General features: G+C 48.0%; 1 protein-coding gene across 2 annotated transcripts; it reads left to right on the forward strand.

Annotated features, from left to right (window-relative positions):
* The first annotated feature begins 55,975 nt into the window (after positions 1-55,975).
* Positions 55,976-121,661, forward strand: ZNF131 (zinc finger protein 131). Of its 2 annotated transcripts, XM_075342691.1 has the most exons (8): positions 55,976-56,046; positions 68,644-68,782; positions 71,467-71,568; positions 76,575-76,719; positions 94,545-94,899; positions 95,002-95,224; positions 104,961-105,091; positions 119,037-121,661. In XM_075342691.1, exons 2-8 carry the CDS (start codon positions 68,659-68,661, stop codon positions 119,691-119,693), a joined length of 1,737 nt encoding a protein of 578 aa, XP_075198806.1. In that variant the 5' UTR covers positions 55,976-56,046; positions 68,644-68,658; the 3' UTR covers positions 119,694-121,661. The 2 variants fall into 2 exon arrangements, with proteins under 2 accessions (XP_075198806.1, XP_075198799.1); XM_075342684.1 differs by having other exon boundaries at positions 94,545-95,224.
* The last annotated feature ends 18,045 nt before the right edge of the window (positions 121,662-139,706 follow it).

Genomic DNA, 139,706 nt, shown 5'->3' on the forward strand with positions numbered 1-139,706 from the left:
GAGGTCAAAATCATTAAGAAATGTCTGATTTCATTACTGAACCTGAAAACTTTTAAAAATGTGTAGAATAGGGTAAGTGTCAGAAATGAAGGTAAGGGCATGAGTATATGGTTGAGTGATTCCTCCCATTCTTTTACAGAGGGTTTATTTACAATACAATGTTAATCACCAATGATGTTTTCCAATAAAGGGGTTGTCCGGTCTAAAATGACAAGTTCGCAGTCCCTCTATGGCCGGAGCCAAACTGGGACTAACGCAATCCTCGCATGACACTCTGCTCACGCTGGCAGCACAGCGGGAGCGGAGTGTCGTTCGAGTGTCACTGCGACTGAGGTCCGATCATGCAATCGGACCTAAGCTGCGGGGGACGGGCCGGCACTGAGGAGGGGAGGACCAGTGCTGAGGAGGGACGGGCCGGCGCTGAGGAGGGGAGGGAGGGAGTTATCTCCCTCTCTCCTCCGTAGCCGGCTATTGCCGTTCTCGCACTACACTCGCGGTATACCGGTGTACCGCGAGTGCAGTGTGATCTGTCTCCATAGACTTGAATGAGTGCGAGAGAAAGAGTCTCGCCTTACAATCGCAGCATGCTGCGATTGTTTTCTCGGTCCGATTTTGTTTTCTCGGTCCGATTGGGGCCGATAAAATAATCGCTCATGTGTGCTGACACATAGGCTTATATTGGTCCGATAGGAATGCGATGTTTTATCGCATTCCACTCGGTCTGATTTTCATGCCGTGTGTCTTAGGCCTATATGTCACTCTATGTGACTGCAGACTTATGAATCCTCCAATGCATGCACTGTGCGCTGTGAGGATTCACCAGTTTCTGAGCTGGGAACAGCGGTTACATGGCCACAATTGTGCGATATGCATGTGTAACACCCTGGGATCGAGGATTTTTTTACCCAACTCGTCACCGGGTCGGGGGTGCAGATCCTCTGCGTCATCACGGGCTGGCCTGGCCTGGTTTTGTGACCCCAAGGCGTACAGAAGGGAGGGAAGGCGGTAGACGGGAGGAAGGATGGAGGATGGGGGTATGGACGGTGAGGAAAGTCTTTTTAGATCCTGACGCCACCTGTGGTCCATGGCCAGAGATGGGCTGCTGCTGCGGGTGCTGCTTTCCGGAGCTGATGGTGAAGGTCGCAGCTGGGAAGGTGTCGCTCCCCACAGGCGGAGCAGGGTTACCTTGGGGAGGATGACTGAGGATGGACGGGGGTGGAGGTAGTCCCCGTTGGCACCGGAGCGCTGGGCGACGGCAAATGAGAGGCAGGGGATGTGGTTCCAGGTCTTTAACTCACTGGTAGCTCAGGCGCTGCCCCAAAGTACCGTATTCTGCCACGATGGGCTCCAGCCTATCCCGGATAGTCGGCGGTCACCGCCGGTGCCCGTGGAAGTCTTTCTAGTGAAGTGTCCTCCGTTTGCTATCCGGAACCTGGGCCGAGCATCCAGCTCCAAGCCATGGGCCCCACAAAGAAAGAGAAACACTCATCTCCTGTTGTCTGTGCGAGATATTACCCAAGCTGTGCCCAAGAAAGTCTTCTCTAGTGAGATGGGTGCGCCTATTTCTTACCCCAAGTGGTGCCTGCCCCCAGTGGTTGTCCTAGCAACTGGGGAAGTCCCTGTCTGCCCTAGTCCACCCCCCTGTGGGAAAGCACCTTATTGTTTTATGTGTGTGGTTTTGTGAATGCACCAGCAGTTAACCCCCTCCTAACCCGGGATGGATATTACCCCTTATAGAAGGCGCAATACCCTGTGGCGCCTGAAGCTTCAGGGGCGCCACACATGTTCTCGGCCAGAGTCCGACTAGTGTGTGTGGCCTTGCTCAATACAAGTTGTATGGAGTGGGTGCGTCCAACTAGTGGATGTGGTCATCTAGTGGGTGTGGACTTTCTCAATACGAGGCCACGCCCACTAAACGGGTTCTGGCTGGGAACATGCATTTCGCACAATTGTGGCCATGTGACCGCTAGTCCCGGCTCAGAAAACAGCAAATCCCTGTAGTACACAGTGAGTGCACTGGGAGGATTCCTAAGTCTGCAGTGAAACATAGAGGGACTGCAAACATAACTATAGACCAAACAACCCCTTAAATGGAAAAAATCACTGATGACTGACATTGAATTGTAAATCAACACTTTGATTAAGAATGGGATGCCTCGCTCAACTGGATACTCATGCCCTTACCTCACCTTTGAAGCTCTTTTCCAAGGACTTTGGCCTCCCCAGCTGTGGTCATTACGACCTAGGTATGTGCTATGAGTTCATTCAGTGTCATGAACTGGAGGGCACTGAATGTGTAACATATAAAAAAAAGGGTTTGTCAATGATTCCAAACCTACTTATGGATAGCAATGCCAGCACAGAACCTTCACAGATTAGGGTTCCTTGGGAACCAACCTGTCAGCAGGCTTTTGCTTTGGAATCTGTAGGGGAAGAGAGCCTTTTTCCAGCGATATGTCACTTACTGGACTACTTGGTGAAGTTTTGATACTATCCCTGCTTTGTATGATGTAGATCTAGCAGAGCTAAGTCTTCTGCTCTGTGTATAACCTTGCCTGGAACCCTGACTGTACAGCAAGCTGCCAATCACTGGTGGGGACGAGGTTACACAGATTAGCCTGACTGTCTGGCATTCGAGTAGTCCTGTAGTGTTAATATAAACTGTACATTCACTTTGCCTGTACTGTAATACACTCTTGATCTCTCCATTTACTTCTATGGGCTTAAAAATGACCAAAATACGCTTACTCCACTAATTTTTGGGAACGTGGGTGCAAACGAAAGGAGAGAGCTGCCCATGTGCAACATAGAGCTCATTTCTAAAGATAAAAATTGATCAGACATTTATAGTATATGGACATGTCACCATAAGTGAGATAGAAATATCCCTAAAATCCAAAAGTAGACCTTACTTTTGACGCATTGCAGTTGATACACCATCAACATTAATCTGAGCTTGATAAGGCTGTCCAGGGAAAAAGAGCAACAAATGAAGCCCCAAACATCAAGGTTAACAGTCTCGATGTGTACATAACCTGGAGAAAACACCCTAAGTACATCAGAAATGGAAGGCCTCACAGCCTGGCAGCCTCCTTATTTTATTCCACCATTCCTCCCTTTGCCTCTGATTTTGTTATGGAGTTTTTGTGACATGTAACATTATAGAGGTGATCTTCTCTTAAAAACATGTCAATATGGACCATATGTTGCACTAGACCAAATCAATCAACATCATCCATTTATCGTTTTTTATGGTCACAATGCAAAACAACACTTTCCCCGCACCAGTGAAGGCATTACTGTATTCGTAAGTGATGGCATATCGCTATAACACATGATCATGATTGGCTGAGGGTCCAACCTCTTGGAAACCCCATCGAACCTAAGAACAAAACAGCCCCCTGTCCCTCACTGTCCGGCTGTCACATTGTGACACTGACCGACCGGTGGTCTTTACTTGCCACCTAATCTTTCAAACAGTCTTTATACCCTATTCATTTCTGCTTTATCCACACTATGGTGTTCATGTGGGGGCTCAGTAGAAGAGTCGATAACCCAAATATAAGTTTAAGATCCAAAGCACTAAAATGTGTTTTTATTCGGAAAAATAGACATGTACAAATTACATCACTCAAAATTGTGACCCGTTCTGAACCTTTACCATCTGTCGAATGGGGTCAGGGTAGCAGTCTGTGGTATAGATACAGTACAGACCAAAAGTTTGGACACACCTTCTCATTCAAAGAGTTTTCTTTATTTTCATAACTCTGAAAATTGTAGATTCACATTGAAGGCATCAAAACTATGAATTAACACATGTGGAATGAAAAGCAGGAATCAAAGCAAAAGGTGGCTACTTTGAAGAACCTAGAATATAAGACATATTTTCAGTTGTTTCACACTTTTTGTTAAGTATTTCATTCCACATGTGTTAATTCATAGTTTTGATGTCTTCAATGTGAATCTAAAGTCATGAAAATAAAGAAAACTCTTTGAATGAGGTGTGTCCAAACTTTTGGTCTGTACTGTATGTCATAGATCTAGGTCATAGAGACAGAAAATGCTGAAATTGCATGCTACACACACCACAGACTATGTCCACGTCTCCATTAGATGTCCCTGAGAAAGGTCTTTAATACATTGAACTGTTGAGCGCTGTTATCCGTCTGTGTTCTGTTTGGCAGGGGAAAAAAAATCACACTATTAATCATTTCTTTGTCTAAGGCTTTCCTGCCTGACCATTTACTGGGGTATTATTAGCATTTATGCATTAACTTTGTCCTCGTATAAAGTTAATAATTCATCGATGTACTTGCAATGTCTAATCCAAGCAGAGCCTGCTGCCTCTAGGAAAGGGGGAAATCAAATGAGCTGATATTGTAAAGCTCTGAAATTGATGATCAATTTTGTAGCATTCAATATCTACAGCAGCTGCAGCCACCTACTTTTCATACATTGTATGTGCAGTAATAGCACAAGTCCTGGTTGCCATAAAATGGTCCAAAAAAATAAAAAAACATGAATATTTACCTTTCTCCCTCCCTGGCTAACATGCTCGAAAGCTCCATTCATTTTTGCTGGTACATGGGTCGCCCACCTGCAGCGGTCGCACCAGGGACACCACTCCACCTTTGAATACGCCACCGGGTTTTCACCTTGGGTATATCTGGCTACAGGTATGTCATGTTTATTTACATTGGAGTCGTGACACCACTCACGGTTTGCGGTCAGGGATATGGGTGACCGCCACTGCAAGTTTAATGAGCGTCTGAGGCTGATGGAGTCTGCAGTCTGGTGGTGTGGCCTCCTGTGAGTGAGGCTGGCCCCAGGGGCTCGGGTGTGTGGACCAAAAGGTCCCAGAATAACTCAGTCGCAGTCCAGGAAGTCTTTCAACTTGTTTACTCACTTTCAGATGTTTTTGTGAGGTAACCCGGGCGATGCTGAGATGAACCAGGAGGAACCAGGTATCCTTTAGTCCGGTCTAAGGGTAAGCATTAACTCACCTTCCTAGCACTTCTTGTTTTGGATAACCCCTGACTTTAAGTACCGTGGAATTCATCCAGGGAAGTCGCTACTGCCTTTTCTCCCCTGTTCGGCCCATTTGCCGGCCGCGTGGACCAAGGGAGATGGCTCCAGGCTCGATCCCCCTCATGGGCCCTTCGTTGCTGCTGAGGCTCGGATTCTAGTTGGTTGGTGTGGGACTTGTGGTTCCCCCCACCAGCAGGTTTAGCAGATCAGTAAATGGATGTCTACTCTAGGGACCTGTTCCCCGTGCGTGCCTAGTCACCAGGAGTCTCCATACTCGATCAGCTGACTTCCTCAGCGTCTTTCTGACCGACTTGCTGGTAACCTTCTCCCCTGCTAACGGCTACTACACGTGCAGGGTCTGACTCGCGTGTCAGCACGCCACTCTCCTTCAGCCACCCTCCTTTTGTGCCTTCTGCTACCAGACTGACTAACTCCTCCTACTTTCCTTACAGCCACTGCCACCTTAGCTCCCAGCCCCTCCCCTACACCCCTAGATGAGATGTGGAGGAAAGCCCCCTCTTGGGTCTGCCCAAGGGTCCCCACTAATGTGTTGGAGACCTGGTTGCTATGTGTCTGTGCATACACACCCTATTCCGGCCTTTGGAATTACCTGACAGCACTGTCCCAGCATGGGTGCAGTACTCTGTGGTGCCTGACCAGGTCAGGGGCGCCACAGTACACACAGTCTTTGAAATACTTGACTTTACATTTTCCTTTTCATCTCCACTCTACCTTTCCTAACCATAATTAAACACTTGTATTTATGCAAAAAGAATGGAATGTTATGAGCCTTTCTTTTGAATTAATAAATTGGTGAACGAGGGTGTGTGGGGCAGTCTTTATTCAAATAAACTTTTTTCCCCCTGTGTTTGTGTTTTTACTTGCTGAGTTAGTATTGGAGGTATCTAATAGATGACCCCATTACTAACCCCTGGGCTTGATGCCATCTGTCTATTCACAGCTGACATCAACCCCAAAAGTAATACCACCTCACCAGGGCAAGCAGAAAGAGCTGGCCAAAGCGCCAGAATTGGTGCATTTAATGGATGCATCACTTATGGGGCAGTTGCAGGCTGCTATTTTTAGGCTGGAAGGAACCAAATAACTATGGGCCCTCCCAACGTGATAATACCAGCCACCAGCTGTCTGCTTTACCTTGGCTGGTTATCCACAATAAGGGGTTCCTCACACCATTGTTTTTAAATTATTTATGTAAATAATTAAAAAAAAACACGGCGTGGAATCGCCTCTATTTTTAATAACCAGCAAAACTGTCTGCTTTACCTGCCCTGGTTATCAAACTGAACGGGAGCACAAGTTATTTTTTTCTTTATTGTTCACAGCAGCATACAGGCAAATTCAGCATGCAATAAAGCTTGCTGACTGGCTGCGCTGCAGCCCTCCAACAAATGTTATTAGCATACAAACAGTATCCAAACACAGACTTTGTTCAAGCCTGTGTTCGAATCCAAGACCTGGACACCTTCAGTTAGTTACCAACCCCCGAACTTTACAGTTCGCGTTCCCTCATTCCTTTTTATAAGGTCGCAAGGAAATTGGCCGAATAAACTTTTGGACTTAGCGGAAGCATTGACTGGGACAAAGTATAATATGTAATACTGTCAGGGTACAATCCACAGTATTAGTTTTTAAAGTCCACTGTATTCTATGAAAGACTCATGCATCAGCACATCATATTGCCATGCTAGGTATGGAGAATTACCAAGCTATTGGCGAGTAGGGAGGGGAGGGAAGAGGGAAGCCCTGTGTCTAGGAGAGAGGGAGATGGTGACCCCTGATAAAACTTTCTGCTGGCCCCTGGCTCCCTTTATGTCCCTAGATAGGATCTGCACCTATACCCTGAGCAGGATACCAGGCCCTGGCTGACCCTGAACTGGGCCCTAGTTAAAGAATGAGCGGAATGAGCGCTAGTCAACCGCAGTGAGTCCTAAAGAACACACAGGGAAAACAAACAGTAGGAAGCAAACAAACAACTTATCTCGAAGATGACTTAAGGTACCGTCACACTAAAGGCCACGTCTCACTAAGCAATATCGCTAGCAACATCGCTGCTGAGGCACGACTCCAACGATCCCTGCCAGGTCAGGTTGCTGGTGGGATCGCTGGAGCGTTGCTTAGTGTGACGGTACCTTTAGCGACGCTCCAGCGATCCCACCAGCAACCTGACCTGGCAGGGATCGCTGGAGCGTCACTACACGGGTTGCTGGTGAGCTGTCAAACAGGCAGATCTCACCAGCAACCAGTGACCAGCCCCCAGCCAGCAGCGACGTGTGGAAGCGATGCTGCGCTTGGTAACTAAGGTAAATATCGGGTAACCAACCCGATATTTACCTTGGTTACCAGTGCACACCGCTTAGCGCTGGCTCCCTGCACTCCTAGCCAGAGTACACATCGGGTTAATTACCCGATGTGTAGTCTGGCTATGTGTGCAGGAAACAGGGAGCCGGCACTGACAGTGTGAGAGCGGCGGACGCTGGTAACGAAGGTAAATATCGGGTAACCAACGAAAAGGGCTTCTTGGTTACCCGATATTTACCTTGGTTACCAGCGTCCGCAGAAGCCGGCTCCCTGCTCACTGCACATTCAGTTGTTGCTCTCTCGCTGTCACACACAGCAATGTTTGCTTCCCAGCGGGAGAGCAACAGCTAAAAATGGTCCAGGACATTCAGCAACAACCAGCGACCTCACAGCAGGGGCCAGGTTGTTGCTGGATGTCACACACAGCAACATCGCTAGCAACATCGCTGTTGCGTCACAAAAGTCGTGCCTCAGCAGTGATGTTGCTAGCGATATTGCTTAGTGAGACGTGGCCTTTAGGAAGAGGAACAGCAACATACAACAACATTTTTCCAGATGATGACAAGCTGAGTGCTTGCAACCAGGACCATACAGAAACTTATCTCTATCACCAGCAATATACCAGGGGTAAATGCAGGTATATAAAAACAGAGGGTGAGGAATAATGATTAGCAGCTGAAAGGAAAAGATCTCGGCAGGGTCCTAAAGGGAAAAGAGTAAACCCTAACAAAGAAGGTGCACCAAACACATTGCAGAGGAAAAGATGGAATAACAAGGAGCAGTTTGTCCAGCAAGATGCAGTGACCTTCTGTAGCCAGACACCAGAGGGTTCTTTGTCAATCATCACCAACTCGTGACACATATACAGTGTCTGAAAAAGTATTCATACCCCGTAACTTTTTCAACGTTTTTTCATCTCACATCCACAAACTTAAATGTATTTTATCGAGATTTTATGTGACATACCAACAATAAGTAGCAAGTATTTGTGAAGGGTAAAGGAATAATACAGGGTCTCTAAATGTTTTAAAAATATAAATCTGAAAATTGTGATATATATTTGTATTCAGTCCCCCAAAGTCAATACTATTTAGGACCACCTTTCTCTGCAATTACTGTTGCAAGTCTTTTGAGGGATGTTGCTTCCAGCTTTACAAATCTAGAGGGTGACATTTTTGCCCATTCCCCTTTTCAGAATAGCTCTAACTCAGTGAGATTGGATGGAGATTGTCTGTGAACAGCAATTTTCAAGTCTTGTCACAGATTCGCAATATGATTTAGGTCTGGACTGTGACTGGGCCATTCACATACATGAATATGCTTTGATCTAAACCAGCCATTTTATCCCTGGCAGTTTGTTTAGGATCATTGTCCAGCTGAAAGTGAACCTACAAGTCTTTTGCAGCCTTATTTTATCCCTGGCAGTTTGTTTAGGATCATTGTCCTGCTGAAAGTGAACCTACAAGTCTTTTGCAGCCTTATCAGGTTTTCATTCAGGATTGCCCTGTATTTGCCCCATCCATCTTCTCATCAACTCTGATCAGCTTCCCTGTCCAAGCTGAAGAAAAGCCTCCCCACAGCATGATGCCACCATGTGTGACTGTGGGGATGGTGTTAGATTTCTGCCACACATAGCTTTCTGGATTTAGCCCAAAGAGTTCTGCTTTGGTCTCATTTGACCAGAGCACCTTCTTCCATGCTAGTTGTGTCCCCTATGTGGCATTTGGAATAACGTGCTCTTGTTAAATGAGACCAAAGTAACTTTTTGGGCTACAAATTTTTTGCAGAATTTGGCACAACTTCACTCCAGTCCCCTCTGATGTAGTTTTGGGGATATGTAAAAATTTTAGCCCAATTTTTGAGACACTTAGTACCAACGTGTAACTTTTGGAATCAGAAGATGCAAAAATAGTTCTGAACCAGAAGACTCTTTTTTTTTTTTTTTTTTACTTTCCTCCTAATTCATGAATTGTGTGCACCATTTTCATCAATTTGTCACCAAAAATGGCAACTGGTACAAGAACACATAAAAGGAAAGTGATTTAAAAAAAAAAAACAAAAACCCTGCAAATGATGAATTGAGGTTAATGTGTTTCAGGTGGTGGGGGTATTTTTATGGCATTTTATCAGCATTTGTGGTTACATTTTTTTATTTTGCTACACCTAAAATGTATTTAATTGGGGGTAGAGGTGAGTCCTTTACATGTGAGAGACCATACCCAGAGAGTGCCCCATTGAAAAAAATGCTAGAAGGATTAACAACAGAAACGTTTTCCATATTACAATATAGACCCTAGAAGCACTGCACAAAACCAAATCTGAATCTGACATAAAAATGAAGCGAAAGGAAGAAGCCATTCAGGGCAATAAACTAAAAAACATTTTTTAAACAGATGTTTCATGTCTTTTTTAGGAGCTAGATGGAGATATGCCTCTGAAAGGGGTTGTCCACTACTTTTACATTGATGGCCTTTCCTTAGGATAGGTTATCAATATCTGATCGGCCTGGGTCCGACACCTCGCACCCTACCAATCAGTTGTTTGCAGTGGCGGCAGCAGACAGCTGGAAATGCTCGATTCCGGAGCTGCTCTGTGACGCCCTGGCCTATCAGGTCATCACAGGGTATTGTGCAATCTGCCCTTCTGCACAGTATCCACCCTCCTTGGTTACGAGTCCTGGTCCTTTGGTGTTGCTAACAGCTTAGCCAATCAAAATCCTAGGAACACTTTACACTTTACCAACCAGACACACCATTGGGAGGCCTGAAGGGAATTGGGCCACCCACATGGGGGGTTGGTGAGGGGAAGGTGAGCAAAGTGACAGTTGAGCTGAAGTGAGGAGAGGAGGAGGAAGTGACTCTCGTGTGGAGAGGTCACAGGAGGAGCAGGGCTCCTGAGTACTAGGTGGCAGACGTTGGTCTGGGCCTGGTAGGAGCTGGAACCCCGGTCGCAGGGGATAGTGTCAGGGGGCATGGACAGCCGAGGAGGGCAGCCGGCGGCCTTGAGCTATCACCGGGCAGGGGCCAGGGCACGACGGGGTATGTGGACCCTAGGCCGGAAAGTAGTTTCACGCGTTCCGGTAATTTACCCGACGGGGTGAAGACTTCAAGATTCATCCCCAACCCGCTCCAAAATCGGGGTACTAGCGCACTGATGGGATAGGACTTTCCCAATACAGTCCAAGAAATCCTACGTGTGAACCCTGAGAGCAAGCTCACTCCGTTAGCCATACGGGTGAGCGGGACCCGAAGAGTTTTATACCCAAGGGTCCAACAGACACAAAGGTGCCAAGGACAGGGCAACAGGCTAACAGTGACACCAAGGGCACGGACCCAAGCATGCTCCCTACAAGATGCAGTGGTGCTCAGAATTGTGGTTTACAAGCTGTCGGTGTTGTTATTCCTGGACTGAGTGAGTACACTGAAAACCCCTGTTCCTATCTCCCATGGCGCCCAAACGCCAACCATCCAACGGGCCCCGGGACACAAACCTATCCACAGAGGGGTTAAACATCAGGCTGCCACACCACCCTCACCATGCTCCCCAATGGCAGCGGTGGTCCCTCACATTATAACACACCGTGGGTGGCATCACAAACTTTCTATCTCCCTTGTAAATACCCCCCTTCTTCTTTTAATTTGAGTGTCCGCGTGGACCGACCCCCTTGAGCCACCGCGGCTCCGGATCCGAGCGGCTCGGCCGCTAACGTGGGGGCAGTAGAGCTCCATCTTCTGATAGTGACCGCAGCCAGGTACTACACATCCAACGCCTCCTATTGATTAGAATAGAGAGCAGATGGGCAGTACCCGGCCGCAGCCGCCATCAGAAGACGGAGCAGAAATGGAGCATTTCTGGTTGCCTGCTGCCACTGCCGCCAGGACCGAGTACTGCTGATCAGCAGGGGTTCTGAGTGTTGGAATCCGGCTAATCAGATTTTGATGACCAAGGATAGGCCATCATTGTAAAAGTAGTGGACAACCCCTTTAAATTTGTTGTATCTTTGCCTGTCTGTGTAGTTTGGCATAGAGTTACAGTATAATTTATACTAATTCACATCCTACCGCTAAACTCGGATCATTTTTTTTTTGTTCAATTGGAGAGAGTGTTTTAAGAATATAAAAATTGAGATATTTTAGAGGCCACCAGTGTTTTGTAAGGTCTATAGTACATATCCCAATAGGGGATAATGCTACATAGCAGCATTTATCTGCTGATGTTCAAGTGTCATCATCGGCATTGTTTGGTTCGTTAGTGGGAGGAAAGCTTTTAATGTAATAAACGTCAAGTGCTCTTTTCTCTTTCTGCTCTTGTCGGATGAGCTGCCCCACGTAGCTGGAGAACAACAAAGTATCTCATTAAAATTTTCCCATTAAGACCTGATAGAAGCAAATGCTCCACCAACTGCAGGTGTCACTTAATAGTCCGTGTAGAAAGGCATAAGAAGTGCTATCAATGTGTGGTGGCGCATCCATGACTTTGACATGACTTCCCGTCAGGTCAACCTTTTATTTTAGCTCTTTTGGTTTGTTCCTCTTCTTCTTTCAAGAGCCACAATTTTATTTTTCAATTGACATTGTCATCAAAGGCCTTGTTTTTGCTAACGAGTGGTTTTGAAGAACACAATTCATTTTATCCAATAATGCACTGAAAGAAAAGGGAAAAAATTCCAACTGAGGTGAAGTGGTGAATAAAACAACAATTCCACCAGGGGTGTAACGACCGAGGTCGCCATCGCGACCGGGCCCGCAGGGTTAGGAGCCCGGCGCCCATCCTGCAGATCAGCAGCCGGCTCCTCTCTGTGAGACAGGAGCTGCGCTGTTCTGTGGCAGACTACACGGCTGCTATATTGCCCGTGAGTCAGGGAGGCCCAGTGTGAGCGGCGGCACCAGGCCCTCCTAGCAATGATGAAGCATCGAGCGGAGCACTCTGCTCCATACTTCATCATTCTCCCCCTGTGGCTGTGCTCGACTTCTCAGTGCAGGCGAGCACGGTGACGTCAACGCAGAGCGCACGACGGGACAATGCTCTAACTAGAGCAGCGGGGGAATGAAGAGACGTGAGGACTTGTTGGTTGTTTTTTTTAATCAGTGAGTACACAGTGGCCAGAGGCCTATGGGGCTGCATTATACATGGAGGTCTATGGGGCTGCATTATACATTATAAATTCCTTTAAGGGACATATTTTGGCAGTTTGAATGTAAATAATTTTTTTTTTTCTCGTGAACCACCTCAGACTGCATATTTCAACTCATTACTAAGTTTGCATACTCTATTTGCATTAGTGTGCTCGGGAATTACTCTTTTTATGCATTATACATGGAGGCCTGGGGGGCTACATAATACAACATGAAGGACACCTTATACATGAACTATATATATGAGTGCATTATACATGGAGGAGTATGGTTCTGCATAATGCAATATGAAGGACACCTTATACATGACCATAGGGGTGCATTATAAATGAAGGACTATGGGACTGCATAATGCAATATGAAGGACACCTTATACATGACTATAGGGGTCCATTATACATGGAGGAGTATAGGGCTGCATAATACAATACAGACTTCATTGTGTGATAGTTGAGGGCTAGACCACTACCACAGACAATGATGACCAAAATTAATGGGCTCCTGTGGATTTTCAGACACAGTTTCCATTCGCTACGTCTGACATTGAAAATAAGGGCTCTTGTTCACTTTACGAGTAAAAAATCCCTGTGATACTCGGCCAGAAAAGTGAGTCGAGTGTCCTGTGTATGATCTGCGTATGGTCTGCGTACGGTGTGCTTTTTTTTCTCACCTAGCATCCGTATGACATGCGAGCGTCATGCGAGTGCTATGCGAGTGCTATGCGAGTGCTATGCAAGCAGTGTCGGACTAGCTACCGGAGGAATCTCCAGTAATACCAGGCCTGGCCGTGGTTACCTGTACTGAACTCCGGAGGTGTCACCTGAGCTCCAGAGTTCAGCTCGGCCTGTCTGCAGCTGTCATGAACTGAACTGCAATCGCCAGGGAATCAATCACTCGGCGCTCACGAGGCAGTCTAGGCTGCACTCTGGAGCTCAGGGGAGAGCTCCGGAGTTCAGTACATGTAACCGCGGCCAGGCTTGGTATTACTGGAGATTCCTCCGGTAGCTAATCCTGCGCTGTATGCAAATGTGTAGATTGTTAACATCAAGAATTCGTGTGACATACATATGCCATCTGTACGACATGCATATGCCATCTGTATGACATGCTTATGCCACCCGTATTCTCATTTTTTTCTCGCTACCATAGGTTTGCATGGGGGTGCGAGAGCTGAGACTCGGTGCAAATCGCAGCATGCTGCGATTTCACCGAAAGCACAAGACGTGTTGTATAAAATTAAGCTAGTGGACAATGCCTCATAGCTTAACACTGGTGTAAGTGCGATCCGATTTTTTATCGGATCGCACTCGCACATGAAAATCGCAAGTGGACAAGAGCCCTAAACCACACTTGCGCTTTTATTTTTACTTATAAATGGATAGTAAAAAAGAGACATAAATGGCACGGGGTATTTCTCCTAATTTTAGGCTCCACTCCTGATTTGTCAAAAGAAAGACTGTCATAAAACTGTCATCATTTAAGCTAGAAAACTGACCAGATATTCTGAATTCCATTTCCATGTGCTTGCAGGACATCTTGTGGCGATATGTATGAACTACAGCAGGGAAGAGTTCTGAGAAATCACAAACAGGAGGTTTAGACGACATCTGTAGGGCGCTCCGATCATAGATGACATTCTCCAAATCTATAGATTTCTTATACAGAAAATATCCAGCACATCACTCATCTTCACTAACTTCAGAAGCTCTTTAAAAAGGAGTTATCCCGTCCTCAGAGGAGCACAGTGCGCCCCAGCCACCCAGCCTTTCTGGGCAACGGGCAGCCAATAATGGAGATTAGCGGCTCTGCTCAAATTCACGTCACGAGCAGCAGAGCTCACTGGCTGTACCGCTGTGACAATGTGACCTCGGCAATGCAGACAATCATAGACACCGAGACCAGCGGTGGAGGCTTAGTGAGTGACCTGGTGAAAGTGAGTAAAACACAGTTTGTTTGTGTTGGGTTTTTTTTAAACTGAAGCCAGGTTACAGGGTTTTTTCTAAAATAGCAGTACTTTCAAACTCAAAAGAAAAGAGATTGTAAACACTACACATCAACCACTGCTACTACAATAAAAAAAAAAGGAAAGCAGAAATAGGAAAAAGGAAACATGGATGTTTGAATTTCTTTGCATCTATTTATAGTGCCTTGCAAAAGTATTCGGCCCCCTTGAATTTTTCAACCTTTTCCCATATTTCAGGCTTCAAACATAAAGATAAAATTTTAAATATTATGGTGAAGAATCAACAAGTGGGACACAATTGTGAAGTTTAACGAAATTTATTGCTTATTTTAAACTTTTGTGAAAAAGAATAAACTGAAAATTGGGGCGTGCAATATTATTCATCCCCTTTACTTTCAGTGCAGCAAACTCACTCCAGAAGATCATTGAGGATCTCTGAATGATCCAATGTTGTCCTAAATGATTGATGATGACACATATAAGCCACCTGTGTGTAATCAAGTCTCCATATAATTGCACCTGCTCTGTGATAGTCTCAGTGTTCTGTTTAAAGAGCAGATAGCATCATGAGGACCAAGGAACACAACAGGCAGGTCCATGATACTGTTGTGGAGAAGTTTAAAGCTGGATTTGGTTACAAAAAGATTTCCGCAACTTTAAACATCACCAGAAGCACTGTGCAAGTGATCATATTGAAATGGAAGGAGTATCATATCACTGCAAATCTACCAAGACCCGGCCGTCCATCCAAACTTTCATCTCAAACAAGGAGAAGACTGATCAGAGATGCAGCCAAGAGGCCCATGATCACTGTGGATGAACCGCAGAGGTCTACAGCTGAGGTGGGAGAGTCTGTCCATAGGACAACAATCAGTCGTACCCTGCACAAATCTGGCCTTTATGGAAGAGTGGCAAGAAGAAAGCCATTTCTCAAAGATATCCATAAAAAGTGTTTTTAAAGTTTGCCACAAGCCACCTGGGAGACACACCAAACATGTGGAAGAAGGTGCTCTGGTTAGATAAAACCAAAATTTAACTTTTTGGGCACAATGCCAAACGATATGTTTGGCGTAAAAGCAACACAGCTCATCACCCTGAACACACCAGCCCCACTGTCAAACATGGTGGTGGCAACATCATGGTTTGGGTCTGCTTTTCTTCAGCAGGGACAGGAAAGATAGTTAAAATTGATGTGAAGATGGATGGAGCCAAATACAGGCCCATTCTTGAAGAAAACCTGTTGGAGTCTGCAAAAGACCTGAGACTGGGACGGAGATTTGTCTTTCAACAAGACAATGATCCCAAACATAAAGCAAAATCTAATAGAATGGTTCACAAATAATCGTAGCCAGGTGTTAGAGTGGTCAAGTCAAAGTCCAGACCTGAATCCAATCGAGAATCTGTGGAAAGAAAACTGAAAACTGCTGTTCACAAACGCTCTCCATCCAACCTCACTCAGCTCCAACTGTTTGCAAAGGAAAAACACAAAAAAACTGAGCTGAAACAATGTTCAGTAAACATGCAACATTAAGCATGTGAATTGCAGCCTTAAGACTAGAAAAAAACCAAAGAGAAAATTGCATGAAAAATACCCTGACTATAAATAAATAAATTGCAAGTGCTTATTAACAGGGTACTTTGTGTATACATTTTTGCAAAAAGGTAAAAAGATGTCTCACCTCGTCAAGGTGTTCCCATCTGAGACAGTCCCTAACCTACTGAAGTTAAAAACATTATCAATACCTGACTTGTGTCTTGTCAAACTCCAATATGAATGGTGGCAAGTGGTCAGCTGTGTCCCAGATTAAATACACAGTGAAGTGAGACGTAATTAGTTGTTCAGTCTCAGTATTAGGAGGGCTGCGCCCCCAACTTGCAAAAAAGCAAGATAACATACAAAAAACACAAAAAAACTGCTCAGTTTTTTTGTGTTTTTTGTATGTTATCTTGCTTTTTTGCAAGTTGGGGGCGCAGCCCTCCTAATACTGAGACTGAACAACTAATTGCGTCTCACTTCACTGTGTATTTAATCTGGGACACAGCTGACCACTTGCCACCATTCATATTGGAGTTTGACATGACACAAGTCAGGTATTGATAATGTTTTTAACTTCAGTAGGTTAGGGACTGTCTCAGATGGGTACACCTTGACGAGGTGAGACAGCTTTTTACCTTTTTGCAAAAATGTATACACAAAGTACCCTGTTAATAAGCACTTGCAATTTATTTATTTATAGTCAGGGTATTTTTCATGCAATTTTCTCTTTGGTTTTTTTCTAGTCTTAAGGCTGCAATTCACATGCTTAATGTTGCATGTTTACTGAACATTGTTTCAGCTCAGTTTTTTTGTGTTTTTTGTATGTTATCTTGCTTTTTTGCAAGTTGGGGGCGCAGCCCTCCTAATACTGAGACTGAACAACTAATTGCGTCTCACTTCACTGTGTATTTAATCTGGGACACAGCTGACCACTTGCCACCATTCATATTGGAGTTTGACATGACACAAGTCAGGTATTGATAATGTTTTTAACTTCAGTAGGTTAGGGACTGTCTCAGATGGGTACACCTTGACGAGGTGAGACAGCTTTTTACCTTTTTGCAAAAATGTATACACAAAGTACCCTGTTAATAAGCACTTGCAATTTATTTATTTATAGTCAGGGTATTTTTCATGCAATTTTCTCTTTGGTTTTTTTCTAGTCTTAAGGCTGCAATTCACATGCTTAATGTTGCATGTTTACTGAACATTGTTTCAGCTCAGTTTTTTTGTGTTTTTTGTATGTTATCTTGCTTTTTTGCAAGTTGGGGGCGCAGCCCTCCTAATACTGAGACTGAACAACTAATTGCGTCTCACTTCACTGTGTATTTAATCTGGGACACAGCTGACCACTTGCCACCATTCATATTGGAGTTTGACATGACACAAGTCAGGTATTGATAATGTTTTTAACTTCAGTAGGTTAGGGACTGTCTCAGATGGGTACACCTTGACGAGGTGAGACAGCTTTTTACCTTTTTGCAAAAATGTATACACAAAGTACCCTGTTAATAAGCACTTGCAATTTATTTATTTATAGTCAGGGTATTTTTCATGCAATTTTCTCTTTGGTTTTTTTCTTGTTTGCAAAGGAAGAATGGGCAGGAATTTCAGTCTCTCGATGTGCAAAACTGATAGAGACATACCCCAAGCGACTTGCAGCTGTAATCGCAGCAAAAGGTGGCGCTACAAAGTACTAACTTAAAGGGGACGAATAATATTGCACGCCCCAATTTTCAGTTTATTATTTTTTATAAAAGTTTAAAACAAGCACTACATTTTGTTCAACTTCACAATTGTGTGCCACTTGTTGATTCTTCACCATAAATTTTAAATTTGTATCTTTATGTTTGAAGCCTGAAATGTGGGAAAATTAAAAGGGGCCGAATACTTTCCCAAGGCACTGTATGTGTTAAAGGAAACTTGTCAGCAGATTTTGGGCTTATAAGCTGCGGTACCACCAGTGGGCTCTTATATACAGCATTCTAGCATGCTGTATATAAGAGCCAAGGCCACTGTGAAGAATGTGAAAAACACTTTAGAATACTTACGGAAACGGTCGGTGCGGAGCAGATGGGTCGGATGGGCGTTTCTGGGTCCGGCGCTTCCTCTTTCGGCCATCTATGTTCTCCGTCTTCTGAAGCCTGGGTGCATGACGCGCCCGATATCATCCACAATAGCCGTCATTGAGGTTCCGCACATGCGCACTACAATACTTTGATCTGCCCTGCTCAGGACCCCAGTGTCGGCTTGTGTGGATGACGTAGGATGCGTCACGCACCCAGGCTTCAGAAGACAGAGGACATAGATGGCCGAAAGAGGAGGCTCCGGTATGAGACGCCCATCCAACCCATCTGCTCCGCACCGACCGTTTTGGTATTATAAAGTGTTTTTTCATTCTACACAGCGGCCTGGGCTCTTATATACAGCATGCTAGAATGCTGTATATAAGAGCCCACTGGTGGGGGCTATAGCTTATAGGCCCCAAATCTGGTCACAGGTTCCCTTTAACACTATATGGGAGTTATTCCAGCTCAAAAACGGCTTTTATGGAAGTACAGTACAGATTAATATTTTTTGCTTTATTGGCATGCTTAAATTTAAAGTAACAAAATGAGTTGTACTAACCCCTGCCTCCTTGGTTGGAGGGATGAAGTCAAGACAACAGCATGTGACATCTACAGACAACTCCTGAGCTCCATGGCCATGCTAAGGCACAAAATTGTGAACCCCAGTGATTGGTTGCAGGTGTCATGTGCTGCAGTCTTGACGTTACAGCACCGGCTGTGTCAGCAAAGACCAAGGGCAGACGCAGAAAGGCAATGCTAAAGAACAAAGGGAAAAGTACAGCTCAATTGGTTTTTAATCCAAAGATGCCCAAGAAATAAAATACCTGTTAGTCCAGCCATTGCCACATTTGTTAATAAAATTCACTTCACAACCCTTTTAAAAGAATGCAACTATTAAAGGGAAGGTATCGTCCAAAAGAAAAAAAATTCAATAACTGAAAAAATTTAAAGTATTAATGTTTTGTTTAAATATTATTATTTGTTTTTAATTGAGCAAAATAAAAAAAAATTTAAAAAGTTTGATATTTTTCACTCTTAAACACTAGGGCAGTGATGGCGAACCTATGGCACGCGTGCCAGACTGGGCACGCAGAGCCCTTTTTGCTGGCACGCGCGCTGTCACCACACTGAGCCACTTTGATCTGCTGGTGTGATTGCGCTAGCAGATCAAAGTGGTGTTGAGCAGAGGAGACATTTCTCCTCGCTCTAACACTCCTCCTCTCCTGGGCTGCAGGCCTGTTGCCTAGGAGACGGAGGAGCGTCAGTAGGCGGCGCCGGCGTCTTGTGGCCGTGCGGGAACTGAAGTAGCGAGTTCTGGAAGGTGAGTTTTTTTTTTATTTTTAAAAGCTGTGTGCGGCTGTGCCAAGGTGTGGGGGAGAGTGCCAGCACGGGGAAAACATGGGGAGCACGGGGCATGGAGAGCACGGGGCATGGAGAGCACGGGGCAAGCATGGAGAGCACGGGGCAAACATACAGAGCACGGGGCATACATACAGAGCACGGGGCATACATACAGAGCATGGGGCATGGAGAGCATGGGGCAAACATGGAGAGCACGGGGCATACATACAGAGCACGGGGCATACATACAGAGCACAGAGCATACATACAGAGCACGGGGAAAACATACAGAGGACGGGGAAAACATGGAGAGCATGGGGCATGGAGAGCACGGGGCAAACATACAGAGCACGGGGCAAACATACAGAGCACGGGGCATGGAGAGCACGGGGCAAATATACAGAGCACGGGGCAAACATACAGAGCACGGGGCAAACATACAGAGCACGGGGCATACATACAGAGCACGGGGAAAACATACAGAGCACGGGGAAAACATGGAGGGCATGGAGAGCACGGGGCAAACATACAGGGCACGGGGCATACATACAGAGCACGGGGCATACATACAGGGCACGGGGCATACATACAGAGCATGGGGCATGGAGAGCATGGGGCAAACATGGAGAGCACGGGGCATACATACAGAGCACGGGGCATACATACAGAGCACAGAGCATACATACAGAGCACGGGGAAAACATACAGAGGACGGGGAAAACATGGAGAGCATGGGGCATGGAGAGCACGGGGCAAACATACAGAGCACGGGGCAAACATACAGAGCACGGGGCATGGAGAGCACGGGGCAAATATACAGAGCACGGGGCAAACATACAGAGCACGGGGCAAACATACAGAGCACGGGGCATACATACAGAGCACGGGGAAAACATACAGAGCACGGGGAAAACATGGAGGGCATGGAGAGCACGGGGCAAACATACAGGGCACGGGGCATACATACAGAGCACGGGGCATACATACAGGGCACGGGGCATACATACAGAGCACGGGGCATACATACAGAGCACGGGGCATGGAGAGCACGGGGCAAGCATGGAGAGCACGGGGCAAACATACAGAGCACGGGGCAAACATACAGAGCACGGGGCATATGTGTCGCCCTGGGCAAGCCAGGGGTCACAGGTCACAACACCACCACACCCCACACTCCAGGTAGGCACATCACAGCTAACCAGAAATCCTTGTTGCCTTCTTCCAGAGACTGTTGATTCACACCAGGGGGTGGGCCAGGCGGTTGGCTCCGCCCACCAAGGAGATCACAGTTCTGGAGGCGGGAGAAACCAGGCAGAGTAGCCCGGGGAGGGCAAGAGTGAAGTCTAGCTGAGGGCTAGAGTAAACAACAAAGAAGTGAAAGTAGAGAAAAGAAGAGTAGTAAAGGAGGAAAGCAAGAAGTGGTGACAGAGCAGAGAGTGTGCCAAGCCTGAGAGCCCAGCTTTGTGTAGGGCTAGAACAGCAAGGTCAGCGACGGCGGTGACTGTCCGGAGGGGGACCGTTTGGAAGTTCCTGGAAGGACCCCGTTGGCTGTGTGCCCGGTGGTCTGGAGCAGTGTTCCGAAGGACAGTCAGCACCAGGGCAGGGGCCTCTCGGACCCCGGCAAGGCTAGGAGTCGCCAAATTTGCCGAATCCGTCAGTGAAGGGGACGTAGATTCTCCCAACAACCAAGTCCCGATTGAAGGCAACAGTCCAACCTGTACAACAGAGGCACCGCCACCGCCAGGGCACCAGTCTCTGAGGGCCAGCGCCTGCGGGCAAAGTGTAGTGCTCTTCCGGCCCAGCTTGAAGCCGGGGAGCGGGTTACCGGTGGGGACCCATCGCAACCATCCGTACATACAGGTGCAAGGAAGAGGGACATCACCGTCACCTACCGGGAAAGCAAAGCAGCCGTCTGTGGGACCGTCCTACCAGCCGTTTGGTTTACCGTACAAACTGTGTCCAAGTCTCAGGCTGAGTGAGTACCACAGTGCCGCAAGGCACAGCGCTGCCCCCGCGTCCCTGCGCCCACCAGGCCCTGCAACTCCCAAGCCATCACCGGGCCCCGGGATCACCAATCCCTACCCACGGAGGGGCAACACAACACCTGGCTGCTCCCCATCACCATCCCCGGGATCACCATCCAGAGCAGCGGTGGTGCAATCACCACAATCGTGGGTGGCGTCACGAACTATAACAATCCCCGACACCCAACCAACAATCCCCTTTCACTCACGGGCGAGGAGTGTCGCTCGAGAAACCCCGGGATCCGGCCCACAGCTCGAGCCACCACTGAGCAGCTGCCGGACCCGAGCAGAAGGGGTGAGCGCGGTGTGCTGACACCCTCCTCCCCGCCCGCGACAACTTGGCGTCACGAACAGGATCTTACCGCTCTGCCGTCTGGTAGAGGTGCGCCTTGTTACCGCCGGAGGTATCCGGCAGAAAAATTGCAGAAGCCGCCATCTTTGGCGCGAAAAGTTCCCGCTCGAGCGTCTTCTCGAGCAGTAGAGGCGCGAAGGCCAAGACCCCGCCCCGAGAGAGGAGGGGCCGAAAAGAGCTAAGGGGGACGAAATGGCGGCTGGCTGCATGTGAGAGCAGCTATAGAAGCAGGGACGCCAGGACCCTGCGGCCATTGACTGGTTCCTGGAAGAGGCCGCTGCTAAAGATGCTGAGTCCGACCAACAACACCGTGGTCCCCGCGCCCGGCATGGCGGCGTGGGTGGAAGTCCGGACCGCCCAGCTAAGCAGCCATCTGCAGGTCCGCATGCAGCTCCTCCTGGAGGAGTGGGAGGCCGACATGGTGGAAGCGGTGGCTGCTATGCGGAGATGCGAGGTGGAGGAAGATTTGGAGGAACGGGTAAGAGACCCACGTCCCTGTATTCCCGAGGGATCGGCCGCTGCGGCTGAGGGGCCCGGCCTACACCCGTTCACCCTGCTGCCTCTCCCGCTACCCGCGTTAGCTGCTGCTGCCCCGCCACTAGGCCCGCTACCACCACCACCGGTAGCGGTACCCTGCCAATCCGCCCCGGCGGACCGACCTGCAGCAGAAGCTCATGACCACCCTGAACCATTTCTATGGAAGAAGCCAAAGGCTGAGCCCGTCAGCAAAGATGCACCGGAGGCACGGCGGGGATGCAGCTGCCAGGAGGCAGAGGAGGCCATGTCACAGCGGGGTCCCTCATTACTGAAGGTGCCGGTCGTAGCCGACACGGAGGGACTCTGGCTGGGTCCGTCCCCCGCACACGCTGAACCGGAGCAAACAGAAAGTATCCCGGCTGGGAGCGGCGGCAACAGCAGCTGCGCAGGGAGATCGATGCCCGAGAGGGGTGTAGAGCGGATGTGCATGCCCGCATGAATATGGAAGAAGATCGCCTGCAGCGAGCTACCATTGGGGTCCAGAGCGGTGCACCGTGTGAAGGTGGCACTAGAGCCCCACGAGTGAGAATGGACTGTTAAGCCGCAAAAGGCAGCGGAGCACCGTTGCACAGTCCCCGTTGGGACCACCACTGTTTGTTGAAAAGTTGAGAGTTCTGCAAATGAGAAAGTGATGATTACCGAGTTTTAACCTGATTTGTTTGTTGATTTGCAACCGGCCGGAGCCGGCACCGTTGTCCCCGTGGGGACCGTTTAAAATGCATGGGAACTATCCATGGACAAGCCCGTGAACTTGCAGGGCAACCACAGACGTTAGTGGCTTGTAAATAGTTGTTTGCCGTTACCGTTTTCCGCAATGCCGCCTCCGGAGAGGCAGGTTGGAGGGAGGGCCCTGAGCAGAGCAGGCTGGGGCCCAGCCGCCAAAGGAACCGGTGGCTACCCTCTGGAGGGAAGGACAGATCCCGCTCGGGTACCGTGTGCTGGACTGTGGGTCAAGGGGTGCTGCCTGGGTTTTAGGGGCAGCATCAGGGCCAGGTTGCTTGGGTGGGAGAGAGCGGAAACCGTAACCGTAAACCGTTGCAACGTTAAAAGTAAATGTGCCTCCCGTCTTGGGAAGAAGTTATTAAAAATGTTATTTATGTTTGCTTAACCCTGTTACCCCCTTTTTCAGAAAAATAAAACCGGTGTAGGACGGCAGCCCGCGGACGGTCTGCATTTTGCTAAGGGGGAATGTGTCGCCCTGGGCAAGCCAGGGGTCACAGGTCACAACACCACCACACCCCACACTCCAGGTAGGCACATCACAGCTAACCAGAAATCCTTGTTGCCTTCTTCCAGAGACTGTTGATTCACACCAGGGGGTGGGCCAGGCGGTTGGCTCTGCCCACCAAGGAGATCACAGTTCTGGAGGCGGGAGAAACCAGGCAGAGTAGCCCGGGGAGGGCAAGAGTGAAGTCTAGCTGAGGGCTAGAGTAAACAACAAAGAAGTGAAAGTAGAGAAAAGAAGAGTAGTAAAGGAGGAAAGCAAGAAGTGGTGACAGAGCAGAGAGTGTGCCAAGCCTGAGAGCCCAGCTTTGTGTAGGGCTAGAACAGCAAGGTCAGCGACGGCGGTGACTGTCCGGAGGGGGACCGTTTGGAAGTTCCTGGAAGGACCCCGTTGGCTGTGTGCCCGGTGGTCTGGAGCAGTGTTCCGAAGGACAGTCAGCACAAGGGCAGGGGCCTCTCGGACCCCGGCAAGGCTAGGAGTCGCCAAATTTGCCGAATCCGTCAGTGAAGGGGACGTAGATTCTCCCAACAACCAAGTCCCGATTGAAGGCAACAGTCCAACCTGTACAACAGAGGCACCGCCACCGCCAGGGCACCAGTCTCTGAGGGCCAGCGCCTGCGGGCAAAGTGTAGTGCTCCTCCGGCCCAGCTTGAAGCCGGGGAGCGGGTTACCGGTGGGGACCCATCGCAACCATCCGTACATACAGGTGTAAGGAAGAGGGACATCACCGTCACCTACCGGGAAAGCAAAGCAGCCGTCTGTGGGACCGTCCTACCAGCCGTTTGGTTTACCGTACAAACTGTGTCCAAGTCTCAGGCTGAGTGAGTACCACAGTGCCGCAAGGCACAGCGCTGCCCCCGCGTCCCTGCGCCCACCAGGCCCTGCAACTCCCAAGCCATCACCGGGTCCCGGGATCACCAACCCCTACCCACGGAGGGGCAACGCAACACCTGGCTGCTCCCCATCACCATCCCCGGGATCCCCGCATTGAGCAGCGGTGGTGCTACACATCACCACAACCGTGGGTGGCGTCACGGACATTATCCCAACATCCCAAAACCCCCTTTCACTCACGGGCGAGGAGTGTCGCTCGAGAAACCCCGGGATCCGGCCCGCCGCTCGAGCCACCACAGAGCAGCTGCCGGACCCGAGCAGAAGGGGTGAGCACGGTGTGCTGACACCCTCCTCCCCGCCCGCGACACATACATACAGAGCATGGGGCATGGAGAGCACGGGGCAAACATACAGAGCACGGGGCATACATACAGAGCATGGGGCATGGAGAGCACGGGGCAAACATGGAGAGCACGGGGCATACATACAGAGCACGGGGCATACATACAGAGCACGGGGCATACATACAGAGCACAGAGCATACATACAGAGCACGGGGAAAACATACAGAGCACGGGGAAAACATGGAGAGCATGGGGCATGGAGAGCACGGGGCAAACATACAGAGCACGGGGCAAACATACAGAGCACAGGGAATACATACAGAGCATGGGGAAAACATGGAGGGCATTGAGAGCACGGGGCAAACATATAGGGCACGGGGCAAACATACAGGGCACGGGGCAAACATACAGGGCACGGGGCAAACATACAGAGCACGGGGCATACATACAGGGCACGGGGCATACATACAGAGCACGGGGCAAACATACAGAGCACGGGGCATACATACAGGGCACGGGGCATACATACAGAGCACGGGGCATACATACAGGGCACGGGGCATACGTACAGAGCACGGGGCATACGTACAGAGCACGGGGCATACATACAGAGCACGGGGCAAACATACAGAGCACGGGGCAAACATACAGAGCACGGGGCATACATACAGAGCACGGGGCAAACATACAGAGCACGGGGCATACATACAGAGCACGGGGCATACATACAGAGCACGGGGCATACATACAGAGCACGGGGCATACATACAGAGAACGGGGCAAACATACAGAGCACGGGGCAAACATACAGAGCACGGGGCAAACATACAGAGCACGGGGCAAACATACATAGCACGGGGCAAACATACAGAGCACGGGGCAAACATACAGAGCACGGGGCATACATACAGAGCACGGGGCATACATACAGAGCACGGGGCATACAGAGCACGGGGCAAACATGGCTGCAAGGATGGAGGAAACGTGCAAAGATGGAAAGAAACCTGCAAAGATGGAGGGAAACATGGCTGCAAGGATGGGGGAAATATGCAAGGATGGGGGAAACATGACTGCAAGGATGGGAGGAAACATGGCTGCAAGGATGGGGGGAAACATGCCAGGATGGGGTACATTTAGCAGGAAGGGGTACATTTACCAGGATGGGGGATACATTTACCAGGATGAGGGGAAACATGCCAGCATGAGGAAAAATGCCAGGATGGGGAACATTTAGCAGGAAGGGTGACCTTTATCAGGATGGGGGAACATGCCAGGATGGGATACATTTACAATTATGGGGTACATTTACCAGGATGGGGTACATTTACCAGGATGGGGTACATTTACCAGAATGGAGGGCATTTACCAGGAATGGGGCCATGATGGGGACAAATATACCAGAATGTAGGAAATATATATCAGGATGGAGGACATGTTTACCAGGAAGTGGCCCAGGAAGGGGGACATAACTACACAATGAAGGGGGAGGGGAGCAACTCGTACGTCTTTATGGGATTTCAGGATGTTCAGACTTTGCAATGTAGATGTGGATTACTGGGTGAAATCTCTGTCTAATATGCTGCAATTTTTTCCAGAGAGATCGATCCAACTGCTGTGTCTGGAAAGGGCAGGGGCTCAGCTTCAATGTGTGGTAAGCATGCATGAGCGTGATGCACCCTGCTGAAGAGAAGAGAAGACTGCAAAGGTAAGGTTAAAATCAATTATTTACATAATAGGATTGGTTGGCACTTCGGAAAAAAAAATGAGTTTAGGGCTACAGTTTGGGCACTCGGCCTGTAAAAGGTTCGCCATGACTGCACTAGGGGGAGCAGCTGCTGAAATCCTACAGAAATCCTACTGCAGTAATAGCCTGGATTACAGCTGCAGGAAAGTGGGCAGAATCTGCTCTCCTGTGTGTGATGTCACCTCCTCTCCCAATCTGGATGTTTCCAAGGGATAACAAAGAATGAAATGTAGGATCACAGTGCGGAGCCATTTTGCTGGTGACCAGAAATGTCTAAAGTGTCACCAAGGACAGCAGGAGTATCACACAGGATAGGATTAGATACACAGCTCAGCAGATGGTACCACACAGGACAGGATTAGATACACAGCTCAGCAGACTGTATCACACAGGATAGAATTAGATACACAGCTCTGCAGACAGTATCACACAGGATAGGATTAGCTACAGCTCAGCAGACAGTATCACACAGGAAAGGATTAGATATACAGCTCTGCAGACAGTATCACACAGGATAGGATTAGATACAGCTCAGCAGACAGTATCACACAGGATAGGATTAGATACACAGCTCTGCAGACAGTATCACACAGGATAGGATTAGATACACAGCTCCGCAGACAGTATCACCGGTACACACACAGGCCGACAGGTGGCAGTTGGGAGGGGGGGGAGAGCAGGGGGTGTTATTGGAGATGGTAGCATTGTCGTGGGGGGAGGGGCGCCGGTACTCACATGCTCTGCATGCACACTCATACAAACACACACAGCTCTGCTGCATGCACGCCGGTGGCGGGGGGGAAAGCGGGGCAAGGTAAAGCGGATGGAGGGGGTGTCATTTGAGACGGTAATGGCAGGGGGAGGGGAAGTGGCCCGGCACACTGTACTCACACATCCCGGCGGTTGACAGTGGTAAAGTGGAGCAAACAGCATACGCTGTGAGCTCCACAATGATGCCGCTGATCTTCTCCCTCTGCTGTGATCTGGACAGCCCAAGGGGCGCGTCCAGGTCACAACAGACGCCTTCTCTAATGTTACTAAATGGAGTCGGAGCCCGACTATCAGAGTCTATGCCCAGGGGACTGCCATAAAGGAGGTGAGTAACTGTCGTTACAAACACCAAATCCAAGATGGCAGCCCCCAGTGTCTTCAGTAAAATTAGAATTAAATAAAAACTAAATAAGCAGTGGTTTTAATTTTGTATTAAAAATACTTGATTTCATAATCACTATTATTACTACAAAAATAAAAAAAAAGCGACACCCTACCTTTAAATCCCTGTAAAGGGAATCTTTTACTAAAGGGAATCTGCTACAAGGTTTTTGCAAAAAAAACCCAAAACTGAGAGCAGCATAACATAGGGGCAGAGATCCTGATTCCAGCAATGTGTCACTTACTGGGCTGCTTAGTGTAGTTTTGATAAAAATCACTTTAATCAGCAGGAGAATATCATTACAGGACTACTTGGCATGCTACATATTCATGAGCTCTGTATAACTGCAAGATCTGCGGCAGAGAAAACATTGATTTTATCAAAATGACAGCAAATGTCTCAGTAAGTGACACATCGCTGGAACCGGGGTCTCTGTCTCTACATTATGCTGCTCTCAAGGCTGCTTTACACGGTACGACCGATTGTACAATTTCACAATCGATCGTACCCGCCCCCGTCCTTTATGCGTCACGGGCAAATTGCTGCCCGTGTCGCACAAAGTCGGTAACCCCCGTCACACGTACTTACCTCTCGTGCGACCACGCTGTGGGTGGCGAACGTCCACTTCCTGGAGTGGGAGGGACGTTTGGCGTCACAGCGACGTCACACGGCCGCCGGCCAATGGATGCGGAGGGGCGGAGATGAGCAGGACTTAAACATCCCGCCCACCTCCTTCCTTCACATAGCCGGCGGCGGCCGCGTGACGCAGATGAGCTGCTGTTCATCGTTCCCGGGGTGTCACACGGAGCGGCGTGTGCTACCACGGAAACGATGAACAACTAAATTAAACGATATTATGGAACCTAGCGACCAGTGCACGACTCACGATTTGTGAGCGATACTGCGTTGCTAGGAGGTGTCACACAGGCCGGCATTGCCAGCGATACCGGATGTGCATCACAAAAACCGTGACCCCGACGATCTATCGCACGATAGATTGTCTGGTGTAAAGCAGCCTTCAGATGAGGAGCAAAAACCTTGTGACAGATTCCCTTTAAATGCAACTATTTCTTCCAGTAGACCATTTTTACAACAAGTTAAACCTTCCATTAGGATTAGTGCTACGAAAATCCACTGTAGTAAATGTGCATATACACTTGCAGTTTAGAGCAGGCTGAAGAATGGGCCATCAGTGAACTTATTCTGACAGCAGGGTCTGCAGCCATTATCTTATTATCTTATTATTATTACTTCTTCTGAACTATTTTCTAAGCAGAAGAAGATTCTTCATGAGAATTTAACCCAGCATGACATATGGTGTCAGTGTTCCGGGATTTCCAGCTTGCTTCTGAAGGATCTTGCCCTTTGTTAATATGGAGTTTTCTGTTCTGTTGCCCTACTTCCTGTTCATCTGTTTAAAAGCCCGCCCCTAAGCTTAGTCTAGTTGCTTGAGTATACTGCTTCCTGTCTACTCCTGCTCCGCTGCTCTCATTTCTTGGTTGCTATTTTGGATCCTGGTGAATCACCTGACACCGACCCTGGACACCACCTGGTCTCATCGCGCTGTGCCCTCGCTGGTCCCGGACTCTGTCTGCCGTCTGCGATTGGCGTTTGGACCCGTGTTCCACATCCAGTACGGACATTTTTGGACTATAACCTGTTACATAGTTACTTAGGTTGAAAAAAGACCTAGGTCCATCTAGTTCAACCTTCCTCCACCAGTTCTACATTTAGTCACTAAAGGGGGCTTTACACGCTGCGACATCGCTAATGCGGAGTCGTTGGGGTCCCGGAATTCGTGACGCACATCCGGCCGCATTAGCGATGCCGTTGCGTGTGACACCGATAAGCGATTTTGCATCGTTGCAAAAAGTGCAAAATCGCTAATCGGCGACATGGGGGTCCATAATCAAATCTCGTTACTGCAGCAGTAACGAGGTTGTTCCTCGTTCCTGCGGCAGCACACATCGCTGCGTGTGACGCCGCAGGAACGAGGAAGCTCCCCTTACCTGCCTCCCGGCCGCTATGAGGAAGGAAGGAGGTGGGCGGGATGTTACGTCCCGCTCAGCTCCGCCCCTCCGCTGCTATTGGGCGGCGGTTCAGTGACGTCGCCGGACAGGTATGTGTGTGTGACGGCTGTTGTGCGACACGGGCAGCGATTTGCCCGTGTCGCGCAACAGATGGGGGCGGGTACCCACACTAGCGATATCGGGACCGATATCGCAGTGTGTAAAGTAGCCTTTAGTCATTTATAACCAACAATGTTGTGTGTACTGAGGAAATCATCCAGCCCTTTTTTAAAAGCTGTTATAGTATCTGCCATTACTACCTCTTGTGGTAGGGCATTCCACAGTCTGACTGCTCTAACTGTAAAGAACCCTTTCCTATTTAGCTGTCGGAATCGCTTTTCTTCTACTCGCAGTGAGTGCCCCCTGGTCCTTAGTACTGTCTTTGGAAGAAATAAGTCATGTACCAGTCCTTTATATTGACCACACATGTATTTATACATATAAATGAGATCTCCTCTGAGACGTCTTTTTTCTAAGCTAAACATATCTAACTTTTTCAACCTGTCATCATATGGGCGGCCTCCATTCCTTGTAATAGTCTAGTTGCCCGCCTTTGAACTGACTCTAACTTCTGAATGTCCTTTTTAAAATGTGGAGCCCAAAACTGGATCCCGTATTCCAGCTGTGGCCTTACAAGTGATTTATAGTTGCCCTTTCGTGTCCCGGCTGCTGCACATTTAGGCCTTCTGGGGTGATCGCCAGACAGCCCCTGTATAGGGGTTCACTCCTGGTGGCCTCCCTGGGGGAGTCCGGTGCGCGGTCCCGGGAATTCCCCTTTGCTCCGAACCTGGCAGGTATTTACTGTGTTTATGTTCTACTGTGTTTATGTTCTTTCCTGTGTACATATTGTTGGTTGCATATTATAAAACTTCTTTGCACCAAGAACCAGTCTCTGGTTGTCATTGCCCTAACGCAATCGAAATCCTCAGTTCATACAATAGTATTACATACGGTATCTAATGATGAATGAGCACTAAAGTGCTCGAGTCCTCTTAAGGGTACTTTACACGCTGCGATATCGGTACCGATATCGCTAGCAAGCGTACCCGCCCCCGTCGGTTGTGCGTCACGGGCAAATCACTGCCCGTGGCGCACAACATCGCTAGCACCCATCACACGGACTTACCTTCCCTGCGACGTTGCTCTGGCCGGCGGTCCTCCTCCTTTCTAAGGGGGCAGTTCATGCGGCGTCACAGCGACTTCACACGGCAGCCGTCCAATAGCAGAGGAAGGGCGGAGATGAGCGGCCGGAACATGCCGCCCACCTCCTTCCTTCCTCATTGCCGGTGGATGCAAGTAAGGAGATCTTCCTGCTGTGTCACACATAGCGATGTGTGCTGCCGCAGGAACGACAAACAACATCGTACCTGCAGCAGCAACGATATTTGGGAAAGGAGCAACATGTCAACGAGCAACGATTTTTCACATTTTTGCGCTCGTTGATCGCCGCTCCTTGGTGGTGCGATGTCGCTAACGGCGCCGGATGTGTGTCACTAACAACGTGACCACGACGATATATCACTAGCGATATCGCAGCGTGTAAAGCACCCTTTAGTCTTCACTTAAGTCGAGCAGGTTGAATACTGTGATGGGCTTGACTTGAGTAATGAACATAATGGAAGTCAATTATTGGGCAGTCTGGCTCTCCACCTACATGCAGCCAACTATAAACAGAGAATTTTTGGGGGAGGGTGGTCTAAGTTGTTTTTTTATTTAAACACTGCATCCAAAAACTTTGTTTTTTTTACCCTAGTGCGAGCCAATCAAAGACTGCAAGCGGCTCTCACTGGAATGCTGGTTTCCATCATTTACTGAAGAGAGATCAAGGATTCCATGATAATAGGGTCTATACCACACATCTGGCTCATACGGTAGCAAATATGGTGCAAATAATCAAAATGGAGACCAAATTTGGAGTCTGTAAATTATAGGCTGGTTAGTTTAACCTCTAATGGTGGCAAAACCTTTGAGGGTTTTCTAGGATATGCTATCCTGGAATATCTCAATAAGAATAATCTCATGACCCAACATCGACATGGGTTTATGAGGGACCGATCCTGTCAAACTAATCTAATCAGTTTCTATGAGGAGGTAAGTTCCAGACTGGGCTAGGTACACGTTATGGATGTCTTCTATCTGGATTTTTAAAAGGTTGGTACATAAAATGAAAGAATTGGGACAAAGTGAAAATACGAGGGGCTGCTTATACGTCTTTGGCTTTACCCAGAAAGAAACATGATTCAATTGGTCCAAAAGTTCAATGTAATACCTTGGTGGAACCCTTTTGAAGGTAGTCCACTAGCAGCATGCCTTCCTTATCCCAGAACACAGACGCCATCACCTTAGTGGCTGATTCTTGCACCCTGAACTTCTTTGGATGAGGAGAACAATGACACCTCCACTCTTTTGACTGCTCCTCGTTTTCAGGGTCATACAAATAAATCCAGGTCTCATCCATAGTGACCAGTTGATTCAGGAAGTTCTTAGGAGTCCGGAAACACTGACAAATGGACCGGAAGGTTTTCACTCGCATGCTTCTCTGATCTCTTGTCAAACATTTGGGGACTTACTTTCCAGATAGCTTCTTCATGTCCAAATGTTCATGGATTACACAAACACGTTCACGGGAAATACCCATGATGTCTGCTATTGCTTTAGCTGAAATTCGTCAATTCTCCAGTATGAGGTTATGCACAGCATCAGCGATCTCCGATACAACAACCACTCTCGGTCATCCAGGACGTTCCTCATCATTGGTGCTGAAGTGGCCTGTTTGAAATTTGGCAACCCAGTTCCTAGCTGTGGAATATGAAGGGCATTAATCCCCCAATGTCTGCGACCTATCACCGTGAATATCCTTTGCGGACTTTCCTTGCAGAAACAAAAAATTTATCACTCCTCTGCCCTCAGTTGCTGTGAATATCACATTAGACTCCGCCATTTTGTTTTCCACACGTGCGTAGAACACTGTTGTCATAAGTGATTGCACAAGTGATTATACCTGCCCCCGTCGTTTGTGCGTCAAGGGCAATTAGTTGCCCGTGGCGCACAAAGTCGTTTCACCGCCGTCACACGTACTTACCTGCTGAGCACCGTCGCTGTGGGCGGCGAACATCCACTTCCTGAAGGGGGAGGGACGTTTGGCGTCACAGCGAGGTCACACAGCGGCCGGCCAATAGAAGCGGAGGGGCGGAGATGAGCGGGACGTAAACATCCCGCCCACCTCCCTCCTTCCGCATAGCCGGCGGGAGCCGCAGGACGCAGGTAAGCTGTGTTCATCGTCCCCGGGGTGTCACACGGAGCGATGTGTGCTGCCCCGGTACAATGAACAACCGGCACAAAGTAGAATAAACGTTTTTTTAAAAAATGAGCAACCTGTACACGATTTGCGATCGTTTACAGATGCTCATAGGTGTCACACGGGACGACATCGCAAGTGATGCCGGATGTGCGTCACGAAAACCGTGACCCCAACGACATATCGCACAATAGATCGTCTCGTGTGACACCCGCATTAGAAGGGGACAGGGAGAGGAGCATTTGAATTTAGGGAGAGGAGCATTTGAATTTTCTACTTTTGCAGGATTAATACAATTTTGAGAGCTGTAATTTTTTTTATTTTTCTACCGATAGCTGAACTAGGGTTTGTTTTTTGTGGGACAGTGACACCTTTGTTCTTTACATATGACAATTTTATTATGTTATATTTCACTTTTTGTTCAGTACTATGATGGAAAAAAAAAAACAGCTTGCTGTTTATTCTTTATTTTTTTCATGGCCATCAACATACAAGTTAAATATAAGTTTTAGCGTTCAGGTTGTTGTGAATACTATATAATCTATGTGCGCACGCTGCATTTTCATGTCGCAACCATCAACCAACAACCATCTACACATGGTTAAGAATTTCAAAAACACATTTCATAAATGAATATGTGATATTCAAAGATATATTTAAGAATAATATACCCAAGTGTAGGATAGGACTATTAAGGGCAAATCGCTATTAATTAAATGAAACCACCAAAGAGAAAACGATCAAACGCCCATTGATAGAATTGCAAATTTTATTATGTAAATACAAAGGACAACATGAAAAGGATGGAGAAAAATAGTGCAGGAAATTCATTCACCCCAAGAGGTGACGGAGCTCTCCATATGTAATGCATATAACCACTGAGATATTTACCCAGTATATACACACAATGCCCACTAGATGTCACTATACATCCATCTATAGTTCCCAATACATGCGACCATAAAGGCCCAGTCACACACGACTTACCAGCGATCCAGAAAACGATGCGACCTGATAGGGATCGCTGGTAAGTCGCTGGGAGGTCGCAGGTGAGATGTCACACAGTCAGACCTTACCAACGATGCAGGAACGATACAAGTCGCAGTAGCGACCTGTATAACAATCTCAGCAGTCACTGTGACCCAGTCACACAGTGTCAAACACAGCGATGTGTCCTGCCCAGCAGGACATCGCCTTTGAAGAAAATGGCCTGAACCATTCTGCAATGACTAGCGATCTCACAGCAGGGGCCTGATCGCTGGTAGGTGTCACACATAACGAGATCGCTAACGAGATCGCTACTGCTAAATGTATAATGAGTCCGTACATGGACTACTTACGTACATGGGCACAGGTCAGATGCTGGATGTCAGGAGAGAGGAGGGGGGTTCCGTAGACCGCCCGACGGCCGTTTCGGTAACGCTAGGTTACCATCGTCAGGGGGCGTCATGGGTTATTACAGATGAAAAAAATGAAATCACTCGCTCGCAATGTTGTTCCTTGCCATATTATCAAGATGTCGTCAATGCATCTAAGATACATAGCAATATTGGCAGAAAAAGGATTTGAGTGGTTAAAAATAAACTCTTCCTCCCAACAAAACATAAAAATTCCCGCAAGGGAAGGGGAAAAGTGAGCACCCATTGAACAACCTTTTACCTGCATGAAAAAATCACCAAGAAAAGTAAAATAGTTATTCTTGAGTAAGAAGTTGGTAACATCCTGTATGTATTCTTGTAAAGCTGGAAAATAACCTGAATACTTTTCAAGCTGATCTTTCAATGCCAGGATTGCTAGATAATGGGGAATTGAGGTGTAAAGCGATTGCACATCACATGTTATCCAACTGTAATTCTCATGCCAATCAAGGTTGGAGATAATGTTTAGAACATGTTTACTATCTTGGACGTAGCTAGGTGATGCTTTGGCCAATAACTGTAGGTGGACATCCAGCCATTCCGATAAATGCTCAGTGATAGAGCCGACTCCAGAAATAATTGGTCTGAACTTGGGAGGGAAATCATTTTTGTGCGACTTGGCAAGAGCATGCATCAGAGGGGTTAATGGACATGCTTGGTTAAAAAACTCCTTTTGCTTTGGAGTGATTCAACCCAGTTGAACCCCTTCCTCGGTTAATTTCTCCAAGGAATTTTTTATTTCCATAATAGGATTATGATTAATCTTTTTGTATATGGCACTATCCCTGAGCATTTTATTTAATTCCTTTTCATACAGGCCAACGTCTAGCACTACCACTGCTCCCCCCCTTATCTGAGTTTTTAATAATGATATTGGGTTTTTTTTCAAGAGTTTCAACTGCTGTTTTTTCATTTTTTGTGACATTACGAGGAATGGATTTTTTTATGTTCATGCAGTTTGGTGAGTTCTTATTTGATTTGTTAGAGATTGAATAAGAACTAGACGTTCGAAACGCGTCCTGTCAGTTTACCACTTCATGTGACCCATATGGACTAATTTTATGTTTGCACTTTAAGAAAGAAAGATTTTATCCTAAAACAAATTTGGATCAAGCTGCTGGATTCATTACCTTGGATTTCCTGCTGCCCATATAAAGTCTATGGGGACCCGAATAGGGCGCAAAAGGGTAGGAGCAAGCGGATCATACTCACCGATCACCAGTCAGCTGTCAGACTGCTCCCGCGGCAGCTCTTTCATCTTCCAGAGCCGGCCTCCCAATTTTGATAACCAACCAAGATGAAGGGGCTGGTATTCTCAAACTGGGGAGACACATGTTATTTGGAGCCCCCCCCAGCCAAAAAATATTAGCCAGCAGCAAAACCTGCACCTGTTATGCCTCCATCTTTATTGGAGGCTTTTCTGCATCCTGCTAGTGCATTAGTTCCTTGGCCTGGGCAGGCTAAAACTACTGCCCTTTTGTTGCTGTAATTGCTGAATTTTTGGAGGAAATTTTATTCTTCTTTTTGTTGCTTTTTTAATTTCTAATTTTTCCAACAAAATTTACAAAACTATATTCTTAGGAACCACATCCTATTTGAAGTGACTTTCAGAGGCCTAGGTGACAGAAAATACCCAAACGTGACACCATTCCAAAAACTAAACCCCTCAAAGCTCTCAAAACCACATTCTAGAAGTTTATTAACCCTTCAGGTTCTTCACAGGAACTAGAGAAATGTGGAAAGAAAAAATGAAAATGTAACTTTTTCCCACAAAAATGTTACTTTAGCCACAATTGTTTAATTTTTACAAGAGTAACAGGAGAAAATGGACCATATAGTTTGTTGTATCATTTCTCCGAAGTACGCAGATACCCCATATGTGGTGAAAAACTACTCTTTGGACACATGGCAGGGCTCGGAAGGCAAGGAGTGCCATTTGACTTTTGGAGTGCAAAATTGTCTGGAATAGATAGTGACGCCATGTTGTGTTTGTAGAGACCCTGATGTGTCTAAACAGTGAAGCTCCAGCACAAGTCACTACATTTTGGAAACTAGACCCCTTTAGGAATTTATTTAGATGTGTTATGAGCACCTTGAACTTCCAGCTGCTTCACAGAATTTTATAACACTGAACCATGAAAAAAAATGAACATTTCCACAAATATGTAGCCTCAGCCACAAATTTTTCATTTTTGCAAAGGTAACAGGAGAAAATGCACCATATAGTTTGTTGTGCAATTTCTTCTGATTGCGACGATACCCTATATGTGGTGGAAGATGACTGTGGAGGGAGCACGGCAGGGCTCGGGAGGGAAGGAGCGCTATTTGACTATTGGAGCAGACATTTTCCTAGAATAGTTTGGGGGACTCTATTTGCAGAGCTGCTAATTGCAAGATCAGCATAAACCCCCCTGAAGTGACCCCTTTTTGGAAATGACACCCCTCTGGAAAGCCATATTTAGGTTTAATGACAATTTTCACTCCATTGATAATTTCCAGACACAAGCACTAAGTGGATGTTTTAGCGCAAAAATTGCAAATATGCCATATTAGTGCCCAATATATTGTCTCTGGAGACATCCACCCCAAAAATGTGTTAAGCGAATTCTCCTCGAATGTATCATTTACTATTTAAACTATATGATTGAATGATAAAATGGGTTAAATTTATACAGTTTAAAAACATGGTTTCGCATGGAAGATTTTAAAGCAGTGAGGCATGAGGCTGCTGATGATGGGCATTGTGGGCAATAATAGCGGGTATCATGCCTCATTCCTCTCTTGTTACATACACATCTTCTCTGGAGGTTCTTTCAAGTTTTTGTTGCTGAATGAGTGCAATAAAATGTCGCTCAATGATTCTTTAGATATTTTCAGATTCTAACCGATAAGCGGGGCCAAAATATACAAAAACTAAATTTTAGATTACACAAAAGAATTGTACATGGCCACCTGAGAACTAAATGACTAACTTTTTGTACCAGGTGTATGATTTTCTTGATACCTGGTATGGCTGTAGAACCTGGTCTGCAAGGTCTACACCCCCATGTATTTGTTGTACTTAATGAACGACACTGATTTAGCGTAGTGGACCCTAGTTCTTCAATAGGCATTTTGGCATATGTGTAGATCGAGCTGAAGATAAAAAGATATTTTTCATCCCTACACTTGAGGGCAGGTAGCTTTCCTCTGCAATCAGCTCCTGACTGCTCCTTTTGGAACTGTTTGTTGACCAATCATTGTGGAAACCCCTGACTGTTCTTACAAATGGTCCCACAAGCCCCTATGTTGCATTCAACCAGGCTTTTAAATAGGGATATGCTGCAGTAGTAATTGTCCACTTAGAGATTATAGCCTTTTTGTAAAGATGGACTTATCAGCTCCCAAGTGATTTTTTCCGCTGTCCCTAGGTAAGTAGGGCATCCTGGTGGGTACTTGGCTGTCTTTCCCCTCATAAATGTGAAAAGCTGGTGTGTATCCAGTTGAAATCTTGCATATTTTATACAATTTTATTTCAAACTTTTCCCTCTTAGATGGAATAAATTGTTGAGGTGCAGTCTTCCTCTGAATTTTAGAAGGGACTCCTTGATCAAAATGTTTTGTGTTGGGGTGAAGAGTCTTGAAAAGATTTCTGTCAACTCTTCGACAATGGGTCTGATTTTATATAGTCTGTTTTGTTCTGAGGCATCTCTGGGCAGGCATTGACTATTGTCATTAAAATGTCAAAAGCTCATCGGCATTTCATAGTGGGTCCTAGGAAGAACAACAGAAAACATAGGGTGGTATGAACAAAACAGTTGGACCAGTAAGACCAAATCCTCAGTTTTTTAACAAGCCCCATGGCAAATGGCCCTAAAAATGTTCTCATTTCAGAAAGATTAGTTGGTGTCCATAAATTTGACCTAGCATAATTTGATGTCGGGTTCTGAGTAATCAATTGGGCAGTGTATAAATTTGTTTGCAGAACAATATGCTCTAGCAACCTGTCACAAACAAATTAAAAAAAAAATTAACTGGTCCAAAATATCCCACCTTCATATTTTTTTACTAGGGATAGCATTAAAATCAGGCATGAATGGAGTTGCCAAATCCGAAGCTTTCCATCTGGGAAATGCTACATCGAATGGCAAAGCACTTTGTACATTGGCATTCGCCAATTCACTAGTACTTGGGACTTTGCTTGTACTCGGCATCGTTCCCTGACTTGGAGCCATTTCTCCAGTAACGCCATTTGCCTCTCTTGTACTTGTTCAAGTCATTTTTGAGGATGGAGCAGAATGACTGCTCATTTCTGAGCCATCACTTGTGCTGCTACTAAAGCCCTCAAAATCATCATCGCTACCTGACAGAACACTCTCCTCGCTGTCAGAACATAAAAGGGCAAACGCCTCCTCTGCAATGTAATACTGAAGCGCCATTTTATTACTTCTTAGAATTTTTTTTATATATGTATATATATTTATATATACATATATATATATATATATATATATATATATATATATATAATGTACACTCTACAATATGTTGTATTATAGTATAATATATGCTCCCAACAAATTACGTCTATAGTACTGATTGACAATCAGTATTGATTGACAATCAATGTCACATGCTGTTGTGTAAATGGAATAGACATCAGATAGACATTATTGGCAATTATCAAGACACACTCAATAAGGGAGTGTTTCTGCAGCTGGAGACCACAGACCACATCTCAGTACAATGCTTTCTGGCTGATGTTTTAGTCACTTTTGGATGTTGGTTGTGCTTTCACACTCGTGGTAGCATGAGATGGACTCTATAACCCACACAAGTGGCACATGTAGTGCAGCTCATCCAGGATGGCACATCAATGCGAGCCGTGGCAAGGTTTGCTGTGTCTGTCAGCATAGTGTCCAGACGATGGAGGCACTTCCATGAGACAGGCCAGTACACCAGGAGACGTGGAGGGGGCCGTAGGAGGGCAACAACCCAGCATCATGACCGCTACCTCCGCCTTTGTGCAAGGAGGAACAGGAGGAGCACTGCCAGAGCCCTACAAAATGACATCCAGCAGGCGACAAATATGCATGTGTCTGCACAAACGGTTAGACACCGACTCCATTAGGATGGCATGAGGGCCCGACGTCCACAGATGGATGTTGTGCTCACTGCCCAACATCGTGCAGGATGCTTGGCATTTGCCACAGTACACGAGGATTGGCAAATTCGCCACTGGCGCCCTGTGCTCTTCACAGATGAAAGCAGGTTCACACCGAGCACGTGACAGACGTGACAGTCTGGAGACACCGTGGAGAGCAATCTGCTGCCTGCAACATCCTTCAACATGACCGGTTTGGCAGTGAGTCAGTAATAGTGTGGGGTGGTATTTCTTTGGAGGGCAACACAGCCCTCCATGTGCTCACCAGAGGTAGCCTGACTGCCATTAGGTACCGAGATGAGATATTCAGACCCATTCTGAAACCATATGCTGGTGTGGTTGGCCCTGAGTTCCTCCTAATGCAGGACAATGCCAGACCTCATATGGCTGTAGTGTGTCAGCAGTTCCTGCAAGATGAAGGTATTGAAGCTATGGACGGGCCCGCCCGTTTCCCAGACCTGAATCCGATTGAGCACATCTGGGACATCATATCTCGCTCCATCCACCAACATCACGTTGCACCACAGACTGTCCAGGAGTTAGCGGATGCTTTAGTCCAGGACTGGGAGGAGATCCCTCAGGAGACCATCCACAACCTCATCAGGAGAATGCCCAGGCGTTGTAGGGAGGTCAAACAGACCTGTGGAGGCCACACACAATACTGAATATCATTTTCACTTGTTTCCACTTTCATTTTGTTTTGTTTCCACTTTCATTTTGTGTGTCCTCAAATCCAGGCCTCCATTGGTTAAAACATTTGATTTCCATTGATGATTTTTGTGTGATTTTGTTGTTAGCACATTCAACTTTCTACAGAACAAAGTATTCAATGAGAATATTTCATTCATTCAGATCTAGGATATTGTATTTGAGTGTTCCCTTTAATTTTTTGAGCAGTGTATACAGTAATATGAAAAAGTTTGGGCACCCCTATTAATGTTAACCTTTTTTCTTTATAACAATTTGGGTTTTTGCAGCAGCTATTTCAGTTTCATTTATCTAATAACTGATGGACTGAGTAATATTTCTGGATTGAAATTAGGTTTATTGTACTAACAGAAAATGTGCAATCCGCATTGAAACAAAATTTGACCGGTGCAAAAGTATGGGCACCTCAACATAAAAGTGACATTAACCCCTTAACGACCGCGGGCCGTAAAATTACGTCCTAAATGACATAATCTTACTGCCCGCGGTCCTCCGGCGGCAGCATGCCGCGATCGGCACACATCTCAGCTGATTTTCACAGCTGAGATGTGTGCCTGCTAGGCACGAGCAGAATCGTTATCTGCTCGTGCCGATTAACCCCTTATAATGGCGCTGTCAATACATGACAGCGCCATTATAAGCGCAATCGCGGTAAAGTTTTACTTACCGCCGAAACCGGAAGTCACGTGACGCGATCACGTGACTCCCGATAGTTGTCATGTTACTACAGGGTCATGTGATGACTCCTGTACTACACATGAATTGGTTTCACTTTCGCTGTGCCCGGGGCACAGCAAAAGAGAAAGAGAGCGTATCTGCTGTTTACAGCCTTCCAGCTGTGATCAGCAGATACTGCAGAGCGATCGGAATGCTGATCGCAATAGCCCCCTAGGGGGACTAGTAAAAAAAAAAAAAAAAGTAAAAAAATAAGTTTTAAAAAATTAAAAAAAAACCTAAAAGTTCAAATCACCCCCCATTCGCCCCATTAAAAATTAAAGGGTTAAAAAAATAAAAAATATACACACATTTGGTATCGCCGCGTTCAGAAACGCCCGATCTATCAAAATATAAAATCAATTAATCTGATCAGTAAACGGCGTAGCGGCAAAAAAATTCCAAACGCCAAAACGACGTTTTTTTGTCGCCACAACTTTTGCGCAAAATGCAATAAGAGGCGATCAAAACGTAGCATCTGCGCAAAAATGGTACCGTTAAAAACGTCAGCTCGAGACGCAAAAAATAAGCCGTCATTGAGCCTAAGATCCCGAAAAATGAGAACGCTACGGGTCACGGAATATGGCGTAAAACGTGCGCCACTTTTTTCGGACAAACTTCCGATTTTTTTTTAACCCCTTATATAAAAGTAAACCTATACATGTTTGGTGTCTACGAACTCGCACTGACCTGAGGCATCACACCCACACATCAGTTTTACCATATAGTGAACACAGTGAATAAAATATCTCAAAAACCATAGTGCTATCGCACTTTTTTTGCAATTTTTCAGCATTTGGAATTTTTTTGCCATTTTCTAGTACACAATATGGTAAAACTGATGGTTTCATTTAAAAGTACAGCTCGTTCCGCAAAAAATGAGCCCTCACATGACCATATTGACTGAAAAATAAAAAAGTTACGTCTCTCAGAAAAAGAATGGCGAAATAAAAAAAACGGAAAGCGAAAAATCGGCCGGTCGTGAAAGGGTTAATATTTTGTAGATCCTCATTTTGCAAAAATAACAGCCTCTAGTTGCTTTCTGTAACTTTTAATGAGTTCCTGGATCCTGGATGAAGGTATATTTGACCATTCCTGTTTACAAAACAATTCCAGTTCAGTTAAGTTTGAAGGTCGCCGAGCATGGACAGCACGCTTCAAATCATCCCATAGATGTTCAATGATATTCAGGTCTGGGGACTGAGATGGCCATTCTAGAACTGTAATTGTTCCTCTGCATGAATGCCTGAGTAGATTTGGAGCGGTGTTTTGGATCACTGTCTTTCTTGCTGAAATATCCATCCCCTGCGTAACTTCAACTTCGTCACGGATTCTTGCACATTATTGTCAAGAATCTGCTGATACTGAGTTGAATCCATGCGACCCTCAACTTTAACAAGATTCCCGGTGCCGGCATTGGCCACACAGCCCCAAAGCATGATGGAACCTCCACCAAATTTTACTGTGGGTAGCAAGTGCTTTTCTTGGAATGCTGTGTTTTTTTGCCTCCATGCATCATGCCTTTTTGTATGACCAAACAACTCAATCTTTGTTTCATCAGTCCACAGGACCTTCTTCCAAAATGTAACTGGCTTGTCTAAATGTGCTTTTGCATACCTCAGGCGACTCTGTTTGTGGCGTGCTTGCAGAAACCGCTTCTTTCGCATCACTCTCCCATACAGCTTCTCCTTGTGCAACGTGCGCTGTATTGTTGACCGATGCACAGTGACACCATCTGCAGCAAGATGATGCTGCAGGTCTTTGGAGGTGGTCTGTGGATTGTCCTTGACTGTGTTCACCATTCTTCTCTGCCTTTCTGATATTTTTCTTGGCCTGCCACTTCTGGGCTTAACAAGAACTGTACCTGTGTTCTTCCATTTCCTTACTATGTTCCTCACAGTGGAAACTGACAGTTTAAATCTCTGAGACAATTTTTTGTATCCTTCCCCTGAACAACTATGTTGAATAATCTTTGTTTTCAAATCATTTGAGAGTTGTTTTGAGGAGCCCATGATGCCACTCTTCATAGGAGATTCAAATAGGAGAACAACTTGCAAATGGCCACCTTAAATACCTTTTCTCATGATTGGATACACCTGCCTATGAAGTTCAAAGCTCAATGAGGTTACAAAACCAATTTAGTGCTTCAGTAAGGCAGAAAAAAGTAGTTAGGAATGTTCAAATCAAGAAATTGATAAGGATGCTCATACTTTTGCACAGGTCAAATTTTGTTTAAATGCGGATTGCACATTTTCTGTTAGTACAATAAACCTCATTTCAATCCAGAAATATTACTCAGTCCATCAGTTATTAGATATATGAAACTGAAATAGCTGCTGCAAAAACCCAAATTGTTATAAAGAAAAAAGGTTAACATTAATAGGGGTGCCCAAACTTTTTCATATGACTGTATCATACTATCATTATATTATGCTAAACTATTACAAAAAAAAGAGAGCAGTTCCGCACTACGGTCCAGTGCTTACATTGCAGCAATGATGCCTATCAGCTTCGGTGATAATCCCCAGTGGTTGACCGGTGGTAATCACTCTGACAAACAGTCCATATCTATAAAAAATCAGGACTGGACCTGTGGAAGCACCACAAGGCGCAAAACGGCCATCATCCTTGTGAAGCTTACATCCGACCGCAGAACCATTTTTAAAGAATATTAAATAGTGTTTTTTTATAAAGGGGAGTTTTCCTTTTTCTTATTCTGATTTAGTATACTAAATTATACTATGATTTATTCTATACCATATTAAACTATAGTATACATTATATACTGTACTATACTTCATTCTAGAATATACTTTATTCTATACTATATTATACTATACTTTATTCTATACTATACTAAACAGCTACCCTATCTAAAAAAAAAATGCTATTTTTTTCGTGTGACTTGATTGCTTACTAACAGAGCTTTTGTCCTTGTCACACTGTTTCTCCTTTGATCGCTCAAACACAGAGGATCAGAGGAGAAACAGTGTTATATACAGGCAGATGGCCCGAAAACGTTTATTACTACAACAAACTATCCCAGCGATCATTCTCATTGGCTAGCTGACGTCATCAGGACCTTACCAATCAGGTCCAGTTGAGATCAGGGGTCGCAGCTAGCATCCTGCGGAATCCCAACACCTCCAGGTACATGGGGGTCCCGATCGCCGCAAAACAGCCGACCGTAAACATACGTCGGCACTGCACAAAGCCCAGCAAGTGCCGACGTATATATACACAGTCAACAGTCCTGAACCAGTTAAACATTATGAGCCCAATATACATCCAACAGATTCCCTGCTGCTTCAAAATGTTCAGCCATGTTGTTTATTAAAGTTGTGAAGTTCTCTATACTTTAATGTCCTGCGCCCAACTATGCAACTTACTGAGCGAAGGAGATCAAGCCAACTTCTAGTTCCTTACTATTAACCATCTTGCGGCTGTAGTCAAATGCAGAAGAATCTGTAGTGTCCTACTTCCAATCCAAGATTGGGGATATTAAAAAAGTAGAATTTAAGGTATAACAGAATTTGGAGGCCCGTGACTTCAAAGATTAAAGTTTTGACCCTATTCCAAAACCTTAGTATACCTGAATAACAAATGCATTTTAATAGTAAACATGGTGGCTCAGTGGTTAGCACTGCAGTCTTGCAGCGCTGGGGTCCTGGGTTTAAATCCCACCAAGGACAACATGTGCAAGGAGTTTGTATGTTCTCCCCATATTTCTGTGGGTTTCCTCCGGGTTCTCCGGTTTCCTCCCACACTCCAACGACATACAGAGAGGGAATTTAGATTGTGTCCCAATGGGGACAGTTTTCCTGATGTATGTAAAGCGCTAAGGAATATGTTAGCGCTATATAAAAATAAAGATCTGATTTGATCTTTCGGTTATTTTTTTCGTACTTGACAGAGAATTTTATACCATTGGATGAAAAAAGAATAAATTACAATTTCACTAATGATGAGCGAGCAGTACAATGCTCGGAATGAGGAGTGCTCCTTACTAGAGTCGAGCAGGTTAGACACTCGCACGGGCTCAACTTGAGTAACGAGTATAACGGAAGTCAATGATTGTCCAATTCTGCTCTCCAATGAAGCCAAAGCCAAAGCCCAAGCCAGAGAGTGGGCAAAAAATAATCTAATCTAAATTAGTGGCCTAAAGCATGAAAGAATAAAATATAACTTTTAATGATATATTAAAATGGAAGAAAAATAAAGTGCCAGTGCTCAATATAAACTGTAGACTGTAAAATAAATAAAGGTTGGATCTCAGCAAGTTCTTTTGTAGACCCAACCTTCACAGCATTAATACATGGGCTGGAAACCAAAGATCATCTTTGAGGGGAAGGGGGGGATTACCCTGTCGTGCTCCATGCAAAGCTTCCACTCTAACAAGGACAACACCTACTGGGATGGCCTAAATAGTGCACAGGGTCAAATCTACATTTGGGTGCTGCCCTTGTTAAAAGGGAACCTGTCACCAGATTTGGTAACTATAAGCTGCGGCCACCACCAGTGGACTCTTATATACAGCATGTTAGAATGCTGTATATAAGAGCTCAGGCCGCTGTGTAGAGCGTAAAAAAACCACTTTATAATACTCACCTAAACGGTCGGTGTGGAGCAGATGGTTCGGATGGGCGTCTCAGTTCTCTGGTACCGGCGCCTCCTCTTTCGGCCATCTTTGTCTTCCCTCTTCTGAAGCTAGTGTGGAAGATGCGTCCTACGTAACACATACTGACCGGCATTCAGGTCCTGCGCAGGCCCCCTGTGATCTGCCCTGAGCAAGGCAGATGAAAGTATTGTAGTGCGCCTGCGCAGGACCAGCGAGTGTGTATGACGTAGGACGTGTCATGCACACAAGCTTCAGAAGGAGGACGAAGATGGCCGAAAGAGGAGGCGCCAGCACTGGAGAACGGAGACATCCATACGGCCCAGCTCCAACGCAGTGACCGTTTTAGGTATTAGAAAGTGATTTTTACGTTCTATACAGCGGCCTGGGCTCTTATATACAGCATGTTAGAATGCTGTATATAAGAGCCCGGATGTGGTGGCCGCAGCCTATAGGCCCCAAAACAGGTGACCGATTACCTTTAAGGCAGATGTTTTGCATGAGGCACGATAGGGTAATCCCCCCGGCCTCCTCAAGGATGATCTTTGGCTTTGGGCAGCGTATTAACACTGTGACTCTTAGGTCAGCAAAAGAACTTGGTGAGATTTAAGCTTTATATTTTACATTCTACATTTTATATTGAACACTGTCACTTTGTCTTCCATTTTAATATACCATTAAAAGTTATATTGCAGTTCGACTCTCCGCCCACATGCAGCCAGCCATAAGGAGAGCCCTTCCGGGGCAAGGTAGGGCGTGCTTTTTGTTGCTGGACACACTACATCCAAAAATGTTTTAAATCCCAGTGAGAGGCATTCAGAGACTGCAAGCGGGGTGCCTGCTGAAATCATGCAGTGGGGAGTGCTTTGTGTTCACTGTTTCATGAACGACACATCTAGCACTCGTGATACTCTGCCAAGCACCATGAGTACCGACCATGCTTGCCCCTTATTATTTTTACCACTAAAATGTTGATTTTGCTCAAAGTTTTTAATTTTTAGACGGGCGAATAGGAAAAAATGGACAGCATAGTTTGTTGTAAAGATAAAAGGTAATGAGACTTCAGCTTAGTTTGTTGTGCAATTTCTCCAGAGTGCGCCAATACCCTACATGTAATCGGGAACTCCTTTTCAGGCAAAATGGAAGGCTCAGAAGGGAAGGAGCACCACATACAGTGCAGATTTTGCTGTTATGGTTTGCGGGTGCCATGTCACATTGGCAGAGCCCCTAAGGTGCCGTAACAGCAGGAACCCCCACAAGTGACCCTATTTTACAAAATACACCTCACATTAAATTAATTTAAGGATGCAATGATCATATTGACAAGGCAGAATTTTATACCATTGGACAGTAAAGAAAATAAAACTACAATTTTACCACAAAATTTTGTTTTAGCCCCAGATTTTACATTTTTCTAATGGAAAAAGGAACCAAAACTTGTCACAGAATTTCTTCTGAATGTGGTAATATCCCACATGTGACTGTACTGTACTGCTTAGCCCCACGAGGAGACTCATGACGGAAGGAGCGCTCTTCGACTCTTGGAGCACAGATTTTCCTAGAATAGTTTACGGACGCCACAAATAGATCCAGCTAATTTAGGTTCCAAAACTTCAAATGGCGCTCCTTCCCTTCTGAGCCCTGCCGTGCGCCCAAACAGTAGATTTACACCACATATGGAGTATCGCTATACTCCGGAGAGATTGAATAACAAATTGTATGATGCATTTTTCCCGCTTACCCTTGTGAAAATGCAAAATTTGAAGCTAAAGTAAAATTTTTGTGGGAAAAGTAAAATTTTCATTTTAGAATGGGGTCACTTCTGGGTATTTTCTGTCCCTTAGGCCTCTCAAAGTCACTTCAAATGTGATGTGGTCCCTAAAAAAAATAGATTTGTAAACTTTGTTGGGAAAATGAGAAATTGCTGATGAACTTTGAACCCACCTAACTTCATAACAAAAAAAGTTATGTTTCAAAAATTGCGCTGGTGTAAAGTAGACAAGAGGGAAATGTTATTTAGTAACTATTTTGTGTGACATAACTCTCTGGTTTAAGGGCATAAAAAATTAAAAAGTTTGAAATTTGCAAAACTTTCACCAAATTTCTGATATTTTCACAAATAAACACAAAAGATATGTTTTAATTTTACCACTATCCTGAAGTACAATAAGTCACACACAAAAAAAAAAACAATCTTAGAATCACCAGGATCCGTTGAAGTGTTCCACAATTATTATCTCATAAAGTGACACTGGTCAGAAATTAAAAAATTGGCCCGATCACAAAGGCAAAAACAGACTCTGGCGCGAAAGGGTTAAAGAGAATCTGTCACTAGGTTTTTGCTCCCCCATCTGAGAGCAGCATAATGTAGAGACAGAGCCCCTGACTCCAGCGATGTGTCACTTACTGAGCTGTTTGCTGTCATATTGATAAAATCAATCTCTTCTCTGCGGCAGATCTAGCAGTTATACAGAGCTCATGGCTATGCTGGACCACCTTCAGCATAGCAAGACGTCCTGTAAAGATAATCTCCTGCTGATTCATCAGTGATTTTATCAAAATTACACTTAGCAGCCCAGTAACTGACACAGCGCTGGAATGGATCTCTTTTCCCCCCACATTATGCTACTCTCAGACTTTGGACTGACCGCCGGGCGGATATAACGCAGAATGTAACATTTTTTTGGGCCTTCAAAATTAACGCACCGCGCAGGAATCCTTCACGCTTGTAATGGATGTCTATGGTGCTGGATTCCGTCGTAATCCGTCTTATGATGAAATCCAGCACTGAATTCCGTCATGCTCTACTGAGCATGCCCAACATGTTTGGCACACCCACTGGGCTGTCCCAAACACATCACGACAGATCCGTCAAAAAACGGACGCATAGCAGATGTAACGGACGCGACGGATGTTTTTCACAGGATTCATGTGAACGTAATTCTGTGAAAAACACATCCGTTGTGTCAGTTGCCATCTAAAAAACGACAGATCCGTCGCTGACCGACCTGACGGATTTAAAACAACGGAAATGTGAACCTAGCCTTAACTCCCCCCCCCCCCCCCCCAAAAAAATAAAAAAAATGAAATAAGGGGCTAGGGAATGTAGATTGTGAGTCCCAATGGGGACAGTGTTGATCACATCTGTAACGAGCAGTTGAATTAATAGAGGAATGTAAGGCTATGTGCGCACGTTGCATACAGTCATTGCAGAAATTTCTGCAGCGATCTGAAGAGCACATGTGCGCTTTAAATCGCTGCAGAAATGTCCGTAGTGAAAAAAAAAAAAAGCCGATTCAATGCGCTCTGCCTGCAGCTCCTGCCGTACACAGAGCAGGAGCTGCCGGCAAAGCGCACGGAAGAAGTGACATGTCACTTCTTAGAACGCAGCGTTTCGGCAGAAGCCGAAGCGCTGCGCTCTAAAACGCCACGTGCGCACGGCCCCTGCATAATCTCCATAGACTGTGCAGGGGACGCAGGACGCATGCAGTTACGCTGCGCTACAAAGCGCAGCGTAACTGCATGAATTACGCACACGTGCGCACATAGCCTAAGGGTAAAATACAAAAATAAAGTGATGAAAGTGTATGTATAAGGCTATGTGCACACGTTGCTTTTTTTCAGTGCGGAAAAAAACGCACCCTCTGGCAGAGGGGAGAATTGTAAACAATGCTTTTTGAGAAAAACGCATCGAAAACGCATGCGTTTTTCATGCGTTTTTTAAGACTTGTCAGTGCAATAAAGTTGGTTGAACACAGACCTTTGGGAAAAAAAACCTGTGATGTAATTTCCTTCTCCACATTCTGTTTGGATAAATGGGAGGGCTTGGAATGGAAGGAGCACCATTTGAATTTTGGAAAAGTTGAAATAAACTTCGCGCACCATGTCACATTAGCAGGGCCCCTTGGGTACCTATACGTCAGAAAACCCCCACAAGTGACCCCATTTTGGAATCTGCACCCCTCAAGGATTTTATTCAGGAGTATATTAAGCATTTTGAATCCACAGCTACTTCACCCAAAATGTTGCTGTAGCAACAATATTCTCACTTTTAGGCCCGTTTCACACGTCAGTGAAAAACACTGACGTTTTTCACTGGCATGTAAAACACGCACATGTCCCTCCGTGTGCCGTGAATCACGGCACACGTGGGTTGTCTAAGTGCAATCCGGGCACCGTTCTCCGTGATTGCACTTAGTAATCAACTCACCTGCGCCCGCTCCCGCTGTCCATGGTGCTGATCGCTCCCGCGGTGCAGCATCCGGCCGGCGCTGACCCCCGCAGCAGCTGCTTCCGGGTCGGCTCTGTCGTGCATAATGAATATGCGCGACAATAATGAGCCGGCTCAGAAGCAGCAAGCTGCACGGGCTGCAGAGGACATCGCTGGACGCCGGGTGAGTAAAATTTTTTATTTTAAAAGCACGTTTTTTTCTGGCACGTGTTTCACGGACCACACCACTGCGTGGTCCGTGGAACATCAGTGATGCCAGAAAAAAATGGACATGTCTCCGTGCGGCAATCACGCACACGCGGGTACGCCGCACGGAGACACGTGCAGTGAAAAATCACTGACGTGTGAGCAGACCCATTCATTATAATGGGTCTGCGTATGTCAGTGATTCTGGTACGTAGAAAAAAAAGCACAAACATCCCAGAAACACTGACGTGTGAAAGAGGCCTAAGGCTATGTGGCCATGATCCAGCGACACGGCGTCTAGTACACAGTGTCAGCCTTCCTGCAGAGATGTGAGTGTTGTCCACGGGAGAACGCAGCTGCCCATGCCCACGATTTGGGTTCAGGCTGCTGTGGACTTTATTTTACTCACAAGGAGATAATCCTTATCAAAAAAAAAAACAATCTCGTGGTCCCCGAGTGCATATCAATCAATAATCCATATAAATCACTCCAGTGACCATTTCAAAACATATAATTAATCTTTATTATCATGATTAAAAAAACATATACACAAAGGACAATTTAGTACATAATTAAAAAGTAGATGAGGTGTAAAACGGAGGGTCTGTCAAAATAACCACTAGTCAAGGTTATAATATGAAACCATACAGCTCCATGAAGCACACCATTGATCCTCAAGTGTGTTACACATAAGGTGATTTTATTCAACTAGGCCCATCAGGGGTTAATGTATGGTGGTTTTCATAGAGCTTTTAGGTGAAAAGCATCAGTCAAATATAACAGACAGAATAGTCACATGGAGAGATACATTTGATTTAAACACTATTAAATGCAATGCACATATCATCAGTGCATCAATCCATATACAGCTGATATTCAACAATTTGTTAGGGTATAATACCTGGTAAAGACAGACCCCCCACACCACTCCAACGATCGTTTCACGTAGCTTCGTCAGGGAGTGATGTGAGGGGATGTTAGGGCACTTAATATAGCTCCCACACAGCTGAAATATCAATTCAATTAAGCGCTTTGCTTACCGGACGCTGCTGACACGCATACCATGGCGTCCCTCCCCCACCACGAAACGCAGGCGCGTCAGGAGAGGCGACACAGTCGCCCGTGATGACGCATCGGCAATCCGAGACAGGGGGAGAAAAAGCCACGCACGCGCACAGCAGCGTCAGCACTCATGATGCTGTGCATAGAGGGAGTGAGCGCCATTTTATTGTATACTTCAGGGAATCTTCCCAAAAATGGCAGCCATTACATAGACTTTACAAACTTTAATAGATAAGTGTTTATTACATTAATTATAAGAAAAGAATTCATAAAGTCATGATGCGCCTGGTTATGCATAGAAGGAAGGAATAGTAAAAATCATCAATTCTTTTCATACAACCAGAATACGTATTATATTTAGAAAAAATGCATCTATATTTATATATAAAGTAAGTTGCATCTTGTACTTTTTATTCTTTATTCACAAAGATAATAAGTGCTCCGAATCCCCCCAATTTAAAATAAAGGAGATAGTATAATGATGCAGCTGGAGCATCCAGAGGATAATGCAATATGTGCATATAAATCAGTCCATACAATCAAAAAGTCTTATTATTTTCATAGATCAAGGGCTGGGAAATCACTACAGTAATGTCAGAAATATGGAGAGACATCCAATCAGCATGACATCCACGTGGTCTAAAGGACCCTTCTATAACAATGTCACAGAGAGGAGCGGCAAAAAGGTGTCATTGCCCTCTGTACAACGATATTGCAGAATCTCTCCATCTATGATTGGTGGGATTGGCCGGTTTGGGATTTGTATTTTCTATGCCATGCACAGAGGGCGATGACACCTTTGTGCCATCCCTCTCTGTGACATTACTATAGAAGGGTCCCTTGGACCATGTGGGTATTGTGCTGATTGGATATCTTTCCATGTTTTCAACATCACCGTAGTGAGTCCCTAACCTACGATCTATGAGTATAATAAGATTTTTTGATTGTATGGACTGATTTATATGTACATACTGTATGATCTCCTGGATGCTCCAGCTACACTTTTTGTATTTTCTATGCCATGCACAGAGGGCGACGGCACCTTTTATGTGCCGCCCCTCTCTGTAGTATTGTTATAGTAGGGTCGATATGACCAAGGGGACGGTGATCCTGGTTAGGTATCCCTTCCCTTTGAAACAACGACATTGTGAAATTTCTCCAAATTGTGAGATTGACTGGTTTTTGTATTTTCTATACCATGTACAAAGGGCAATGACACCTTTTTGCCGCTCCTCTCTGTGACATTGTTATAGAAGGGTCCTTTAGACCACGTGGATGTCATGCTGATTGGATGTCTCTCCATATTTCTGACATTACTGTAGTGATTTCCCAGCCCTTGATCTATGAAAATAATAAGACTTTTTGATTGTATGGACTGATTTATATGCACATATTGCATTATCCTCTGGATGCTCCAGCTGCATCATTATACTATCTCCTTTATTTTAAATTGGGGGGATTCGGAGCACTTATTATCTTTGTGAATAAAGAATAAAAAGTACAAGATGCAACTTACTTTATATATAAATATAGATGCATTTTTTCTAAATATAATACGTATTCTGGTTGTATGAAAAGAATTGATGTTTTTTACTATTCCTTCCTTCTATGCATAACCAGGCGCATCATGACTTTATGAATTCTTTTCTTATAATTAATGTAATAAACACTTATCTATTAAAGTTTGTAAAGTCTATGTAATGGCTGCCATTTTTGGGAAGATTCCCTGAAGTATACAATAAAATGGCGCTCACTCCCTCTATGCACAGCATCATGAGTGCTGACGCTGCTGTGCGCGTGCGTGGCTTTTTCTCCCCCTGTCTCGGATTGCCGATGCGTCATCACGGGCGACTGTGTCGCCTCTCCTGACGCGCCTGCGTTTCGTGGTGGGGGAGGGACGCCATGGTATGCGTGTCAGCAGCGTCCGGTAAGCAAAGCGCTTAATTGAATTGATATTTCAGCTGTGTGGGAGCTATATTAAGTGCCCTAACATCCCCTCACATCACTCCCTGACGAAGCTACGTGAAACGATCGTTGGAGTGGTGTGGGGGGTCTGTCTTTACCAGGTATTATACCCTAACAAATTGTTGAATATCAGCTGTATATGGATTGATGCACTGATGATATGTGCATTGCATTTAATAGTGTTTAAATCAAATGTATCTCTCCATGTGACTCTTCTGTCTGTTATATTTGACTGATGCTTTTCACCTAAAAGCTCTATGAAAACCACCATACATTAACCCCTGATGGGCCTAGTTGAATAAAATCACCTTATGTGTAACACACTTGAGGATCAATGGTGTGCTTCATGGAGCTGTATGGTTTCATATTATAACCTTGACTAGTGGTTATTTTGACAGACCCTCCGTTTTACACCTCATCTACTTTTTAATTATGTACTAAATTGTCCTTTGTGTATATGTTTTTTTAATCATGATAATAAAGATTAATTATATGTTTTGAAATGGTCACTGGAGTGATTTATATGGATTATTGCTGTGGACTTTAGTTTTATTCTACCTGCAGAGAACACTCTCGTCTCCGCAGCACAAACTGACATGCTGAGGCTCGGGAAGCCGCGCCACCGGTCAGTTTATGCTGCGGAGAAAAGAAGCACAGTGGGCATGGGATCTCCAAAAATCCTTCCACTGTGCTTCTACTGCACAACGCAGCGTTATGGACGCAGGGAAAACACTCTGCGCCCATAACGCTGCAAACCCTGATTGTGGGCACATAGCCTAAAAAGCGTCAATGGATGAATGGATGTCAAATATATATAACGTCCCACCCCCGCCTGCATATTCTAAGCTGGCACCTTTAGTACCTTTCATGTGGCACTAAAGGGTGCCTAGCTTAGTATTTATCCAAAAAAAAACAAACAATGAAAAAAATGGCGTGGGGTCCCCCCTATTTTTGATAGCCAGTCAGGGTAAAGCAGACAGCTGTAGCCTGCAAACCACAGCTGGCAGCTTCATCTTGGCTGGTGATCAATTTGGAGGGCTCCCAGGCTTTTTTTTTTTTTTTTTAATTGATAAATAAAGAATAAAAAAAAATAAAATAACGTGGGGTCCCCCCAACTTAGATCACCAGCCAAGGTGAAGCTGACAGCTGGGGTCTGGTATTCTCAGGGTGGGAAGAGCCATGGTTATTGGACTCTTCCCAGCCTAAAAATAGCAGGCCACAGCCGCCCCAGAAGTGGCGCATCCATTAGATGCGCCAATCCTGGCGCTTCGCCCCAACTCATCCCGCGCCCTGGTGCGTTGGCAAACGGGGTAATAAATGGGGTTGATACCAGATGTGTAATGTCACCTGGCATCAAGGCCAGCAATTAGTGATGTCACGGCATCTATCAGATACCAGACATAACTAATTGACAGTAAACAAAAGCAAAAAAAAGACAAAAATTTTTTTATTAGAAAAAACACTCCCCAAATCATTCCCTTGTTCTCCAATTTAATAAAAAAATATGAACAAAATGGGTCCGCAGAAATCCATTTGGACGTCCCACGTCGGCTCTGGACCTTCTAGAATATGGGGGCACGTTCAGGGAACGTATCCCCCATTTTCTAGGAGGGCAGACCCTCCATTTGAGGAGAGTGGGTGCCAAAAATCTGCACCCACTCTCCCCAGGTCACAGCTGCAGTGTGCCGAGCAGCCGGCCAGCGTCTCTGAGCACAGTGCTGGCTGTCAGCTGCTCGGCACATGTGACCGCACTGACCGGCGTCTGCTGTGAAGGAGGGGGCCGCGGGGGATCAGCGCTGCGACCGGACAGGTAAGGGGAATACCGGGGGGAATAGGGGGTGACCTGGCAGGGCCTGGGGGGCATTTTTCTGTTGCACGTCTCAAGGCACATGCGACAGAAATCATAGGAGCAGGGCGACCGATGCGCTACTGTGCGCGCGGCCATGTTGGATTTTCGGGAGGGGGGGGGTCGGGGCGGTCACTTTAGCGACACCGGGGGCTTTCCAGGACTTTGCCAGGAAGTGAGGTCAACAGGAAACCTCTTGACCTCACTTCCAGGTAAATGCCTGCGTTCTGTGTGCCGACAAAGCCCACGGACCGCAACAAAAAAGCAGCTCACTGCGGTGTAGCTGCGTTCTGACCCACATCATTGATTCAATGGGGGAGAGAACGCAGCCACACCGCACAAAAGATGTGACATGCTGCTTTTCTTTCCGCACCGATTTTTGGCATCCAAAACGCTGCGTTTAGAAACGCAGCGTGTGCACTGATTTTTCGGCTCTCATACACTTTGCTGGGAAAGCTGAACGCATGCAATTTGCCACTGAAACGCTGCGGTTCTAAACGCAGCGTTTCCGCGGTAAAAAACGCAACGTGTGCACACAGCCAAATACTACAGCTGCGCGCACAAAAATACGAGTTCTCCACCGCTCCATCAGCCAGAAAATAATGAAAACAGTGACAGATCTAAGAGAACCGCATTGTCGCTGTATTGGGAGTGCAGGATCAGATTCCGGGTCATTTTTATCGCATAATGGGAGCGAAACCCAAAATATAAATGGAGGTGCAGGTTCTTTTCCCCCAATTCCATCGCACTCTGATGTTTTCCTTCCAAATTCCTGTACACTGAATGGGGTCAGTCATAACTACAGCTCGCCCTACAATAAAGTCCCCCTCATACAGCTGTGAGCGAAAAACTAGAGAAAACAAGGGTGACGCTTCCTGGAAGAAGAAAACACCAAAAGTGTAAAGATGAAGCAGCTGGAAAAGCCCTATTGTGAAACTACAACTCCCAGCATGCCGTGCGGGCAGCCGTATTCCGGAGCGCTCCGCCGGCTGCACAGCGGTATCAGGCGACTCGGCACACACTGGGGCCCCGCACTCTTTCTCTGCAGCTTTTCCCGCCAGTTACCGGCTGTCATGACGTCACTTCCTGTGCGGGGGCCGCTGGGAAGCCGAGCCGCCCGCCCTCTCCCCACAGCCATCCACATTCGCTAGGAGGAGGCCGCGGGCAGCCAGTCTCACTAGTGGCGGTGAGTACCGGGATACCGATAGTTGGGGAAGTGGCTGCGGGTCACGTGAGCCAGGCTCTTCTCATCACAATGGCGGGAGAGAAACCCGCAGCGTGAGGAGGAGATTTTAATGCGCGTTTTGATGACGTAATAACGACTGGCGCCGACACTGTTAAGAATGGAGCGTTGGCGCGTACTAAGGGACAGATTAGGAAAGGCGTCATGTCACCGACCGTAGCGGCACATGGTGGGGCTGTGATAACGCTATCTGCCCGGTCACACGCGGGCGTCCACCGCCGAATCTGGGGAAGCAGGAGGAAGACGGTACAGCTAGGCCTTCCGGTTACCAGGTCAAAGCTGTGATTGGTTGAGACGGCAGCGTGATGTTCGGCCTATAGCCAATAGGTAATGAGAGGGGCGGAGTGTGTGACGTCACGCAAGAGTAGCTCTGGAATCTGGGAATATACACTATAGTTACCATAGCAACTAGTTACCTCACTGCTTTCCTTTTCCAATTGCGAGCTGCGGACTGGTTGCTATGGACAACTCCTTTTTCATTAATGTCTGACACAGTAATAGCCGGACGCTCTCCCTGTTACATTCTGTTGCAGATTTTCTGCAGCTTCTTTGCACCTATAAGGTTATTTGCTTTTTTATTTTTTGATTGCATTTTTTTTGCATGTAATTTTAATCACATTTTTGATGCTGTAGTTTTTGTCTCTTTTAAATAAAGCTGCTTTGATTTTGATTCTTCTTGACATTCGTTTTTGACAAAACTTTATTGATATCGCATGTGATCTGCACATTACTGTATCAGTGCATTTCTTACCTGCAGAATTTCTGCATCTAATGCAATTCAATAGGGAAAACGTGCACAGAAAACTAAGCGTACTCGCAAGAGAGATTGCCATGTTGTGGATGGGAAAAAGCAGCGCAGCGGAGAGTCCTATAAATCCATCCACTCTGCTGGGGCCATGAGACGCTGATCTGTTTGTGCAGAAAAAGTGGAAATGAAGAGGAAAAATCAGCACAATCATGAGAAGCGCACAGGCTGATATTTATTATTATAGCGCCATTTATTCCATGGCGCTTTGACAAGTGAATAGGGTATACTGTACTTAAGAAACAAGTACAACAATCATGAACAGTACAAAATAGACTGGCATAGGAGGAGAAAGGACCCTGCCCGAGAGGGCTCACAGTCTACAGGAGGAGCGAGGACTTTGCCCACGAGGGCTCACAGTCTACAGGAGGAGAGAGGACCCTGCCCACGAGGGCTCACAGTCTACAGGAGAAGAGAGGACCCTGCCCGCGAGGGCTCAGTCTACAGGAGGAGAGAGGACCTTGCCCGCGAGGGCTCACAGTCTACAGGAGGAGAGGGGGACCTTGCCCGCGAGGGCTCACAGTCTGCAGGAGGAGAGAGGACTCTGCCCACGAGGGCTCAGTCTACAGGAGGAGAGAGGACCTTGCCCGCGAGGGCTCACAGTCTACAGGAGGAGAGGGGGACCTTGCCCGCGAGGGCTCACAGTCTGCAGGAGGAGAGAGGACTCTGCCCACGAGGGCTCACAGTCTACAGGAGGAGAGAGGACTCTGCCCACGAGGGCTCACAGTCTACAGGAGGAGAGAGGACTCTGCCCACGAGGGCTCACAGTCTACAGGAGGAGCGAGGACTCTGCCCACGAGGGCTCACAGTCTACAGGAGGAGCGAGGACTCTGCCCACGAGGGCTCACAGTCTACAGGAGGAGCGAGGACTCTGCCCACGAGGGCTCACAGTCTACAGGAGGAGCGAGGACTCTGCCCACGAGGGCTCACAGTCTACAGGAGGAGCGAGGACTCTGCCCACGAGGGCTCACAGTCTACAGGAGGAGCGAGGACTCTGCCCACGAGGGCTCACAGTCTACAGGAGGAGAGAGGACTCTGCCCACGAGGGCTCACAGTCTACAGGAGGAGCGAGGACTCTGCCCACGAGGGCTCACAGTCTACAGGAGGAGCGAGGACTCTGCCCACGAGGGCTCACAGTCTACAGCAGGGCTGTGGAGTCGGAGTCGGTATAAAATGCACCGACTCCGACTCCTAAAATATATAATAAATTGGGGACAGGAGTGCATTGCAGAATGTGCTGAATATTTTACTAAATAATGTTTAGTATAATGCTTATATTTAAGTGAAAAATTTATTGTAGTACAATGTGAACATTAGACATTTAATAATTTTTATGATACAATAATCAAGATATTTGGATAGAACATAAAATATTTATTGGAATACAACTTTAGAACACAAAAAACTAATAAATTGTAAATATGTAATACAATATGTAATATATACAGTGCCTACAAGTAGTCTTCAACCCCCTGCAGATTTAGCAGGTTTGATAAGATGCAAATAAGTTAGAGCCTGCAAACTTCAAACAAGAGCAGGATTTATTAACAGATGCATAAATCTTACAAACCAACAAGTTATGTTGCTCAGTTAAATTTTAATAATTTTTCAACATAAAAGTGTGGGTTAATTATTATTCAACCCCTAGGTTCAATATTTTGTGGAATAACCCTTGTTTGCAATTACAGCTAATAATCGTCTTTTATAAGACCTGATCAGGCCGGCACAGGTCTCTGGAGTTATCTTGGCCCACTCCTCCATGCAGATCTTCTCCAAGTTATCTAGGTTTTTTGGGTGTCTCATGTGGACTTTAATCTTGAGCTCCTTCCACAAGTTTTCAATTGGGTTAAGGTCAGGAGACTGACTAGGCCAATGCAACACCTTGATTTTTTCCCTCTTGAACCAGGCCTTGGTTTTCTTGGCTGCGTGCTTTGGGTCGTTGTCTTGTTGGAAGATGAAATGACGACCCATATTAAGATCCTTGATGGAGGAGCGGAGGTTATTGGCCAAAATCTCCAGGTAGGCCGTGCTATCCATCTTCCCATGGATGCGGACCAGATGGCCAGGCCCCTTGGCTGAGAAACAGCCCCACAGCATGATGCTGCCACCCCCATGCTTGACTGTAGGGATGGTATTCTTGGGGTCGTATGCAGTGCCATCCAGTCTCCAAACGTCACGTGTGTGGTTGGCACCAAAGATCTCGATCTTGGTCTCATCAGACCAGAGAACCTTGAACCAGTCTGTCTCAGAGTCCTCCAAGTGATCATGAGCAAACTGTAGACGAGCCTTGACATGACGCTTTGAAAGTAAAGGTACCTTACGGGCTCGTCTGGAAGGGAGACCATTGCGTTGGAGTACGTTACTTATGGTATTGACTGAAACCAATGTCCCCACTGCCATGAGATCTTCCCGGAGCTCCTTCCTTGTTGTCCTTGGGTTAGCCTTGACTCTTCGGACAAGCCTGGCCTCGGCACGGGTGGAAACTTTCAAAGGCTGTCCAGGCCGTGGAAGGCTAACAGTAGTTCCATAAGCCTTCCACTTCCGGATGATGCTCCCAACAGTGGAGACAGGTAGGCCCAACTCCTTGGAAAGGGTTTTGTACCCCTTGCCAGCCTTGTGACCCTCCACGATCTTGTCTCTGATGGCCTTGGAATGCTCCTTTTGTCTTTCCCATGTTGACCAAGTATGAGTGCTGTTCACAAGTTTGGGGAGGGTCTTAATTAGTCAGAAAAGGCTGGAAAAAGAGATAATTAATCCAAACATGTGAAGCTCATTGTTCTTTGTGCCTGAAATACCCCTTAATACTTTAGGGGAACCAAACAGAATTCTGGTGGTTTGAGGGGTTGAATAAATGACCCTCTGAATAAACTTTTCACCATTTAAAAAAAAAAAACAAATAAAGAAATAACATTCTTTTTTGCTGCAGTGCATTTCACACTTCCAGGCTGATCTACAGTCCAAATGTCACAATGCCAAGTTAATTCCGAATGTGTAAACCTGCTAAATCTGCAGGGGGTTGAATACCACTTCTAGGCACTGTGTGTGTGTGTGTGTATATGTGTATGTGTATATATATATATATATATATATATATATATACACATACACACAAGATATATATGTAATCTACATATTTACAATTTATTAGTTTTTGTGTTCTAAAGTTGTATTCCAATAAATATATTTTATGTTCTATCCAAATATCTTGATTATTGTATCATAAAAATTATTAAATGTCTGATGTTCACATACACATGTTCATGTACTACAATAAATTTCTTTATCGTTCCTATGGGAGACCCAGACATTGGGTGTATAGCTTCTGCCTCCGGAGGACACACAAAGTACTACACTCAAAAGTGTAGCTCCTCCCTCTGAGCTTATACACCCCCTGGAGAACCAGATCTAGCCAGTTTTATCGCTTTGTGTTCAGGAGGCATACATCCACACATGCATTCTCATCTGATTTTTGATTTTTGGAAAGAGTTTGAAGAAAAGCGGGTCCAAGCCTGGACCCCCGGCATGTCCCTTCTTACCCCACTGTGTCGGCGGTGCTGTTAAGGTTGATTCCAAGGCTGGAGCCTTACATGCCGTGCTCCTTCACCATCCCTCGGGCTCTGGCTTGAAGTGGGAGCCAGCACGGTTCTCCATGCTTGGCAGGAGACCGGTCTCCATCCGCAGCCCTTCAGGATCCTGCTCTACCGGAGCACTCATCCCCAGGGACTTGGAACCCTGCGTCTCAGCAAGCTAAGTACCTGAGACGTTTATATATTGGGGGTCCCTGTACTTTATTGTTATTGGAGAGTGTGCTGAGTTTTCTCACATTTCCGGCGGGTTCTCTGGCTGTCGCCTGAGAACCGCGCCGATGGTGCCTGCGCGCCGGCCGCACCGCTCAAATTTAGGCCCCGGCTTCGCCGGAGGCCTACTTTCGGTTTCACTGCCCTCGCATGTCATTCATGCAGAGGGACAGCGCGGCTCCGCCCAGCGGCCGTTCTGCACAGGGGAGGGACACTCCTCACTGGGTACATGTCTCCTCCCCTGTAAGTCTCTATGGCCCTCCAGATCCCGCTCCCAGAGTGAGTCCCGCCCCCTCTCTTTGCTCCGGCGGCCATTTTCTCAGCGTTTTTCCCTGAGATCAGCACTGGTCTGCAGCATCCCTGCTGAGGTGCTTGGGGGTCCGGGCTTCGGGATCTGGAGGGCACACAACACCGCTCCAGCGGTCTGGTAAGCCACAACCTCTGGTTGTGGACCTCTGTATATACTCTCTGGGGGTCATTCTCTGGCAGAGCCCCCACTCCAGCAGCATGTCTCACACGAGGAGCAAGGCTCCAAAGCTGTATTCAGTATGCACTGCATGTAAGCTCCTACTGCCTGAACCGAGCACCTATCCACATTGTGATGCCTGCTCTAACCTGACGATGCCTCAGCCTGGAATCGCACCCCCAGTGGTCTCTCCGGCTGCTCCGGCTACTGTGGCTGAACCCCCGGCTTGGGTAGAATCCTTATCTAGGTCTATCTTCCAGTCTTTTGCCGACTCCATGGGACATCTGTCCAGGACTTTGCTGAACATGCATCAGCCCCCCTCACAGGGTGCCTCGGCTGCTAGAGCTCTCTCAGGACCGGAGCTCACAGAGGATTCATCATCTGGACCCAGACCCCGTCCTCCTAAGAGGAGACGCAGGGCTCCCTCTCCTTCCTCGTCCCGCGTCTCTTTTTCAGAAGCTGACTCGCAGGACGAGGAGGATGCCTTTACAGGGGGATCGGAGGCTAAAGGCCCCGTCACACACAGAGATAAATCTTTGGCAGATCTGTGGTTGCAGTGAAATCATGGACATATTGTTCCATTTGTACACAGCCACAAACCTGGCACTGATTGTCCACAATTTCACTGCAACCACAGACCTGCCACAGATTTATCTCTGTGTGTGACAGGGCCTTTACTCCATGTGCCCCATTGATCTGTTCAAAAGTGACTCAGATGTTAGTGATTTGATTGCGTCCATTAATTCAGTACTGGATCTCAATCCGCCAGTATCAGAGGAGCAACCCTCTCTGGCAGAAAAGCACCAGTTTACCTCGCCTAAGAGGACAAAGAGTGTGTTCTTTAACCACTCCAGTTTTCAGGCCGCTGTGACCAAGCCTAGGGCCTGTCCTGACAAACGCTTCCCAAAGCGTGGTTCTGATGACCGTTTTCCCTTTCCACCTGAGGTGGTCAAGGAGTGGGCTCATTCACCAAAGGTAGACCCCCCGGTGTCTAGACTCTCAGCCCGGACCGTTGTATCAGTGGCTGATGGCACCTCTCTTAAGGATTCCACTGACCGCCAGGTTGACCTTCTAGCCAAATCTGTATATGAGGCGGCAGGGACCTCGTTCTCTCCAACTTTTGCAGCAGTGTGGGCTCTCAAAGCCATCTCTGCTTCTCTAGAGGAGATGCATTCCCTCGCCAGGGAATCTATGCCCGAAATGGTTACCTTGACTTCCCAAGCTTCAGCTTTTTCATCCTATGCCATGTCTGCCATGCTGGAGGCTTCTCACCGCACTGCGGTGGCTTCGGCTAATTCCCTCGCTATCCGCAGGATCTTGTGGCTTCGAGAGTGGAAGGCAGATGCTTCTTCAAAGAAGTACCGGCTGGACTCCCTTTTGCTGGGTCCAGGCTGTTCGGTGAACAGCTGGATGAAATTATTAAGGAAGCTACTGGCGGGAAGAGTACTTCCATGCCACAAACCAAAACCAGGAAACCTGTCCAGGGTAGGAATCATCTGAGGTTTCGTTCCTTTCGTTCCTCCAACTGGTCGTCCTCTAAGCCCTCGGCCTCGTCCACTAACTCAGCCAAGGACCAAAAATCCAACTGGCGCACAAAAGCGCGTCCACAGAAGACCGCAGGAGCTGCTGCCACTAAGGCAGCCTCCTCTTGACTATCTGTCCGCGCCAGCAACGTCCTTAGTCGGTGGCAGGCTCTCCCACTTTGGCGACGTGTGGTTTCAACACGTCTCCGATCAGTGGGTGCGGGATATCATCTCCCACGGCTACAGGATAGAATTCTCTTCCAGCCCGCCAAACAGATTTTTTCTGTCAACTCCCCCCCTGCCCCAAGGCCGCCGCCTTCTCTCAGGCCGTGGCATCCTTGCAGGCCAACGGAGTAATTGTACCGGTTCCCGCCCGGGAACGGTTCAGAGGTTTCTACTCAAATCTCTTCCTAGTCCCCAAAAAGGACGGTCCCTTCCGGCCCATCCTGGATCTCAAGCTTCTCAACAAGCATGTTCAGGTGCGGCATTTTCGCATGGAGTCTCTGCGGTCAGTCATTGCCTCAATGACCCAAGGGGATTTCCTGGCATTCATCGACATCAGAGATGCCTATCTGCATGTGCCAATTGCAGTTTCACACCAGCGTTGGCTACGTTTTGCAATCGGAGAGGAACATTTCCAATTCGTGGCTCTTCCCTTCGGGTTCGCCATGGCCCCTCTGGTATTCACCAAGGTCATGGCAGCAGTGGTTGCGGTTCTGCACCTCCAGGGGTTGGCAGTGATTCCTTACCTGGACGAGCTTCTAGTCAAGGCTTCATCCAGCGCAGACTGTCAGCGGAGTGTCTCGCTCACTCTCGCCACTCTAGCCCAATTCGGGAGGCTTGTCAATCTGCCCAAATCCACTCTGACTCCGACCCAGAGGCTCACGTACCTAGGGATGCAGTTCGAGACTCTGCCGGCACTTGTGAAGTTGCCCTTAATCAAACAGCAGTCCCTCCAACTGGCGGTGCGCTCTCTGCTGAGGCCCCGCCGTTATTCCATCAGGCATCTGATGCAGGTGCTGGGTCAGATGGTGGCGTCAATGGAGGCTGTTCCCTTTGCCCAGTTCCATCTGCGTTCACTGCAGCTGGACATTCTCCGCTGTTGGGACAAGCGGCCTTCCTCCTTGCACAGGTTAGTGGCTCTGTCGCCACAGACCAGGAGCTCTCTTCAGTGGTGGCTTCGGCCTCTCTCTCTGTCTCAGGGACGCTCCTTCCTGGCCCCGTCCTGGGTGATCCTCACCACGGATGCCAGTCTATCCGGCTGGGGAGCGGTATGTCTCCACCACCGAGCACAGGGCACTTGGACTCCGTCCGAGTCAGCCCTCTCGATCAATGTGCTGGAAACCAGAGCCGTGCTTCTGGCTCTCCTAGCTTTTCACCACCTATTGGCGGGCAAGCACATCCGAGTCCAGTCAGACAACGCGACAGCGGTTGCCTACATCAATCACCAAGGCGGGACACGCAGCTGCCTGGCAATGTTGGAGGTGCAACGCATCCTTCAATGGACGGAGGACTCCAAGTCCACCATATCCGCAGTCCACATACCAGGCGAAAGAAAACTGGGAGGCAGATTATCTCAGCCGTCAAACCGTGGACAGTGGCGAGTGGTCCCTGCATCCGGCAGTGTTTCAGTCAATCTGCCGCAAGTGGGGCACTCCGGACGTGGACCTAATGGCATCCCGTCACAACAACAAGGTTCCGGTTTACGTGGCTCGCTCCCACGATCCTCAGGCATTCGCCGCGGACGCTCTGGTTCAAGACTAGTCCCAGTTTCGTCTGTCCTACGTGTTTCCCTCTCTAACTCTCTTGCCCAGAGTTCTGCGCAAGATCAGAATGGAGGGCCGTCGAGTCATCCTCATTGCTCCGGACTGGCCCAGGCGAGCTTGGTACCCAGACCTGCTCCATCTGTCCGTAGTGGTGCTGTGGCATCTTCCGGACCGTCCAGACCTTCTCTCACAAGGTCCGTTTTTCCGCCAGAATTCTGCGGCTCTCAGATTCACGGCGTGGCTCTTGAGTCCTGGATCTTGACGGCTTCTGGTATCCCCCCTGAAGTCCTCTCCACTATGACTCGGGCCCGTAAGTCTTCCTCTGCCAAGATCTATCACAGGACTTGGAAAATTTTCCTGTCCTGGTGTCGCTCTTCCGGCCATCCTCCTTGGCCTTTTTCCTTGCCGACCCTTCTGTCCTTTCTACAGTCCGGTCTGCAGCTGGGACTGTCCCTCAACACTCTCAAGGGACAAGTCTCGGCTCTGTCAGTGCTGTTCCAGCGGCGTATCGCCCGGCTGGCTCAGGTCCGCACCTTCATGCAGGGCGTGTCTCACATCATTCCACCTTACCGGCGGCCCTTGGATCCCTGGGACCTCAATTTGGTTCTCACGGTTTTGCAGAAACTCCCCTTTGAGCCTTTTAGGGAGGTTTCTTTGTTTCGTCTTTCACAGAAAGTGGTCTTTCTAGTAGCCATAACTTCCCTCAGGAGAGTCTCTGATTTGGCTGCGCTCTCTTCGGAGTCACCTTTTTTGGTTTTTCATCAAGACAAGGTGGTGCTCCGTCCGACTTCGGACTTTCTCCCTAAGGTGGTTTCTCCTTTCCACCTTAACCAGGACATTACCCTACCTTCCTTTTGTCCGGCTCCTGTTCATCGCTTTGAAAAAGCGTTGCATACTCTGGATCTGGTGCGTGCTCTCCGGATTTATGTGTCTCGCACCGCTGCTCTTAGGCGGTGCACCTCTTTTTGTGCTAACCACAGGTCAGCGTAAGGGCCTCTCTGCTTCTAAGCCGACCTTAGCCCGTTGGATTAGGTCGACCATTTCGGATGCCTACCAGTGTTCTCAGGTGCCTCCCAAGCCGGGGATCAAGGCACACTCGACCAGAGCTGTCGGTGCCTCTTGGGCTTTCAGGCACCAGGCTACGGCTCAGCAAGTCTGTCAGGGTGCCACTTGGACTAGCCTGCATACCTTTTCAAAGCACTACCAAGCGCATGCTGATGCTTCGGCAGATGCGAGCTTGGGCAGACGCATCCTTCAGGCGGCTGTCGCCTTTTGTGAAGTTGGGCTCCGCCTACTTCTTAGTTTTTCTGTTTATTCCCACCCATGGACTGCTTTGAGACGTCCCAATGTCTGGGTCTCCCATAGGAACGATAAAGAAAAAGAGAATTTTGTTTACTTACCGTAAATTCTTTTTCTTATAGTTCCGTATTGGGAGACCCAGCTCCCTCCCTGTTGCCTGTTGGCAGGTTCTTGTTCCGTGTGTTATCACCGGCTGTTGTCGTGGACAGAGTCTCCGGTTGTTCCGGTTCTTGCTCTGTTTTTACTTGTGGGTGGCTATTCTCATTCAGCTTTTGCACTAAACTGGCTAGATCTGGTTCTCCAGGGGGTGTATAAGCTCAGAGGGAGGAGCTACACTTTTGAGTGTAGTACTTTGTGTGTCCTCCAGAGGCAGAAGCTATACACCCAATGTCTGGGTCTCCCAATACGGAACTATAAGAAAAAGAATTTACGGTAAGTAAACAAAATTCTCTTTTTTTTCACCTAACTATAAGCAATATATGTAGGAGCCGGAGTCGGAGCCGGAGTCGGAGTCGGTGCAAGAGAAATTGAGGAGTCGGAGTCGAAGGTTTGGCTTACCGACTCCACAGCCCTGGTCTACAGGAGGAGAGAGGACTCTGCCCATGAGGGATCACAGTCTACAGGAGGAGAGAGGACCCTGCCCATGAGGGATCACAGTCTACATGGGATGGGTGAGGGTACAGTAGGTGAGGACAGAGCTGATTGTGCAATGGTGTAATGGACTGAGAGTTATTGTAGGTTGTAGGCTTGTCGGAAGAGATGGTTCTTCAGGTTCCTTTTAAAGATTTCCACAGTAGCGAGAGTCTGATATACTGGGGAGAGCATTCCAGAGTATGCTGGAGGCACAGGAGAAATCTTGTATGTGATTGTGGGAAGAGGAGATAAGAGAAATAGAGAAGATCTTGTGAGGATCTGAGGTTGCGTGCAGGTATGTACTGGGAGACTACGTCACAGATGTAAGGAGGGGACAGGTTGTCGATGGCTTTGTAAGTCATGGTTAGGGTTTTGAACTGGAGTCTTTAGGCAATGGGAAGCCAGTGAAGGGATTGGCAGAGTGGTGAGGCTGGGGAGTAGTGATGGGACAGGTGGATTAATTGGGCTGCAGAGTTTAGCATAGATTGGAGGGGAGTGTATGAAGGGAGGCCAGAGAGCAGGAGGTTGTAATAGTTGAGGCGGGAGATGAGGGCATGCACTAGTGTTTTTGCTGATTCTTGGTCAAGGAAAGCACGGATCCGGGAGATGTTTTTGAGTTGTAGTCTGCATGAGGTGAAGAGGGCTTGGATGTGTGACTTGAAGGATAGAGCAGAGTCTAGAATTACCCCAAGGCAACGAGCTTGTGAGACTGGGGAGAGTGAGCAGCCATTGACTTTGATTGATAGGCTTGTTGGAGGAGATGAGTGAGGAGGAGGAAAGATAATGAATTCTGTTTTGTCCATGTTAAGATTTAGGAATCTCGCAGAGAAGGATGAAATAGCAGACAGACATTGTGGGATTTTGGTTAGTAGGGAGGTGATGTCAGGTCCAGAAAGGTAGATCTGTTGGCTTTTTTTTTTTTTATTGATCCTTTAACCCCTCCACGACCAATGACATACCTAAACATCATTTGTCATGTATGGCCCTACAATGCAGGCTTGCGCGGCGAGCCATTATTATTCCCCGCTCATCCGATCAGCAGACAGGTGGCAGCTAACCATGTAAAAATCAGAATCCAAACACTCCCAATTGCGTGAAACTTGCTTTTATTTTACAATGTGGTGGATCCAGTTATGGGTGAAAATGTTTGTCTTCATTCAGACCTTTATCAGTTCAGCGCACCGCCAATTGTGAGGCTGCGTGGAGGGAATACTGTGGTGTCCACCGCTGACAGGAGTGCCCTGTATTCCCTCCATGCAGTCTCACAAGTAATACTGGGTATGACCTCACACAGGTCCTGCTGGGTTGAATGTATAATACTTATGCCAATTCTAACAGGGGGAGGGGATAAGAATGCATACCTTCAGATATTATCTGATCCTCAGTTGCTGTCACTCAACAAGCAGCTAATTTTATAAACTTTACTTTCTTGGATGTCAAAACCTAAACATCCGAGCTGACCACTACAGGTATGTATAGAATCAGCCTGATAGTGCCAGTATAGCACTGGCTTTAGCTTATATACGAAAATCCTGGTGATTGGTTCCCTTTAATTTTGTGTGTGCTGTATGGATACTATTTAAGGCCATGTTCACTGCCTTTTGCAAAACTTTCAGGTTTCCATCGAGAGCGTCCGTCTTAATTTCGAAAAGGCATGATTCAGTCTCCTACTTTGGACCTTTTTGCCTTATTTAAGTGAACAATTTCCATCTAGATACCATTTTTCAGACAAGCTGTGGGTGGAGAACTGATGGTAATACAATTAGGCTATGTGCCCACGGGACAATGTACCCGCGGATAGATCCGCAGGTACGTCCGCAGGTTTCCCGCAGCTGATCCCTGGTATCCACAGCTATTCATTGCTGCGGGATTCCAGCAAAATATCTGCGGTAAACCTGCGGACATTCATGTGACTTACCTGCGGAAGTCCCGGCCTTTATCTCCATAGTGGAGAGGCAGGAATTCTGCAGGTATTTCTGCAGGAATAATTGATATGCAGTTATGTGCGGCTGTGGGACATCTGCAGCATATTCCGCAGCCACACATACCGCAGCATGGACACAGCACTCCCCATGTCCCATAGGATAACATGGGGAGTGTCTGTACTTGCTAAAACCTGCGGATTTATCTAGAAAATCCAGATAAATCCGCAGGTTTTCAGCGGCAAAATCCTTGGGTACAGGGTCCCGTGGGCACATAGCCTAATACAAAGCGCAGTGTGGACAGCCTCTGACTCGTCTCTGTTTTTCAGACTAGCTGTTGAGGTATGGAAGCGGAGGAGACGATGGGCTGCATTCAGGAATTTCCAGACCACTATAAAGTGATGTTGGACAGGTTAAACGAGCAGCGGGAGCAGGACCAATTCACGGACATCACCCTGATTGTGGACGGTAAGTGTCTCCAGTTCAAAAGGATAAGGCACTTCTACCGAATTTCTAGTTACCAGGGTGCTCAGGTAGGTTTCCAGACCATATACAGTAGTAATATATACAAGGCACTCCTGAATTCAGTAAAATGATGATTTTTTATTATTTCATACTCAGTATAGTCAAGTCAAGACGTTGCGGCCCAAACATGGCCTTCATCAGTAACTAGCACCTGAGATGAAGGCAGTATTTGGAATGCTAGCAGATAGGTGACTGGGATCTGCAGCCTGTTATTTCTGCCATGGGCAGTTGTAGTAATGCTATTAAGAGTCTCTGTGGTTTGCAGCCTGTCATTAGCAGTATCCACTACTGTGTACTACTGTGGATACTGCTAATGACAGGCTGCAAACCACAGAGACTCTTAATAGCATTACTACAACTGCCTATGGCAGAAATAACAGGCTGCAGATCCCAGTCACCTATCTGCTAGCATTCCAAATACTGCCTTCATCTCAGGTGCTAGTTACTGATGAAGGCCATGTTTGGGCCGCAACGTCTTGACTTGACTATACTGAGTATGAAATAATAAAAAATCATCATTTTACTGAATTCAGGTGTGCCTTGTATATATTACTACGGTAAGTGTCTCCAGTCATGTAACTCATTCCTCTATTCGTTGTCATCACAGTCTGACAAATTGCTGTAAAAGAAAATACATGTTGAATAACTTATTACAGAAGTCAGATTGCTGATCAGGAGTCTGGAAATGATTGGTGATAATTCATGTGAGAAGATAATGGATTCCTTACGGTAAAGGTATAAGTACAAGAATTGGAGAGAACCCAGATCTGCCCGATATTGCCAGCTCAGAGCTGTGCGATTGACTGCAGTAACCTGGCACTTACATGCGGTTACTTATACACACGGCGTGTTGTGCAGACCCAGTCTATGAACAGCGGGCACAGTGTCTGCCTCACATATTTATAATCCCCCTGGTGGAAGGTTACAAGACGTTATAGATCATTGACTTCTGGCCATAAACCATAGATAAATATTGGCAAACCTATTGATTTCTATAGGACTGGCCGACAATCTAATGTGTTTGGGAGTGTTCTGGCTCTCACCACATGCCAGATATCAGAAAAACTAAGATCACGCATGTTGGATTTTAGCATGCCCAATCCTTCTGTTATAATAGATAAACTACTACGAGAGGTGTCTGCCAGCAGGTTATTCTCATTTCTCTATTGAAAACACATACTCCCTTGACTGATCGTGCATGTGTGTGTGGGGTGAAGAAATAGAAAACAGCCTTAATGAGGACAGGTTGTGGGCCCCAGTAATAGTTGCAGCAAAACAGAAGAGGATGATATTGTGGATTTGCCCCATTGAAAGTGTTGTCCTTGTTTACATATTGATGACCCGTCTGTAGGGTTCGACTGAGAATGGCTCACTGCACAGATTGGCGCTGCTTCCGAGGTAGCTGCAAACAGCTGATCGGTGGGTGTGCTGGCTTCAGGCCCTCTCTGATCTGATTTTAAGATGGATCTCCGGTAATACAAGGGGAAAAATTAACTAAAAGAAATGTTGTTATAAATAAAATCCTAATACTTTAAATTAACAAATCACAATTGTTTTGACTGGGGAGGTCATTTAACCCTAGAACGCATACCTGGGGCCTCGCAGGCCTGCTAGGTCATTTGTTTTTTTATGGTAGATTGTTATGCTTGAACGTTCTAGGGTTAAAAAAATGAACTGATCTACTATACAATCACAGAAACCTACCTTTGAATGTCAACAAGACGTGCCTTTGAGCATGTGCAGTAAGAAGATCCACTGCTGTGACCTGGAGATAACACATACAATGTACAGTCATTCAGAAAGAAGGGTACAGCAATGTGAGCAGCCTCTTCTTACCTCAGCACCCTGGTATTTCCATTATTAGATTAGATAGACAGAATGGACAGCAGTGGGAGCAGGTTCTTCTTACCTCAGCATTCTTGGTATCTACAGTATTACATCAAAAAGGCAGGATGGCGAACAGTGTGAGCAGCCTCTACTTACCTCAGCAGCCCTGATATCTCCAGTATTACTTCAGACAGCCAATGTAGACATTAGTGTAAGTAGCATCTTCTTACCTCAGCATTGCTGTTATCTACAGTATTACATCAGAAAGTCGGGATGGACAGCAGTGTGAACAGCCTCTTCTTACCTCAGCACCTCTAGTATCTAGTGTTAGATCAGATAAACAGGGTGGACAGCAATGGGAGCAGCCTCCTCTCACCTCAGCACTCGTATCTCTAATATTAGATCAGATAAACAGAGTAGACAGCAGTGTGAGCAGCCTCTTCCTATCTCAGCACTCTTGGTACCTCCAGCATTAGATCATATAGACACGATGGACAGCAGTGTGAGCAGGCTCTTCCTACCTCATCACCCCTGGTGTCTCCAGTATTGGATCATATAGACACGGTGGACAGCAGTGTGAGCAGCCTCTTCTTACCTAAGTACTCCTGGTATCTCCAGTATTAGATCAAAAAGCCTTTATTTTTATGGGGGGGAGGGGTTATTTTCCCCGAGAACCCCTTTAAAAATCTCCTACATCCAGACCATCAATATCTCACTCCTGGAAAACCCCTTTAGTGACTGGTTATTTTATATTCTAGGGAGTGAATGCATTATACTAATGACTGCTGTATTCATTTCAGGACACCATTTCAAAGCCCACAAAGCCGTCCTTGCCGCCTGCAGCCATTTTTTCCACCAATTCTTTAAGGATTTTACAGAAGAACCGTTGGTAGAAATAGAAGGTATTCCTCGCACGGATGTAATGAAAATTGAATTAACCCTGAAAATGTGTTTGTTTTTAATTTTCATTATTTTAGAGGTTTTACTGAGCCTGTCACCTACGCTCGGTAGAGACAACGATTTCTGGAGTCCAGTTGTGCTTTGGCAATAGTATCTTTGTCTTCCTGGATGTTTTTTGCTTGACATTGTAGATAACTGGGTGTAATACTCGCTTCATGTCATCAATGCGATACTAAAATATGATCAGAATGCTGTGTAATGCCGGAGGGAGGGTGATGGGGAGGGGGCATCCCTGTGAAATGAAGGGCAAAGCCGGTATTGTTGTGGTATAATAACTAGCAAGACTAAGATGACCGGCGATGCAGGTTATCAGATACTGGAGTATTACAGTCATATCTTACCGTAACAACAGCGAGCACCGCACCATCCGCTGGAGCCTGCAGAATACCGGTAAACAGAGCAAGAGCTAATATACCAAGATCTGGCTGCTATCATTGAGCCAAGAGAAGTAGAAACAGACAAAGTGCATGCATAAAGCTGCTCCCTCCATGTGGAGTTACATAGGTTGAAAAAATCCCTCGCTCCATTGAGTTCCCCCTTCCTCCACCAATTATACATTTTGTCACTAAATCATTTATAACCACCAATGTTGTGTACTGAGGAAATCATCCAGCCCTGATATAAAAGCTGTTATAGTATCTGCCATTACTACCTCTTGTGGTCGGCATTCCACAGTCTGACTGCTCTAACTGTAAAGAACCCTTTCCTATTTAGCTGCCGGAATCACCTTCTTCCACTCGCAGTGAATGCCCCCTGGTCCTTAGTATTGTCTTTAGAAGGAATAAGTCATGTGCCAGTCCTTTATATGGACCACACATGTATTTATACATGCTAATTCACTATAGCCTCAGTCCCCTGATGAAGCCAGACATGGTGAAACAAGTTGGAGAGGCTATTAGCTTTTTATAGGCAGAGTAGGGTAATAACAACCTGATGACATTGTAGGACAGTTGTCCACTAGTTTGTGTTGTCTGGTCCGCGGCCAGGTTCACAATTGTTTATATGTATGTATTAGAGTGCTCTACTCGCCGCTATTTTTAAATTGGCCTGCTAAAAACTGTGCTTTTGCACTCAACACAGAGACTCCCATTTTCTCCTTAAAGGGAACCTGTCACCACTTTTTTGGCCTATAAGCTGTGGCCACCACCACGGGCTCTTATCTACACACTAGAAGGTGGCCCGATTCTACGCATCGGGTATTCTAGAATTTACGTATTGTGTAGTTAATGTATGATTTTTGTTATATGTTGTTGTCTGTAGTTAGCAAGTGTTTGTGTAGGGGCTGTACATGTTCTGGGTGTTGTCTGGGTGTGGCGGGGGGGTGAGAGCGGTGTTGTTTGTGTGTTGCGTTGTTTGTAGAGCGCTGTGTGTCTGTATCATTGTGTATGTGTGTTGCGCGGTTTGTGTGGGTGTGTGTGTGTTTTGGGGAGGTATGTTTTGTGCAATGTGTGTGTTGTGCGGTATGTGCGTATATTTGTGTGTGCGGCGTTGTGTGTGTGTGGGTGTCTGTGTAGGGCAGTGTTTGTGGTTCCCAGTGTATGTGTGGTGTGTTGTGCAGTGCGTGTGTGACAGTGTGTGTGTGTGTGTGTGTTTTGGGGGGGAGATGTGCACCCCCCATCGTGCTCCATCCCCGATGCTGCGCACCCCCCATCGTGCTCCATCCCCGATGCTGCGCACCCCCCCCCCCATCATGCTCCATCCCCCATGCTGCGCACCCCCCATCGTGCTCCATCCCCACTCCCCATTGTGCTCCATCCCCCATGCTGCGCATTCCCCATCGTGCTCCATCCCCCATGCTGCGCATTCCCCATCGTGCTCCATCCCCCATGCTGCGCACCCCCCATCGTGCTCCATCCCCACTCCCCATTGTGCGCCATCCCCCATGCTGCGCATTCCCCATCGTGCTCCATCCCCCATGCTGCGCACCCCCATCATGTTCCATCCCCCATGCTGCGCACCCCCCATCGTGCTCCATCCCCACTCCCCATTGTGCTCCATCCCCATGCTGCGCACTCCCCCATCGTGCTCTATCCCCCATGCTGCGCACTCCCCATCGTGCTCTATCCCCCATGCTGCGCACCCCCCCATCGTGCTCTATCCCCCATGCTGCGCACCCCCCATCGTGCTCCATCCCCCATGCTGCGCACTCCCCATCGTGCTCCATCCCCCATGCTGCGCATTCCCCATCGTGCTCTATCCCCCATGCTGCGCACCCCCCATCGTGCTCTATCCCCCATGCTGCGCACCCCCCATCGTGCTCCATCCCCCATGCTGCGCACTCCCCATCGTGCTCCATCCCCCATGCTGCGCATTCCCCATTGTGCTCCATCCCCCATGCTGCGCACTCCCCATCGTGCTCCATCCCCCATGCTGCGCACCACCCATCGTGCTCCATCCCCCATGCTGCGCACCACCCATCGTGCTCCATCCCCCATGCTGCGCACCACCCATCGTGCTCCATCCCCCATGCTGCACACTCCCCATCGTGCTCCATCCCCCATGCTGCGCACTCCCCATCGTGCTCCATCCCCTATGCTGCGCACTCCCCATCGTGCTCCATCCCCATGCTGCGCACCCCCATCGTGCTCCATCCCCCATGCTGCGCACCCCCCATCGTGCTCCATCCCCCATGCTGCGCACCCCCCATCGTGCTCCATCCCCCATGCTGCGCACTCCCCATCGTGCTCCATCCCCCATGCTGCGCACTCCCCATCGTGCTCCATCCCCTATGCTGCACACTCCCCATCGTGCTCCATCCCCTATGCTGCGCACTCCCCATCGTGCTCCATTCCCTATGCTGCGCACTCCCCATCGTGCTCCATCCCCTATGCTGCGCACTCCCAAACGTGCTCCATCTCCCATGCTGCGCACTCCCCATCGTGCTCTATCCCCCATGCTGCGCACTCCCCATCGTGCTCTATCCCCCATGCTGCACACTCCCCATCGTGCTCTATCCCCCATGCTGCGCACTCCCCATCGTGCTCCATCCCCATGCTGCGCACTCCCCATCCCATCTCCGATTCGTTGTACTTTTGCTATCTTTGTCCTGAGGAAGGAAGCGGTGGCTTCTGAAACGCGTTGACTTATGCTCCAATAAAGTTACAATTATCTCCTACGTTCGTGATCGATTAGTCATTGGCACGGCTTGGACACCCGATTCTACTGCTCTCTTTTATGTGCCCACCGGTGGGCGGTCCCAGCAGCTGTGCTGCACGCCGTGCTCCTCTGCCGACACTCACAGATCCGATCGCATACACTCACACACACACACTGACACTCACACACATCCGATCGCATACACTCACACACATCCGATCGCATACACGCATAGATACAATCACAACATCCGGAGATACCACATGCTTCCGGCCATGTGATCCTCCGGCAGGTCCTGGAAGATCACTACACCGTATCGCCGCCGAGAAGCAAGCGATATCACGGGATGTTGTGAGTATGTGGATGCGATCTGGTGTGTGTGTGTGTGTGGTGTGTGTGTGTGTGGTGTGTGTTCGTTCCGCCGCAGGACCTTGATGCGCTCACCTCATGTGGGGGGCGGAGCCTGGGCGATCGGCCAATCTGTGCGGGGGGGCGGAGCCTGGGCGAGGAGAGCGGCCAATCCGTGCGGGCGGGAGGAGCCGAGGCGAGCGCCCAATCCGTGCGGGGGGGCGGGGCCATGGCGAATCCGTGAAGCCGAGCGGCCAATCCGTGCGGGGGGGCGAGCCCAGCGGCCAATCCGCTGTTTGTCACCGTAACGACATGGCCAATCCGTGCGAGGGGGGCAGACCCGAGGCGAGGTGAGCGGTCAATCCGTGCGGGGGGGAGGAGCCAAGGCGAGGCGAGCGGCCAATCCGTGCAGGGGGGCGGGGACATGGCGAGGCCAGCAGCCAATCCGCTGTTTGTCACCGTAAGGACATGTCCCGGGACACAATTTTGGAGCAAGACAGACAGACAGAATAAGGCAATTATATATATAGATTCTAACATGCTGTATATAACAGCCCAGGCCGGGGGTATAACATAAAAATCACGTTATAATTCTCACCTAACGGTCGCGTGGTTGGCCATATGGGCGTCTCCGTTGTCCGGTGCCGGCGCCTCCTTTTTCGGCCATCTTCGTCCTCTTTCTGAAGCCTGTGTTCATGAAGCGGCTACGTCATACACACTCGCTGGTCCTGCACAGGCGCACTACAATACTTTGATCTGCCCTGCTCAGGACCTGAATGCTGGCGAGTGTGTATGACGTCGGACCCGTCATGCACCGCGGCTAAAGAAGGAGAACAAAGATGGCCAAAAGAGGCAGCGCCGGCACCGGACAACGGAGACACCCATAAGGCCCACAGCACGACCGTTAGGTAAGTATTATAACATTTTTTATGTTATACCCCCGGCCTGGGCTCTTATATACAGCATTCTAACATGCTATATATAAGAGCCCGGTGGTGGTGGCCACAGCTTATAGGCCAAAAAAGTGGTGACAGGCTCCCTTTAATTTGAATACAGCCTAAATTTGGGGGGTGGGGCTAGGAGTCTCATATAATCCAGTCCTCCTCTGTGTAACCCTGTCCCCACTATTAATTGATAGCTTTCTGCCTATGCACAGTGTGCAAAGAAAGTGGCCAATCAGTGATTGGGGCGGAGGTTACACAGAGCTCAGTATTCAGAGAACTGGTAGATCTGCAGAAGAGAAAACAGCAATTTTTATCAAGCAGCCCAGTAAGTGATACATGCACAGATATCAGGGACTCCGCCCCTACATCATGCTGCTCTCACAATACATGGCAAAAACCTGGGGTCAGATTCCTTTTTTTTGCCATTATTGATTTATGAGCTATGAGTAGTTTGTCCAGCAAAAATGATCCATCTTCACTGGTGATGAAAGTATTGTCAGTGCACAGCTGCCAGCTCGTGCGGCTTCAGAGCTAATGCTGTGCTTTTATTCTGTACACAGGAGTGAGTAATGCCGCCTTCCGACATCTGATAGAGTTCACGTACACTGCAAAACTGCAGATGCAAGGGGAGGAGGAGGCCACCGACATATACAAGGCGGCCGAGTATCTCCAGATGCATGAGGCCATCAAAGCACTTGAGTTCAGGTATTACAATCTTATATATACAAGTGTACATGTCTCTACAGTTATCTTTTTCTTTGTCTTGGGAACATGTGAGACGAGTCCTGCTGCCCGAACCATGAGCAGCATGGATCCTGCACAGGCTGCATGGACCGCAGAGGGGTACTAAAGGGACAGCTTCCATCTGGTGTTTTACAGTCTGGTTGATTTGTCAATTAACCAATTGGACTGTAAAAAGCCAGGTCTCTCAGTATTTGTGTATGGAGAGAGGCGTATCGGTCTAGCAGAGTGATGGGGAGGAGCTGGCGGGGAGCCCACCTCTCGGACTAGTCATCTACCTCACCTTTTTCCCTGCTCACATCCAAAGTAATTTTTCTCTGAAAAGCTTCAGCGTTTCAGAAAAAAAATAGATATCCCAATAAGGGAACCTGTCCCTGATTCATACTGACCGTGGTTCAGGGGGGAATGTATTATCTGACAAGTTCCCTATAAGTGAGATCCTCTATATGCTGCTTCTGAAGGAGCTAGAAGCAAAACAGCGCAGAGTGACCACCGCACAGCACGACACCAGTAAGGTCCAGTTTAAAGGGAATGACAACTGGTTAAAGGGCTCTTTCCACTTCGCATACAAACTATGCCATTAATGACTTATATAGATGTGGAAAAATGAGGGTCTCCTGGACTGCCTGGTGAAATGGTCACCTTGTCCGGGTGGTGGGTGCATGGAGCGGTGCCTGCAAATCTCCACAACTCCCTATTCACTGCTTTAGGTTTTATAAACATCGGAGCAAGTGAACATGTGGGGATCCTCAAAATTCAAGGAGGGGATTGTTGTAGAGGGAAGTGCAGTGTCCCCGATGTAGAGCGAGCATCCAGCACACATTTCTGGCATATTTTGTGTAAATGTGCAAGATGGGAATAACCCTATAAATTAAAAAGGAAAATTTATCCTTTTAGGGTTTCTCTTTAGGGGATTTGGGTTCTCTTCTTCGAATCTGAGCCTGCCCCATTCCTCGCAGATGATGGTTGTGTTATTCAGCCATCATCTGCTTTTAATGCCCGTGGGTGGAGCCAACTTGCACCTATGGCTGGTAACCTGCTAAATGTCACTGTCAATCATTGACTTTGTTATTTACAGAGTGTAGCCCATGGGGCATATCATTTTAAGTGCTCATTGACTTCCCCGTGACACTATCACTGGGTGCTGATGGGTTGCCATGACAGCTGAGGGTCTGTTGAAGACCCCCTTGCCTGCCATGACGGTGTGTATATACATTAAAAATATATAAAAAGACTGACCCACACATCTAACAAGCGTGAATAGGTGCTAGCCGAAAACGCATTACAACTACAAAACCTATTCATTGTTAGCATTTTAGTGTGCAGCCGTATAAGGGAACTCTGGTATTGCTGCTATAGGAATACTTGAAAGAAAGAGATATTTAGTTTATGTATTAGCCAATGCACGTGAGCCCAGTCACCACAGCAAGGTATATCTCCTTATACAGGGAACCTAACTTGAAATGCCACTATCTGGATTTCGGCTAGCACCTGTTGGATGTGCAGGTCAGTCTTTTTATATTTTTATAGTGCTTCTCTTTCTGATTGGGTTCTCCGCCCTTTAACCAGGCTGTGTTCACTCCCCTTTAAAGCTGGAATCTAGCTGCACAGACATGGAGGTTTTATTTCAAGCTAGGTTCTAGGTTTACAGAGATTACCTTGCCGTGTTAAACGGGCTCACATGCATTTGCCAATGCATAAACTAATATATCTTTTTTTTTTTCTCTCAAATATTCCTATAGTAGTAATGCAATACCAGAGTTCCCTTATTCATTGTTAGCATTTGTGTGCAGCCGTATATGTTTTGTGGTGCTCCTATCAGAATCCTTGTGTTTTGTTTTTTTTACTATATACTGCAATACTGTTGTAGTAGCAGGCCATGTGCCCACGGGAGAACGTACCTGCAGAATTTTCTGCACGTATTTCTGCAGAATCACGCAGGAGCTCCCTGGAATCCGCAGCTATCCGTTATTGCAGATTTCTAGCAGAATTGTTGGGGTAAACCTGCAGAAACAGTGCAGATTTCCCGCCCTGTATCTCCATAGCGGAGGGGCGGGAATTCCTCAGATAATTTTGCAAGAATAATTGACATGCTGTTACCTGCGGCTGCGGGAAATCCGCAGCATTTTCTGCAGCCGCAAATAGAGCAGCATTGATACAGCACTCCCCAAATCCCATAGGATAACATGGGGAGTGTCTATACTTGCTCAAACTTGCGGATTTATCTGGAAAATCTAGAAAATCTGCAGGTTTTCCGTGGCAACATCAGAAGGTATTTTCTCCCGTGGGCACATGGCCTAAGAGATCAGACAATCCCAGATTCACATTTCCTAAGGAGACTACAAAGTATTTGAAAAATGTTTTTAAAAAAATATAAAAGCATTGAATAACTCCCCTTAGAAGATGGAGTAAAAAGTCAATTTAAAAAAATAAAAAATATTTTTAAGTGTACAGTGGAACCTCGCTTAACGAGTAACCCACTTAACGAGAATTTCGCTTAACAAGCAAAGCTTTCTGTAAATTTGTAACTCTATTTACGAGTAAGCTTTGCTGTACGAGCGAAATCCTCACCTCACACACTTCCGGTTCCGTACATCCACCGCGCTCTGACCCGCTCTTGCAGTCCACACAAACACACAAGCACGCACAAAACACACACATACAGTATTATGCTCACCTTACCTTCCGTTCCACCGCCGGTCTCATGGTTCTTGTAGTTCCCGGGTACATCGCGACGTCCTGGCAGCAAACTAAAAGACCCAGGAGGCCTGCGATGGAACTGAGGTAAGGTGAGCATATAGTATAATATAGTGTACCTTATGTTTCATCGCCGGCCTCCTGGGTCCTGTAGTTCGCCGCTCCGCTCCACTCCAGGCTGTGTATCAGCATCCATAGCGACGAAGCAGGAACTTCCTGGTTCCTGTCGCCGCTACTCAAAGGCAGCACGCTGGCCAATCAGAGGCAAGCGGCTCTGCCTTTGACGTCAGCGCTCTGGCCGCGGAGGTTCCTCCCTCGTCGTTATGGTAACCCGATACACGGCCCGGCCCCATACCAGAGAACAGCAAGTCCCAGGAGACCGGCGATGCAACGGAAGGTAAGGTGAGCATATGTGTGCGTGCTTGTGTGTTTGTGTGTGTGGAATGGCACAATAGGGGACCAGGATGGGACATTTAACAAGTTATGGAACGAATTGCCTGCTGTTTCCTATGGGAAATCTTGCTTTGCTGAACGAGTAACTTGGTTAACAAGCACAGTCCCAGAACGGATTGTTCTCGTTAACCAAGGTTCTACTGTACGTTTATGAAGAGTCAGAAAACAACACAACGGTATTGCTTTTCTTCAGTTTCTTCAATTGAGGTACAGTGGGACCTTGGTTTACGAGAACAATCCGTTCTGGGACTGTGCTTGTTAACCAAGTTACTCGTTCAGCAAAGCAAGATTTCCCATAGGAAACTGCAGACAATTCGTTCCACAACTTGTTAAATGTCCCATCCTGGTCCCCTATTGTGCCATTCCACACACACACAAACACACAGAAACATGTACAAATACACGCACACACATATTATTCTCACCTTACCTTCCGTTCCATCGCTAGCCTCCTGGAACTTGTAGTTTGCCGCTACAGGATGTGTATCGGGTAACCATCGCAACGAGGGACGAGTGCACTGACGTCAAAGGCAGGAGTCGCTTGCCTCTGATTGGTCAGCGCAATGCCTTTGAGTAGCGGCTGACAGCGGAAGTTCCTCCATCGCGCGATGGTTACCCGATACACATCCTGTAGCGGCGAACTACAAGAACCATGAGGCCGTCGATGGAACGGAAATTAAGGTGAGTATAATATGTGTTTGTACGGACTGTAAGAGCGGGTCAGAGCGCAGTGGATGTACGGAACCGGAAGTGTGTGCGGTGAGTATTTCTTTATCGTTCCTATGGGAGACCCAGACCATGGGTGTATAGCTACTGCCTCCGGAGGACACACAAAGTTACTACACTCAAAACGTGTAGCTCCTCCCTCCTAGCATATACACCCCCTGCTAGCCAGTCCTAGCCAGTTTTCATGCTTTGTGTTTCAGGAGGATCACACACACATGCATTCTCTGATTTTGATTTTTGATTTTTCCTTTTGGACAAAGATTTGGAAGAAAAGCGGGTCCAGTCTGGACTCCCGGCATGTCCCTTCACACCCCACTGCGGGGCTGCTGTTAAGGTTGATTTCAGGGCTGTATCCCTTTCATGCCGCGCTCCTTCACCATCCCATGCTGGGGCTCTGGCTTGAAGTGGGAGCCAACACGGTTCTCACTGCTTTGCAGGAGACCGGTCTCCATCCGCAGCCCTTTTGCAGGACCCTGCTGGACGGAGCTATCACCCCCCAGGACCCTGGCAACCTGCGTCTCACAAGCTAAGTATATGAGACGTTATTACCACAGAAAGTGGTCTTTCCAAGGGTCCTTTATGTTTATTTATTGGGGGAATGTGTTTTATGTTTGGTGTTAACATTTCCGGCCGGTTCTCCAGTTTTCACTGGAGAACCGCGCCGATGGTGCCTGCACGTCGGCCGCATGTTTTACTCTAGGCCCCGGCTTCGCCTGGGGCCTAGTTTCGGTTTCCACTGTCTCTGCATGTCAGTCATGCAGAGAGGCAGTGTAGCTCCGCCCAGCGGCTGTGCAGCACAAGCGAAGGGACACTCCTCATTGAGGAAAGATTCCCTCCCCTGGCTACCTCACTGACAGAATCCTTTTGCCGCTCTCAGAGTAGGCCCCGCCCCCTCTCCTCGCTCCGGTCGCCATGTTCTCAGCGTTCTCTGTGCCTGCATGGGCACAGAGATTCCACAGTGTGACAAGTGGGGACCTGGGCTGAGGGACCAGGGGGCACAGACATGTCTGTTTAAACGATTGGCAGCCACAACCTCCGGTTGTGCAGCTGCTTGTTTTATCGGTTTATATATGCTGGGGGCCAGTCTTGACAGAGCCCCCACCTCTGCAGCATGTCTCACAGAGCAGGGCTGCAGGTTGTTTTTATATGCACTGCAGGTAGTCTCGTACGGCTGTACCGAGCTCATAACCATGGTGGCCCCTCAGCTTGGAGGCAGAGCCGAATGATTGCTAATTAGTGGCCCCTCCATCTGCTCCGGTTTCGGTGGCTGACCCCTGAGGGAATCCTATTTCCAGGGGTCGGCTGTCCTGGCATCTGCTGAGCATGCAGCTCCCCTCTCAGGGCGTTTTCTGCTTCAGCTCGCTCAATAAAGCTCACAAAGGACTCTCCTTCTGGGCTCAGACCCCGTCCTCCTGACAGGGAGACGCAGGGTCCCCTGTCCTTCCCCGTCCCGCAGCTCCGATTACGAGCTGACTCACTGGACGAGGAGGATGTCTCTACCAGGGGCTCGGACGCTACTTTATGTACATTGATCCGTCCGTACGTGACGCAGAGCCAAATGATTGGATTGCGTCCATTATACTTGTACTGGACCTCCATCCGCCCGTATCAGGGGAGTATTCCCCGCTGGCAGAAAGGCATCAGTATACCTTTAACAGGACGAGGAGTGTGTTCTTTAACCACTCCAGTTTTCAGCCTGCTGCGTCCAAGCTCACAGCCTGTCCTGTAGACCCCAAAGCGGGGTTCTGCGGCCTGTTTCCCCCTCCCATCAGAGGTGGTCAAGGAGTGTACTCATTCGCCAAACGTGGCCCCTCCAGTGTCCAGACTTTCAGCCCGGATAGTTGTATCAGTGGCTGACGGCACCTCTATAGGGCTCCCACGGTACATTAATTTTGTACTGGACCCCATTCCGCCGGAGTTACCTTACCTAGGAGAACACAAAGTGTGTTCCTTAACCACTCCAGTTTTCAGGCCCCTGTGACCAAGCCCAGGGTCCGCTCTGACAGTCGCTTCCCATGAAGCGTGATTCTGAGGACTGTGTTTCTCCTGTCCACCAATGGTGGTCAAGAAGTGGGCTCAGTCACCTCAGGTGGCTCAGCCCGGACCGTTATGTCAGTGGCTGATAGCTCCTCACTTAAGGTTTTGCGGTCCGCCCGGTTGTCCTTGGGCCAAGTCGGTATTGGGGCGGCAGCAGCTTCGTTCTCCTCAGCTTTACAGCAGTGCGGTTCTTTTGTACCTTCTCTGCTTGTCTGGAGGAGATGCATTCCCTCACAGGGACTCTATGCCCAAAACGGTTGCCTGAACTTCCAGACTTCAGTCTTTTCATCCTATGCCAGGTCTGCCATGCTGGACACCGCACGGCGGTGGTCTTGGCTACTTTCCTCGCTATCCGCAGGCTCCTGTGGCTTCGGTAATGGAAAGCAGATGCCTCTATAGGGGTTCCTTGCTGGGCTCCCCTTTGGTGGGACCAGTCTCTTCGGAACCAACTGGATGAAATTCAGGAAGCTCTTGGCGGGGAGAGTTCTTCCTTGCCACAAACCTAAACCAGGGAACCTGTCCAGGACAGGAATCAGTTGAGGTTTTGGTGGCGTTCCTCCATCTGATCGTCCTCTAGCTCGGCCTTGGTTCATAGAACCAAATAGCTTGAAGCTGCGTCTTCAAAAGACCGCAGGAGATGCTACCACGGAGTCAGCTTCCTCCGAGCTATCTAGCCACGCCAACCACCTCCTTGGTCGGTGGCAGGCTCTCTCCACTTGGCGACGTATGGTTCTACCACGTCTCCGTTCAGTGGGGGCGGGATCATATCTCCAATGGCTACAGGATGGATTTCTGTCCACCCGCCAAACAGATTTTTTTCTGTCACCTCCCGGCTCCAAGGCTGCCGCCTTCTCACAGGCCGTGGCATTTCTTGCAGGCCAATGGAGTAATTGTACCGGTTCTCGACTGGGAACGGTTCTGAGATTTTTGTTCAAATCTATTTCTAGTCCCCGAAGAGGGCGGTGCCTTCCGACCTAGATCTTTAGCTTTTTCAGCATGGTCAGGTGTGGCATTTTCACATGGAGCCTCGGTCTTGTTCCGTGTGTTTTTTTCACCGGATCAATCAAGAACCCAAGGAGATTCCCTAGCAGCCATCGGCATCAGAGATGCTTTTCGGCAGGGGTCAATCGCAGTTTCACACCAGCGTTGACTACGTTTTGCCATCGGAGTGGTCCAATTCGTGGCTCTTCCCTTGGGGTTAGCCACGGCCCCTCGAGTATTCTCATTGGGGCTGCTGTGATTAAGGTCCTGCACCCCTAGGGATTGGCAGTGATCGTTTGCCCTGGACGGCCTTCTTCTCGGGGCTTCATCCAGTGCAGACTCTTAGCAGAGTACTTCGCTTACTCTCGCCACTCTAACCTATTCGGGTGGCTTGTCATTCTGTTCAAGTCCACTCTGACTTCGAACCAGAGGTTCTCAGGGACGCAATTCGAGACTCTGTCGGCTCTTGTGAAGCTGCTCTTAGTCGATCAGTAGTCCCTCCGCTGGCGGTCGACGTCGTTCTATCAGACACCAAATACTGGTGCTGGTCAGACGGTGGCGTCAATGGAAGCGATTCCTTGCCCAGTTTCTCCTGCGTCCTCTGAGACTGGATGTTTTCCACTGTACACGCGAACTCCCTCCTTCCACGGGGTGGTGGCTTTGCCACTGACCAGGGGCTCGTTTTCAGTGGTGGTTTCGGCCTCTCTGTCTCAGGGACGCTCCTTCCTGGCCCCGTCCCGGGTGATCCTCACCAGGGTGCTGGTCTTTCCGCCTTGGGAGCAGTATATCTCCACCGTGGAGCGCAGGGCGCTTGGACTCTGTCCGCTCAGCCCTCTGGATCAATAGGCTGGAAATCAGAGCTCTTTTTCTAGCTCTCTACGCCTTCACCATCTGTTGGCGGCTAGGCACATTCGAGTCCAGTCGGAAAACGTGACAGCGTTTTCCTACATCGACTTCCAGGGCGGGACACTCAGCCGCCTGGCAATCTTGGCGCCTCAACATTCTTCAGTGGACAAGGGACTCCTAGTCCACCGTATCCGCAGCCCACATCCTAGATGTCAAAACTGCGAGGCAGACTATTTCAGCTGTCCAACCGTGGTCCACAATCCTCAGGTTTTGCGGTAGACACACTGGCTCATGTTTGATCCCAGCTTCGTCTCTACCTCTTGCCCAGAGTCCTGCGCAAGATCAGTAAAGGGGGCCGTCGGGTCATTCTCTTACTCCAGACTGACCCAGGCAGGCTTGGTACCCTGACCTGCTCCCTTTGTCCGTTAGGTTGCCATGGCATCTTCCGGACCGTCCAGACCTTTTCTCAAAAGGTCCGTTTTTTCCGTCAGAATTCTGGATTCTCAGATTGACGGCGTAGCTATTGAGTCCTGGATCTTGGCGACTTCTGGTATCCTTCCTGAAGTCATCTCCGCTATGACTCGAGCTCCAAAGTGTCCTTGGACCTTTTTAGCCTTGCCGACCCTCCTGTCCCTTCCACAGTCCGGTCTACAGCTAGGACTATCCCTCATTAAGGGACAGGTCTCGGCTCTGTCAGTATGTGCCAGCGGCGTATCGTCCGGCTGGCTCCGGTGCGCTCCTTTAAGGGCGCATCTCACATCATTCCGCCTTTCCGGCGGCCTATGGAGCCCTAGGACCTTAATCCGGTCCTCCCGGTTCCCGGAAACCCCCCTTTGCGCCTCTTAGGGAGGTTTCTTTGTTTCATATTTCACAGAAAGTAGTCTTTCTAGTGGCTATAATTTCCCGCCAGGGAGTTCTGGCGGCACTTTCTCTGAGTCACCCCCTTTTTGTTTTGGTCTTTTGCATCAAGACAAGGTGGTCTCCGTCCGACTCCGGACTTTTTTCCCTAAGGTGGTTACAGCTTCCACCTTATCCGGGGCAATTTTCCTGCCTTCCTTTTGTCCGGCTCCTGTTCATCGCTTTGAGGAAGCGTTGCATATCCTGGATCTGGTGCGGGCGCCCCGGATCTATGTGTCTCGCACCGCCGTTATTAGGCGGTGCACCTCTCTCTAGTACTGACTGCTAGTCAGCGTAGCGGTCTCTCGGCATCTAAGCCGACCCTGGTTCGTTGGCTTAGGTCGGCCATTTCCGAGGCCTACAAGTGTACTCAAGTGCCTTCCCTGCCGGGGATTAGAGCACATTTGATCAGACCTGTCGGTGCCTTTTGGGCTTTCACGCCAGGCTACGGCTCAGTAGGTCTGTCAGACTGCAGCTCGAATTAGTCTGCATACTTTTTCGAAGCTCTATCCAAGGCATGCTCTTGCTTTGGCAGACGCGGGTTTGGGCAGACGCATCTTTCAGGCGTCTGTCGCCCATTTGTGAAGTTGGGTTTGCCTGCTTCTCAGTTGTCTGTTTATTCCCACCCATGGACTGCTTTTGAACGTCCCATGGTCTGGGTCTCCCATAGGAACGATAAAGAAAAAGAGAATTTTGTTACTTACCGTAAATTCTTTTGCTTATAGTTCCGTCATGGGAGACCCAGCACCCTCCCTATTGCCTGTTGGCAGGTTTCTTGTTCCGTGTGTCTTCACCGGCTGTTATTGTTGTAGACAGAGGTTCCGGTTCTTCCGGATTTTACTCTGTCTCTTCTTGTGGGTGGATGTCCTCCTTCAGCTTTTGCACTAAACTGGCTAGGACTGGCTAGCAGGGGGTGTATATGCTAGGAGGGAGGAGCTACACGTTTTGAGTGTAGTAACTTTGTGTGTCCTCCGGAGACAGTAGCTATACACCCATGGTCTGGGTCTCCCATGACGGAACTATAAGAAAAAGAATTTACGGTAAGTAACAAAATTCTCTTTCTTTTTCGCTCCTAATTGGGAGACCCAGACAGTGGGTGTATAGCTACTGCCCTCTGGAGGCCGCACAAAGAACTACACTTAAAAGTGTAAGGCCCCTCCCCTTCTGGCTATACACCCTCCCGTAGGAGTACAGATTCCTCAGTTTTAGCTTTGTGCGCAAGGAGGTCAGACACGCACGCATAGCTCCATTGTTTTTAGTCAGCAGCAGCTGCTGACTATATCGGATGGAAGAAAAGAGGACACATATAGTGTCCCCAGCATGCTCCCTTCTCACCCCACTTATGTCGGAGGTGTTTGTAAGGTTGAGGTACCCATTGCGGGTACGGCGGCAGGAGCCCACATGCTGATTCCTTCCCCATCCCTTTTTACAGGGCTCTGGGTGAAGTGGGATTTACCGGTCTCCAGGCACTGAGACCGTGCTCCATCTACAGCCCCTGGAGAAGATGCTGGATGGAGCGGAGTACATCAGGGACATGGCCCTGCATCCTCAAGGTACTCTGTGTCCCCGTGCAGGCGCTCACACCGCAGCTTGCTGGGTGTTGTAGTGCGCCGGGGGACATCAGCGCTACGGCGCTTGTGCCAGGCCTCATTCAGCTTCGCTGAAGCAGGCACACTAGCGGGAAACGGTCGCGCCGGCCGCTGGGACTGCGGCGCGGCTGGCACTTGTGGTGCGCCGGGGACTTCAGCGCGGCCCGCGCTTTTACGGCGGCCGCGCTGATAACTCGAGTCCCCGGCTTTTGCGGCCTGCTTCCGTTCGTTCCCGCCCCCGGACCTGCCAGTCAGGAGAGGGGCGGGACGCTGGCCACGTCTAGGAACGGTCATGCCGGCCGCTGGGACTGCGGCGCGGCTGACACTTGTGGTGCGCCGGGGACTTCAGCGCGGCCCGCGCTTTTACGGCGGCCGCGCTGATAACTCGAGTCCCCGGCTTTTGCGGCCTGCTTCCGTTCGTTCCCGCCCCCAGACCTGCCAGTCAGGAGAGGGGCGGGACGCTGGCCAGTGCATCAGCGCTGAGGGCTGGAGTCGTTTTTACATACTCCAGCCCTCACAATCGGCACAGAGGGGACACTGTTCCCGCACTTTTGTTTGGGAACTCCCACGGACCGCCCCTCTCCACAGACGCCGGCAGCCATTCCTGCTGACACGCTGAGCTGCAGAGGGGAGCCGGGGAGACCCAGACAGGGAATCTGCAGCCTCTTACCCGCTATTCAGCGGGCGGTAAGCCCCCTCTTGTGCCAGTATTATTCTTAGTATTTTGTTTATACAAATACTTTGTATTGCATAGCGCTGGGCGCCCTTTGGCTATAGACTCTCTCACATTGCAGAGAGCCAGCAACATGTCGTCCGTAAAACGCAAGGGTGCCAAGGCACAGACATTATATGCTTCCTGCACCGCTTGTGGGACTTTTCTACCAGCAGGCTCCACGGACCCCCATTGTGTGCAGTGCTCGGCCCCTGCGGCGCTTGCACAGTCGGGACCTCTGCTGGACGTGACCCAGGGTGTACCACCTGTGAATGCTGTCCAGGTGACAGGAACTGAGTTTGCAGCTTTTGCTGACAGAATGTCTCTCACTATGTCACAAATTCTTGACACATTGCGAGCTAGGCCTGTACTTCAGGCCACGGACACTGTGCAATCATTGCCCCCTGGTCCCCCTCAGCTCCAAGCTCCGGGACGGGCATATACACCTCAGGGTGAAGACTCTGACTCGGACGATGGCCCCGGGCAGCCTAAGCGGGCTCGCTATGACGGGCCTTCACATTCATCTCAATGGTCAGAATCCCAGCGAGATGAATCTATGGGTGATGAGGCGGACGTAACTGATCAGGATTCTGATCCTGGGACCGCTCTCAATCTAGATACACCAGATGGTGACGCCATAGTTAATGATCTTATATTTAACATCAATAAGATGTTAAATATTTCCCCACCAGCTCCTCTTGTGGAGGAGTCAGCTTCGCAGCACGAGAGAATCCATTTCAGATACCCTAAGCGTACTTTAAGCACTTTTCTGGACCACGCTGACTTTAGAGACGCAATCCAGAAACCCCACGCTTATCCTGAAAGGCGTTTTCCTAAACGGCTTAAAGATACACGCTATCCTTTTCCCCCTGAGGTGGTCAAGGGTTGGACCCAGTGTCCAAAAGTGGATCCTCCAATTTCCAGGCTTGCAGCTAGATCCTTGGTTGCAGTTGAAGATGGAGCGGCACTTAAAGATGCCACTGACAGGCAGATGGAGCTCTGGCTGAAATCCATCTATGAAGCGATTGGAGCGTCATTAGCGCCTTCTTTTGCGGCCGTATGGGCACTCCAAGCTATCTCAGCCGGGCTTGCGCGAGTTGACTCCGTCACACGTGCATGTGCCCCGCAGGTAGCACCATTGACCTCGCAAATGGCGGCATTCGCGTCGTACGCGATTAATGCTGTTCTTGACGCTACAAGCCGCACGGCAGTGGCGTCAGCCAACTCCGTTGTTTTGCGTAGGGCCCTGTGGTTGAGACATTGGAAAGCAGATTCTCATTCCAAGAAGTGCTTAACCAATTTGCCTTTTTCTCGTGACCGATTGTTTGGAGAGCGTTTGGATGAAATCATCAAACACTCCAAGGGTAAGGACTCATCCTTACCGCAACACAGACAAAACAAACCCCAACAAAGGAAGGGTCAGTCTGGTTATCGGTCCTTTCGAGGACCGGGCAGGTCCCAATTCGCCTCGTCAAAAAAGACTCAAAAGGACCAGAGACGCTCAGATTCTTGGAGGTCTCAGTCACGCCCAAAAAGGACAGCCGGAGGAACCGTTGCCAAGACTGCGTCCTCCTGACTTGCGGTCTCCGATTCCCACACCCGCGGTCGGTGGGAGGCTTTCCCACTTTGGCGACATCTGGCTGTCACACGTCAAAGACCGTTGGGTGAGGGATATTCTGTCTCACGGGTACAGGATAGAGTTCAGTTCTCGTCCGCCAACTCGTTTCTTCAGAACTTCTCCACCACCAGACCGAGCCGATGCTCTGTTGCAGGCGGTGGCCGCTCTAAGGGCGGAAGGAGTGGTGACCTCCGTCCCGCTTCAGGAACAAGGTCACGGTTTTTACTCCAATCTGTTTGTGGTCCCAAAAAAGGACGGATCGTATCGGCCCGTCCTGGATCTAAAGTTGCTCAACAGACACGTAAAAGTCAGGAGGTTCCGGATGGAATCCCTACGCTCCGTCATAGCCTCAATGTCTCAAGGAGATTTTCTAGCATCAATAGATATCAAGGATGCGTATCTCCACGTGCCGATCGCACCAGAGCATCAGCGTTTCCTACGCTTCGTCATACACGACGAACACCTACAGTTCGTAGCGTTACCTTTCGGTCTGGCAACAGCCCCCCGGGTCTTCACCAAGGTCATGGCAGCAGTAGTAGCTGTTCTGCACTCGCAGGGTCACTCGGTCATCCCGTATCTAGACGACCTGCTTATAAAGGCACCCTCTCAAGAGGCATGCCAACACAGTCTGAAGGTGGCACTAGACACTCTCCAGAGTTTCGGGTGGATTATCAACTTTCCAAAGTCTCATCTAACCCCGACCCAATCTCTGATTTATCTTGGCATGGAGTTTCATACTCTATCAGCGATAGTGAAGCTTCCACTGGACAAGCAGTGCTCGCTACGGACTGGAGTGCAATCTCTCCTTCAGAGCCAGTCGCACTCACTGAGGCGCCTCATGCATTTCCTAGGAAAGATGGTAGCAGCAATGGAGGCAGTCCCGTTCGCGCAGTTTCATCTGCGCCCTCTACAATGGGACATCCTACGCCAATGGGACGGGAAATCGACGTCCCTCGACAGGACTGTCTCCCTCTCTCAGACTGCCAAGGACTCTCTCCGTTGGTGGCTTCTCCCCAACTCATTGTCACAGGGAAAGTCGTTCCTTCCCCCGTCCTGGGCAGTGGTCACGACGGATGCGAGCCTATCAGGGTGGGGAGCGGTGTATCTCCACCACAGGGCTCAGGGGATGTGGACTCTGGAAGAGTCCACCCTGCAGATCAATGTTCTGGAAATCAGAGCAATCTATCTTGCCCTGCGAGCCTTCCAACAATGGCTGGAAGGCAAGCAGATTCGGATTCAGTCGGACAATTCTACGGCGGTGGCTTACATCAACCACCAAGGGGGAACACGCAGTCGCCAAGCTTTTCAAGAAGTCCAACGGATTTTGACGTGGGTGGAAAGCAGAGCGTCCACCATATCCGCAGTTCACATCCCAGGCGTGGAAAACTGGGAAGCAGACTTTCTCAGTCGCCAGGGCATGGACGCAGGAGAATGGTCACTTCACCCGGACGTGTTTCAGCAGATCTGTTGCCGCTGGGGGACGCCGGACGTCGATCTGATGGCGTCACGGCACAACAACAAGGTCCCAGTTTTCATGGCACGGTCTCACGATCACCGAGCACTGGCGGCAGACGCCTTGGTTCAGGATTGGTCGCAATTCCGACTCCCCTATGTGTTCCCACCTCTAGCATTGTTACCCAGAGTTCTCCGGAAAATCAGGTCCGACTGCCATCGAGCCATACTCGTCGCTCCAGATTGGCCAAGAAGGTCGTGGTACCCGGATCTGTGGCATCTCACGGTAGGCCAACCGTGGACACTACCAGACCGTCCAGATTTGCTGTCTCAAGGGCCGTTTTTCCATCTGAATTCTGCGGCCCTGAACCTGACTGTGTGGCCATTGAGTCCTGGATCCTAGCGGCCTCAGGTTTATCTCAGGAGGTTGTTGCCACAATGAGACAGGCTAGAAAACCATCCTCAGCTAAGATCTATCACAGAACGTGGAAGATATTCTTAGCGTGGTGCTTGGCTCAAGGGTTTTCTCCCTGGCCATTTGCATTGCCAATTTTTCTTTCCTTCCTGCAGTCTGGGTTGGAAAAAGGTTTGTCGCTTAGCTCTCTTAAGGGTCAAGTCTCCGCGCTATCCGTATTCTTTCAGAAGCGCTTGGCACAGCTTTCTAAAGTACGCACGTTTCTCCAAGGAGTTTGTCATATCGTTCCTCCTTACAGACGGCCATTGGAACCCTGGGATCTGAACAAGGTTCTCATTGCTCTCCAGAAGCCGCCTTTCGAGCCTTTGAAAGAGGTTCCCCTTTCTCGGCTTTCACAAAAGGTAGTTTTTCTTGTGGCGGTCACGTCTCTTCGAAGAGTGTCCGAGCTAGCGGCGTTATCTTGCAAATCTCCCTTCCTGGTGTTTCACCAAGACAAGGTAGTACTGCGTCCAATTCCAGAGTTTTCTCCCAAGGTGGTTTCTTCCTTTCATCTCAATCAGGATATCACCTTACCATCTTTGTGTCCGCATCCAGTTCACCAATTTGAAAAGGGTTTACATCTGTTGGACCTGGTGAGAGCACTCAGGATTTACATTTCTCGCACGGCGGCTCTACGCCGTTCGGATGCGCTCTTTGTCCTAGTCGCTGGTCAGCATAAGGGATCGCAAGCTTCCAAATCCACCCTGGCGCGGTGGATCAAGGAACCAATTCTTCACACATACCGTTCTGCTGGGCTTCCGATTCCATCTGGACTGAAGGCCCATTCTACCAGAGCCGTGGGTGCGTCCTGGGCATTACGGCATCAGGCTACGGCTCAGCAAGTGTGCCAGGCGGCTACCTGGTCGAGTCTGCACACGTTTACCAAACACTATCAAGTGCATACCTACGCTTCGGCAGATGCCAGCCTAGGTAGACAGGTCCTTCAGGCGGCGGTGGCCCACCTGTAGGAAGAGGCTGTCTGACAGCCCGTTCATGTGGTATCTTTTTACCCACCCAGGGACTGCTTTTGGACGTCCCACTGTCTGGGTCTCCCAATTAGGAGCGAAAAAGAAGAAGGGAATTTTGTTTACTTACCGTAAATTCCTTTTCTTCTAGCTCCAATTGGGAGACCCAGCACCCGCCCTATTTGTTCTTAGGGTTTCGTTTTTTCGGGTGCACATGTTGTTCATGTTATTTCTTAAGTTCTCCGATCGTGTTATCGGATTGAATTTGTTTTTGAAACTGTTATTGGCTTTCCTCCTTCTTGCTTTGGTACTAAAACTGAGGAATCTGTACTCCTACGGGAGGGTGTATAGCCAGAAGGGGAGGGGCCTTACACTTTTAAGTGTAGTTCTTTGTGCGGCCTCCAGAGGGCAGTAGCTATACACCCACTGTCTGGGTCTCCCAATTGGAGCTAGAAGAAAAGGAATTTACGGTAAGTAAACAAAATTCCCTTCTTTTTGCTCGTACAGCAAAGCTTTATCATAAACCGAGTTACAAATTTTCAGCAAGCTTTGCTCGTTAAGCGGAATACTCGCTAACTGAGGTTCCACTGTATTCTTGTTAGACAGCTTATAGCAGTAATAATAAAAACCCCAATAGTTCACATGTCCAGTAATCATCAATTAGAACGGATCCTGCAGAGATCCGTGTGCAACAAAGTTCTGCAAACGCAACTTTTTTTTTTTTGTCCGCTTTGAAATAATCGATCTATGCAGGACCCCTTTTTTTTTTTTTTTTTTTATAAACAATGGAGGCTATGAAAAATGGAACCATTAACTGATTGCTATTCATCTTCTGTTTTTCTTTTATTTGGAAAGGATCAATTTTTTTGCTTTCTGGATCCGTTTGAAATGGAAGAACAATGGCAATCAGTTAATGGATCCGATTTCCATAGACTCCAATGTTAAAAAAACGGATCCTGCAGAAATTAGTTATTTCAAAACGGACAAGAAAGTTGTGTTTTCCGAACTTTTTTGCCAACAGATTACTGCTGGATCCCTTCTGATGATTACTGACATGTGAACAGAGCCAGACTTATTGGCGCTTTTTTGGCTGAACGCCCCTCCCCTCATCCGCTCCCTCCAGCTGTGTATATCCCATAGTCACACACAGTTTAGTATAGTAAACTGTTTTATATTATTATTTATTTTGAGCCAACCAAGTGAATGCTCAGTGCAGGTGGTAAAATCACACAGGCAATAAATATTTAAAGGGAATCTGTAATCAGAAAATGATATATGATTACCTTTTTTTAATTTTTTATTTATAATTTTTTATAATGCTTTTCTGTTTTTGTTTTTTTGTTTTACAATTTTCCATATCACTATCTTTATGGGAAAAAAAATACCGAGACAGTGTAATATTTGATGTCATTTTGTTATCCTTGTCTTTTATGGTTGTAAAAAAGGAAAATTTCAATAAAACATAAAGTTGGGGGGGAAAATAACAAAAACAGAAATCTTACAAGCTTCTGACTAAGGGCTAGGACACACGCCGAGTAATACGGAGTGAGTGGAATGCGATAAAAAAAAAAAAAATCGCATTCCACCTGGACCAATGTTACTCTATGGAGCGGGGTTCTTTCTTTTTTTTTTTTTTTTTCCTCAACCCTAATCGGACCGAGAAAACAGTCGTAGAATGCTGCGGGTGGAATGTGATCCTGTTTCACTTGGACCCATTCAAGTCTATGTGGGCAAGAGAAACATCGCACTGCACTCACATTACACCGGAGTGCAACGCGATTCTCGCATCAGCCAGCAATAGAGGAGATAAATCCCTCCCTCTCCTCCTCCGCGCTGGCCCTCCCCTCCGCAGCACCGCCCCCCCCACCTTCGGAGCGCTGTCGCATGACACTCGGCTCCCGCTGTGCTGCGAGTGTGAGCAGAGTGTCATGCCAGCACTCGCACTAATCCCTGTGTGGCTTCAGCCTAAAATGGATAGTAGGCTCACATTTTCTGTTCTGTACTATTCGCAATGTCACAGCTCTCCTTCTCCCCCTTCCTTCACAGTGACCATGGCTCATATTACAGCAAGTAGAAATCAGTGAGTTAGAGCCAGGGCATGTGGCTGCTGTACAGCACGGGAAGTATGAGTCTAGTATTGGCCCTAGTGCTGTTCTGCGCTGCTGCGTCCTCTTCTGCCTAGACACTAGAGGCGCTAGCACCGACACCAGCATAGCAAGTAATGTATAGTACTGTACACTTATAATTTTTGCTTTTGTTTTTCCTGGGATGACCCCTATAAATAATTGTTAGATCACATCCATGTCCTCATGCAGTTTTTTAAACCTTACCAGCATTTATTGAGTCTGTATGTGTTTGCTAGGAACAAAGAAACCGTAGTAATCCAAGAAAAGCCAGAACAAGAAAAGGTTCTTAAAAGATGGAAAATTTCGGAAACCAGCAATGTCATCACAGAAAACCTGCCCATTTCGGATGGCGGCCCGGTGGAGATTGAGGTAGAGATCACTGAAGGAACCATCGAGTTAGACGAGAACGTGGAGACTCTGGAGGCCGTGACTTCCCCGGCACCGGCTGTGAAGTACGTCCAGAGCGCCGCCATGTCGGACGACTCCGCACTCGCTCTTCTAGCAGACATTACCAGTAAATACCGCCAAGGCGAGCGAAAGCGGCAGCGTCAAGAAGACAGCGCCAACGAAAGCGACACTGCGGGCAAACAGGTAGAAGGCATTGAGGTTATGGAGGTTCATCTGTCACATGTCAGCAACATGTTCCATTGTCAGAAATGTAATCGTTCATTTAAATTGTTTTACCATTTAAAGGAGCACGTGAAATCACACTCCGCTGACAATTATAAGTGTGAGATATGCAATAAAAGCTACGTACGCGAGATCGCGTGGAAACAGCACCTCACCTGTTACCATCCGGAAGAAAGCGGCGGCGGCAAAAGGCCGAAACCTGGCAAAAAAATCCACGTTTGTCAGTACTGCGATAAACAGTTTGATCACTTTGGACATTTTAAAGAACATCTAAGGAAACACACAGGTAATATATTGCCCATATGTGCACATGCGCTGCGCGAGCCAGCAGGGGGCAGCAGCTGCTGCAGAATTGCTTGTTGATGTCCTGGCTGTATCCGTGGTTTGCACAGCAGTTTTCTGCTTGCTCTACGTATGGCTAAGGCTTTGTGCACATGATGAGTTATTTTTTTTTAGACGTCAGCAGAACTGCAGAGTTTTCCAAGGTGAAAATGTTTCAGGAAAAAAATGGCCGTCATTTTCCTAAAACATCTTCGCTGGCATTTTTTTTTCCACTTTCTAATTTGCTTTGTAGATCCAAGTACATACCGTATTTTTCATTTTATAAGATGCACTGGATTATAAGATGCACCCCAAATTTAGAGGTGGAAAATAGGAAAAGATAATTTTTAATGTTAAAATGAGGGTTTGTCTTATAATCCTAGTGTGTCTAATTCCTAATGATCACCAGAGCGAGCGGCGGTGGTGGAGCGGCTCAGGAAGGTCACAAGAGGCAGGGTCAGAGATGCTGCAGGCTCAGAGGAGGGGGTGTCGCGGCTCAGGAGAGTCAGCAAGTTCGGGGGTGTCGCAGTGGTGGTGGGCGCCATTGATCTGCCGGCGAGCTGTGGGGATGTCACTGCAGTGCAGCGACTCAGGAGGGTGACAGGACTGGGTGTTTCGGTAGCAGGTGCCATTGATCTGTCGGCGGGCTGCAAGGGTGTCACTGATCTATCGGCAGGCTGCGGGGGTGTCACGGCTGTGGGCGTCACTTATCTGTCGGCGGGCTGCAGCGGTTTTGCGGCCGTGGACGCCATTGATCTGTCGGCGAGCTGTGGCGGTGTCGCTGATCTGTCGGCAGGCTGCGGGGGTGTCACGGCTGTGGGCGTCACTGATCTGTCGGTGGGCTGCAGCGGTTTTGCGGCCGTGGACGCCATTGATCTGTCGGCGAGCTGTGGCGGTGTCGCTGATCTGTCGGCAGGCTGCGGGGGTGTTATTGCAGTGGAGCGACTCAGGAGGGTCACAGGACGAGGTGTCTCGGCAGCAGGTGCCATTGATCTGACTGCGGGCTCCATTGAATCGCCTGCGGTTGTCGAGATTGACTTCTGGAAAATGGCTGCAGAGGCGGCATGTGCACAGATAGGACTTTGTGGCCATTTTATTGAAGTCCATCGCGTCAATCTATGCACGTGCCACTTCCACAACCATTTCTTGAAGTCCATCTCGTCAACCGAGGGCAGTGCACCTGCAGACACCCCGTCCTCTGATCCTCCTGAGCCTTTTCCACTGCTCCTCCGGGCCTTCAGTATCGTCAACCCTGCCTCCTATGTCCCTGCTTCACCACTGTCACCCCGGTAAGCCATATCTGGATTGTAAGACGCACCCCCATTTTACCCTCAGATTTGGGGGGAAAAATTGCATCTTATAATCCAGAAAATACAGTCGTGCAGAAGGCATCCAAAGTCTGAACATATTCCGTCTTTAGCTGCTTCAGGGTTTTTGACCTTTAGAGAAGTACCATTAGATGGAACGTGTGCACAGTAATGTCGTTTTCACACTGCTGTGCATTATGTTAATTTCTTCATCGTTCCTTATGGGAGACCCAAACCATGGGTGTATAGCTTCTGCCTCCGGAGGACACACAAAGTACTACACTCAAACGTGTAGCTCCTCCCTCCTAGCATATACACCCCCTGGTAGCCAGTCCTAGCCAGTTTCAATGCTTTGTGTTCAGGAGGTCACACACACATGCATTCTCTGATTTTTGATTTTTGATTTTTTGGATTTCAAAGTTTTGGAAGAAAAGCGGGTCCCATCTGGACTCCCGGCATGTCCCTTCTCACCCCACTGTGTCGGCGGTGCTGTTAAGGTTGACTTTACAAGGCTGGAGCCTTCACATGCCGCGCTCCTTCGCCATCCCTTGGGGCCCTGGCTTGAAGTGGGAGCCATCACGGTTCTCACTGCTTTGCAGGAGACCGGTCTCCATCCGCAGCCCTGTTCAGGATCCTGTCGGACGGAGCGTTTAACCCCCCCCCAGGGACCTTGCACCTGCGTCTCAAAAGCTAAGTATGAGACGTTTTTACCACAGAAAGTGGTCTTTCCAGGGTTCCCTGTACTTTATTTATTGGGGGGAGTGTATTCTATGTCTGGGGTAACATTTCCGGCCGGTTCTCCAGTTTTCACTGGAGAACCGCGCCGATGGTGCCTGCACGCTGACCGCATGTTTAAATCTAGGCCCCGGCTTCGCCTGAGGCTTACTTTCGGTTTCACTCCCCCTGCATGTCAGTCATGCAGAGGGACGGTGTGGCTCCGCCCAGCGGCTGTTCAGCACAGGGAAGGGACACTCCTCACTGAGGAAAGATTCCCTCCCCTGTATGCCTCATTTGCCCGCTCTCAGAGTAGGCCCCGCCCCCTCTCCTCGCTCCGGTCGCCATTTTCTCAGCGTTCTCCGTGTCTGCATAGGCACAGAGATACTACATTGTGACAAGTTGGGGCCAGGGCTGGGGGACTGGAGGCATGGAAATGTATGTTAAACGGTCTGGCAGCCACAACCTCCAGTTGTGCAGCTGCTTATATTCTCTGTTTATATACTCTGCTGGGGTCATTCTGGAGATGCATTCCCTCACAGAGCCCCCACTTCTGCAGCATGTCTCACATCAGAGCAAGGCTGCAAGGCTGTTCTTAATAGGCACTGCATGTAGACTCGTACTGCCTGTACTGAGCACATAAACACAGTGGTCCCTCAGCCTGGAGGCTCGTCAGTGGTCCCTCCAGCTGCTCCGGGGGTGCTGAGCATGCATTAGCCCCCTTCTCAGGGCGCTTCTGCTGCTACGGCTCGCTCAGCAAGCTCTTAGAGGTCTCTTCATCTGGTTTCAGACCCCGTCCTCCTAAAATGGAGACGCAGGGTCCCCTGTCCTTCCCCGTCCCGCAGCTCTGATTCACGAGCTGACTCACTGGACGAGGAGGATGTCTTTACTGGGGGCTCGGACGCTACTTAATGTACCATTGATCTGTCCGAAGGTGACGCAGATGCTAATGATTTGATTGCGTCCATTATATTTGTACTGGACCTCAATCCGCCTGTATCAGGGGAGTATCCCTCTCTGGCAGAAAGGCATCAGTATACCTTTAGAGAACAAGGAGTGTGTTCCGTACCCACTCCAGTTTTCAGCCCACTGTGACCAAGCCCAGAGCCTGTCCTGACAGACGCTCCCAAAGCGTGGTTCTGATGACTGTTTCCTCCTTCCACCAGAGGTGGTCAAGGAGTGGGCTCATTCACCAAGGGTGGTCCCTCCGGTGTCTAGTATTTCAGCCCTGATAGTTGTATCAGTGGCTGACGGCACCTCTCTAAGGATCCCCCTGTACATTAATTCTGTACTGGACCTCAATCCGCCAGTATCAGAGGAGCAAACTTCTCTGGCAACAGGACACCAGTTTACCTTGCCTAAGAGAATAAGGAGTGTGTTCCTTAACCACTCCAGTTTTCAGGCCACTGTGACCAAGCCCAGGGTCTGCTCTGGCACACGCTTCCCAAAGCGTGGTTCTGATGACAGTTTTCCCCTTCCACCAGCGGTGGTCAAGGAGTGGGCTCATTCACCAAAGGTGATCCCTCCGGTGTTTAGACTCTCAGCCCGGACGTTGTTTCAGTGGCTGATGGCTCTTCACTTACGGTTTTGCTGTCCGCCAGTTTGTCCTTCTGGCCAAATCTGTATGGAGGCGGCAGGGGCCTCGTTCTCCCCATTTGCAGCAGTGTGGCTTTCAAGCCATCTCTGCTTCTCTAGAGGAGATGCATTCCCTCATAGGGACTCTGCCCGTAATGGTTGCCTTAGCTTCCAGACTTCAGTCTTTTCATCCTATACCATGTCTGCCATGCTGGAGGCTCTCACCGCACTGCGTATGGTTTTAACACGTCTCCGATCAGTGGGTGCGAGATACCATCTCCCACGGCTACAGGATAGAATTCTATCCAGCCCGCCAAACAGATTTTTTTCTGTCAACTCCCCTCTGCTCCAAGGCCGCCGCCTTCTTACAGACTGTGGCATTCTTGCAGGCCACTGGAGTAATTGTACCGGTTCCCGACTGGGAACGGTTCTGAAATTTCTGCTTAAATCTATTCCTAGCACCCGAGGAGGGCGGTGCCTTCCGACCTGGATCTCAAGCTTCTCAAGCATGTTCAGGTGCGGCAGTTTCGCATAGAGTCTCTGCGATCAATCATTGACCCAAGGAGATTCCCTAGCATCCATCGACATCAGAGATGCCTATCTGCATGTGCCAATCGCAGTTTCACACCAGCGTTGGCTACGTTTTGCAATCAGAGTGGTCCAATTCGTGGCTATTCCCTTTGGGTTAGCCACGGCCCCTCGAGTATTCTCAAGGTCGGGGCAGCTGTGATTGTGGTCCTGCACCTCTAGGGGTTGGCAGTGATTTTTTTGTCCAGGACAGCCTTCTACTCTGGGTTTTCATCCAGTGCAGACTGTTAGCGGAGTGCCTCGCTCACTCTCGCCACTCTCACCAATTCGGGTGGTTTGTCATTCGGTCCAAGTCGACTCTGACTTCGACCCAGAAGTTCACAGACCCAGAGACGCAATTCGAGACTCTGTCGGCCCTTGTGAATATGCCCTTAGTCAAGCAGCACTCCCTCCGCTGGCGGTCGACGTCGTTCCTTCAGACACCTAATACAGGTGCTGGATCAGATGGTGGTGTCAATGGAAGCATTCCCTTGCCCAGTTCCATCTGCGTCCTCTACGCCTGGATATTTTCCGCTGTTGGAACAGGCGGACTTCCTCCTTCCACGGGGCGGTGGCTTTGCCACAGATCAGGGGCTCATTTCAATGGTGGCATCGTCCCCTCTGTCTCAGGGACGCTCCTTTTTGGCTCCGTCCCGGGTGATCCTCACCAAGATGCTAGTCTATCCGGCTGGGGAGCAGTATATCTCAACCATAGAGCGCAGGGCACTTGGACTCTGTCCGAATCAGCCCTCTGGATCAATGTTCTGGAAATCAGAGCTGTGTTTCTAGCTCTCTAAGCCTTTCACCATCTGTTGGCAGCCAGGCACATTCGAGTCCAGTCAGACAACGCTACAGCGTTTGCCTACATCAACCTCCAGGGCGGGGCACTCAGCCGCCTGGCAATGTTGGAGGTTCATCGCATTCTTCAGTGGACGGAGGGCTCCTAGTCCACCATATCCACAGCCCACATCCTAGACGTGGGAAACTGGGAGGCAGATTGTTTCTGCCGTCAAACCGTGGCTCCACGATCCTCAGGTTTTTGCGGCAAACGCACTGGTTCGAGTTTGGTCCCAGCCTCGTCTGTCCTACGTGTTTCACACTCTAGTTCTTGCCCAGAGTCCTGCGCAAGATCAGAAGGGAGGGCCGTCGGGTCATTCTCATTACTCCAGACTGACCCAGGCAAGCTTGGTACCCTGACCTGCTCCGTCTGTCCGTAGAGGTGCCATAGCATAGATCTTCTCTCACGAAATCCGTCCTTCCGCCAGAGCCTACGGCTCTGTTTGACGGCGTGGCGTTTGAGTCATGGATCTTGCTGACTTCTGGTATCCCTCCTGAAGTCATCTCCACTATGACTCTAGCTCGGAAGTATCCTTGGCCTTTTGGCCTTGCCGTCCCTCCTGTCCCTTCTGCAGTCCGGTCTGCAGCTAGGACTATCCCTCAATTCCCTTAAGGGACAGCTCTCGGCTCTGTCAGTGTTGTGCCAGCGGCGTATCGCCCGGCTGGCCCAGGTGCGCTCCTTCATGCAGGGCGCATCTCACATCATTCCGCCCTACCGGCGGCCCTTGGAGCCCTGGGACCTTAATTCGGTCCTCATAGCTTCCGGAACCCCCCCTTTGAGCCTCTTAGGGAGGTTTCCTTGTTTAGTCTTTCACAGAAAGTGGTCTTTCTAGTGGCCATGACTTCCCTCAAGGGAGTCTCTGTTTTGGCTGCACTCTCTTCGGAGTCCTCCCTTCATCAAGTCAAGGTGGTTCCGACATGGGAGACCCAGCACCCTCCCTGTTGCCTGTTGGCAGGTTTCTTGTTCCGTGTGTTATCACCGGCTGTTGTTGTAGACAGAGGTTCCGGTTGTTCCGGGTTTTGCTCTGTCTCTACTTGTGGGTGGATGTCCTCCTTCAGCTTTTGCACTAAACTGGCTAGGACTGGCTACCAGGGGGTGTATATGCTAGGAGGGAGGAGCTACACGTTTGAGTGTAGTACTTTGTGTGTCCTCCGGAGGCAGAAGCTATACACCCATGGTTTGGGTCTCCCATGTCGGAACCATGAGAAAAAGAATTTACGGTAAGTAACAAAATTCTCTTTTTCTTGCGGCGCTTTTTCATGGGGAATCCAATGAGATTCCTCCTGAAAAAGACGTGGCTTGCACATACCCTAAAAGCTAAAGACTATTCAGCTGGTTTGTTAACATTGACCATTCTGTACCTTTCCGTCACAGTCTGGTATCTGACACATTGTTTAACACTTAACCAACCAATGACTTATTTGTCACAGGTTGCTAATGATTGTCGGAAGCAGGCTCAGGAACTGAGCCTGTTTCATACCAGGCGGTTGCCGGATCTTTTGCATCTACTTATCACTGCATGAACCAAAGCTAGCGACAATGGCTGCTGTTTAGTCACTTAATCTCCGCCAGCAATATTTTAAACTGTCATTGCTTGTATGCAAGCACCAGCTTCCGATGACACCCTGTGGTTGCGGGGAGTCGATGGCACCCTGTGGTTGCGGGGAGTCGATGGCTTGGCAGCAGCTGTCTCTGCTGATGGCCCTCATAACCACCATATTAGATAGCTCTGAAGATCAGCCACTGGATAGGCTTCATGGGAGAATCCCGATTTCACTGTATACTGCAATACTACCATAGTATGTAGTATAAAGCCCAAACAATAAAAGGCCAAGTATTCTTGTCCCCTAAAAAAAAAAAAAAATGGATATGTTTAAATCACCGTCATTTACATCTTTACATAAAAATTAGAAAATGTTGTGTCCAACAAAGTCAAATCTATCGAGTTTTGAAAGTAATTTAAACTGTACGTTAAAATGCTAAAAAGGAATATAAATCAAATAAAATAAATAATAAATCTTTATTTTTATATGTGCTAACCTATTCTGCAGCGCTTTATATACATCAGCAACACTGTCCCCATTGGGGCTCACAATCGAGAGTCCCTATCTGTATGTCTTTGGAGTGTGGTAGGAAACCAGAGAACCCGGAGGAAACCCACGCAAACCTGGGGAGAACATACAAACTCCTTGCAGATGTCCTTGGTTGGAGTGGAACCCAGGATCCCAGCGCTGAAAGACTGCAGTGCTAACCACTGAGCCACCGTGCCACCCATAAAAGATTGAAACTCCAATATTCTTTGTCCCCCCCCCCCCCAAAAAAAAAGCAATAAAAATGGTATGTACTCCAACACGGTATCAATAAAGCGTCAGCTCAGAGCGCAAAACGCAAGATCTCGCTCATATAACAGAAAAATCCGAGTTGCGGTGAGAAGCCACCAGTAGGGATTTGTTTGAAACTATTGAGAGAAGAGTTGGGGGCGTCTTGGAGGACACGGAGAAGAAGTCAGGTTCTCTTTAAGGCTGCGTGCACACAATCAGGGTTTGCAGCGTTTTGGACGCCGCGTGTTTTCGCTGCGTTGTACAGTAGAAGCACATTGGATGGATTTCTAGAAATCTCCTGCCCACTGTGCTTGTTTTTTCCGCAGCGTAAACTGGTTCCCATGCCGCAGCATGTCAATTTATGCTGCTGAGACACGAGCATTCTCCGCTGGGAGGATAAAGCTAAAGTCCGCCTCATCCCAAACCCTGATCATGGGCACGGGCAGCTGCCATCTCCTGCAGACAACACTCGCAGCCCCACAGGAGATGACACACTGCGTCCAGGAGAAGCTGGAGCCGCCCCCTCACTCACCGCTGCGGTCAGGTGCCCACACAGAATCTAACAGGACCGCCTGGGACCCTCTATGTATGGGGACACGCAGACTGATGACATTCATCTAATTCATCCTGTGTAGATCTTCTAGCAACATTTGTTATCTTTTCAGACCTGTCCATCATATTAATTGTATCTAATTATTTAAAAAAGTTACTTTTTCAGAGACGACCCCTTCCACATTGCTACCCCCCCCACCCCCCCGGGCCAATTAAGCAATTTTGCTGCTTGTATCAGGGGAAGATGCAAAGATGCAGCCACTGCAGGAAAGTGTATCATCTCGTGGCAGCCGCTTAGGTCTCCGGCTAAGGCTAGTTTCACACTTGCGTTGAACGATATCCGTTGCATTGCGTTGTGTGACGGATGCAACGTATGTGTTGCATATAGTGGCGCAACAGATGCTGCAAAACAACGGAATCCGTTTTGATTTTTTTTTTTCAGTTTTGCCGGCGGCAGACTATTGTGAACGATCAGCTGATCGCTCCCTGCAGCCGGCCGCCGGGTGATCAGCTGATCGCTCCCTGCAGCCGGCCGCCGGGTGATCAGCTGATCGCTCCCTGCAGCCGGCCGCCGGGTGATCAGCTGATCGCTCCCTGCAGCCGGCCGCCGGGTGATCAGCTGATCGCTCCCAGTAGCCGGCCGCCGGGTGATCAGCTGATCGCTCCCAGTAGCCGGCCGCCGGGTGATCAGCTGATCACTCCCTGCAGCCGGCCGATCAGCTGATCGCTCCCAGTAGCCGGCCGCCGGGTGATCAGCTGATCGCTCCCTGCAGCCGGCCGCCGGGTGATCAGCTGATCGCTCCCTGCAGCCGACCGCCAGGTGATCAGCTGATCGCTCCCAGTAGCTGGCCACCGGCCGCTCAGCTGAGCGCTGTCACTTGCCGGTCGCCGGGCATGCCGGCGGGCGGGCGCTCAGCTGAGCGCTGTAACTTGCCGGCGCCCGGGCATGCCGGCGGGCGGGCGCTCAGCTGAGCGCTGTCACTTGCCGGCGCCCTGGCATGACGGGCGGGCGCTCAGCTGAGCACCGTCACTTGCCGGCGCCCGGGCGCTCAGCTGAACGTTCGGCCACCGCGAGCCAAAATAAAGTTTGTGATTTTAAAAAAAAAGAGCATGCGCCGTGAAATCCAGAGGATTCCGCTGCTCAAAACAACGTTACATGCTGCGTTCCTCCCGCTGGGCAGAAGCAACGGAGCGTCGCCCAGCGGAAGCAATGCAGGTCCTTTTGGTACAATCCGTCAACCATACAAGTCTATGGGAAATAGCGGAATCCGTTAACGGATTCCGCTGTTTTCCAAAAGGGCGGATGGTAACGGAAGGAAAACAACGCAAGTGTGAAAGTACCTAAGACGAGACGAGGTTGTCATGAATCTGCCAGCATGACTTTGTTCTGTCCTATGCGAATCCCTGCTCTACCAGGTCCTTATACCTTGTTGGGATGGGGGCCGTCATCCCCTTGTACATTACATCGCAGTTGTTCCCAAAATATTTTTATTAGTGATCCTAAATGTATCAAGTGCCTGTGCCCCAATGACAACAAGGTGCAAGAGTCATGTGCAGCATAACCAAGCATTAGTCTAACAGAATCTGCGCTTTGGCTATAGTATATACATGTATATGCATGCTACACATCAGATTAAGCATGCAACTAAGTGATTTCTGCAAATATTGCTGCTTTATACAGCGTCACTTATTCTGCTGGGATTGGTGGATGGTCATTCACATCAGTCTACACTGAATTTTCATAGGAAATCATAAATGGTGGAAAGGAATCCAATTTGGTGGAAAGGAATCTAATTTACTGTTATATTTTTATTTTTTGACAAATAGGAGAAAAACCTTTCGAATGTCCGAACTGTCATGAGCATTTTGCTAGGAACAGCACCCTGAAATGTCACCTCACTGCCTGTCAGTACGGTGTCGGTGCGAAGAAGGGAAGGAAGAAACTGTATGAATGTCAGGTAGGTGGCCCCATGCAAGATGTGTGTATATTTTGATGAGTGTGTATATACATTGTATATATGTGTGTGTGTGTGTGTGTGTGTGTGTGTGTGTGTATGTTGCCCGGGATAGTAACTGCGTCTGTCTGTCTGTCTCTTTCCCTGTGTCTCTGTGTGTCTATCTCTGCATCAGTCTCTCTGTCTCTCTTTATCTGTATCTCTGTGTCTGTCTCTTTCTCTCTATCTGTCTCTTTCCCCGTATGTCTGTCTCTTTCCCCCGTATCTTTGTCTCTTTCCCCGTATCTTTGTCTCTTTCCCCCGTATCTTTGTCTCTTTCCCCGTATCTTTGTCTCTTTCCCCGTCTGTCTTTCTGTCTGGCTGGCTTTTTTTTCCCTATCTGTCTCTGTCTGTCTCTTTCTCTTTCCCTGTGTGCCTGTCTGTGCCTTTCTGTCTCTTTCTGTCTCTCCACCGACATCATATTACCTCACACATAAGCTTCTTATACTATGAATGTCCTTTTCTTCATCGTTCCTTATGGGAGACCCAGACCACGGGTGTATAGCTTCTACCTCCGGAGGACACACAAAGTACTACACTAAAAAGTGTAGCTCCTCCCTCCGAGCATATACACCCCCTGGATTACCAAATCTAGCCAGTTCAATGCTTTGTGTTCAGGAGGATCACACATGCATTTTCATCTGATTTTTGATTTTAAAGAGTTGGAAGAAAAGCGGGTCCAAGCTGGACCCCCGGCATGTCCCTTCTCACCCCACTGTGTCGGCGGTGCTGTTAAGGTTGATTTCAAGGCTGGAGCCTTTACTTGCCGCGCTCCTTCACCATCCCTCGGGCTCTGGCTTGAAGTGGGAGCCAGCACGGGTCTCACTGCTTTGCAGGAGACCGGTCTCCATCCGCAGCCCTCTCAGGACCCTGCCGGACGGAGCACTCATCCCTCAGGGACCTGGCCCTGCGTCTCTCAAGCTAAGTATTGAGACGTTATTGTCAGGGGAGACTTGGGGAGAGTGTGTTAGTTATTTTGGTGACATTTCCGGCCGGTTCTCTGGGTTTCCCCTGAGAACCGCGCCGAGGGTGCCTGCTTGCCGGCCGCACTGTAAAATTTAGTCCCCGGCTTCAGCTGCGGCCTACTTTCGGTTTCACTGCCCCTGCATGTCAGTCATGCAGAGGGACAGTGCAGCGCCGCCCACCGGCCGTTCAGCAGAGGGGAGGACACTCCTCTCTGAGGAGATGTTTCCCTCCCCTGTATATCCTTGGCCCTCCGGTTCCCGCTCTTGGACTAGGCCCCGCCCCCCCTCCTCACTCCGGCGCCATTTTATCAGCGTTCTCACACTGATCGGCGCTGGCTGCTGCATCTCTGCAACCTGTCTGGGGTCCGAGCTGTGGGATCCGGAGGGCACACAAAACGGTCTGGTAAGCCACAACCTCTGGTTGTGGACTTTATTATACACTCTCTGGGGGTCATTCTGAAGGAGTGTGTTCTTACTGCAGAGCCCCCACCTCAGCAGCATGTCTCACACTAGGAGCAAGGCTGCAAGGCTGTACTCAATATGCACTGCATGTAAGCTCGTACTGCCTGAACCGAGCACATATCCTCATTGTGATGCCTGCTCTAACATGGTGGTGCCTCAGCCTGGAGTCTCCCCAGTGGTCCCTACGGCTGCTCCGGCCCCGGTGGCTGAACCCCCGGCTTGGGTAGAATTGTTTACTAAGTCTATCTCCCAGTCCTTTGCTGACTCCATGGGACAGCTGTCCCGGACTCTGCTGAGCATGCATCAGCCCCCTTCACAGGGTGCCTCTGCTGCTTCGGCTCGCTCTCCAGAGCTCACAGAGGATTCTTCATCTGCTCCCAGACCCCGTCCTCCTAAAAGGAAACGCAGGGACCCCTCTCCTTCCTCGTCCCGCGGCTCCGATTCACGAGCCGATTCGCAGGATGAGGAGGATGTCTTTACTGGGGGCTCGGACGCTACCTCTATGTGCCCCATTGATCTGACTGAGGGGGATGCAGATGTTAGTGATTTGATTGCGTCCATTAATACTGTACTGGATCTCAATCCGCCAGCATCAGAGGAGCAACCCTCTCTGGCAGAAAAGCACCAGTTTACTTTGCCTAAGAGACCAAGGAGTGTGTTCTTTAACCACTCCAGTTTTCAGACCACTGTGTCCAAGCCCAGAGCCTGTCCTGACAAACGCTTTCCTAAGCGTGGTTCTGATGACCGTTTTCCTTTTCCACCAGAGGTGGTCAAGGAGTGGGCTCTCTCACCAAAGGTGGACCCTCCGGTGTCTAGACTCTCAGCCCGGACAGTTGTGGCTGATGGCACCTCACTTAAGGATCCCACTGACCGCCAGGTTGACCTCCTGGCCAAGTCGGTCTATGAGGCGACAGGGGCCTCGTTCTCCCCATCTTTTGCAGCAGTGTGGGCTCTCAAAGCCATCTCTGCTTCTCTGGATGAGATGCATACCCTCACTAGGGACTCTATGCCTGAATTGGTTGCTTTAACTTCCCAGGCTTCAGCCTTTTCAGCCTACGCCATGTCTGCCATGCTGGAGGCCTCTCACCGCACTGCGGTGGCCTCCGCCAATTCCCTCGCTATCCACAGGATCTTGTGGCTGCGTGAGTGGAAGGCGGATGCTTCCTCAAAGAAGTTTCTTGCTGGGCTCCCATTTGCTGGGTCCAGGCTGTTCGGTGAACAGCTGGATGAAATTATTAAGGAGGCTACTGGCGGGAAGAGTACTTCCTTGCCACAGACTAAAGCCAGGAAACCTGTCCAGGGCAGGAACCAGTCGAGGTTTCGTTCCTTTCATTCCTCTAACTGGTCATCCTCTAAGCCCTCGGCCTCGTCCACTAACTCGGCCAAGGACCAGAAGCCCACCTGGCGCAAGAAGCCGCATCCACAAGGGTCCGCAGGAGCTGCTGCCAACAAGGCAGCCTCCTCTTGACTATCTGGCCGAGCCAGCAACGTCCTTTGTCGGTGGCAGGCTCTCCCACTTTGGCGACGTGTGGTTTCAACACGTCTCCGACCAGTGGGTGCGGGATATCATCTCCCACGGCTACAGGATAGAGTTCTCTTCCAGCCCGCCAAACAGATTTTTTCTGTCCACTCCCCCCTGCTCCAAGGCCGCCGCCTTCTCTCAGGCCGTGGCATCCTTGCAGGCCAACGGAGCAATTGTGCCGGTTCCCGCCAGGGAACGGTTCAGAGGTTTCTATTCAAATCTCTTCCTAGTCCCCAAGAAGGACGGTTTCTTCCGGCCCATCCTGGATCTCAAGCTTCTCAACAAGCATGTTCAGGTGCGGCATTTTCGCATGGAGTCTCTGCGATCAGTCATTGCCTCAATGACCCAAGGAGATTTCCTGGCATCCATCGACATCAGAGATGCCTATCTGCATGTTCCAATTGCAGTTTCACACCAGCGTTGGCTACGTTTTGCAATCGGAGAGGAACATTTCCAATTCGTGGCTCTCCCCTTCGGGTTAGCCACGGCCCCTCGAGTATTCACCAAGGTCATGGCAGCAGTGGGTTGCGGTCCTGCACCTCCAGGGGTTGGCAGTAATTCCTTACCTAGACGACCTTCTTGTCAAGGCTTCATCCAGCGCAGACTGTCAGCGGAGTGTCTCGCTCACTCTCGCCACTCTTGTTCAATTCGGGTTGCTTGTCAATCTGCCCAAGTCCACTCTGACCCCGACCCAAAAACTCACGTACCTAGGAATGCAATTCGAAACTCTGCCGGCACTTGTCAAGCTGCCCTTAGTCAAACAGCAGTCCCTCCATCTGGCGGTGCGCTCTCTGTTGAGGCCCCGCCGTCACTCCATCAGGCACCTTATGCAGGTGCTGGGTCAGATGGTGGCGTCAATGGAAGCGGTTCCCTTTGCCCAGTTCCATCTGCGTCCTCTGCAGCTGGACATTCTCCGCTGTTGGGACAAGCGGACTTCCTCCTTGCACAGGTTAGTGGCTCTGTCGCCACAGACCAGGAGCTCTCTTCAGTGGTGGCTTCGGCCTCTCTCTCTGTCTCAGGGACGCTCCTTTCTGACCCCGTCCTGGGTGATCCTCACCACGGATGCCAGTCTTTCCGGCTGGGGAGCAGTATTTCTCCACCACCGAGCACAGGGCATTTGGACTCCGTCCGAATCAGTCCTCTCGATCAATGTGCTGGAAATCAGAACTGTGCTCCTAGCTCTCGTAGCCTTTCACCACCTGTTGGCGGGCAAGCACATTCGAGTCCAGTCAGACAACGCGACAGCAGTTGCCTACATCAATCACCAGGGCGGGACTCGCAGCCGCCTGGCAATGTTGGAGGTTCAACGCATCCTGCAGTGGACGGAGGACTCCAAGTCCACCATATCCGCAGTCCATATCCCAGGAGTGGAAAACTGGGAGGCAGATTATCTCAGCCGTCAAACCGTGGACAGCGGCGAGTGGGCTCTGCATCAGGCAGTGTTCCGGTCGATCTGCCGCAAGTTGGGCACTCCGGAAGGGGATCTAATGGCATCCCGGCACAACAACAAGGTCCCGGTTTACGTGGCTCGCTCCCACGATCCTCAGGCCTTTGCAGCGGACGCGCTGGTTCAGGATTGGTCCCAGTTTCGTCTGGCTTACGTGTTTCCCCCTCTAGCTCTCTTGCCCAGAGTCCTGCGCAAGATCAGAATGGAGGGCCGTCGGGTCATACTCATCGCCCCAGACTGGCCCAGGCGAGCTTGGTACCCAGACCTGCTCCGTCTGTCCGTAGAGGTGCCGTGGCATCTCCCGGACCGCCCAGACCTTCTCTCTCAAGGTCCGTTTTTCCGCCAGAATTCTGCGGCTCTCAGAATGACGGCGTGGCTCTTGAGTCCTGGATCCTGACGGCTTCCGGCATTCCTCCTGAAGTCATCTCCACTATGACTCAGGCTCGGAAGTCTTCCTCGGCAAGAATTTACCACAGGACTTGGAGAATTTTCCTGTCCTGGTGTCGTTCTTCCGGACATGCTCCTCCCTGGGACCTTAATCTGGTCCTCACGGCCTTACAGAAACCCCCCTTTGAGCCTCTTAGGGAAGTTTCTTTGTTTTGACTTTCGCAGAAAGTCGTCTTTCTGGTGGCCATAACTTCTCTCAGGAGAGTCTCTGATTTGGCCGCGCTCTCTTCGGAGTCACCTTTTTTGGTTTTTCACCAAGACAAGGTAGTTCTCCGTCCAACTCTGGACTTTCTTCCTAAGGTGGTGTCTCCTTTCCACCTTAACCAGGTCATTTCATTGCCTTCCCTTTGTCCGGCCCCTGTTCATCGCTTTGAGAAAGCGTTGCATACTTTAGATCTGGTGCGGGCGCTCCGGATCTATGTGTCACGCACCGCCGCTCTTAGGCGGTGCACCTCTCTTTTTGTGCTGACCACAGGTCAGCGCAAGGGTCTCTCGGCTTCTAAACCGACCCTAGCTCGTTGGATTAGGTCGGCCATATCCGATGCCTACCAGAGTACTCAGGTGCCTCCCCCGCCGGGGATCAAGGCACACTCGACCAGGGCTGTCGGTGCCTCTTGGGCTTTCAGGCACCAGGCTACGGCTCAACAGGTCTGTCAGGCTGCCACTTGGTCCAGTCTGCATACCTTTTCAAAGCACTACCAAGTGCATGCTCATGCTTCGGCAGATGCGAGCTTGGGCAGACGCATCCTTCAGGCGGCTGTCGCCCATTTGTGAAGTTAGGTTTTGCCTACTTCTCAGTTTTCTGTTTATTTCCCACCCATGGACAGCTTTGAGACGTCCCATGGTCTGGGTCTCCCATAAGGAACGATATAGAAAAAGAGAATTTTGTTTACTTACCGTAAATTCTTTTTCTTATAGTTCCGACATGGGAGACCCAGCTCCCTCCCTGTTGCCTGTTGGCAGTTTTCTTGTTCCGTGTGTTTTCACCGGCTGTTGTTGTAGTCAGAGGTTCCGGTTGTTCCGGGTTTTGCTCTGTCTCTACTTGTGGGTGGATGTCCTCCTTCAGCTTTTGCACTAAACTGGCTAGATTTGGTAATCCAGGGGGTGTATATGCTCGGAGGGAGAAGCTACACTTTTTAGTGTAGTACTTTGTGTGTCCTCCGGAGGCAGAAGCTATACACCCATGGTCTGGGTCTCCCATGTCGGAACTATAAGAAAAAGAATTTACGGTAAGTAACAAAATTCTCTTTTTTTTCTTATAGCAACCAATCATAGCTCCTATTAATAGCCTGTAGCTCGCAGCTATATTCACTTTAATGGAGGCAGGTTTTTTGGAGAGTAACTGTAAAGCGCGGGGTTACGTTTTCTTGTCAAAACATAGTTATGACGTTCCCTGTGTCACATGGGGTGTGTGTGCAAAATTTTGTGATTGTAAATGCAACGATGTGAATTCCTTTAGCTAACACACACACATATGCATACATAGATACACTAAGCTTTATATATTAGATATGTATGTGTGTGTGTATGTGCCCGTAAGTACACTTGTATTTATCCTCCGTTCGGTGAATATGGGACCCATTGCTGCAATATAAGGGGTTTTCCCACAAAACAAAGTTAATTTGAAAGTTGATTTTAATCAATAGATCTTGGACTAGTAATAATTTCCACAATTGGATGTGTTTAAGAAAAAAAAAAGTTCCTGTGCGGAGATAATCTAATATGTGTCCCTGCTATGTACTAGGTAATGGCCGTGTCTGACCGTACAGGGACATGGTCTGGTCATACCACATCTCCTGATCCAATGAGTACTTAAAAGAAAGTATACAGACTGCACAGCATGGAATCACAGCTTATTCTTTCTGTGAGGTAAAACATACTGCAGGGAAATGCTTTACCTCACAAAAAGAATCAGCTATGATCCCATGCTGTATTGTCTGTATACTCTTTTGCATCCTGCCCAGGAGATGTGGTATGATCAGAGCATGTCCCTGTACAGTCAGACACGGCGATTACACAGTACATAGCAAGGACACATATATAGGATTATCTCAGCACAGGAACATTTATGTTAAACATCCAATTGTGGAAATTATTATTCCAAGGTCTATTGAATAAAATCAAATTTAAAATTTAACTTTATTTTGTGGGAAAACACCTTATTTATATGCAGCTCTGTACAGTATTTTATTATGAGGGGCTAGATTTATTAAATGGTTTAAAGGGAATCTGTCACCAGGTTTTTGCCACCTAATCTGAGAGCAGCATAATGTAGGGGCAGAGATCCTGATTTCAGCGATGTGTCACTTACTGGGCTGCTTTGTGTAGTTTAATAAAATCATAGTTTAATCAGCAGTAATTATCATTAGAGGACTACTTGGCGTGCTGCAGGTAGTCCACAATATTCATGAGCTCTGTATAATTGCTAGATCTGCAGCAGAGAAAACACTGATTTTATCAAAATGACAGTAAACAACTCAGTAAGTGACATATCGCTGGAATCAGGATCTCTGTCTCTACATTATGCTGCTCTCTGATGGGGGAGCAAAAACCTGATGACAGATTCCCTTTAAATACTTTTTGACCCTCAGGTCACAGGATCTAGAAGGGGTGATTCGTAGACAAAAAGGGTTTGCCCTAAAAGCGTGATAGTTTGCCAAATTTTTGGCCTGAAATACAACATGGGCCAGTGTAATATATTTGGCCATCTGCTGTTGGCCGGGTCTAGTTGTAGGCTGTAATCCACTCCTATTCATTCACCAAAGGTGGTAGCAGTGAAAATATGTGAGACCATACCCATGTATATAGCTACGGGTGCATAGTGTGACTTATGGTGTGATGCATAAGGCTGCTTTCACACATCCAGTTTTTGCCGTCAGGCACAATCCGGAGAAATGTAGATAAATTGGATCTGGCGCCGGATCCGTTTTATTCCTCATTGACTTGTATTAGTGCCGGATTGTGTCGGATGGCCTTGCGTGGTATGCGGCGTCTGCCAGATCCGGCGAAATTTCTTCGGCTGCCGTAAAGGACGCAGCATGGAACGGTTTTTGTCTCCGGCAAAAAACTGGATCACGCCGAATCCGGCGCTGTCCGGCATGTTGTATAATGGAAGCCTATGGGTGCCGGATCCGTCGTCATCCGGCATAGGACGGAATCCAACGACTGACCCATTTTTTGTAACTGAACATGCTCAGTATCACAACGTATCCGTGAAAAAACGGAAGGAACGCATGTAAAAAACTGATGCGACGGATCTGTTTTTTCGACGGATCCGTCGCATCAGTTTTTTTGGCGGATCGTGCCTGATGGCAAAAAACTGATGTGTGAAAGTAGCCTTCAGCATGAACGTTGTATCATTGTACATTTCTTTGTCGCTCCATTGGGAGACCCAGACAATTGGGTGTATAGCTTCTGCCTCCGGAGGCCACACAAAGTATTGCACTTTAAAAAGTGTAACCCCTCCCCTCTGCCTATACACCCTCCCGTGCATCACGGGCCCATCAGTTTTATGCTTTGTGTTGAAGGAGGCACACATTCACGCAAGCTCCACATTTTAGTCAGCAGCAGCTGCTGATTGTATCGGATGGAAGAAAAGAGGGGCCCCCACGGGGCCCCCGGCATGCTCCCTTCTCACCCCACTAAGTCGGCGGTGCTGTCAAGGTTGAGGTACCCATTGCGGGTACAAAGGCTGGAGCCACATGCCGTTTTCCTTCCCCATCCCTTAGAGGCTCTGGGAGAAGTGGGATCCTAACCGGTCACCTTTCACTGGGACCGGGCTCCCTCCGCAGCCCCTGGGGGAATCTGACGGACAGGAGACTGGGTATCATCAGGGACAGGCCCTGCATCTAAAAGGTACTCTGTGTCCCCTTGGGGACGGTGCATGGAGCGCCTGTGTTACAGACGCTGCAGCGGCTGCTGTTTTTCTGTGACGACCGGGACTACCGCGCCGACCGCGCCTGTTCGTCGGCCGCGTTATTAAATTTAGTCCCCAGCTTCTGCGGCCTAGTACCATAACTCCCGCCCCCGGGCCTGCCAGTCAGGGGTAAGGGCGGGACGGTCGACTGGACGTCGGCAGTGAGGGCTGGAGCATACTTAGGTGTTCTCCTCCCCCCTCACTGAGCACTGTGGGGCACCAGATTCCCGCACTTTATTAGTCACCGCCCACGGCTCCCTCCTCCCCTGAGAACTCTGGCAGCCATTGTTACAATCACTTCTGCCGGTGGAGGATTTCAGAACGAGCTCTGCAGCTCTGGGAGGCCCAGGCGGGGAATCTGGTGGACACACAACCGCTTTGGGCGGTCGGTAAGCCACACCGGTTACCAGGTGCTGGCCCCCCTAGGGTGCCGAAGTGTGTATGTGTGTATATATATATATATATATATATATATATATATATATATATATATATATATATATATATATATATATATATATATATATATATATATATATATATATATATATATATATAATATAAATATATATATATATATAATATAAATATATATATATATAATATAAATATATATATATAATATAAATATATATATATATATAATATAAATATATATATATAAAAATATATATATAAAAATATATATATATATATATATTATATATATATTGTATCCATTTTCTCTGTTCGGCCGCATTATTTTGCTTTTGGCTATATACCCTCACTGATCACTCTCAGAGGAGACAACAGCATGTCCTCCGCAAAGAGCAAGGGTGCCAAGGCACAGGCTTATTTTGCAACCTGTACCTCTTGTGCGGCTATGTTACCTGCAGGTTCCACCTACCTTCACTGTGTGCAATGCTCGGCCCCTGTGGCACTCACTCAGCCGGAGCCTCGGGCACTGGTGGGACCCTCGGTTCAGGTAGAACCGCCGGCTTCCACTGTCCAGGTGGCAGGGACAGAGTTTGCAGTTTTGGCTGAGAAACTCTCTGAGTCGCTTTCACAATCCATGGCTCAGTCTATGGACAGATGGTCTAAGATACTAGAAGCCTTGCAGTCCAGATCGGTAACACAGGCCCAGGGCACTGTGAGTTCATCGCCCCCAGGCCCCTCTCGGTCGGCGCAGCAAAGTGCTCCTGGGGTGACACCTAGGTCCCACGGTGAGGACTCCGACACGGACCGCAGTCCCAGACCGGCTAAGCGAGCTCGCTGGGAACCTTCCCCGACTTCATCACGCTGTTCGGGGTCTCAGCATGAGGACTTTCTGGAGGATGAAGCGGAGGTCGCAGCTCAGGGCTCTGATCCTGACGTTGCTCTCAATCTTGATACACCTGAAGGGGACGCCATAGTAAATGACCTTATAGCGTCCATCAACCAGGTGCTAGATCTTTCTCCTCCAACTCCACCTATAGAGGAGTCGGCTTCGCAGCAGGAGAAGCACCAGTTTAGGTTTCCCAAACATACACGGAGTGCGTTTTTCGATCACTCTAACTTCAGAGATGCTGTCCAGAAGCACAGAGCATTTCCGGACAAGCGCTTTACTAAGCGCCTTAATGACACACGTTACCCCTTCCCCCCTGACGTAGTTAAGGGTTGGGCTCAATGTCCCAAGGTGGATCCTCCAGTCTCTAGACTGGCGGCTAGATCTGTAGTATCAGTGGCAGATGGTTCATCGCTCAAGGATGCCACTGACAGGCAAACAGAGCTCCTGATGAAATCCATCTATGAAGCCATAGGCGCGTCTTTTGCTCCGGCCTTTGCAGCCGTGTGGGCACTCCAAGCTATCTCAGCTTGTCTGTCTGAGATTAATGCGGTCACACGTACCTCTGCTCCGCAAGTTGTGTCTTTGACTTCTCAGGCGTCGGCCTTTTCGTCCTACGCCATGAACGCCGTCCTGGACTCTGCGAGCCGTACAGCGGTAGCATCCGCCAATTCGGTGGCAGTCCGCAGGGCCATATGGCTACGCGAATGGAAGGCAGACTCTGCTTCCAAGAAGTTCTTAACCGGTTTGCCATTTTCTGGCGACCGTTCGTTTGGCGAGCAATTGGACGAAATTATTAAACAATCCAAGGGAAAGGACTCGTCCTTACCCCAGTCCAAACCAAACAGACCTCAGCAACGAAAAATACAACCGAGGTTTCGGTCCTTTCGGCCCTCAGTCAGGTCCCATTCCTCCACGTCCAACAGGTCAGAGAAGGGCCAGAGGAACTCTTCTGCATGGCGGTCTAAGTCACGTCCTACAAAGACCGCCGGAGGAACCGCCTCCAAGGCGGCCTCCTCATGACTTTCGGCCTCCCCAAACCGCATCCTCGGTCGGTGGCAGGCTCTCCCGCTTTTGCGACGCCTGGTGGCCACATGTCCAAGACCGATGGGTGAGAGACATTCTGTCTCACGGTTACAGGATAGAGCTCAGTTCTCGTCCTCCGACTCGTTTCTTCAGAACATCTCCGCCCCCCGAGCGAGCCGATGCACTTTTTCAGGCGGTGAACACTCTGAAGGCAGAAGGAGTTGTGATCCCCGTTCCCCTTCAAGAACGTGGTCGCGGTTTTTACTCCAACTTGTTCGTGGTGCCAAAAAAGGACGGATCATTCCGTCCCGTTCTGGACCTCAAACTGCTCAACAGACACGTGAGAACCCGACGGTTCCGGATGGAATCTCTCCGCTCTGTCATCGCCTCGATGTCCCAAGGAGACTTCCTAGCATCAATCGACATCAGGGATGCTTATCTCCATGTGCCGATTGCACCAGAGCATCAACGCTTCCTGCGTTTCGCCATCGGGGACGAACACCTTCAGTTCGTGGCACTGCCTTTCGGCCTGGCGACAGCCCCACGGGTCTTCACCAAGGTCATGGCAGCAGTGGTGGCGGTCCTACACTCTCAGGGCCACTCGGTGATCCCTTACTTAGACGATCTTCTAGTCAAGGCACCCTCCTGGGTGGCATGTCAACACAGCCTGACCATTGCTCTGGAGACTCTCCAGAGGTTCGGGTGGATCATCAATTTCCCAAAGTCAAAATTGACACCGACCCAATCACTGACTTACCTCGGGATGGAGTTTCATACTCTCTCAGCGATGGTGAAGCTTCCGCTGGACAAACAGCGTTCGCTGCAGACAGGGGTGCAATCTCTCCTTCGGGCCCAGTCACACCCCTTGAGGCGCCTCATGCACTTCCTAGGGAAGATGGTGGCAGCAATGGAGGCAGTTCCCTTTGCGCAGTTTCATCTGCGTCCACTTCAATGGGACATTCTCCGCAAATGGGACAGGAGGTCGACGTCCCTAGACAGGAACGTCTCTCTTTCACTGGCAGCCAAAACCTCTCTTCAGTGGTGGCTTCTTCCCACTTCTTTGTCGAAGGGAAAATCCTTCCTGCCCCCATCCTGGGCTGTGGTCACGACGGACGCGAGTCTGTCAGGGTGGGGAGCGGTCTTCCTCCACCACAGGGCTCAGGGAACCTGGACTCCGACAGAGTCCTCCCTTCAGATCAATGTTCTGGAGATAAGGGCAGTGTATCTAGCCCTAAAGGCGTTCCAGCGGTGGCTGGAGGGCAGGCAGATCCGAATACAGTCGGACAACGCCACGGCGGTCGCGTACATCAACCACCAGGGCAGCACACGCAGTCGTCAAGCCTTCCAAGAAGTTCGGCGGATTCTGCTGTGGGCGGAAGCCACAGCCTCCACCATCTCCGCAGTTCACATCCCGGGCGTAGAAAACTGGGAAGCAGACTTTCTCAGTCGCCAGGGCATGGACGCAGGGGAATGGTCTCTTCACCCGGACGTGTTTCAAGAGATCGGTTGCCGCTGGGGAACGCCGGACGTCGACCTCATGGCGTCTCGGCACAACAACAAAGTCCCGGCATTCATGGCACGGTCTCAAGATCACAGAGCGCTGGAACCCTGGGATCTTAACAGGGTGCTAACGGCTCTTCAGAAACCACCTTTCGAGCCGATGCGAGATGTCTCTCTATCACGCCTTTCGCAGAAGGTGGCCTTCCTAGTGGCAGTCACATCACTTCGGAGAGTGTCTGAGCTAGCAGCGCTGTCATGCAAAGCTCCCTTCCTGGTGTTTCACCAGGATAAGGTGGTTCTGCGTCCGGTCCCGGAATTTCTCCCTAAGGTGGTATCCCCTTTTCATCTCAATCAGGATATCTCCTTACCTTCTTTTTGCCCTCATCCAGTTCACCAATGTGAAAAGGATTTGCACTTGTTAGATCTGGTGAGAGCACTCCGGCTCTACATTTCTAGCACGGCGCCCCTGCGCCGTTCTGATGCGCTCTTTGTCCTTGTCGCTGGCCAGCGTAAGGGGTCACAGGCTTCCAAGTCAACCTTGGCTCGGTGGATCAAGGAACCGATTCTTGAAGCCTACCGTTCTTCTGGGCTTCCGATTCCTTCAGGGCTGAAAGCCCATTCTACCAGAGCCGTAGGTGCATCCTGGGCATTGCGGCACCAGGCTACGGCTCAGCAGGTGTGTCAGGCGGCTACCTGGTCGAGTCTGCACACTTTCACGAAACACTATCAGGTGCATGCCTATGCTTCGGCAGATGCCAGCCTAGGTAGGCGAGTCCTTCAGGCGGCGGTTGCCCACCTGTAAGAGGGGGCCGTTTTCGGCTCTTTTTATCGAGGTATTCTTTTACCCACCCAGGGACTGCTTTTGGACGTCCCAATTGTCTGGGTCTCCCAATGGAGCGACAAAGAAGGGAATTTTTGTTTACTTACCGTAAATTCCTTTTCTTCTAGCTCCTATTGGGAGACCCAGCACCCGCCCCTGTTCCCTTCGGGCTGTTGTTCTTTTGTGTACACATGTTGTTCATGTTGAATTGTTCTTTTGGTTCATGGTTTCAGTTCTCCGAACATCCTTCGGATTGAATTTACCTTAGACCAATTTATAAGTTTCCTCCTTCCTGCTTTGGCACCAAAACTGATGGGCCCGTGATGCACGGGAGGGTGTATAGGCAGAGGGGAGGGGTTACACTTTTTAAAGTGTAATACTTTGTGTGGCCTCCGGAGGCAGAAGCTATACACCCATTGTCTGGGTCTCCCAATAGGAGCTAGAAGAAAAGGAATTTACGGTAAGTAAACAAAATTCCCTTCTTTTCCCTTTTGTTACTAGGTCTGCGATAGCGTCTTTAATTGCTGGGACCAGTTTAAAGACCACCTAGTTCTTCATACCGGTGACAAACCCAACCACTGCACGCTGTGCGATATGTGGTTTATGCAGGGCAGCGAACTGAGGAAACATCTCCGCGACACTCACAACATCGCCGAGAGAATAGTTACCGAGGTAGTCCTGCCATCCGAACAAACGGACGCCGAGACCATGCCTTCCATGGCGTTCGTGGAGGAGGTGGAGCAAGTCCACGTGGTGCCGGTAGATCAAGTTATTCAAGTTCAAGTCGACCCACCTCAACTCACAGTCGGTCACTTGCACCAAGAACTCATAGAAGTGAACCAAGTGAAAGGTGCTCACATACTGGATCTACAGACGCAGGTGCACATGGGTCACATAGAGGTGGAGCATCTTCAGATAGAGCCGGGGACTGAGGTTCATGTTGAGGAGGTCCACGTTGAACATGTCAATCAGATACATATGGAGGAGGTGGAGGCCGAACTTATAGATGAGTCCAATATTCAGCATATTGAACATACTATTGAGGAACAATCCTGCCAAGCGGAGGTGGCCGAACTTCATCACATCGTCCACACAGGATCTGAGACCATCCAGATAAGACAGATGGAGATGACACACATAGAAGCCGCAGCTGAATAGGTCACGACGTCTCCCTCACAAGGCTGCGTTCTGTTCAGCAGCGCTTTTTACAGGATATAATAGAAATACCCCCCTCCATGTGCCAGTCCTGGAACGTCCAGAGCTACGTTCTTCCGTTTCAAAAGGGAATTATTGTGTGAAGAAAACCCAACATTCTGCTCTTAATCATAACCTTTGGTCCACACCACCTGTTCAGTATTGGTCAGTAATGTCTGGCAGTCTACAAGGGGTTATACAGGATATGCCATAGATGCCTGACCCGCATCTGTCCCAATATTGGGGTCACGTCATGCACTGAAATGGCCGCGCACACACCACTCTCCATTCACTTGTATGGGAGTTCCAAAAATTGCAGAATGCGCTGGTAAATGGATTGAGAGAGCAATGCATGTGACTCGGCAATGTTTATACCAAGTTACTAGTGCAGCTCTCACAATTCATTTACAAGTATGCCCATCAATTTCCAGAATTTTCCATTTAAATGATTAATTAGCTGCTCATACACTGCCTCCTCTCCACTGACACCACGTGCCCCCCCCCCCCCCCCTCCACACACAGGCATGGGACCTGTATGTGTGATACCATGCCTTGCAAAAATATTCACCCCATTGGCATTTTTTGTGTTTTACTACCTGGAACGTCACAGTATTTGGTGGGTGTAAGAAATACTGTAAAGAACATGCCAATATCCGTAAGCATTTAGTTTTCTTTTTATTGTGAAGTAAATAACAAATAGGATCAAATAACTGAAAACTTCAGTGTGCATATCTATTCACCCCCCTAAACAGTACTTTGTAGAGCCTCCTTTTGCGTCAATTACAGCTGCAAGTCGCTTTGGAAAAGTCTCTATGAGCTTTCCACATCTCGCCACTTGGATTGTTGCCCATTCCTCAAGGCCAAAGTGCTCCAGCTCCTTTAAGTTAGGCCTCCGTGACATGTCTGTTGAAAAAACGCACATGTTGCACGGTTAGTTTTGTCCTTCTGTGTGACACGTACCGCATGATACTGAAATGAATGTTTGGGGGTTTTTTTATGTGTAAAAGATATTCAAAGATAGATAGGTGACTACATTGCTTGTACAGCTATTTAGCCAAATAAATAAATTAAGGAAACACAATGATGTGGGTTCCCACCTAGTTTTGATAACCAGCACAGGTAAAGCAGCAGCTGCAACCCCCAGCTGTCTGCTGTACCTTGTATCATAAATTGAGGGGATCCCACATGGTTTTGTTTTTTTTATTATTCTTGAATTAAATAATTAAAAAAAATTAAATTTTCCCTAATCAGCCAAGGTACATCAGACAGCTGGGGGCTGGTATTATTGGGATGGGAAGGCCCATAGTTATTTTACCTTCCCAACCTGAAAATAGCAGCCCACAGTCGCCCTCAAAGTGGTGCATCCATTAGAAGCCCCAATTCTGGCACTGAACCCATCTCTCCCCGGTTGCCCTACTTGTGAAGCTGATGCCAGCTGTGTAATGTCAGTGTTGGCGTCAAGCCCTGGTGTTAGTAATGGAGAGGCTTCTATCAGACACCCCCATTACTAACCCAGTAGAAGTAAAGAGAAAAAAACACAGATATTTTATTTAACGAGGACCAACCAGCAGGATGGTGCTATATAAGGTAAAGGCAGTGCCATACAGGCAGTAGGATGCTGAATCCAGGCATAGCTGTTATAGAAAGATCCGATGCTTGGTTGATTTAAATTTCTTTAATCAAAGTTGCAGAAATGCCATGCACTTTGATGTGTGTAACATGGGTGGGCCTTTGTGGGTCAGGTTCTGGCGTTTATTCCTCCTCCGGCATCCTCTGGCTTGTCCCCTTTTCTTTATTTGAATAGCACGCTGCCATTCTTGCTGTTGGTGGTATGGGCATATTGCCACAGTATGCAGGTTTTCATTACAATGGTGCACATACCCTGATCTCCGGCGCCATTTTATTGAATACACTGCAGGGAAGACCATGAGAAGCATTGGCACATGCGCATATTTATTTACTTTGTTACATCTGCGCTCGCCAATGCTTCTCATAGTCTTCACCGCAGTGTGTACAACAAAATGGCGCCGGAGATCGTGGTACGTGCATTCGCGGATTCCGGCGCCATTTTAATGAAGACCCGAGTACTGTCCAACAGCAGGAATGGCGGCGCGATATTCAAATAAAGAAAAATGAGAAGGAATAAATTCCAGGACCCGACCCACAAAGGCCTGCCCCCGAAGCACACGTCAATCAAAACGCAGTGCTTTTCTTCAACTTTGATTGCAGATATTTCAGCAACCAAACATCAGATCTTTCTATAACAGGTATAGTGCCAGTATGGCACTGCCTTTACCTCAAATAGAAAAATTCTGCTGGTTGGTCCTCTTATTTACTTTTTTTTTTTAAAAAAAAAAAAGTAAACGCCTCCCAACTGTAGCCCTCATTCACCAATTTATTTATTTATAAAAAAAAGCATGAAGTTCCAACGTAATTCAGCAAATCTGAAGTAGTCCACAAAAGCCTGAAAGTCATAGAGAGAATTAAAGAAATGAAGACAGGACATAGTCCCTTGTTCACTAATTTATTTCCAAAAGAACTCCCAGGCAGCACTGACGTAATCGACAGGGAGGTCCCACGACGTTCCCCGACTCAGTCGCCCAGCCTATGAAGAACGTTCAGAGAAACAGCCCCGTAGGCTGGAACAGCAGCCACTGTCCTCACACTGCACGAGAATTGCTGGGAGCAGCAACATCACAAGGTTACCACAGTTCACAGCGGCACTCGCGCTACCCTTTGTGTGACCCAGCCACTGTGAACTGCGGTAACCTTATGACATCATCGCTCGTCACTGCCATCGGCGGATCTCACAAAGTGCAGAGTGAGAACAAACAGTGGCTGCTGTTCCAGCCTATGGGGCTTGTTCTCTGAATGTTCTTCATAGGCTGGGCGACTGAGTTGTGGGACCTCCATGTGGACTACGTCGGAGCTGTGTGGGCGTTTTTAATTGGTGAACGAGGGACTGTGTCCTGTCTTTAATTTTTTAATTTCCTCTTTGTCTTTCAGATTCGCTTTTGTGGACTAATTCGGATTCGTTGAGTTACGTTGGAATGTCATGGCTTTTTTTAAAAAATAAATTGTTGAGGGCTAGTTGTGGGTGGTTTTTTTTTTTTGTTTTTTTTCCTCTTCTACTGAGTTAGTAATATGGGAGTCTTATAGATGCCTCTCCATTGCTAACACTAGAGGTTGATGCCAGCCGACATTGCACAGCTGACATCAACCCCACAAGCATTATCCCAATGGCCACCACCCCAGGGCAATCGGAAGAGCCGGGATTAATGGATGCGCCACCTCTGAGGGGCTACTATTTTTAGGCTGGGAAAGGCTAAATAACTATGGGCCCTTCCCATCCTAATAATATCAACTGTCTTTTTAGTTTATTTAAACAATTTAAAAAGAACAGGTTGGGATCCTTTTTTTTTTTTTTTTAATACCCAACCAAGGTACAGCAGACACCTGGGGTTGCAGCCTGCATCTGCTGCTTTACCTATGCTTGTTATCAAAAATAGGGGGGATCTATCTATTATTTATCTAGCGTTGTACATCTTTTACACAAAAGAAACATTCATTTCAGTATCTATCTTTTTTTTTTTTTTCCCAGTACGTGTCACACGGATGCCATTTGTGTGTTCTACGTATTTCATTTGTGCTGCCAGAAAAAAAAAACAGACATGTCTTCGTGTGGACACACACATGGTTCACACAGTCAATGTGAAAACATGGAAGTGTGAAGATCCCAATTTATTTTAATTAGTATGCGTGTGAATGTGTCTCCGGTAAATGTTTAGAGACCACACACACTGGAGACATGGCTCTGTGAAGGAGGGCTTGGATGGTTTCCTTTGGTGAACAGCAATTTTAAAGTCTGACCACAAGATTTTCAATTGGATTAAGATCTGGGCTGTGACTAGGCCACTCCAATACATTTACACGTTTCCCCTAAAACCACTCAAGTGTCGCTTTAGCAGTAGCTTTGGGTCATTGTCTTGTTGGAAGATGAACCTCTGTCCCAGTCTCAAAATCACTGGCAGACTGAAACAAGTTTTGCTCAAGAATGCTCATTTTTTTGCACCATCCAATCTTCCCCCTCTACTTGGACTATTTTCCCTGTCCTTGCTGTTGAAAAACATCCCCACAGCATGATGCTGCCACCACCATGTTTCACTGTGGGGATAGTGTTCTTGGTGGTGGTTTGGTGCCAGACATAACATTTACTATGATAGCCAAAAAGTTCTATTTTGGTCTCATCTGACCACTGCACCTTGCTCCATTCCTTTTGGAGAGTCTCCCACATGTCATTTGGCAAACCCAAAACAAACCTCCAATTTTTGGCTGTAAGGGCTTTTTTCTGGCCAGCTCTATGGAGCGTACGGCTTATTGTGGTCATATGGACAGATACTCCAGTCTCTGCTTGGGAACTAGCTTCTTCAGGGTTACCTTTTGGTCTCTGCGCTCCTCTCTGATTAATGCCCTCCTTGCCCAAGCTTAGAGTTTTGATGGGCGGCCCCCGCCTTGGAAGATTTGTTGTGATACCATGTTCCTTCCATTTGATGATAATGGATTTGATGGTGCTCCAGAGGATCATCATAGATTGGAATATTTTAGAACCCAACCCAGACTTGTACTTCTCAACAAACTTTGTCTCTGACTTGTTTGGAGATCTCCTTGGTCTTCATGATGTTGTTTGGAGATCTCCTTGGTCTTCATGATGTTGTGTGGAGATCTCCTTGGTCTTCATGGTGTTGTTTGGAGATCTCCTTGGTCTTCATGATGTTGTTTGGAGATCTCCTTGGTCTTCATGATGTTGTTTGGAGATCTCCTTGGTCTTCATGATGTTGTTTGGAGATCTCCTTGGTCTTCATGGTGTTGTTTGGAGATCTCCTTGGTCTTCATGATGTTGTTTGGAGATATCCTTGGTCTTCATGATGTTGTTTGGAGATCTCCTTGGTCTTCATGGCATTGTTTTGTTAGTGGTGCCTCTTGCTTAATGGTGTTACAGCCTCTGTGGCCTTTCATAAAAGGAGTGTATGCACTGACAGACCCCAGGACACTTAGATTGCACACAGGGTGATTTCCTTTCACCAAGCTTGTCAATTATGAAGGTAATTGCTTGCACCAGAAGTTTTAGAGGCTTCATAGCAAAAGGGGTGAATACATATGCACATGTCAATTTTCATTTATTGTATCCCAGAAATTTAATAGGGATGATCAAATACCGCAAATATTCGGCAACGCCCATATTCGCCGAATAGGTCGCAGCTATTCGACGTTTTGCGAATATTCGATGCGCAATGTAAATCTATGGGAAGCCCGAATAGTTGCTATTCAGCAACTATTCGGGCTTCCCATAGACTTACATTGCGCATTGAATAGTCGCATAGCGGCGAACTATTCGTCAGATATTCGTGAAGCCGAATATTTGTGATATTCGATCATCCCTAAAATTTAATTATTGCTTCTATTCTTCTCACTTCACTTCCCCAGCTTAGCCTATTTAGTGCTGATGCATCACACGCAAATCAGATTACAAAAATATTTAAACACAGGTAGTAATGTAACAAAATAGGTTGAAAAAAAAAACAAGGGGGTGAATACTTTCGCAAGGCACTGTATATTTTTTACGTATAAATGTAGAGTATGGGTTTGCCCTTTTAATGGAAGACTTCATTCATTACTGTTATAATGTATTTTTCCTGCGCATTGTAAAGGCTTTGTCGTCTTTATGTAACACAGGTAAGACCGGTAATGGATTTATCTCCCAGACTTGTGTTTTCCTGTAACATGATGTGACCTGTTTCATCCCTCCAGCTATTTCACTACCTAGGCATCAGACCAGTTTGCTCCATCCATGGTGGAAAATATTTAGAAAAGTTGGCAGATAAAAAAAAAAAAAAAGCTTTCATTTTATGTGTAAATTATTAAAGGGGTTTTCTCAAGTTCTTAACTCTTTAAAATTGCAAAATGCTTGTAAAGGCGAGCAACTGTGCAATTTACTTCTTAAAAATCCTCTTCGTTCTCAAGAAGCGAGGACGTTCAATTCTATAACGTAGAGCTCGTTGCCTTGACTACCGACCACCCTGTCATCTCAGAGTGGTCAGCTAACTAGGTAAGAAGCTAGCACCTCTGTGAAGCCGGTCGACCAGCTTCAGTGCCTCGTTAGGACCAGCACTGTGACCCGTGCCACTGGTCCAAACAGTCAATATTTAGGAAGGCACCACGTCCTACAAGGCAGGGGTCAAGGAGTGCTGTGCTCTGAAGAAAAGGGGTTGAGAGGACCCCTTTAATTTTCTACTATTATGAACCCTTATGTATTGACTGGAATTTTCTTTAAAAAAGAATTTCCTGTTATTTTATAGTGTCGGTCACCTATGGAAAGTGATTTCTAGTTTTATAGAGGGTCTTTTCTAGTTCTAATTGTGTACCTGCAGCATTTGCCTCTCTATAACTATGTATAAAACTGCAGAATCTCCACATTACACTCCAGCCACCTTTTGTCTATATAGTGCAGCATAGCTAATATTTAAGAATAATGTAGTGGCTCCTGTATATACCCAAACTAGTTGATTTAGCCATTCCTGGGTTGTCTTTAGAGTTTATATCTTCTTTAAACTATTGTTCTCCTACAGTTTACATTACTCATGATGCCACTGACATTGCTGAGTCTCATCCCACTGTGCATGTTCTGCTTTGAGTCCTAGATAAGTTCAGCAATGATGGATCTGAGACAACTGCGGTCTCATGACACACAGTTCAGAGTCTTGGTGTAGCCTATGTGCCACTGCTTCAGCTTTTCTCCCCTGCCTCCTGCTTGTTCCTACCTGTCAGCTCAAGCAGGAGGCAGGGGTGAGATGGACTGTTTTATAGGATACACTGGTGATTCTGCACAACACACTTCATGATATATCTGAAAGCTAATCATTACAGGACCTATTCCTGAAAACTTTTGATATGCTCATATACGAACATGTCATTTTTCCCAGACTGCCTTCAATTCAAAGGTAAACATGTCCTATAAAATGGATTGGTGTATGTTCCCCCTGGTGCTTTAAATGTGTAGAATTTGGGAAAATATATATCAACTTGACATATTAATCAATTTTAAAGTGGTCTTTTACCTATTTTTTATCGAGATGGGTGGAGACACGTAGCTGGTTAGAAAAGATTCCCTGTATATTTGCTCCATATAAATATAACAAACCGCACAGCATCGCGTCAGTGCTAGAAAATACTTCTCGGGTGTAACAGGATCACAAAAATAGAAATGTAACACCAAGCTTACTTCATTATACTCATATCGAGTTGTATTTTTAGCGCAGGAAAAAGGAAAACCAGTTATTCCCCCCCCCCCCCAGTAAGGGAAAGCCAAGCTCAGACACCGGCGTTAGGCGTTTACACTTATGATTTTAGGGTGTTATACGCCCCTCTCCGTGATTGCACTTTGGTCTTCTATTTAGCCTTTCTCACATAAGTGCTGTGAAAGGACCAAGGTATAGCTCTTTTCTTTAGCCTGTACCCCTTCTGTCAGCCGCAAGGTGGCACATTGGTGCAGAGGGAAAAATTATACTTTTTGCTCATGGTAACCAATTGAAGTCCATCTTTTTCATTTTCTACCTCTGGTTAATAATAAATAAATAAACTGGTTTCTGATTGGTTACTTGAGCCATCGTTTTACTTTTACACATTTTCAGTTTTCCCCTTTTTCGTTACAGTTTAGGGCTCCTGGCATTTTTGCCCCTTTCAGCATGCAGTAAATCGAGGGGGAAAAGTTCTGGTCACTTCACTGGATCTATATTCCAGGGCATTCATCAGCCGGGCTCTGATTGGTTACTTAAAGGATTGTTGTAATGTTGGGTGTTCAGAATTCATCGCCCCCAACCGCCTCGTGCTGGGCAAAGTTTGCGCCGCTCGTCCGCCCTGCGCTCTCTCTGATGCTGCAAGCCAGAAGCAGTGATCCGGCCAGCTTCAGAACCGGCCACTCTCGAGACTGCAAAAGTAATCTGGTCAATAAGCAGTTAACTATAAAGATAAAATCTCTGTTTTCTTGAGAACGGAGAGGATTTTTAATAAGACGTAAACTCATTTGCAAACTTGAGATAATCCCTTCAAAACTGGGCGCTGCTAACTTCAGCCATAGTCATTTTGGCCATCATTCGTCTTCTGTGTTCCCCTTTTCGTTGCAGTTTAGTGTTCCCTTTCTCAACATGCAGTAAAGTGAGGACGAAATGTACTGATGACATCACTAAATCAATCTTCCAGCGCAATCCTGCAAATATATACACACACACACGCACACACGTTGGCACTATATACAACCGATACCAGCCTGGAATCTCTTGTAGCCTGCCACATCCGATGTTAATTTTGAACCTAGCGTCCCATATGTTATTTATATCTGGTTTGTCCTCCCCCTTTTTTTCTTGGCATAATGTATGATTTTTTTTTTTAGCATTTGTATGATGAGTCGCATCCTGAATAGGAATGAAATGTAAAAAAAAAATAAAGTATTTATGTTGGGGTGGCCGATTGCCAAGAAGCATTGCGCTGCCGTCCTCTCCTTGTAAGGACGTTCATTACAATGGAGGACACACAGGGCTCGCTCCTTCACAATGCCAGCACCGAATGTAACACATTGATATGCCCCATTCTGCAGTAAGGAGAGGTGGGCATGCATGGCATTACATTGGGGTTATGTATATGGATGCTTCCAGTATGGCCATGCTGTCCGCTCCGCAGAGGGGATGATCCCTTCATCTGACACAAGCCATGCCGACAATATGTTACATATAGAGGGGGGCCTGTAGATGCCATAGTTGGTTTTTCAGGTTAAAATTTCATAGAACCATCCATCATTATTTTTTTGTTTGTCGTCATAACAGAACATTATATGCTTTTTGTAAAGCTCCTTATTTCCTGTGGATACTGTGCACTATAAGAAGAATCACGCTCCGATTTTGCGGAGAGATTTATTTTTTATTTTACTGCAACTTCTCCATCTTTGCTCAGTTATGGAAACCTAAAAGCCATAACATTTACAAGTGGAAACGGGATTGTAAATATTTGACTCCATGTTACTGGATAATAAAATAATACCGCCATGCCGTATCTCCTGTCATTTATTTTGTAGGTGTTATTTCCTTTTTTTTTCTCCTATTCTGTGTAGTGTGAAATGTACATAAATAAGTCTTACATTGTAAGCTCTAAATTTGCTACAATACTTCTGTTATGTCTCCTGAACCTGTCATGTGTAGCTGCTTCACTTCCAGTCTTGTGCTTGGTATAGGACCGTGTTCCCTCTGCCGATACATGGTAAGAGAGTTACTGACTGCTCACTTGTTATAGCTTGGCCAACTCCGTTCTGTCTATGTTTTCTGTGACCAACGAAGGAGGCTGGCTCAGCTTCTGAAATTAACAGTCATTCTTATGCCAGTGACGGTTAGGTAGCAGGGACCGTGTACCCCTCATCTGTCCCTCAAGCTAGGGCTCTCTATGCTAATCCCTGTTCTCAAGACAAAAACATCACTGATCTCGGGGAGACCAGCCAGAGAAAACACTTCCGGCAGCCAGCGAAGACGCTCAACGCAGTGAGATTCTAGATACATTGCACCCTGAGAAGTAAAATCAAGGTCCGTGGAGCCTCTGTTAAGAGCCTCGACACAGAAAATAGCCAGATATCCCTCCGGGAAGGACCTAGCCAAGGAGTGGCTCTTTTTAGGAGACCACCATAACCACCATATTAAGTGACTCTTTTAGTCAATATCCAACTCTTGACGAGTTTAAAGATATGACAAGGGAAATACCAAAGCCAGGTATCCATCCACAGACAGCTGTTTTGGGGTATTGCCCCTCATCAAGGTGGAGTAGGATTCTGGCTACGTGGGAGCAATGCCTAGTAGACCACCAAGAGAAAACAATCACTGATCTCGGGGAGACCAGCCAGAGAGAACACTGTCGGCAGCCAGCGAAGGCGCTCAACACAGTGAAATTCTAGGTGCATTGCCCCCTGGGAAGTAGGCATATCTGGCTATTTTTCGTGTCGAGACTCCTAACAGAGGCTCCACGGACCTTTTTGATTTGCATAATCCCTGTTCTGAGGATTACACCTGAAGGTGGAGATGCCGGAGTCTTGTGCCTTGCTATACTCCTGGAGACTACTCACCTAAATGTCCCCCCTCCCACCCCAAGGGAGTAAATGGGCAGGAGAGCATGGAAACACACAGGCAATACAGGCAAGACAACAGATATAACCGGGCTCAAAGATCTGTTGAAAGCTGCACTGCTGTTCGAGAAACAAGGCCCTCCATCGTGGTCAGAATAGAGATTCTATATCTGGCATAGAGTAAAGTCAGGGGCAGGTAGATATAGCAGAAGGGAGAGATAACTTGCTGCAGCTGAAATGAAGGATGAGAATTCTCAGCCAGCAGGGAAAGGGTCCTTAACCCCTTCAGCCTAGAAGGAAAAGTAAATATGCAAGAAAACAGGGAAGTGAGCTCTACAGAAGGCCTGAGATCATTTAAGCTGTGATCTCCTGACCCCAGATATGACATCAGGTTGCAACACACTCATTATACAGCCAACCCCCTTCACATATTGTACCACATTGTATGTTCCTGTGCTGACACAGGAAGTTCTGTCCTGCATCAAGCAGAGGAGTAGAAGGACCAATAGCCATTCTACCTCAACCTAGGCCCCAATGAAGTGGTTTCCAGACACAGAAGGCACCTGTTGATATTTTAATATTTTTTTTTCCTCATTAAAATAATCACTTTACCTTTACCCAGCATCATAGAGGGGTAGATACAGAGACCTACAGGGGGCCCTGCAGAACATTTACATTGATTTTCTTTCCTAGGGATAGGAATATTTGATTGAGGGTCTGACCTCATTGACCCCTGTTGATTAACACTGAATTGATCACCTGTAAGTAGTGATGAGCGAACCCATGGATAATAGAGTTCGCCAAACCAGCACGGGGGAAAAAAAATCGGAATCGGCAAGTGAACTTGACGCTGAACTTAACCCCGAATAACGAACCCCATACAAGTCAATGATGACGAGACGTTTGGGGCTGTAAAATAGCTATAGTAAGTGCTTGTGCTAGAGGGCTACAAATTGACGTTATATGGTAGTAAGAGCAGAGTATTTATACATACCGTGTTTTCTAGAGGATCACACAGCAGTCAGACTTACTTCCAGGCCCGCTAATTAAGGTTCATGAATATTTACTACTTCCCCCAACCACCCTCTGTGCCAGTGTCTGTGATTTTTTTCAGACTGCAATACACGCCCCCCACTTTATGTCCATGTTTGTGATTGGTTGCTGTCAGTTTCTAGTATGGTAGTGTAAAAATAAAAAAAAAAAATAACATAGGCTTCCACCATATTTTGATAGCCAGCATGGGTAAAACAGTGCCAGGCTGCAGCCCCCACCAGTGAGCTTTACCGTGTCTCGATATCAAAATAGAGGGGGAAAAAAGACATCAGGTGCCCCCATTTTTTAGATCCAGCCACAGTAAAGCAGGCGTGTGGGGGCTAGTAACATCAAGAAGGGAGGTGTCATGAATATTAGCCCCTCCAACCTCAAAATACTAGCCTGCAGCTGCCCAGAATTGTTGCATACATTAGATACAACAGTTCTGAGCTTTACTTGCCTCATCCTGATTGCACTGCTGAAGTAGTAATCAAGGTAATATAAGGGGTTAATGACAGCTGTGACTTGTCAGCTGCCATCAAGCCCTAGATTAGTAATGGGAGGTGTCTGAGACCTCCATTACTATCCTGTAAGTGGAAAAAAATCTAACACAAACACCGAAAAATCCTATATTTTAAATAAAATACACTCTTTCACCCCTTTAATACCCCTCAAAACATCTTTGAAGATCCGACGCAATTCATAAAAGGTCCCACAACGATCCTCAGCTCTGCTACATCTGGAGCCTTGAAAAAGGGGGAACATATCCGCTCTCTACATGCAGTGGTAAACACTGTCAGGCGAGGGGGAGCCCGGCTGCGAGCAATGATGTCACTTAGTTCACCGGAAGTCACAGCCGGTTTCCCACAGTATGACCTTGTGACCTCACTGCTGGACTGCGAGACGCGGCTGTTTCCCAAAATCCGACAGCGGCTTCAAGGTGAAAATGCCAGTCCAACAATTCGGCAGCACTTTCACTTTAAAAGACTCAGAAAAATGGTACTCCTGGAATAAATTTGTCTTTGGTGCTCAGATAGGGTCAAACCCCATAACGCAAAAGTATTTTAAATCCGGTACACAAATTGATGGTCGATTTCAATAATTTTTATTAACAAGCAAAGTGATGTGTGAAATAAATGTGACGCCCTGGACTAGGCACTACACCTGTCCCCCAATAAGGTAACATCAGCCAACCATAAAAACCTAGTCACCTCCCTCAGAGCTTGATGAACACACCAAGGGGCGGAGCCAGGTTGTTGGCCATGCCCACCGAGGAGTTCAGAGAGCCAGAGGCAGGAAATAGAGGAGTCAGTTCGAGTGAGTTCAGTTCAGTGGTAGTTGAGTGAGGAATGAAGGAGTCTGACATGTGCCGGGGTTGGAGCCCGGGCACCTTTGGCTAGGAGGCAAATGGTGGCCTTAGCCTGCAGGAGCCGGGAAGACGGCTCGATGGAACCGTGGTGGACTGGGACAGGGTAGTGGCCCGGCCGTACCGACCCGGGGAACCAACTCGGAAACCGGTGCACCCAGGGGGGTACTCAGACCCTGAAACGAGGTACAGAATCCACTGGACTGAGTTAATTAACTGATTGCGGTCTGGACTATAGGTCCTTTCCCACCCAAATCCCGACTGAAGACAATAGCCCACCGAGGGGGATAGAAAGCCACCGCACAGGCAGAGAGATCCCACGGGCCAGCGTCTGCGTGCAAACGGGCTCTCCCGACATACACACAGCCGGGGAGCGGACACATACACACACGGTGCAGGAGAAAGGCAAAGACCACTGAACCGGATGGGGGACCAGACGCAGTCAGCTGCAGGCACCGACCACCATCAACTTTGTTTACCAGAGACTTGTGTGTGTCAATAACAGTGAGTACAATAGTGCCACCCGGCCGCGCACTGCCCTGCACCGCCCAGCTACCCCCCAATGGGTCCCGGGGGCCATCATCCCTGCCCACGGAGGGGTTAACATCTTGCTGCACTACCATCTCCCCCGGGTGCCCTGTAACTGCAGCGGTGGTGTGTACACCTTCACCACATCCCGTGGTTGGCGTCACGAACTCAAGCTCGCCTCCGGCCGTGCACCTACCTAACCCCCACCAAAAGCGCCAGCATCCCCTTTCAGAGCGAAGTGATCCCATGTCCGAAGGCGCTCGAGCCATCCACCAACGAGCCCAGATCCGAGCGGCTCGGCTGCAGCCAAGCGCGGTGCAGTACAAAAACACATGACGTTTCCGTCACTTGACCTTCCTCAGATTCACACAAGGGCTTGTAGTATATGGCTTCTGGGATAGTGCGCTGTATATGGGAATCACAGACATTAGAGACCCATATAGGTGTGTTCCCATATACAGCGCTCTATCCCAGGAACCTACTACAAGTCCTGTGAATCTGAGGACGGTCAAGTGACCGAAATATCATATGTTTATTTCACACATCACTTTGCTTGTGCATAAAATTTCTTGAATTTAGATTTCAGCACCAAATCTGCATAACTTGGCAAAAACGCATAAGAATGGTTTTAACTCTGTTTTGGTGCGGTTTTCTGCCAGGAGATGCAAATTTGGTGCAGAAATCTGGTTCAGATATTTCAGCACCAAAATTGCATCTCCTGGCAGAGAACTGCACCGAAACAGCGTCAAAACCGTTTTTGTGTGGGTTTGGTTTTTTTTGCCAAGTGATTCACATATAGTGCTGAAATTTATGCACCAAATCTGCATCTTCTGGCAAAAAAACACATCTAAATGCCATGTGGTTTTGATGTGCTATTGATGTGGGTATTTGCCTCCAAAATGTATTTTGCTTGGCCTTACAGACCTTATCTTGACCTCCACTGTTCCTCGTAACTGCCGTTTCTTAAGGCCCCGTTACACGCTTCGATTTATCTGACGATCTCTTAAATGATGTGACACGCCCAGATCGTTGAAACGATTTGCCGAGATCGCACATAGGTCGCTTAGTAGCGGTCATATGTACACATCTCACAAATGACGCAACATCGTTCAGCGATACATTGTTTGACCAAGTCGGTCGTGTTGATGTTGTTGGTTGTTGGCAGAGTGTCAAACGTAGCAATATGTCTGTTGCGTTCAAAATGACTAACGAGATTTTGAAAATGAACGACGTGTCGACAATGAACGATTTTCGCTATATTTGCGATTGTTCAGAGTCACTCGTAGGTGTCACGCAATGACGTCGCTAATGATGACGGAAGTGCGTCACGGAATCCGTGACTCCGACGACATATCATCAGATAAATCGTAGCGTGTAACGGGGCCTTTAATTTCATTTCGAACTGAGGAAGAGGCAATGTGTAAATGATTTGCTATGGTCTTATAGCCTTCTCCTTAGCTAGGCAGCTGTTTAGAAGAATCCATGGCTGCTGTTTTTTTGCACAAGGTTAGAGGAATCTGGGTTTTTATAAAGCTGTGAAATTTCCATCACCTGGTCTTTCCTAATGATGGTGAATAAACCATAACCCTAAGGCTATGTGCCCACGGGGACAGTGTCCTGCGGATATATCCGCAGGACATTCCGCAGGAGCTCCCAGAAAACCGCAGCAACACTTTGTCTGTTTACATGCTGCGGTTTTATTGCGGAATGTCCTGCGGATATGGTGCGGGCATTCTGCATTGAGGATACAGTACCATGGCTTCGGCACTGCATCCTCAATGCAGAACAAGTGCTGCAGTGATCGGGAGTTCATACTCACCTCCATCACGCAGCACCTCGCTTTCCGGCGGCCGGGTCACTCTGTCAGCGTCTGCAGAAGAAGGTGGGCGGGCCTGAATTAGCTCCGGCTGTCACATGACCGGAGCTCATGCAGGCCCCGCCCACCTCTTCCTTCCTGTACCTGGATCCACCGCGCTGCTGTACACCGGACGGAGAAAGTGACTCGGGTGTCTGCTATCAAGGCAGTTATTTGCACTATGCTTTTATTTAGTTACAGCAGGGTATGTTTTCACAATTTTTTCCTTGGTTTCTCTTTGTCTTATGGCCAGTGTGAACATGGTCTCACAAGCTCCATGTATACCATCTCATACTCAGGCTCACTTTTTTGTTTTTATGTAGTTTTTTTTTTTTTGTATTCAGTACAAACAGGGAGTGGCCCCCTTTTCAGTGAGCTGGGCATTTCATTCTGTGCATCCCCTGACTGTGTGTGTCCTGTTGGGACCCGGTCACTCTCAGCCCTTAGCCACATTGAGGCCTATTTTAGACCCATGGTAAGGTTTTAATATTTGAGAGTGTAGGTACTATCCCAACTGGGTACACCTTGACGTTTGGTGGGATAGCTTTATGCTTTTTTTGATCAAAAACAGTGTTTACTAAGTACCCTATGTTTATATGCACTATGCTTTTATTTAGTTACAGCAGGGTATGTTTTTACAATTTTTTCCTTGATTTCTCTTTGTCTTATGGCCAGTGTGAACATAGTCTCACAAGCTCCATGTATACCATCACATACTCCGGCTCACTTTTTTGTTTTTAAGTATATGGGACCCTGCGGAGAAATCCGCAGGAATAATTGACATGCTGCTGATTTTTCCGCAGGGAAATCCGCATTATTTCCGCTGCGGAAAAATCCGCAGCGTGGGCACAGCAGTTCCCAAATGCCATAGAAATGGCTGGGGAGTAGCTGTGCTGCAGATTTTTGAAAAATCCGCGGAATTTCCGCGAAAAATGCGCGGCAAATTCTGCGCATTTTCCACAGCGTGGGCACATAGCCTAACAGGCTAATTAAGGTCTGAAACCTCAGTCAAAGTTATCTGTTATCTCAGCACACACATGTTTAAGATATAAACACTGAATTTATTTTGTTTATTTTTTTTTTTTTTTGCATAAAATGCAAAGCTGTCATCCTTAACTTTATGCCTTTTAGAGATCATTTCATCAACTTGCTTATTAGAGATGAGCGGTTCGGTTTGGATTTTCAGCCGGACTTTAGATAACATTCTGGACCTACACTTGACTTGAACCCCAATGGATGTCACTAATTGGGCAGTTTGGCTCTGCCCACATGCAGCCAGCTATAAACAGATCACTTCTGGTGGTGGATAGACGAGGTTTTTCTATTTTTATTTTTATTTTTTATTTTCTTTTTTGCTGTACACTATCCAGTCTCGCTATTGTTCCCCCCCCCCCGTTACGAGACGTTCACACTCTGCAAACGGCTCGCACTGGGCTGAGTACTAAGCGGTCCCAAGTACAGCGATGCTCGTGCGAGTGGTTTGCATACGTAAAGCACCCGAACTCTGTTTTTTGGGGGTAAAGTCTGTGTTCAGTAAACCTTGAGTTCACTCATCTCTGTTGCTTAACTGTTCACAATAACAGTAATTTTAATCAGGGGTGCCAAAACCTTTGGCCATCACTTTAGTCATGTTAAACCACATACTAGAATTACCACCTTTTGGGACATTTTTTTGTTTTACTTGAATGCATATATTTTGGGCCAAAAACTTTCTAATTAAACCCAATGACAAAAATATTTTTTGCATGAATTAGGAAAAATATTGTCCCTTACGTTGAATGGTGGACAGTGCCTTTAACATGCCACATTAGTGCAGTTTTTGTCATTCTTGCCTCCCATTATAAAATATAAAATAAAAAGTAATCAAAACGTTATGCCTTAAAAATATACTTCCCATTATTGTTGTAGTTACTGATTGGAAATTCTTGATTTAAAGTGTAAGCAGCGCTTATTTGGTCAGTACAGCGAGATCTCGTTTAGTTTAGGGTGAGGCAGAAGAGGCTATTTAGGGAGGTGTTTCTTTTATTAATTTTAATTAGTCATTTAGAAAAGAGTTTAGTACGTGACCACCCTACACTTTTATTTAATAAAATAGTAGCCCTGTTCTAGTGATACTCTTTAAAATTATAAATGTCAATGTGTAAGAACGTGTGGAGTATCGGCCGATGTTCAAGTTGAAGGGGTTGGCCACTACTAGGAAAACCCCTTCTCATTCACCATGATTGCCCATGAAAAAATAGTGCTCACCTCTCTTGCCGGAACGGTTCCAGTGGTGTTGCATTCCCGGCTCCATGTGACGTTGTTATGACACGTGAGCCCGTGGTTAATCAGCGCCGGCTTTCTTCTCCTCGTCTTCATACGGTTATGTAATTAACATGAAGTGAACGCTGCGGTTGCCGCTCACTTCCTATTAATTACTTAAGCATCCGAATGGCGGAGAGAAGGAACCTAGCCGTGATTGTTATGAGGCTCGCATGTCATCACAATGTCATGTGAGCCCTGGAACCCGAGCCCCAGCACTGCTTGAACCTCACCAGTACTGTATGAGGGTATAGGCTTTGTTATTTTTACGGGGATGCACATGGGGAAGCAGAAGGGGTTGTCCGAGAAGTGGAGAATGTCGGGGGTGTTGTGCTCGCAAGAGTAATGGATTAGCTGACTCACTGGGCCACATCACACAGAAAACCCAAAGGGGCTATGGAACCACACTTGGTTTTCTCAAGAGCCTGTGATGGTGAGGGTGTTGCACTGCAGGTATTAGACCGGGTGCCATTTGGGAAGACTGATGCTGCGACAGCTGGCCTCACGGCTACGAACTCTGACAGTCTCTGAGGATAGAAAAAGCAGCAGCCTGAGTCGTGGATTCGGCAGGGATGGATGGATGCAGTACTGGCATAGATGCTTGCAGCAGTGGAAAATGTAGGAAGTGGCCAGCGTCGATAGTTGCAGCAGCAGATTTGTAATGCACTGAAACACACATGCGAATCATAACAGCAAACAGCACAACTGCAGCAGTAGCACTGAGGACCTGAGAACAAGCAACGTATAGAACTCATTGCCCAGGCACCTCCCTTAAATACAAAGTGCCTTAAATTCGTATAAGTAAGGATCAAATTTGTTAGATCAGAAACATGTCAGGTTTCCTAGAATTTTAATATATCTGTCTATGGATTTTAATATGGGATCCAATAAAAGTTAAATTTTAATTTATGATGAAGCCTTTTTTCCCTGGTGCTGGATTATTGTCTTATGGTGTCTTGAATGCAAAGTGCCTTAAATTCCTGAAGCCTCTCTGTCAAGCTGAGAGGCACTTCTGAGTCAGGGCGTACTGCCCCTTTAAGAAAAGGTGCATATCCGTGTGCGCGCCCTACAGGCATGCCCAGAAGCCCTGTGCGGCATGCGCACGTCCTGGGAGATAGCAGCATGGACTGGGGATGAAGTAGCCACTGCTGGGCGGCCAGGAAAGTGAGAGCGCCGGGATCCTCGCCAGGAGAAGGGGCAGGACAATGCAGGGACACCGGTATGGGCATCACAAGGGGTCAACTGCCAAGTGACCACATTTTAACTAGCATGAAGCAAATTTCAGTAGCAGTGACTTAAACAGTGATATTTTAAGAATTACTCACAAGGGCACAACTGCAGTATATGCAGGGGTTCCAATTGCACCTGGGCCCTGGAGCCCTAGGGGGCCCAAAATGGCCCTTAAGTCTATATAAAAAGACCAGTGCTATTAAAGACTTCCAATAATTGGGTATAACAGTTTCGCCATAATATTTATAACCCCAAGGGGGCCACTGGTGGGGACCCCCTAGGGTAGGAGCCTACTCCAGGTAACATGCATGAAGGGAGGAAAAAAGGAGATCAGGCAACAATATGCATGTAAAAAAGTTTTTTAGGAATTTTATTAGATAAAATCACATGAAGACAGTTGGTACAAAACACATAATGAGGATAAGTCAAACAAAATGTGGGAATATAGAAAAAGTGGTAGAAAATGTGGGCAACCAGTGCCGCACAACCTGCCCTTGTACAGTACAGGAGTAATTACATACAAAACTGTCACATTCCTAAATGATGCGGCATGAGGATACCGCGGCAAAGTGACACCCCCATGGAGAAAAAACACACAAACACTCCTTTTGATGAAGCCATAGGCGAAACAGCTGTCAAGGAGGCTCCCTGCCTCTACAGCCTGCCCTGCCACACTACCCAGGTATTTTCCACTAGCCCTGTCTTCCTGCACGTTGGGCCACCCATGCTGGGATGAATTCTTGATGCTTATTTTTGCTGTGACACGGTCTCTTACTTTATCCCGGCCCGGGTGCCCCTGCGCTATGATGTTGCTGTTGCTGTGATGTGCCCGCATGGAGAGTTTACACCCTGACACTTGTCCTTGTAAATTTCGACAGTGATATATAGCACACTGTTGCAAGATGTGTGTTTTTTCTCCATGGGGGTGTCACTTTGCCGCGGTATCCTCATGCCGCATCATTTAGGAATGTGACAGTTTTGTATGTAATTACTCCTGTACTGTACAAGGGCAGGTTGTGCGGCACTGGTTGCCCACATTTTCTACCACTTTTTCTATATTCCCACATTTTGTTTGACTTATCCTCATTATGTGTTTTGTACCAACTGTCTTCATGTGATTTTATCTAATAAAATTCCTAAAAAACTTTTTTACATGCATATTGTTGCCTGATCTTTTTTCCTCCCTTCATGCATCTTCCAATAATTGGGGCCTTAGTTGGAACTTTTACACTGGGGCCCATGAGCTTCAAGTATCACCACTGTATATTCCCTGTCACTTAGCTGCTACGTGATAACATGCTGATCAATGGAAGTCACATACAGCCCCTCATTTCAAAGGGATGCTGCTTGTGTATGTCCAATTCAGCTCCATGTAGTGTCTATGGAATTGTTGGAGATAGCCGAGTGCTGTACTACACTTGTAGGGAAATTTAAGACACTGTATCCCAAAATGGCATCAAAATTTAACATAATTTACTAAATCAAAGTAAGCCAACTAATCATGGGTCT

The sequence above is a fragment of the Anomaloglossus baeobatrachus genome, chromosome 1, assembly GCF_048569485.1.
Source record: "Anomaloglossus baeobatrachus isolate aAnoBae1 chromosome 1, aAnoBae1.hap1, whole genome shotgun sequence".
In the NCBI taxonomy this organism is placed as follows: Eukaryota; Metazoa; Chordata; class Amphibia; order Anura; family Aromobatidae; genus Anomaloglossus; species Anomaloglossus baeobatrachus.

Coding starts and splice junctions, on each gene's coding strand:
- ZNF131 (XM_075342684.1), top strand. CDS start 68,659: ATGGAAGCGGAGGAGACGATGGGCTGCATTCAGGAATTTCCAGACCAC. Junction 95,225..104,960: donor ACATCTAAGGAAACACACAG/GTAATATATTGC, acceptor TTTGACAAATAG/GAGAAAAACCTTTCGAATGT. Junction 105,092..119,036: donor AGAAACTGTATGAATGTCAG/GTAGGTGGCCCC, acceptor TTTTGTTACTAG/GTCTGCGATAGCGTCTTTAA.